The sequence below is a fragment of the Gopherus flavomarginatus genome, chromosome 5 (genome assembly GCF_025201925.1).
Source record: "Gopherus flavomarginatus isolate rGopFla2 chromosome 5, rGopFla2.mat.asm, whole genome shotgun sequence".
Lineage (NCBI taxonomy): Eukaryota > Metazoa > Chordata > Testudines > Testudinidae > Gopherus > Gopherus flavomarginatus.
The window spans coordinates 6,677,175-6,808,137 of NC_066621.1; the positions used below are offsets into that span (position 1 = coordinate 6,677,175).

At 48.2% G+C, this 130,963-nt stretch overlaps 6 protein-coding genes across 8 annotated transcripts; 3 read left to right on the top strand and 3 right to left on the bottom strand.

Annotated features, from left to right (window-relative positions):
* The first annotated feature begins 13,244 nt into the window (after nt 1-13,244).
* Nucleotides 13,245-25,975, top strand: LPXN (leupaxin). Its single transcript, XM_050955944.1, has 9 exons — nt 13,245-13,358; nt 16,660-16,814; nt 17,186-17,241; nt 18,766-18,868; nt 19,464-19,646; nt 19,991-20,164; nt 20,294-20,375; nt 24,755-24,903; nt 25,250-25,975. The coding sequence occupies exons 1-9, from the start codon at nt 13,346-13,348 to the stop codon at nt 25,514-25,516; spliced, it is 1,182 nt and encodes a 393-aa protein (XP_050811901.1). The 5' UTR covers nt 13,245-13,345; the 3' UTR covers nt 25,517-25,975.
* Nucleotides 25,976-45,413: 19,438 nt separating this feature from the next.
* On the top strand, nt 45,414-47,171 carry LOC127052350 (olfactory receptor 10Q1-like). 2 transcript variants are annotated; one of them, XM_050955945.1, is made up of 2 exons: nt 45,414-45,534; nt 46,018-47,171. In XM_050955945.1, exons 1-2 carry the CDS (start codon nt 45,423-45,425, stop codon nt 46,968-46,970), a joined length of 1,065 nt encoding a protein of 354 aa, XP_050811902.1. In that variant the 5' UTR covers nt 45,414-45,422; the 3' UTR covers nt 46,971-47,171. The 2 variants fall into 2 exon arrangements, with proteins under 2 accessions (XP_050811902.1, XP_050811903.1); XM_050955946.1 differs by having other exon boundaries at nt 45,414-45,510; nt 46,015-47,171.
* Nucleotides 47,172-56,787: 9,616 nt separating this feature from the next.
* LOC127051399 (olfactory receptor 10W1-like) lies at nt 56,788-57,720 on the top strand. The gene has a single exon (XM_050953662.1). It carries the CDS (start codon nt 56,788-56,790, stop codon nt 57,718-57,720), a length of 933 nt encoding a protein of 310 aa, XP_050809619.1.
* A 5,275-nt stretch (nt 57,721-62,995) lies between these two features.
* Nucleotides 62,996-63,948, bottom strand: LOC127052351 (olfactory receptor 11L1-like). Its single transcript, XM_050955947.1, has one exon. The coding sequence runs from the start codon at nt 63,946-63,948 to the stop codon at nt 63,004-63,006; it is 945 nt and encodes a 314-aa protein (XP_050811904.1). The 3' UTR covers nt 62,996-63,003.
* Nucleotides 63,949-72,154: 8,206 nt separating this feature from the next.
* Nucleotides 72,155-73,093, bottom strand: LOC127052352 (olfactory receptor 1020-like). Its single transcript, XM_050955948.1, has one exon. It carries the CDS (start codon nt 73,091-73,093, stop codon nt 72,155-72,157), a length of 939 nt encoding a protein of 312 aa, XP_050811905.1.
* Nucleotides 73,094-101,949: 28,856 nt separating this feature from the next.
* On the bottom strand, nt 101,950-122,126 carry LOC127052348 (DNA topoisomerase 1-like). Of its 2 annotated transcripts, none has more exons than XM_050955942.1 (2): nt 121,942-122,126; nt 101,950-104,573 (listed from the first exon to the last, which is right to left on the bottom strand). In XM_050955942.1, the coding sequence occupies exon 2, from the start codon at nt 104,543-104,545 to the stop codon at nt 102,929-102,931; it is 1,617 nt and encodes a 538-aa protein (XP_050811899.1). In that variant the 5' UTR covers nt 104,546-104,573; nt 121,942-122,126; the 3' UTR covers nt 101,950-102,928. The 2 variants fall into 2 exon arrangements, with proteins under 2 accessions (XP_050811899.1, XP_050811900.1); XM_050955943.1 differs by lacking the exon at nt 121,942-122,126 and adding an exon at nt 121,467-121,507.
* Nucleotides 122,127-130,963: the final 8,837 nt, after the last annotated feature.

Below are 130,963 nucleotides of genomic sequence, written 5' to 3' on the forward strand. Positions count from 1 at the left end.
GTTCTAGCATGGTTTTTGGGTGAGAGCCAGAAGTACATATTGATCTGGGGTGAGTGTCTGGTTCTTTGGAACTGGGAGAGCCTAATATATGTAATTTCTTGTTTTAATAATTTATCACATAAACCTGTTTGTCAGGGTGGTGCATGAAGGGCTAAGGGGACTGTCTGTGTCTCCATGATAACCAGTGTAGTATTTTTGAAGCACACATTTGTTACTGGCTTGGTGAAATCTTATGATGGAGTATACCACCAATTTTGGGTACATGCCCTGTTTTTGGGCAGTCTGATCTGAGATTGGTGCTCTTAAATGTGTCCCATATCAGGCAGCATGACAGTCTGGATGGGGTTTCAGAAGGCACTAGGGCACTGAGGGGTTTTGAGTGCGGCATCTTGGTGTGGCTTCCCTGACAAGAATCAACATATGAGTGAGTCATGCTCATTTGGAGCCACCAGAGGAGTGGTCAGCCAAATGGAAAATCTTGAGGTGACCCAGATGATGGCTAAAAGTGAGTCATGTGACAACCATAGTGCTTCTGAGTGGATCTCAGTAGAACATATAAGTGGCCCTGGACATCCTGGACCTGGTGTTGCCCATGGTTTGCTGCCTCGGGTTCCTTGGGAGGAGGCTCCTTCCCTGCAACTGAGTGGATCAGTGACGTGAGGTCTTGAGGAATCACAGCATCCAGGAAGTTCCAGAGTTTAAGAATGTGTGGGCTCAGCTTGGGGGAGGGGAGACGGGTGCCTCGGCTGTTGAGATTTTCCCCTTCTCAGGATAAGGCATTGGTGGTTTTGTTCTGGGCCCCCAATTGTTATGTGATGGCAAAATTGAAGTATGTAAAGGTTAGGGCCCAGTGTAGCTTTCTCTGGTTCAGCACCTTGTCTTGGAAGAGGTATTTTAAGTTTCTGAGACCTCACCTGTACTGGGTACAGAGCACCCTCCAGATAGTTATGAACTTTGAAGTCTGCTTTGATGGCTAGAAGCTCATTATCTAGAATTTTATAATTCTGTTGGGCTGGAATGAGGTGTTGTGAATAGTAGGTGCTAGGGAGGAGGTGATGTTGGGAATCATATCTTTGGGAGAGTATGGCCCCAACTGCCACATTGGAGGTGTTGCTCTTGATGACAAAGAGTCATGCCAGGTCAGAATGGGCCTGGAATGAGGTACTGGTAAAGATCATCTTGAGCTGTTCAAACACTCATTGTTTCCTCCATAGACCAGGTGAAGGTGGTGTTTTTGCAAAGAAGTGCTGTCAGTGGGGCAGTTTGGCCTGAAAACCTAGAGATGAATTGCCTATAAAAATTAGCAAACTCAAGAATGCATTGTAGCTGCTTGATGTTTGGGGTATGTATGTGCCCAGGTCTGTTCCGCCTCCACCTTCTAGGGGTCCTTTTGGAGTCCCTCAGAGGACAGGATGTAGCCCAGGAACTTCATGGAAAACTGGTTGAAGCTGCACTTTTCTCAGCTTTGCATATAGGCTGTGTTGGCTGAGCCATTCCAAAACCAACCAGATGTGCATAGTGTTTTGCTTTGGCTTCTCAGAAAAGATGAGGATATCGCCTAGATAGACTACAATGTACTGGTCTAAGATGTCATGGAAGACCTCATTCATAAAGTGCTAGAACATTGCAGAGGCTTTTGTGAGGACAAAAGGCATTGCCAGGTAATTGTAGTGACTGTACCAGGTTAAAAAAGCTGTCTTCCACTCATCCCCAGTTAGGATCCAAACCAGGTTGTAAGCTCCCCACAGGTCAAGATTTGTGAACCTGGTACAATCGTACACAGTCCAGTAGTTCCAGGATGAGTGGAAGGGGGTATTGATTCCTGATTGTTGCCTGATTAAGGGCCCAGTAATCCACACTCAGACACAAGGTTCCATCCTTCTTTTTGACAAAAAGAACTAGGAGAGGTAGATGGCTGGATGAAGCCCTTGGCCAGGTTCTCCTGGAGATAGGAACACAGGGCAGTCAGCTCAGGTTCCAGCATTGCATAAATATAGCCAAATGGCACCTTGGCAGTCATAATCTCAGTGTGATGGTAGGGTGTCAGCATTCTTCTCAAAGATGTCGTACTCACTGTACTTGGGGACACTGGCAAAGTCTACTATGGTCTCACCTTTCCCATGGCCAGGGCCTGGTGTGTAGTGTCTTGGTTCTGGGGTTTGTTAGGTGATGCAAGGAGGAAGACTAGGTGGCAGAACTTGGAGCAGAAGCTAACCTGGCGCTCACACTGAAAGATGTGCAGATCATGAGCTTCCAGCCACAAAATGCCTAGGATTATGGGGAAGTGTGGCAAGCAAATCAGCCCAAACAGAAGCATTTCCCAATGGTCCCAAATGACAACTTCCAGAAGAACTGTCCTCTGTGTTACTGGCCCCATTGACAGGAGTGAGCAATCTATAGTGTCTAGTAATTTGGGGACCATTTTTTGTTGTACCAGAATAGCCAAGGCTTGGGCTGTATTGGCATCTGTGAAGTTGTCTGCTGCACCAGAATCCACCAGTGCCCACTGTGGGGGAATTCAGTAATGCTCCTGTGGAACATTTAGGCAGATCTGGACTTTGAGGCATGGGAAATGTTCACCGTGCCTTGGTGAGCCATGAGGCTGCAGCCTGTCAGACCCTTTAAGATGGGGCTTCCTGGGGTTTGTGTCCTCAGTGGGCCGTGGGTGGTGAAGCTGCTTACAGCAGCTGTTGGGTGGCAGTGTGGAGGTGTTCACTGCCTGGTAGCTCTGTGGGTCTGGGTTTGAGTCCTGCTGGGCCTTGTGCCATTGGGGATGACAGTTGGCTGGAGCTATGACATGAGTAGCAATGGAATGTTGGAGAGAGTAGGTTCCATGGCAGTTGGGGATGACAGTTGTGAAAGGCGGAGCTATCCCAGGGGTGAGGCGGGGATTCCAGAAACTGACAGCTGAGCAGGGGTGGGAATGGGATGCTGTGGCGAGGGCAGCTCCCTTGAGGGGTTGAATGGTTTGTGGTGGGAATGACAATTCTCTGCTCTAAGTTCCATTTTCTCCTCCCCTGTTCAGCCCCTACTTGCTGTGCATCTTAAGGGATTTCCTTTCCCCCACATAAAACCCTGTTCTTTCCCTGGCTGGGAGCTTGATTAGGAGCTCAGGCCTGGGATCTCATGTGGGAGAGAAACTCATTGTGTTAGAGTGAGGTGAAAAGTTTAGAGCAGGGGATTGGGTAGCATTTTGGGCATTTGATCTGGGACCTAGGAGTGCTGATTGTGCTTCAATGGACCTGTCAAGGTTTTTTCCCCACTTTGAATTTTAGAGTAGAAGAAGTGGGGACCTGCATGAACACTTCTAAGCTTAATTACTGGCTTAGGTCTGGTACACTGCCACCAGCCAGAATTTAGTGTCTGGCACACTTTCTGTTCCCCCAAAACCTTCCCTGGGGAACCCAGACCCAAACCCCTTGGGTCTTAAAACAAGGAGAAATTAACCATCCCCCTCCTTTTCCCCCCAGACTTTCCCCTCTCTGGGTTGTCTTGAGAGGCTTCACACAGACCCAAACTCCTTGGATCGTAAAACAAAGAGGAATTAACCTTCCCCCTCCTTTTCCCCCCACCAATCCCTGGTGAGTTCAGACCCAATCCCCTGGATCTTAAAACAAGGAAAAATCAATCAGGTTCTTAAAAAAAAGCTTTTAATTAAAGAAAGAAAAGGTAAAAGTTATCTCTGTAAAATCAGGATGGAAAATGCTTTACAGGGTACTCAGCTTCGTATAGACTAGAAGGGACCCCCACCCCCAGCCTTAGATTCAAAGTTACAGCAAACAGAGGTAAAAAATCCTTTCAGCAAAAGAAACCTTTACAAGTTGAGAAAACAAACACAAGACTAATCTGCCTTGCCTGGCTATTACTTACAATTTTGAAACATGAAAGACTGATTCAGAAAGATTGGGAAAGCCTGGAATGATGTCCCGTCCCTCTCAGTCCGAGAGTGAACAACGAACAAAACAAAAAGCACAAACAAAGACTTCCCTCCACCAAGATTTGAAAGTATCTTGTCCCCCTATTGGTCCTCTGGTCAGGTGTCAGCCAGGTTTACTGAGCTTCTTAACGCTTTACAGGTAAAAGAGACATTAACCCTTAACCATCCGTTTATAACAGGACCATTCATTCACTGGGTTTTGAGGGGATTGCTGGGTTGTTGTACGGAGTTGTGGATGACTCTAGCACTAGATCTCTGGCAAGGACAGTCATGACACTAGATTAGGAGTGACCTTGATCTTGAGGGAGCCAGGGTGTAGGATTAGGTGTGCCTTTGGCCCTGGAGCTTGAGGTTTGGAGTACTGATTCAGCAAGCACTCTAGCATTGTATCAGGGGGGACCTGGGCCTTGGAGGGTGGAGGCTTAAGCTCCAGGTTTAATGTAAAATGACTAGATACATTTGAGATACATTTAATAAAATCTCACTGAGTGTTGGAGTGATGTTTGAGGTGTATTCATTAGCTTCGGGGCAGAAATTGGTTACAAGAGTGATGAATTTGACATTCCCTCATGCTCCTTTTTTATCCACAGTCTCAGCTCATTATCTTAGTCCTCATTACAGCAAATTATACACACAGCTCAGCGTGATGAGGGAGTAAAATCAAGAAATCATTTTTCTGAGATCTTGGTCTCTCTTGTGGTGCTACCCTGACACCCAGTGGCTAGTTCAGGTAATGCAAAGTGCATATAAAATAAATACTATGCACTCCTTCTACTGACTGGGAACAATAAAATGAAGCAACACTTAGGGGCAGAGAGATAAACTGTTCTTGTTAACCTCTGATGTTAGGACAAGAAGCAATGGGCTTAAATCGAAGCAAGGGTGGTTTAGGTTGGATATTAGGAAGAACTTTCTACTTGTCAGGGTAGTTAGGCACTGGAATAAATTGCCTAGGGAGGCTGTGGAATCTTTGTTACTGGAGATTTTTAAAAGCAGGTTAGACAAACCCCTGTCGAGGATGCTCTAGATGATGCATAGTCCTGGCATGAGTGCAGGGGGCAGGATTAGAAGACCTCTTGAGGTTTCTTCCAATCCTGCGATTTTAATGTAAACAGAGTCCGAATGAACTCTCCCCTGACAGCTAGCTAGGGAGGGGAAAGTCTTCAGGATCACATGAATGCACCCACTCTGCCTAGGTATGCAGTAGACAGAGCTGTGTTGCCAAAGTGGTCAACTTTGGCTGGTGCTGGGTTACAAATCACCTAAGTACTGAATGCAGGGGTAGTGAAATGTTATCAGTGTTGTTATCTTTGTTGTATGAATAAAGGGGAGCAGAACTGTGCTTAGCCTGTCCTGACTGAGCGGGTCATCCTCAACTGAAATGAACTTGCTAAGCCAGGGGCTCGAATGCCAGACCCCTGTGAAGGTAAGAGAGGGCGGGGACAGAGGTCCCTGCCAGGAGGCATGGGCTCTATCTCATAGTCCCAGGCATGGTTTAACCTGCCCCTCCGAAAGATAGAGCCAATTAAGGCTTCATGAGTTTTTTGTTTTGTAAAGTGATCACTAGAGCTGATTTACTAAAGTAAATCACTTTTTGTGGGACAGCATTTCTGCCCAGCCTGCTTCAGCAAGGCAGTTCTCCCACTAAGAGATACAGTCACTAGGAGCTGGGTGAAACCTCAAAAGACTGACCTGCAGAGGTCACAGCAGAGAGGTGGGAGCAGAAAGTGACAGACGGGTGGAGCAACCAGCAAGGATGGCTGGTGGAACAGCAGCTGATGGGGTGGCCAGTGGAGCAGCACGCGGCTGGCGGGGCAGCCAGCAGAGGGAATGGCAGCTGTTGGGGTGGCCAGCCAGAACAAGTGAAGGTGGATGGACAGCGTCCCAGTGCTGCCAGAAAGGATTAGAAACTCATCCACTTCTGCTAAATCCCACAGGCTTGTCAGCAATACATGGTGCTGAATGGTATCAAAGGCTGAGACAAGCAAGGAGCAGCAAGAGTCAAAGCATGGTAGGACTTGCCCGGGGAGCATAATCTACCCACTGTGGGAGATCTAGTGATGTACAAGATTCCAGGTCAACATCATCCATTCCCAGTTCCTAAATGGAAGGGCCCCTATCTTGTCCTTGACCAATTAGGGCCCAGTCTGCTATTATTGGGTACAAAAAATGGAGGACAGGAGTGGGTTCACTGCACGAAAATAAAAAGATACAAATGGGATTGGGAAAGAGGACGTGTAAATTTTGTTATGTGTGTATTACAGGTTAATTCAAAAAGGAGAAAAAGATGAAAATTCCCTGGGCCTGGATGGAACAATTACTAGTGCTAATCACAATTGTCACATTTACAAATTCTATTCAGATCCCACAATGTGAAATGTCACAGGGAGGAAAAGAATGCAACCTGTGGTAATAAAGGTAATGAAGACTATGAGAATCTCCTCGTAGAAAGATGTATCACTAATACACCAACAGGAATTTGGCAGTGTTGGTATATGGTTTATGGGTTAGATAGGGGAATCCCCACCTGGTGGAGAATATCAAATTTATCAGGAAATATTGCATAGTACTCCCTGGGTGCTGCCATGATTAATGATAGTGGAAAATTCAGTTATCCAGCTATGTGGTTTGTTACAGAGGGTCCAAAGAATATAACCCTCTGGTCTCCTGGAGCAAATGAACCCTCTTGGGAAAATAGGGCCCCACATTTAGGGAGTGATAGAATCATAGAATATCAGGGTTGGAAGGGACCTCAGGAGGTTATCTAGTCCAATCCCATGCTCAAAGCAGGACCAATCCCCAACTAAATCATCCCAGCCAGAGCTTTATCAAGCCTGACCTTAAAAACCTTTAAGGAAGGAGATTCCAGCACCTCCCTAGGTAACCCATTCCAGTGCTTCACCACCCTCCTAGTGAAAAAGTTTTTTCTACTGTCCAACCTAAACCTCCCCCACTGCAATTTAAGACCATTCCTCCTTCTTCTGATGTTACCATATGTAACCACAATGGTACTTCCATGGAAGATAATCCCCGAAGATGTGATTGTTATGTACATATTACATTGGACTTAAAATCTCCTTTGGGACACTGGGTGTATGATGAGTTAACCATTTTACAGAATGTAACCCTACAGGTGATATGGATGCCAAGTTGGGAGAATCCAAATGTAAAGTGGCCACAGCCTGGAGCTGAGAATATTTGCAGACAAGCAAACGTATGGGAGCCATTGTGGGAGCGGGTGCTTTCACTCTATTACATGGGTGGTACGCCCCAAGGAATGGTGGGTTGGCCAAAAAAAAAAAAGCTGCCGGAGCGCCCCCCTCCCCCACACCAGCTCACCTTGTCTTCACCTCCCCCCGTAGGGGAAGGTGCCCAGCTGGTGCAATCCCGTGGGCGGCCCTGAAGTGGGGGCAGCAGGCCCCAGCCCCCCAGTCCTGCTCGGGTCCCGCAGGGGAACGAACGGGGCTGCCACTGCCTCTGCCCCGGGGTGAGGTTTCCCTACAGCCTGCCCTGCGGGGCAGGTGCAATCCCATCAGCCCAAGTGTGCCCGGGCCCAGCCCGTGCCCAGCTGGCCCGCAGAGCACCGTGGGTGGCCCCGGAGTGGGGGCAGCAGGCCCCAGCCCCCCCATCCCGCTCGGGTCCCGTAGGGGAATGAACGGGGCTGCCACTGCCTCAACATGGCAGGAAGTGAAGCCCTGTCGGAGTCCCTGTGTGGCAGCTGCTACCCTCCCACCCCCACCCATGGGTGCATACAGGGAGCTGGTTCCCCAGGCCGGACCCGGGGCTGCCCCTGCAGGTACCATCCCACCCTCCTGCCTACGCTCGGGGCCAGGTCGGACTCACTCACCCCGTGCTCCCCTGCGTCCCCCGGGCCTCCCTCCAGTGCTTGTGCCGCCATACAGCTGATCGGCGCAAGCCTGGGAGGGAGGAGGAATGCAGCGTGCTTGGGGAAAAGGCAGGGATTTGTGGAGGGATCCAACAGGGCAGTGAGGGGGCGGGAATTTGGAGAAGGATCCTATGGGAGGAGGAGGTGGAGTCAGGGCCTGGGGGGGGGGGAGACCTTCTGGGCTCTGCCTGTGTGCGGGAGCAGAGGGCAAAATTGCTTGTTTGTCCAGTGTCCCGACAGAACATTGGTTGGGATGCAGGACAAACAAGCAGATTTCGTGACAGTCCCGATAAAATCGGGACGTCTGGTCACCCTACCAGGATGTTGGACCATACTGCAGTGGTCAGGACTCTCTGTGTTGCTGCGGATTATCATAGCAGCTGGTGTATTGTTAACTGTATTTGTGTTATGTTGCGTATGGAAACGATCAAGGGGGGTACAACCCCCTAGAGAACAGCCACTAATTATAACGTATAAGTAATGTTGTAAGCCCTTGCCCCCAATGTACTAGACAACCTGGACCCAACCTTCTTGGGCCCACTATAGTGGGAAGTCTGGAACGCTAATTGGAATAGACGTGGTATGCCAGTATGTGAGAAGGTGCAGGGCACGGTACTACACAAGGGGCAGTGGGACAGATGGAATATCGACAACTTCTACTTTGATGCCTGGCCCTATCAGGAAGTATGTCACTATATCCCTGGAAAAGCATAGGACATACCTGAGCAGGAGGATTTTAAAAGAAAAAAAAAGAGGGAGTAGGGGATGGAGTGTTAGGATGCAGATATTCAGGCCTGTCTGTAAAGGCCTATACTTTTAAGAATGTAGGTATATGTTTATCATTTAGCTAGTTATAGAGGTATAAAAGAATCAAAATCACTGTTTGCCTGTGTAAGGGCATTCTCTCCCTGTGACAGTCTGAAGCCCTGTACTTAAGCTAAGGCCGTTGGCTAAGCAGTGGGAGCAGCCATAAACTGGGAAGCGTATGGTCACGTCCTCACATTTCAAACCAGTCATATTGAATTTAGGCAATCTGGGGCTGTTAGAAAGGTGATCCGATCTATCACCTCCAGATAAAGAGAAGAGCTTAGAAGATGTAAAAGGAAACTAGTTTTCTGTTTGGCAAGAACTCACATATCAATCAACATAGTTGGGAAACCCTTATGTTTTTATAGATGTAGTTGTGAAATCCTCACTTCTGTATTGTTTTGTCATTATAGTTCCCATTTTGCTATTGTTTATTTCCATGGTCTCTGCTTGGTTCTGTGATTGTTTCTGTCTGCTGTATCATTAACTTTGATGGGTGTAAACTAATTAAGGTGGTGGGATATAACTGGTTAGCTAATCATGTTACAATATGTTAGGATTGGTTAGGTACATTTTAGTAAAATGATTGGTTAAAGCATAGCTGAGAATATACTAGATAAATTAGGGGCAAACAGGAAGTTGGGTTTCAAAAATAAGGAAAAAGGAACTTGGATTTAAGCTTGCTGGAAGTTCACCCCAATAAACATCAGATTGTTTGCACCTTTGGACTTCGGGTATTGTTGCTCTCTGTTCATGTGAGAAGGACCAGGGAAGTGGGAGCACTCCCCCTCTACAGTGTAAACCCAAAATTGTGGTGTTGTGTGCTGCACAGAGAACTATACAACATAAGCTCATGAAATTCACACCCTCCCTCACTATGGAGGAAGATCTGCACAGCTTTTTGCCCCCAGTTATGAATTCCACAAACTGGTTTTAGAGAATAAACAAAAACAAGTTTATTAACTACAGAAGAGAGATTGTAAGTGATTGTAAGGGATAGCAAACAGATCAAAGCAGATTACCCAGCAAATGAAAAAATATGCCAGCTAAACTTAATACTAAAGAAACTGGTTATAACTAGGTTTCAGAATGGTATCCATGTTAGTCTATATCAGCAAAAACAACAAGGAGTCCTTGTGGCACCTTAGAGACTAACAAATTTAAGTAGTTTTCCCTCTATTGATATTCACACTTTCTTGTCAACTGTTGAGAATAGGCCACTTCCATCTTGATTGGATTGGCCTCATTAGCACTGACCCCCCACACTTGGTAAGGCAACTCCCATCTTTTCATGTGCTGTAATACATATACTGCCTACTGTATTTTTCACTCCATGCATCTGATGAAGTGGGTTCTAGCCCACAGAAGCTTATGCCTAAATAAATTTGTTAGCTTCTAAGGGGCCACAGGGTCTCCTCATTGTTTTTGGTAGATTGCAAAGTATCTTGAGGGCAAGCTGCCTTTGCTTGCAGCTTAAAACACCAGGTATTTCTTTCACAGGCCAGACGTCTTCTCGCCTCGGCTCAGTCCTCCTTCGCTCCTCCTCCACCCTGGTCTTTGTTTCTTATGTGTTTTCAGCAGTCATCCTGGGCGGGGATTCAGTGAATAAGGAGCCCCAATCATCTCACTTCCAATCTTAAAAGTTAGGAATATTGACTATATAGCTGTACTACAAAAGTGTTTGTATCTGGGGAACGCCCACCAGACAGAATCCTGCAGTGTCAAAGCAGCCATGAATCAAAGGAAGGTGGGAGATGAGCATCTTTAAAGACCTGTTGTTCTCCTTAATGGTTCATTGATTTGTCCCCAGCTAACCAGACAGACTGATTCCATTCTGTCTGGTGGGCATTCCCCAGATGCAAACATTTTTGTATACAGCTGTATAGTCAATATTCCTAACTTTAGATATAAAAATGATACATGTATACAAACAGGATAATTATATTCAGTAAATCATAACCTTTCCAGTGATATCTCACAAGACCCATCTTGCGTAAAATACATTTTAAATATGCTAAAATAATATTATAACAATATTTCTATGAAGAATATGGGGCGTAGTGTCACACCTGGGAATCCAAGGGAAGGCTGGTGGGCCAAAAAAAAGTTCTCTGAAATTGCAGACCTCTTTGGGGAGGTAACTGCTGATGGATGGAGCAGTGTGATCCTTGCCCGTTTCTCTAGTTGCTCCTCTTTGCTAACCAACATTTTCATCTTTCCCAAATTAGTGCCTCTTGACCAGGGCCAGCTTTAGGTCTATTCGCCCGATTCCTGGGAATCGGGCCCCGCGCCTAAGAGGGCCCCGCGCTTTAAGCGCCTTTAAAATTTTTTTACTTACCCTGGCTGCGGTCTGCTCCGGGGTCTTCCATGGCCCCGTTCCCCTGACCAAAGCGCCAGCGGAAGCGCGGCTGCCCCACAGCCCCACTCTCCTGGCTGGAGCTCCGGGCCGGAGCGCGACAAGCCCCGCGGCCCCGGCTGGAGCTCCGGGCCGGAGCGCGACAAGCCCCGCGGCCCCGGCTGGAGCTCCGGGCCGGAGCGCGACAAGCCCCGCGGCCCCGGCTGGAGCTCCGGGCCGGAGCGCGACAAGCCCCGCGGCCCCGGCTGGAGCTCCGGGCCGGAGCGCGACAAGCCCTGCGGCCCCGGCTGGAGCTCCGGGCCGGAGCGCGACAAGCCCTGCGGCCCCGCTCTCCTGGCTGGAGCTCCGGCTGAAGAGCGGCAAGCCCCGTGCCCCCGGCTGGAGCTTTGGGCCCTTTAAATAGTCCCCAGAGCCCTGGGGTAGCAGGGGGCTCTGGGGGCTATTTAAAGGGCCAGGGCTCCAGCTGCCTCTGCCACCCCGGTGCTTTAAATAGCCGCTGGAGACCCGCTGCCCCCATGCATTCCCCAGGGTTCCCACAGCTATTTAAAAGGTCCAGGGCGGGGTAGAAGCAGGGGAGTCCCGGGCCCTTTAAATAGCCCCCAGAGCCCTGGGATAGCGGGGAGCTTGGGGGCTTTTTAAAGGGCCTGGGCTCCAGCTGCCTCTGCTGCATCCCCTGCCCTGCCCGCACCAGCCCCCAACCCCGCTGCCTGCAGCCAGCTCTGCATTCCCTGCCCACAGCCAGCCCCTACCAAACCCCCTGCCATGTCTCCAACCAACCCCGCCACACACCCCTGCCTGCACCAGCCCTGCACTGCCTGCCCTGCCCTGTCTCCAGCCAACCTCTACTGCACCCCCCTGTGTGAAGCCAGCCAGTCCCATACTCCTGTCTCCAGCCCTGCCAACCCCTGCTGCACCCCCCTGTGGCCCTGCCTGAAGCCAGCCCGCCCCACACGCCCCTGTCTCCAGCCAGCCCCGCACCCCTTGCCCTGCCTGCAACCAGACCCTACCTCCAGTTAGCCCCTGCCCTGCCTCGAACCAGCCCCATGTCCACTGCTGCCCTGCAGTTCCCAGGCCAGTAACCTGCACACCTGCTTCAATGAGGGGGGCAGGAAGCAGCGGGAACCCACACATGTGCACGCCCCCAGGGAGTGGTGGGGACCCACACATGTGAAACGGCAGTCATTAATAAGCAATCAACAGCATATATGATGCAATGTACATAATATACAATTTTATTATTTATATAGTTATGGAAAGTAAATGATACATGGAAGAAATGGAAGACCTTTTTTTACATATTTTTCTTTTTAAGTCATCCCTACCAGGGCCCCGCCGAAAGTGTTCGAATTGGGCCCCGCACTTCCTAAAGCCGGCACTGCTCTTGACTTGTTTGTAACCAACATCTCAGTCAACTTTCCTGCAGAGCCTTATCTCAGCAAGGCACTGGGAAAGCAAGGAAACTGCACGGTCCAGATCTGACAGAAAGGAGACATAGAGAAGAGCGTACTGAAGTCTGGAGCAGGAAGGAGCCTTGCGGGGCCTCACCTGAGAGGGCTGGATGAAAAGCTGCCTGATGGTCCCAGAAAGCATCCAGTGCCTCATCCCTCCCTGCTAGATGTCACAGGCTTGTCAGCAACACTTCAGACTGAAAGGTATCAAAGGCTGATGCTAGATCTATTATAATCTACATGGCCCCATGACCACTGTTCATCTCCAGAAGGAAATCGGCGATGAAGAATGCTGATGCTGCCTCTGCACCATGTGTAGGCTGGAAACTAGTTTGGTGCAGATTCCTCCAGTTTTCTGAATGCTGTTAAGCTGAAACTTCCGTCCCATGACCTATGCAGTGAACGTCCCCAGAAAGGGTAGGCTTGGGACAAAATGGTAACAGATAAAGCTATTAACATTATAGGGTGGTTTCTTGAGCAATTAACAATTCTCATCAATAATGGATCTTTGCTGGCTTTCAAGAGCCATGAGGGGTTTTTCACCCATTAACTCCCACCAGAAGGGGTTCAAAGATAGTGTCACTGTGTACAATTGCTCTCCTGGACGCAGGGTCAGCCGAGTGCCCTGATCACATGGAAGAAAGCAGCCGGATCACCTTTGTGGTAGATCTGTAAGACCACCTGGGCCAGTCCCCCCTGCTTTCCCTTCTCAATGATTTGAGTTCATCATGCTTTAGTTGAAACATGTGACCCATGCAAAAAGTCCCCGGGCTCTAAAGAGAGGAAGTGCGGCTGAAGAGAGGAACTGAAAGTTCCTCTCGCTCATTGCCTCGCTCATTTCCCCTGTGATCCTGCCACCCAACACATCTTGGCTCTCCTTCTTGGAGCAAGGGGAGACAGGGCTCTGTGCAATGGATGACTTGGGTAAGTGCACCCCCCTTCCAATGGAAGAGCAAGGAGTGGACTCTTGAGTTAGGCCCCCAAATTGGTTTTGATGCTGACACCACAGCATCCAGGCTACCAGGAGGGCATGAGGATTTCTGTCTTTCATCTTCTCTTCTACTCTTTGTTCCTCCCTTGAATTGCAAATTTAGAAGACGAAATAGAAGGGGATGTGACTCTAATATACCCTTTGCAGCATGACCCCTCTCTTCCCAGTTAAAGCGGTGCCTGGAGGATGGTTACAATGAAGTTGTGTGCTACTAAGGCATTGGAGAGGAGGGCAGACTGCACCAGAGTCTGGAACTAACAGTTGCTACTGTGTTTCAGGAAATGTAGAGAGTTAGCAAAGGCTAATTGGTGATGGAGGTGTGATACCAAAGCTTGGGTGATGACTGAGAGGGAGATGTCTGATAATGATGTATCAAGAGGACATGATAATGAGATAGATAGAGAGATCGGTGTGTAGGGTTGCTAACCTCAACAAGGGACGGTCATCATACAGATGGAAAGAAAAGGGCGGGAGATGATGATTCGGAGGTTCTGTTGGGTGGGGTTTCTGCTCCCCCGACTTATAATGGAAGGACAAGGGGACAGTGAGTGAAATTTAAAAGATGGCAAGTTCAAAATGATTAAAAGAAAATCTTTCCCCATGCAGACTGTGAACTCCTTGCCACAAGATGTAAGTGAGGTCAAGAACTTAGCAGGAGTCAAAAAAGGATTAGACACAGATCACTAACTGGATGTTCTGCTTATAATGGTGCTTGCATACATTTTTGGAAGAGATATTAAACCTCATGCTTCAGTATTTAGGCCAGACTCTAATTGCTAGGGGTTAAGAAGTTTCTTGCATCTGCCTGTTAAGTGCCTGGTGCTGGCCACTATCGGTGAGAGAGTACTGGCCAGCCTAGATGGTTGTCCGGTCTGATCCAGCCTGGCAGTAGCAATGTTTCAGAAGTGGCTTCTCAGCACCCAGGGCCTGTTTCCAGATTAGGAAGATCAGTCTTACTGGCTTTGCACAACCCAGCAGTCTGATGGTTTTACTATCTCTCTGGATCCTTATTTGACTCCCATCACTGTAGTATTCGAGCACCTCACGGATATGTGATTTATCTTCAAAACACCTCTGGTAGGTAGGGGAGTATTATTACAAGGGGACATTGAGTGAAATTAAATGTTGGTGAGTTCAAAATGGATAAAAGGAAATACTTTCCCGCACAGTGCCTAAATAGACTGTGGAGCTCCTTGCCACAAGATGAAACAGACAGAAAGCTGAGGCACCTTCATGTCTCTTCTTAAATCTCCTGCCACGATGCCTAAGAAACAATTGACACACAGCTTGTGTGCTGCTTATTACACTGATCTCAATAATAATACCGTGCGTCTATATCAGTTCTCATCAGTAGATCTCAAAATGATTTATGATGGCAAGCAGTATAATTTCCCCCATTTTAAAGATGAGGAAAGTGAGGAAAAGTGACTTACCAAAGGTCATCCAGTGGGCCAGTGGCAGAAGATCCTGGGTCTCCAGGGTTAGCACATTGGCTGTATCCACCAAATGTCTTGACTGAAAGCATCATGAGTCTTTTTATTATCTGAATGTTCAGCATCTAGCTCAAAGGGTCCCTGATTGGGGCCTCTAGCTGTATGCCCAATATAAAGAACAGTGACAGGAAGGTGAGGTGACTTCCCTAAGGTTACACCAGATGGTGATAGTGCTGGAAATCAAGCCCACATGTCCTGAACTACAAGCTGGTACCTTAGCCACAAGACTAGCTATCTTGTTATTGCAGTAGCACTGAGAAACCACAGGCTTGAAAAAGAGGCCCCGTTGTGCTAGCCCTGGTATAAACAAAGCATTGGTCCTGTTCCAAAGTTCTTACCAGCTAAGGAGAAAAAGGAGACATGCTACCTCTTTGGCCCAAACGTTTAACCAATATTCCAGGTCTTGCTGACTTGTTTCCGTTAGGATGAGAAATCAGAGCTATGAGTCAGGTCTGTTGTTTGGTGCAATCCTGTTCATTTATATAGAATGGACACAAAGTCTCATTTCCCTGCACACTACAGAAAAACAACAATGAAAGATTGTTTCCTTGCTCAGAAATCCAAGTCTACATTTCCAGAGAGTACTCCAACTAGCGCTGTCTTTTTGTCTTCCTCCCAGGGCAATGTTCATGATGGCTTCTCTTGCTTATTGCCTCTCTTCTCTCGCTCGCAGACGAAGCTTGCCAGACAATTCCCTGGTCCTTTTGTTTTCAGTCAGTCCCAGGGAAACCATTTGCTTTCTCCCTGACTTCGTTCTGGCACAAGCCTTTTCCTGCAGCCTTGGATGGTGGCTTCTACTGTTTCCCACTATCACTACATAGACAGGCCTTAAGTGCTCCTTCCAGCTAGCCTGAATGAAGGATGATGAACACAGCCATCAGACTCAACCTGGTCTATGATTTATGGCTGCCATTGACACCCTCTTCCATAACATACACATAGGATAGGGGAAAGAGAAGCAGTGGAATACATGCAATTTGTTGTGTACATTTTGATAGTGAGATCATTTAGCTGACTGTCTACATCAATACATCAATAATATCTACTTTCTCAGGTTACCCCTCAACCTAGGTATTTTAGGCTGGGATTTCCAAAGGACCCTTAGGGTTTCAGATGCCAGACTCACATTCACTTTCAGTGGCAGTTGGGTGCCGAACATCCTTAGGCTCTCTGGCAAACACCAACCTAAATGTTGGGTGATTCTTATGGGTGTTGTGGCAGACACAGCATCAGAAGAGAGATATAAGAATGATTCAAGATCTGGAAAACCTTAATGAAAGACTTAAGAAGCTCAATCAAATTAGCTTATCCAAGAGAAGGTTAAGAGGAGACTTGATCATGGTCTATAGCTAAATTCTCTGTAAGTCATGTGGCCGTTCAGCAACCTATTTAGTGCCACTCACCCGAGGACTCCCCTGACCCCACTTAGCCCAGCCCTAGACCTGCCATGGCCAGAGTGGCCCAGCCCGAGGCACGGCTGGGGTGGCGCGGCACGGCCTGACCCAAGAGCGGTGCAGACCCAGGTGCAGTTCGAGCAGGCCGGCCATACCTGAGGCCAGGCTGCTCCGGCCCCAGCAGGTCCAGGCCACAGGTTGAGTTGGGGCCAGAGGAGGGGCACCCCTCCTCCAGCAGGTTGGGGCCCATGTGCTGGTGTGGGGAGAGAGCGCTGGGGGAAGTGTTATGTGTCTAGTGTGGAGGATGCAGTTTATATTGTTTGTCTCTAACTGGTTTTTTTGTTCAGATGCTTTGCTGGCAGAACTGGAACAAAGCTCTAAGGAGCCCAAAGGGGACTATTGCCTTCTGACACACAGCTCCAGTGAGCAGAGACCAGCCGCAGCAGTGCCCCAGACAGGCGCTGTCCAGAACGAGAAGCTAGTCGCCTCAGGGACCCATAAGGTATTCCCATCAGTGCCTACAAGGGCCGTCTACACACAAGGTACCCGGCAGAAATCCATCCTCTACAACAGGAAGGCTGAGACCCTGCAGAACTCAGCACATGAAGGTTATCTCACGCAGACAGTTGCATCTGTGCTCTAGAGATGTTATGGGCCCATCCAGCCCCTCCTGCCTATAATTTAGAAAATGCCCAGAGTGGAGGAAAAATGACAAGGAGTCCGGTGGCACCTTAAAGATGATCAGTTAACCACTAATTCTCCTTAATTAGCCATGTTCACAGTGAGACAGGATCTGGAAATACAGTATAACTGGACTGGGTGTAGGGAAAGGGGCTGCTTCCTTTGTGTATCCCTTGCTCTTTGTGCTTCCAGGTACAGCCTGCATTAAGTACTCAGCTCCCGGAATCAGATGACAAAAATGTCTACAGGTAAATGCTGTATCAGGGAGGGAAAGCTGTTTTATTGATCCTTCCAGTACACCCATCTGTATCTCCTCAGCACTGCTTCCTACAAACACCTGCTCCCCTATGAGGCTTAATGAAAAATTAACCCTACCCTGATCCCCCGCCACGGCCGGACAGAGCGGGTTTGAGGTGGCACTGCCCATACCAGCCCTTCTCTGGTGGCCTCGTCAGTTTCTGCAGGGTCTAAGCATGGGTCAGAAAGAAGTTTCTAACCCTTCTGGTTGTGCCCATCTCAGTCTGAACAGGACCCAGTTCAGGGCTGAGTCTGCAGGCAGGCGTGAGGGAGGAGGGACATCGAATGAGGCCTAAACATGGCAGAACTGCCAGTGAGGAGGAGGGGTTTGGTGGCACGGTGGTGCAGAGGAGTTACCAGTGGATCTGCCATTATGCAAATCAACAGGCTTAATACTCGCTATGGAAGGTGGAGACAATCCACAACCTCTGCTTACAACCAGTGGACTGGTAATTGTGACCACAGTGCAGCAAAACTGAACCAAGCTACCAGTTGGTACCTGTGTGCCCAAGCCTCCTCAGCTCCCTGTGCTGCCCGGTGTGAAGTGTGGCACAGGATGGGCTAGGAGGGAGCTGTACTAGTGGGTTAATTATTTATTTGTATTGGGGTAGCAGAGGCTTCAATCAAGATCGCCCCATTGCGCTAACTGCTGTACACTTGGCAAAAAGGCCTCTAGCCTGAAGGCCTTACAATCTTTGATTAAAATAGCTGAATTGGGAGCTTAATAATGATTTAAATATCACATTGTTCTTTAAGTCATTGCTGACCATTGTACAAGAAATATCCAGTTACTGGAAGGCTGTGGGTGGTACTTGGGGTGTGAGAGGGGTTTGGTTAAGGGGGTGGTGGCTGGGGAATCTGTAGACCAGGCTGGGTAAGGGGGTGGTATCTGGATTGGTAAGGGGGTGGTATCTGGGTGTGTGAGAGTGACGTGGCTAAGGGGGTGGTATCTGGGTGGGTGGGAGTGGCTTGGCTAAGGAGATGGTACCTGGGTGTGTGGGAGCTCCCTCCCCAGACATATCCCAACCTGTCCTGCCCTCCACTCACAAGTCCCTGAATGTATTTAGTGCCTGTCTACATGGGAACACTCAGGAAAGCTCATCTAAATGACCTTTTAAAGGGGATTTGTTAAACCTCATTAAACCCCTGTGTGGATGCTCTCGTTCAGAATTAAAGTGCCCTTAATTCAGTTTATCTTAATTCTGTTCCTGAAAAGCATCTGCTCTGGGGGTCAGACCATCACTGATGATGGGGAGATGCATTTGTTTCCCTTCTCTAGGGGTGTCCCTCACACCCTACTCTACTTCCATGCTCACTGGGGTGGGCACCGTGCTTCCAGTGAACACTTTGGTGTTCCTGTGGTCTGGTGGTGGCAGGGAGGGTCTGGCTGCTGGGAGCTGGGTAAAGGGGGATCCTGGTGGGGATGAAGCCATGACCTACTCTCTTTGACGCGGATGTCTGTCTTCCACGCGCAGTGAGGTTCCAACTCCGCAGCTGTCGCTTCCTTCCCCTCCTCCCCCGACGGCTGCTCAGCAGCTGGATGACCTCTTATCTCATTTGGGCCAGATGCAGTCCAAGGTGAGTCCTGGCCACACAGCCCCCTCCTCCAGAAGAACCAGGGGCACCACTTCACAAAGCTTCAGTTGAGATGCAGGCCCTGGGCTCTTCCTTTGGAATGGCCCCTGCCCAGGGCTGGATTAACCTTTTGTGGGCCCAGCACTGCTGGGCCCTGGCCCCACCCTCCCACTCTGCCCCCGCTCTGCCCTGAGACCACACCCCCGCTCAAGCCTCGTCCCCTGAGGCCCCGCCCACCACTTGCATGGGGCGGACGGGGGTGGAGAGGAGCGAGTGGCGGGTGGGGCCTGTGTGAGGGAACAGACTAAGTGAGGCTGGGGCCTCGGGATGTCACGCAGGTGGAGTGGGGGAGCAAGGCCATGGTCTGGGTGCCAGGACCCCTTTTGAGTGTGGGCTCGGCACCATGGTGCCACTGGCAGCCTGGTATTGCCCTGTCTCACGTTCCAGTTGGCAATGGCAAAGCCTGGCGCTGGCGGGTCCCATGTGCAGTAGAAACAGCTCCCTAGGTGAGAGGAAAAGGGGGAGACTATAGGGCACAGCCCCTGGTGGGAACATGAAGCTGAACATTCTCATGGCCTCGTCTCCTCCTTTGTGGCAGATCTCAGTGGTGGGTTCTGCCGTGGAGCCGGAACGTGCCAAGGGGCCGTCAGCAGTGGGGCCAAGTCCTGGCAGCACCCTTGAGAGCATGCTGGGGAACCTGACGCAAGAGCTGCAGGACCTCGGCATCACTGCCGTGCCTAAGGGCGACTGCGCTTCCTGCCGCAAACCCATCGCTGGAAAGGTGAGAGGGGATGGCATGGACCCTGCGGCTGTCCGTCAGTCCCTCTGTGTGTCCCTCTGTCTCACCGGGGTTGGATCCTTCCACTCGTGATTGCTGAGCTATAAGATCTGCTTGGTTGGACAGTATATTTTCCCCAGTCCCTCCTTTAGGGGAGGGGATCTCTTTCCCCCCCAAAAGTCCTACAACACCTGAGTCTCCTGCTGTCAAAGCTACCACCTCTAGGACCATGGGAGGGTCCCTATTCCTATCATGGCTTCCCCAGACTGCTGGGTCCCCCATGTATCGATAGGCTCTGTGGCGAGATTCTCTGGGCAAAGACTTCCTGGGTTTTGTCCTGTCTCTAGATGATCACTGCTCTGGGGAAGACGTGGCATCCCGAGCACTTCACCTGCACCCAGTGCAGACAGGAGATTGGCTCCAGCACTTTCTATGAGCGAGGCGGGCTGGCGTACTGCCAGGAGGATTATCACCAGCTCTTCTCCCCCCGCTGTGCCTACTGTGCCGCGCCCATCCTGGAGGTAAATAGAGCTGGCTCTGCCCTCCTGGTTCTAACTCCTGCCAGGAGAGGTTCCTGGTTGGATTAGCCCCTCTCCCCTCATAGTTTTCTGCCCATAGCGCACACCCCAATCACCTCATTCTCTTTGCAGAAAGTCCTGACGGCCATGGACAAGACTTGGCACCCGGAGCACTTCTTCTGTGCTCACTGTGGGAAGGTGTTCAGCAATGATGGTGCGTCCCCTGCTCTTCTCCTGCCATACATAGAAAGTTGGGATTCCACAGGGATCTAGACCTCTGTCTTGACCCACAGTCCTGCTGCTATTCCAGCCCTGGCCTCCCCCCAAAAGCTTTGCTTATGCCTTCAATCCTGACCCACAGGCCCCTGTTATCCTCACCCCTGCTCTGTCCATGCCCCTCAATCCTGACTGCAATCGCCTGCTATCTTAGCTCTGGCCTTCCTCCGACACCTCTGCCAGTTCCCCATATTCCTTACTTAGGTTCCCCACCGTCTCACCTCCAGCTATTCCTACCCTGGGCCTCTGGTCGTGAGTTGTGATTCTGTCAAGTGCACAGATCAGGGACAGTTCTGGAAGGGAGCAGTCGTTTCGCTGGGCACTCCTGCTAAAGTGCTTAGTCGTACGAGTAGATTCCCTCCCTCTGAGGCCCTACGGGATGCAGGCTTTGGGGCCAGAGCTCCAGGCATTAGCACCAGTGTGGAGTGCTGGTTACCATTTCCCATAGGTGTCACACAGACAGTGTTTAATTGTGTCATGGTGGCACAGCGGAACCTGTAACAACCCTGGTGACCACTTGCTCACAGCCCAGCCAGTGGCACGAAATCCCCACAGCAGCAGCTGTTGTCTATCCATGCATTTTACCATCAGTTCCCCTTTAAGGCCCCATCTCCCTCCTCCCTGCAGTGTGCATGTGTGTTAATTGCTTGCTTGCTGTGCCACCCGTGGTAGGTGCTCGTTAATTTCCCCAGGTGGCCAGAGCAAAAACACTCCGTTCCTGCCAAGGGATTGGTTTTCTAGGCAGGCACTCATCGGCTGTGTTCCTGCCAGCCCTGCTCAGTAATTGGCACCTGAGAGAGCCGGTGTGGAGGGCCTCGCTCATTCCCACTCGCTCACTCCCACGCTGCTAATTACAGCAGTGTTGTGGAAAGTTTAACTGATGAGTTCAGGCCCCAGCTCCTCTTGGGGCCGGTTCTTTCTTTGTCCCCTCTTGCATCCTGTCTTTGTTCTCCAGGGGGCCTCTCTCCCCACAGCAGTGACTTCTTGTTAGTGCTAAGTTTGAGGAGTTTGGCTAGCGATCGGCTGCTTATTCACCGGAGCACGGACTGTGCACTGTTTTGTACAATGGGGCCATGATCCTAACCTCTTCCATGTTCCCAATACTATTCCTGGCACAGTGATCTTGCCTTATCACAGCTCAGTCCCTACAGGTGGGAGCCAGTTCTGCCTGCACCCGTCTCTTGTAGCACATTCCGTTGTCATGAAATTGTCTAACTCAGCTCATTGGCTGGTGGGTTGAATTTGAATTCCTGCTTTTAGGGATGTCTGGCTTGTTCTAGGAATCCACCTTCTGCCTTTATTATTATTTATTATTATGGTAACACCTAGAAACTCCAGCTGAGATCAGGGTCCCGTTGTGCCAGGCGCTGCACAGACACACAGCGAGAGACAGGCCCTGCCCCAGCTGAGATCAGCGCCCCATTGTGCTGGGCACTGCATGGACATGGTGAGAGAAAGTCCTGGCCCTAAAGAGCTTCTCAGCTAAGTAGACAAGATGAAGGTTGGGAGAATGGAAGGATCGCTATCTTCATTTTATAGAAGGGGAACTCAGGTCCAGAGAGAAGTGGCTTGTCAAGGTCACACAGGGAGTCTATGACAGAGCTGGGCACTGGATCCAAATCTGAGGGCCCAGTGCAAGGCCCAGTGTAAGCACAAACCTAGCCTTTCTCTGCAAGGCAGGGCAATTATCTGACAGAGTACTCAGCAGTGACTGGGAAAGTCATGAAGAAACATCCAGTGGTTTCAGAGTTTTAAAGGTATGTCAGGCACTGTTGTGCTCAGCATTCATAGAATCACAGAAAAGTAGGGTTGGAAGAGACCTCAGGAGGTATCTAATCCAATCCCCTGCTCAAAGCAGGACCAACACCAACTAAATCATCCCAGCCAGGGCTTTGTCAAGCCGGGCCTTAAATACCTCTAAAGAAGGAGATTCCACCACCTCCCTAGGTAACCCATTCCAGTGCTTCACCACCCTCCTAGTGAAATAGTGTTTCCTAATATCCAACCTAGACCTCCCCCACTGCAACTTGAGACTATTGCTCCTTGTTCTGTCATCTGTTACCACTGAGAACAGCCGAGCTCCATTCTCTTTGGAATCCCCCTTCAGATAGTTGGAGGATGCTGTCAAATCCCGCCTCACTCTTCTCTTCTGCAGATTAAATAAGCCCAGTTCCCTCAGCCTCTCCTTGTAAATCATGTGCCCTAGCCCCCTGATCATTTTCACTGCCCTCTGCTGGACTCTTTCCAATTTGTCCACATCCTTTCTGTAGTGGGGGCCCCAAAACTGGATGCAATACTCCAGGTGTGGCCTCACCAGTGCCGAATAGAGGGGAATAATCACGTCCCTCGATCTGCTGGCTGTGCTCCTACTCATGCAGCCCAATATGCCATGAGCCTTCTTGACAACAAGGGCACACTGCTGACTCATATCCAGCTTCTCATCCACTGTAACCCCTAGGTTCTTTTCTGCAGAATTGCTGCTTAGCCCGTTGGTCCCCAGCCTGTAGTGGTGCATGGGATTCTTCCATCCTAAGTGCAGGACTCTGCACTTGTCCTTGTTGAACCTCATCAGATTTCTTTTGGTCCAATCCTCCAATTTGTCTAGGTCATTTTGGACCCTATCCCTACCTTCCACTGTATCTACCTTTCTTCCCAGCTTAGTGTCAACTGTGAACTTTGCTGAGGTTGCAATTTATCCCATCATCCAGATCATTAATAAAGATGTTGAACAAAATTGGCCCCAGGACCGACCCCTGGGGCTCTTCGCTTGATACTGGCTGCCAACTAGGCATTGAGCCGTTGGTCACTACCCGTTAAGCCCGACAATCTAGCCAGCTTTCTATCCACCTTATAGTCCATTCATCCAATCCACACTTTTTTAACTTGCTGGCAAGAATACTGTGGGAGACCATAACAAAAGCTTTGCTAAAGTCTAGATATATCCCGTCCACCTCTTTCCCCATATCCACAGAGCCAATTATCTCATCATAGAAGGCAATCAGGTTGGTCAGGCATGACTTGCCCTTGGTGAATCCATGTTGACTATTCCTGATCACCTTCCTCTCCTCCAAGTGCTTCAAAATGGTTTCCTTGAGGACCTGCTCCATGATATTTCCAGGGACTGAGGTGAGACTGACCGGTCTGTAGTTCCCCAGGTTCTCCTTCTTCCCTTTTTTAAAGATGGGCACAATATTTGCCTTTTTCCAATTGTCTGGGACCTCCCCCAATCACCATATGTTTTCAAAGATAATGGCCAATGGCTCTGCAGTTACATCAGCCAATTCTCTCAGCACCCTCGGACACATTAGATCTGGACCCATGGATTTGTGCATGTCCAACTTTTCTAAATAGTCCTTAACCTGTTCTCTCACTGCTGAGGGCTGCTCACCTCCTCCCCATACTGTGTTGCCCAGTGCAGCAGTGTGGGAGCTGTCCTCGTCTGTGAAGACCAAGGCAAAAAAAGCATTGAGTACTTCAGCTTTTTCCACATCATCAGTCACTAGGTTGCCTCCCCCATTCAGTAAGGGTCCCACCCTTTCCCTGACCTTCTTCTTGTTGCTAACATACCTGTAGAAACCCTTCTTGTTACTCTTAACAGCCCTTGCTAACCGCAACTCCAGTTGTGCCTTGGCCTTCCTGATTACACTCCTGCATGCTCTAGCAATATTTTTATACTCCTCCCTAGTCATCTGTCCAAGTTTCCACTTCTTGTAAACTTCCTTTTTGTGCTTAAACTCACCGAAGATGTAACTGTTAAGCCAAGCTGATCGCAGCCATATTTGCTATTCTTTCTGCACATCTGGATAGTTTGTTCCTGCACCTTCAATAAGTCTTCTTTAAAATATAGCCAGCTTTCCTGGATTCTTTTCCCCCTCAAATTAGCTCCATAGCGTTCAATGCCTGATGGATTTAGGAGCTAAAATCTAATTTTCAAAAGGGATTTAGGCACTTTCTGCCACTTAGGCTCCTAAATCAGTTAGTCATCAGAACACTAAGGACAGCAATGTCTAAATGCCTTTGAAAATCTGGGCCACAGGGACTAGTGAGAATCTCTCCCTGTAATTCCCGAGTTTGGCAATGGGGAGCAAATGAGAAGGAAAGCAGGAGTCTGGCATGAGAAATTTGCATCTTAAAGAGGAATATCCCTGCGCAGTGTTTGTTGCCCGGGCCCAGCATGAATCGGAGTGGGCAGGAATCAGGTACATTCTCTGGCTCCTTGGGGTAGGTTTGGAGCTTGCCAGGAAGAGTCTCTCTCTGTGTCCTCCCACGGGATTCCAGTGCACTTCATGGATGTCTTCTTCCTGCTCACCTCCGCAGGTTTCCACGAGAAGAACGGGAAGCCATACTGCCAGAAGGACTTCCTGGCCATGTTCTCTCCTAAATGCAGAGCCTGTGAGCGGCCCGTGATGGACAACTACCTGTCCGCACTCCAGGGTGTCTGGCACCCCGAGTGCTTTGTGTGTGGGGTGAGTGTGCGGAGTCCCACTCAGGGGGCTGCAGGGACACCTGGGCTTTCATCTTTAGGGAGGTGATGCAGGGCATGGCCAGGAGGTTCTTCCCTACGGAGCACTAAGAACCTCTATAGCAGCTGAGTGTGAGCCCAGCTCCCTTACAGGGGATGGCTGCCTGAAGCATCAGGATAGAGGGGCCAGGGCTAGATGAGTGAGGGGACTGGGTTCCATATGGGGGCTGGATTGGCAAGGGAGCAGGGCCCATATGGGGCCAGATGGGTGAGGGGGCAGAACACCATATGCAGGTTGGCAAGGTGCTTAGTTAGGGATGAGGTTTCAATGCTCCCTCCCCCTCCCTCAGGACTGTTTCAGCAGCTTCACCACCGGCTCCTTCTTCGAGCTAGACGGCCGTCCCTACTGCGAGCTTCACTTCCACCAGCGCCAGGGCTCGCTGTGCCACGGCTGTGGGAAGCCCATCGCCGGGCGCTGCATCAGCGCCATGGGGCGCCGGTTCCACCCCGAGCACTTCATCTGTGCCTTCTGTCTGGGCCAGCTGCAGAAGGGCACCTTCCGGGACCACGGCGACAAAGCCTACTGCCACGCCTGCTACAGCAAGCTCTTCGTGTGACTCCCGCGCTGGCCCGAGGGGAGGGGGCTACATACTGAAATTGGCTCTGTGGGACAGCCTCCTCCGGCATCCTTAGCCAGGGGCTGAGATACAGGGAGAGGGACCACAGACCAGAGTCAACAAAGAAGCCTCCTTCAACGAGCCCGAACCACTGATTGTTTGAATCAATAGCGCTCCATTGATGTCCTTGCTGGTAAATATTAGCTGAAGGTCTGGCCCAATATGTTTGGAGAGTGGGGGGTTCCCTCCCCAGCGACAGCCACTGTGGTCTCCTTCCCAGGAACCTGCCCCTTGATCATCCCTTTCTGGATGTTCTGCTCCTTCAGACCATGCTCTGCTTCTCTCCCCTCCAATGCACGACTTCACCTGCTCCTCTGTTCTTACCTTTGAGCTATACTCCTGGTATATGTAATCGGATGAGGGCACTGCCTGGAAATAAACACCTTGGCATTCTCTACAGCTGCTTCTGCGTATAGGTTTGGACGGGGATGTGGGGAGAGGGGAGGGATTGATTCTGAGACTTCCAAAACTGCATCCCTGGAGTTCACCTCAGAGGGGAATAATAAGGATAAAGAACAAATGCAGTGGGGTCAAGAGGTGGGATAGAACGTTTCGGTTTTGGAGGAGCAGGTTAACATAGAACAAGCTCATTGCTCCAGGTAAAGATCTGGATCCCTCCAGCAGCTGATATGTCCCTTTGATTAGCAGAATCCTTTATTTTCCATTCCCAGGCCATTACATCCCCGTTTCCATTTTGGCCTCCTCTCGGAACAGCCCAACCCGATTAGACTCCCACATCCTTCTAGTCCAGTCTCCTGTCTCCAACATTCCTGCAAAGGAAAGTGTAAGAACCCTGCAGTAGAAGATGTGGGATAATCTGCCCCTTGCATTAGGTTTCATTCTGTTCTCTAATAGTCAGAGATCATCTTAAACCAATGGGTTCCACACTATTTTTGCAATCATGAATTAGTCTAACTCTGGATATTCTAGTTATCTGTGTAAATATCCACTCCCTTTTTTAATCTTATTGTGTTCTTGGTATCAGTGACTTCCTGTGACACTGAGTTCCACAATCTAATTCCGCATTTTTGAAAAAGTATTTCCCTTTTGAATTTCCCACTTTTCAATTTCACTGACTGTCCCTTTGTTCTTGTGTTAGGAGACAGGGAGAATAGAAGCTCCTAATCTACCTTCTCCAACTCATTCATTATTTTATACAGTTGCATCCAGTCCCCTCTTACCTGGCTCCTCATTAGAGTAACAATCCCCATCTTTTCAACCTCTCTTCATAAGAGATTGTTTCCAAGCCCTTGATCATTCTTGTCACCCTTCTCTGAATCCCTCTAGTTCGGCAACATCCTTCTGGAGATGGGTTGCCCAGTGCTGCACACACTAATCCGATGCGACCACCCCAGGGGTTTATCGAATAGCGTTATAATGTTCACCACACAGGGAAAGACAGAGGTATGGCTTGCATGTGAGCTTTTCTGGGATATTAAAACAAAACATTCCATCTACCAAAATAAACAGTAAACAAGGTCTGTCAGCTTCTTCCATCATTGTCTTTCCATCTTTGGAGAGGTTAATGCTTGACTCCAGCACCAACTGAGCACCTCATCGTGCTCCCAGTGAAGCCACAGTGTCTTATGGGATCTGTAGTTCAGGGTGTCTCCTGCTCCCACCCTCTTCTACAGGCTGGGCTCCTGGTTGGACTACATCTCCCAAGATCTCCACAATCTCCTCTCTCGGTGAGGGGAGGTGTTTGCATCCTAGCAGTCGTGTTGCTGTGGTGCATCATGGGAGATGAAGTCCTGCTTTGAGCAAGGGGTTGGACTAGATGACCTCCTGAGTTTTCTTCCAACCCTAATCTGTGATTCAATGAAGTCCAACAGGGGAGCCCAACCTGCAGAGAATGGTGGTATGAGGTGCCCACTCTACGACTCCCATGAGGCACCACAGCGGCTTTTCAGAATCAAATTATTTGGGGGAGTTGAAGTTTTTGAACAAAAAATGGCGAGGAAAGCAAACCTTTTGGGGGTGGGGGAAGTCTAGTTAAAAACCCAAATTTTCATGTTGATGGAAAATTTCTGCCTGTCGTAACTGCCCTGAGTATCAGAGTTCTCTGTAACTGGGTCTTTCTGACACGGCACAAATTAGCCAGCTGCCATCCCACAGGCCCATGCTGCTCATATAAACAGGAAATGCCTTGGTAGGTGTTATCGGCTGGCGCTTGCTGCACCAAACCACAGCAGGCTGCCTCCTCCTTGCTGCTAGCCACTTTGCATGCCTCAGAACAACTGCTGTAGCTAGCTGATTTCCTGGAAGGTGCTGTTTGTGGTTTGGCATGATTAATCCATTCCAGCTGATGGTAATTTAGCAGAATGCAGGCAACAGCTGCGGAAGGAGATTGCAGCCAAAATCACTGAGCACAGTTCTCCACTTGCCATGCCCCCTTGCATAAGCATTTAGGCATTAGATCCTCCCATGAGAGTTAGGCACCTAAATGCCTTTGAGGATCTGGGCCTCCCCTTGTTGCCATTCTGCTCTGGTGGCTTCCCAGCCCTCCTTTGCAGAAGGCTTGGGAGTGGAGAATCAGGCTGGATCTAGGCTTGCCCAGTTGAACTGACCATGCTGTGGAGAGAGAACAACACCTGTAGGTCCGATGTCCTGAGCAAGGATGGTAATGGCCATTCTGATTATGGACAGGCCACCTGCCAATCTTACAGCTTCTCAGCACCAGGGCCCCATACCCACCTTCAGTGAGAACAGCGCTTACTGCTTAGGCTGCAGTAGAAGCTCCAGTGGGGGAAGGTATGGTGCTCTGGGGAAGAGGAGCGGTTCCATCTCAGCAGGGATGGTTAAGGCTTTTAATCAGATTAGGCATGTGGAGAGGGATTGAGTGCTCGGGCTGGGGATGGGGGCATGGGTCTTGGCCCACCATGACAGGGTCTGGGAGCAGGGCTGGCTCCAGGGTTTTTGCCACCCCAAGCGGTGGAAAAAATAAAAAGCTGCAATTCTGATTGGTGGCAGCTCCAACACACCACTTTCTTCTTCAACGGCAATTAGGTGGCAGGTCCTTCCCTCCAAGAGGGACTGAGGGACCCGCCACCGAAGAGCCCGATGTGCTGCTCCTTCCCCTTGGCAGCCCCAAGCATCTGCTTGCTGGGCTGGTGCCTGGAGCTGGCCCTGTCTGGGAGACAAAGCTGGTGGCCACCACAGCTGGGTGGTCAACTCCTCTAGGAGCTACAAAAAGACCCTGTCATTTGTTACACCTCCAGCACTCCTTCTCTGAGTACCCTGAGTGCCATCCTGGCTGCTGTGACCGTGCTGCCAGAAGCTGCCCAGCAATAAGCACTGGGGCCTCTGCCCATGTGTATGCATTGCCTTTTACCAGCCTAACTGCCCTGCAGTTTAGTAAAATACAAATCCCTGCTCATGCCTCTCTGGGTCGGGTCATACAGCTCCGCGGTTATCCACTGTTAGGGCACAAGTGAGCATGCCTCAGGGAGGAATCCTGCTGGCAGCCCTGAGCTCCTGCAGGCTGGATTTGAGATTTGGCAACCTGTAAATAAGAGGGGTAGCCAAACTTAAAGGTATAGTTATGACTGGAGCAGCAGATGAGAGACCTGGGTTCTAGTCCAGCTCTGCTGCTGACCTGCTGGGTGACCATGGACAAGTCATTGCATTGCCCCCTGCCTCAGTTTCCCTTGTGTCTGTTTAGATTGTAAGGTATTCAGGGCAGGGAAAGCCTCATACTATGTGTCTGCGCAGCACCTGGCACAACAGGGGTCTGTGCAGTGTCTGGCATAAGGGGTCTGTTCTGGTCTGTCCAGCACCTAGTGCAATGGGGCCCCAGCCTTGGTGGGGATCTGTGCAGCACCTGGCACAGTGAGATCTGGATCTGAGTGGGGGCCTTTAGATGTCCTATGCAGCAAACAATAAAAGCTGTTAGTTCATTCATTCACTGATTGCTGCAGGGGGACTGGGGCTGGGCTATAAAAGCACTGGCCCAGCCAGCCATACTGAAATGAGGGCAGTGAGCCCATGGCTATTCAGAGATCATCTTGAGAGAAGAGTTCCTACGAGTTTCTCATTGCTAATTGGCATCACAACAGAGTCTGATGCTCACACATCTGCTTCCTGCACCCAGCTAAGGGGAAACAGCTGGTGGAAGCCACAGTAGAAGGTGGGGTGCGATTTGTATCACAGTGCCCGGAGTGCTAAAGCTCCCCGCCCCACTAGCAGGGAAAGACATGCCCTTTCTGTAGCCTGCTGTCTACGCTCTCCTGTGCTCTCATCAGTATTGGACAATAAGCAGCGTGCAGCAGCCGCCACGGAGATGTACATAATGGGGAGGGGGTGGGGACATCTCCATTGTCCCTGTGTTCCTAAGGCAGATCCCACCATGCGCAGCTGCTGTGTCAGTCAATGAAAAGTCTTTTGCCAGGGCACATTCAGCATCACAACAGAAACAGCACCCCTGGTGACATACAGAAAGGACCCCATTCAGCCTCTCTGAGATTATTCATCATGCATGTCGATGGATGAAGATCAGCACCCCAGGACAACCTGCATGATGTCATATAAGAGCATTTTTAATGGGAATGCTGCTGGACAGCTCATTGGAATGTGCGCTATAGCTATGTGAGATCAAGGGCAGCCATGTGGATAAGGGACTGGCCCAAGAGGCAGAAGAGCTGGCTTCATTTCTGGGCTCTGCCACAGACTCTCTGTATGTCCTTGGTCAAATCCTTTAGCCTCAGCTTCCCATCTGTAACTGGGGATAATGATCCTTCCATTGCTTATTTCGAGTGTGAGCTCTTTGGGGAAGGGATTGTCATGTGCTCTGGGTATGTCTAGACTGCAGTCATGGCATGTGGTGATGGCACTTGAGCTAATGTACCTGGGTTAGTTTTAATCTGGATTGTCTAGATTGCGGTTACTGGGTGTGACTGCCTCTTGAGCTAGCTTGGGTCCCAGAGCAGCGAAGGTGCAGCAGTGTGGGCTGGGCATATCTGCCTGGACCCCTGGGTAATTACACATGAGGCCAGCCCATTGCTTGTAAGATGCTGTGTAGAAAAGAATGATGACCAGGTGTACACTACTGTTCCACCACTGTTGTACAATTGCACTAAATCTGATACAAAGTATGTCTTGTATCAGAGGGGTAGCTGTGTTTGTCTGGATCTGTAAAAGCAGCGAAGAATCCTGTGGCACCTTATAGACTAACAGACCTATTGGAGCGTGAGCTTTCATGGGTGAATACCCACTTCATTGGATGCATCCGACGAAATGGGTATTCACCCACGAAAGCTCATGCTCCAATACGTCTGTTAGTCTATAAGGTGCCACAGGACTCTATGCTGCTTTTAAAGTATGTCTTGTAAGGTATCAATGGAAAAGTTGTAATCTGCTAAATATGACAATCTTGTTTATATGCATGTATCTTCTATGTATCTGAAGTTATGAATACTTGCTATGTATTTGTATCTCAAATGTGTGTTGTGTTGCTGGATGACACCCCCCAGGCAAATTTTCATTCAGACTAGCCATCACTGGTTGATGAGCCATCCGTGTGATGATGGGCTATTCAAGGAAATCAGCTCTTCAGTGAGCCCTTCCTGAAAATGCCTAAGACAGTGTGGGGACATTGGCCAATGGTAACTTTCTGATTCAACAAAGCACGTAAGGTCATGTGATTTGGACATGTGACCTAAGACACCATCTTTTACCAGTAACTTTCCATGATTATGGGACCCTGGAATCCATGCAGGACCGGCTCTAACATTTTTGCTGCCCCAAGCAAAAAAAAAAAAAGGTGCCCCCCACCCCCCCGAGTGTCACGTCACGTCGCCCAAGTCCCTGCCCTCCCGAGCGTCATGTCACGCCGCCCAAGTCCCCGCCCCCCCCAAGCGTCGTGTCGCGCCGCCCGAGTCCCCACCCCCCACAGTGCTGCCTGGCCGAACCAAAAGAACCAAAAACAAACCCCGAGCACCGCCCCAACCCAAGGTGCTGCCCCAAGCACGTGCTTGGTAGGCTGATGTCTGGAGCCGGCCCTGACTCCATGTTGGCCAGTAACTTTCCATGCACATGAGCTGAGCAATAAATTGCAAGCTATGACATCACTGACATCACTGCTTTGTCTTCATTCCTTCTTCTCATCTCTGGACTGTGATTTTTCTAAGGAAGCTTTGAACAAAGGACCGGATGACCCCCAACCTGCTTGGGTGAACCAGAGACTTATGACAAAGTAGCAGATTTAACATCACTGCTGCTATCCTGACCTGCAAACTGCTCAGTGGACTTACAATGACAGCACCACTTGGGCTCCTCTGCTTGTACAGGAGATTTGGGACAAGTAACGGGAATGGGGAGGTGAATGTTTCCTTTTTCCCAAGGGTAAAACAGTGATTCTGCTTTCCCCCAACGCTGTACCCCTCTGTCAGTGGTTTATGTTTAATTGCAGTGTGTGTCTGCTCAAAAGAGTCTGGAAACTCAGCCAATCCACCCACTGCATCCACCTTTTTGTCCCACAAATACAGTTTTACATAATCACTGCACATATTCAGGAATTGTTCCTGAGTAACCAAATCACACATTCCTTCAGAGCTTGTAATGCCTTTTCCCTTCACCCACCTATCTAACAAATCTTTCATTTCATTTTCATAAGCCACATTACTTAATCCAGATCCCCTCTTAAGACTCCTGAATTTAACCCTGTAGGTTTCAGGTGTAATCTGGAACTGTTTCAAAACCAGTTCCTTAAATTCACTATAGTTTGAAGCCTCATCAATAGACATCTTACTGAATATGTCCAGAGCTCTTTCAGTCAATTTTGCCATCAGTGTAATCAATTTTTGATCCTCAGGAATTGCATGGAGGGTGCACAGTCTCTCAAAGGTGATGAAATATTTAGCAATATCACTGGATTCATCATACTGCAGACACTGTGGCTCCCATTTGTGAATTTTTGGAGAAGTGGAGCCAGCTGCTGAAGGGTTTTGTCTCTTCCACTCCATAACAGTCAGTTCATGCTTCTGGGCCTGTATTTCGCAGTCTTTTAACTGCAGGGCTAACCTCTGGGTTTCCATGGCTCTTTTGTGAGCAGCTTCCTCCCTGGCTGACTCTGACTCTTCTTCTTTGAGCTTCTTTTGAAACTCACAGTCCTTTGCCTTCTATTCTGCTTCCAGTCTGGCCAGCTCTAGTTTTGTAGCTGTCTCACTGGTAGCTTTCTAGTGCTTATTCCCTCACCCAAAATAAACAAACAGAAAATAACAAACCAGTAACCACTTTGTCTGTTCTCCAGCCACCACACTTAAAACTCACTTAAAAGCATCTCAGAGCAATCAGCTGTGCGCAGATCCTGCTCGATTACCGGCACTGGGACCGGTTGGGTCATAGAGACCCCCTTGGGACTGCCACCTGATGTGCTGAGTACCTCTGACCCCGTTTTCCCTGCCAGCTTGGGATTTCAGTATCTTGTCTTGTTGAGCCAGACAAGATAGCCTGCTGCAAACACAGACCCAGGTCTGAACCACATCCCCCCAAAGCTGCAGACTTAACTAAAAACTGCTTCAGAAGTGCTCCTGTCTCTAGCACCCAGACTCCCAGTTCCTAGTGGGATCCAAATCCCAAATAAATCTGTTTTACTCTATATAAAGCTTATAAGGGTAAACTCATAAATTGTCCGCCCTCTATAACACTGACAGAAAGATATGCACAGCTGTTTGCTCCCCCAGGTATTAATTACTTACTCTGGGTCAATTATTAAGCAAAAAGTGATTTTATTAAGTATAAAAAGTACGATTTAAATTGTTCCAAGTAATAACACAGAGCAAAATAAATAAAACTAAAAACACACAAGTCTAAGCCTAATACAGTAGGAAACTAAATGCAGCTAAATCTCACCCTCAGAGATGTTCCAATAAGCTTCTTTCACAGATTAGACTCCTTCCTAGTCTGGGTCCAGCAATCACTCACACCCCCGTAGTTATTGGCCTTTGTTCCAGTTTCTTTCAGGTATCTCTTTGGGATGGAGAGTCTATCTTTTGAGTTAGCTGAAGACAAAATGGAGGGGTTTCCAGAGCCTTTTATATTCTTTCTCTTGTGGGTAGAAACCACTTTGTTCTCCTGCGCAAAGTCACAGTAACAAAATGGAGTCTGTAGCCAGCTGGGCAAGTCACATGTCTATGAATGATTCAGCTTTTTGCAGGCCGATGCCATTGTTTACATAAAATGCAGTCTAGAGCCTGTACTTATTAACAAATGACCTTCCTATGTACGGTGTTGGTGTTGCCACTTCACCTTGATTGGTCTCTTGAAATGTGCGTTAACTACTTATGCTAAACAATCTCTCCCACCTTGTATTTAGCTTGGACACTGAGTACCTTTCCCACACGTGAAGAAGAGCTTGGTGTAAGCTCCAAAGCTTGTCTTCCTCATCAACAAAACTTGGTCCAACAAAAGATATCACCTCACCCACCTAGTATCATCAAGTGACCTTCACATCTACTAAGGTATTTCTCATTCAATGGTTAGTTCTGGCAGCTCTTGACCATGGGTGCTAGAACAATTTGTATAGTGGGGGGTGCTGAGAGCCACTGAAGCAAACTGTAAACCTTGTATATAATGGAAACCACTTCACGCCAGGGGGTGTGGCAGCATCCCGAGTTCCAGCACCTATGCTCTTGACCAGCCCAAAAAGCAGGGACCCACTTTTCATGAGCCACTGCTGCTGACAGAGAGCCCCCTCCATGAACGGATCACCAACCTTTTGCTCCCGTGCAATCCTAGAACGCTTGGGTTTGTCTTTGTAACTCTCCCGCCTGCATCTACTCCAGACAGTAAACAGCAACTGTCTCCGGGGTGTCCCTGGTTATCAAATTGATTGGATCAGTTCTCAGACCTCCCCTCTTCAGGTGCTAGTGTAACCCATGTGCCCAATACGGAGATGATTCTTTAAGAGACCCATTTGGGAGGTAAGAGTGAGTTGTGTTTGGGTCTTTGTTGCTAGGCAGATTTAGCACTCCACATCCAGAAGCTTCTGCATTTTAGGTGTGGTAGTTTTGGGGCTGCTCCAGTAGGTTCCCTATTGCAGGGGTCAGACTCCATGAGGGCAGGCAATCAGGGCAGCTGCTTTGCAAAAGGCCATGTGCCCTGAGTGAGCTGGGAGAAGCTGAGCCCAGGGGCAGAAAGCAGGCTCTTTCCCCTAACTCTAAAGCATTTTGCAGCAGGTTAGTGATATTGTTACCCTTCAACAGGGAAGCCTAGGCAATGTTAATTATAGCAAGGGGAAATTGGGAGGGAAAATAACTTCTTCTATTTTAATTGTATGCTTTGAATGTGGTTTTGATTTTAGCCAAACTGTTTCAGTTAAATTGTCTCAGCTAGTGTGATTCACCAACTGTTCTTTAAATGTAGTAATGAGGAAAGAGGAAAGAGTCATTTATATTTTGCTATTCCCAGTTCTTGTACTTTCTTGTAACAAGGTTTTTAAAAAATCTATATATTTAACTTAGCGGTTGGTTAATCAGTTACAGTAGCTGGCTAACAGTGATTTCAGCAGAGGAGGAGGAAAAGTCTTCATGGATTCCAGCTGAAGATTCCTACAAGAAAGTGGAGGGAAGATGTTGTTTTAGACTCAGAAGATCGTATAGATTTGGTGATCAAAGACTCTAACTGAGACTCAGGTGAACTCAACCTAAGCTTTTGGGAACTTTGAGTTTTTTCTCATTGTGTTTCTGTGGGAACTGACCTGTTTAGATTTAATTTGTTTTCTTTATTTGTGTATAACTATGAAGATATTGTATGTGGATTCTAAGGTAGCCATATTATGTTGTAAACATAAGAACGGCCATACTGGGTGTCAAGGTTTTCTCCCCCACTTTGAACTTTAGGGTACAAAAAGTGGGGACCTGCATGAACATTTTTAAGCTTAATTACTAGCTTAAATCTGGTATGCTGCCACCAGCCAGAATTTAGTGTCTGGCACACTTTCTGTTCCCCCAAAACCTTCCCTGGGGAACCCAGACCCAAACCCCTTGGGTCTTATAACAAGGAGAAATTAACCATCCCCCTCCTTTTCCCCCCAGACTTTCCACTCCCTGGATTGCCTTGAGAGGCTTCACACTGATCCAAACTCCTTGGATCTTAAAACAAGGAGGAATTAACCATCCCCCTCCTTTTCCCCCCACCAATCCCTGGTGAGTTCAGACCCAGTCCCCTGGATCTTAAAACAAGGAAAAATCAATCAGGTTCTTAAAAAGAAAGCTTTTAGTTAAAGAAAGAAAAAAAGTAAAAGTTATCTCTGTAAAATCAGGATGGAAAATGCTTTACAGGGTACTCAGATTCATATAGACCAGAGGGACACCCCCCCCCCCCGCCTAACCTTACATTCAAAGTTACAGCAAACAGAGGTAAAAATCCTTCCAGCAAAAAGACACATTTACAAGTTGAGAAAACAAACATCAGACTAATTCGCCTTGCCTGGCTACTACTTACAATTTTGAAACATGAAAGACTAATTCAGAAAGATTTGGAGAACCTGGAATGATGTCACGTCCCTCTCAGTCCCAAGAGCGAACAACGAACCAAACAAAAAGCACAAACAAAGACTTCCCTCCACCAAGATTTGAAAGTATCTTGTCCCTCTATTGGTCCTCTGGTCAGGTGTCTGCCAGGTTTATTGAGCTTCTTAACCCTTTACAGGTAAAAGAGACATTAACCCTTAACCATCTGTTTATGACACTGGGTCGGACCAAAGGTCCATCTAGCCCAGTATCTTGTCTTCCAATAGTGGCCAGTGTCAGGTACTTCAGAAGGAATGAACAGAACAGGTAAAATCATCAAGTGATCCATCTCCTGTCGCCCATTCCCAGCTTCTGGCATCAGAGGCTAGGGACACCATCCCTGCCCATCCTGGCTAATAGCCATTGATGAACATATCCTCCATGAACTTATCTAGTTCCTTTTTGAACCCTGTTATAGTTTTGGCCTTCACAACATCCTCTGGCAAAGAGTTCCACAGGTTGACTGTGCATTGTGTGAAGAAATACTTCCTTTTGTTTGTTTTAAACGTGCTGCCTATTAATTTCATTTGGTGACTCCTAGTTCTTGTGTTATGAGAAGGTGTAAATAACACTTCCTTACTTACTTTCTCCACACCAGTCATGATTTTATAGATCTCAATCATATCCCCCCTTAGTCATCTCTTTTCCAAACTGAAAAGTCCCAGTCTTCTAATTTCTCTTCATATGGAAGCTGTTCCAGACCCCTAATCATTTTTGCTCAAAATTAAATTATCATACTTTATGTTTCTTTATTATAAGATTTTATAAAGTTGTTACTTGATTAAATTCATTGCTTTCCTTTTGGGACTTGAATGTGAGGAGGTTAACCCTGTGCAATCCTTGCTAAAAATCCCTAGGGACTAAATTCTGGGTCTCCAGTTGCTTTTCTACGGGATTTGGGTGGTTTGGGGTGTTTTGGAGGGCACTGGAGAAGGGCAATTTAGCGAATTCTAGCCCACCCAAAGGTTACACGGTTTCACTGCCAGGAGTCCAGATTTGGAACACAAGATCCTATGTGTTCCATAACTCTACAGTTGTTTCCTGGACAAACATCTTGCAATAACTATGGCAATCAGCTCAGCCATCACTTCCAGCAGAGACCCCACATGAGCTCCTTTGGGGTAACAGCAAGAAAATGGTCAGACACAGAAATAATATCCCTGCCTGGGCATGTTTGGGCATGTCTAGCCCCAGGAGCGGTGCCAGGGCTTTTGGCAACCTAGGCAGGGGTCCTTCCACGCTCCTAGTCGTTGGCAGCAATTCTGTGGTAGGAGTGTCCTTCTGCGCTCCCGGTCTTCGGGGCACTTTGGCGGCGGGTCCCGGAGCGAGTGAAGGACCCGCCACAGAATTGCTGCCAAAGACCCGGAGCGCGGAAGGACCCCCTGCCGCTGAATTGCCACCGAGGGTGGCAAAATGCCGCCCTCCCAAATCCTAGCCTAGGTCGCCTAAATGGCAGCGCCGGCCCTGTCTAACCTGCACAGTATCATGGATAGTCATTCTTTGTCTCGGTTTCCCCACCGGCCAGCATGAACAACCAATGGACAAACATCCCTTTTTACACACCCCTTTCCTCTTCTGCACACGCTTACACATGGTGTGGTGTCAGTAGTAGGTGAAGCGTTAAAGTTTAGGAGGACACATGGTCAGATTCACCTCCTGCCCCTAGGGGAAGTGCTGCTCCTCTTCAATGGAAAAACAACTGACCACTGCCTCTGTATTGTCTGCTATCACCAGACTGCTCTCTCACTGCACCGACACATCTTATTAAAACACCAAGCCCAGGTTCTCAGATTCTTTAGTAAGTGAGACAACTCTAGAACTGTTGGACGCGGACTAGATCTAATTCCCTATTGGAGTTCACTCAGTTATCCCCTGACATTGTCAAGAGAACGTAACAGTATATTGCAACATGAAGCAGAATCCTTACCTCTATAATCCAATTCCTTTCCAAGAAGCAGCTTTTTCATTTTTCTGGTTGTCCCATTTCCATTACCCAGTGGTGTCAGAGGGAGGTATCGATTTGGGTGACTCTTCTCTTAGGGAATATTAGGTACAGTCCTGAGGCCCTTTTGTCTTACAACCAGGATAGTAACATTTCATTACCCCTGCACCCAAAATGTAAATGAATTTTAATCAAAATGCTCCCATGGGGGGGCAAGGAGATGGATAACAAACGCACAACTAAGGCTTTCTAACTCGCTCTTCCTCCAGTTTCATCAATAGCAGCAGAGAGCTTCTTCCCTAGAGCTCCCACAAGTTGACAACCATATAAATATATTGTTGATTTATTGTTGCTGTGTTTCCCCAAAATAATGCCTTTTTCTCTTACTAACATTTCCTTGTTTTGTACACAGACCCAGTGCTTGTGATAGGGGAAGTAGTGCCTGTTAAAGGCATCCAGGAAAAGTAAGTGGTGCGTTTGCTAATTTTAAGAGGAACCTCTAGATATTTGACCCTGAAAATGTCATATTTTTGGTGAAAAATCAAAAATGTAGAGCCATAACACTCCCCCCCCCCCAAAAAATGGAAAACTTAGAGCTGAAAACCAAAAATTTAATTTAGAACTGCAACTTCAGTGCTTCATGTGAGCTGGTTTGAGTGTCTCATGCCCATTTTCCCTATGGACCAGTCTCCTTGGCTGGACTACATCTCCTATAATGCATCATGGTTTCCCCTGTTGCTGAGATATCATAGTGCATCATGGGAGCTATGTTGCTGTGCTACATCATGGGAGATGTAGTCCAGCTGGGGAGCCCAGACCAAAGAAGAGAAAAAATTGATTTTCAGCCAAAATTGCTCAGTTTTCGCAAAAATATTTTGATGCAATAAACCAAAGTTGCTTTCAAAAACAGTTTTGACAGAATTTTGTTTATATTTCTATGGCTATTGAGAATATTATCATAGTTAATACTGAAAAACTTGTGGCGGGATAGTAAACCTACTGCTTCAGGGCTTAAGCTGATCTCTACTAAACACCAGGATGAGACTTGATGCAGGCTGATTAGTGTTGCCCCTCAACCTGAGCAGTTTGCCAATATTTGGGCTCTTGCTGCTTTGTTTCCCTCCTTCTTGTAGCTGTAACAAGCTTTTATGTACTTGAAAACAGTTACCATGTCCCTTCTCTGTCTTCTCTTCTCCAGACTAAACAAACTTGATTTTTTCAATCTTCCTTCACAGGTCACGTTCTAGACCTTTAATCATTTTTGTTGCTCTTCTCTGGACTTTCTCCAATTTGTCCACATCTTTGCTGAAATGTGGTGACCAGAACTGGACACAATACTCCAGTTGAGGCCAAATCAGTGCAGAGTAGATTGGAAGAATTACTTCCCGTGTCTTGCTTGCAACACTCCTGCTAATTCATCCCAGAATGATGTTTGTTTTTTTTGCAACAGTGTTACTCTGTTGACTCATATTTGGCTTGTGATTCACTCTGACACCCAGATCCCTTTCTGCAGTGCTCCTTCCTAGGCAGTCATTTCCCGTTTTGTATGTGTGCAACTGATTGTTCCTTCCTATGTGGAGTACTTTGCATTTGTCCTATTGAATTTCATCCTATTTACTTCACAACACTTCTCCAGTTTGTCCACATCATTTTGAATTTTAATCCTATCCTCCAAAGCACTTGCAACCCCTCCCTGCTTCGAACTGTCCGCAAACTTCATAAGTGTACTCTCTATGCCATTGGTGAAGGTATTGAGCCGTATGCAGAACTGATCCCTGCGGGATCCCACTCAATGTGCCCTTCTAGCTTGACTGTGAACCACTGATAATTACTCTCTGGGGATGGTTTTCCACCCAGTTATGCACTCACCTTACAGTAGCTCCATTCGTCTGTCTGTCAGTGGTCCATCCAGTGGTCTATCCATCCATCCATCCACTCATCCATCCATTGGTCCACCCATCCATATTCAGTGGTTACAATGCTTACAGTCATACATTTTAAGACCAGAAGGGAGCCTTCCTTTGTATCCATCCTTCAATTCATAATTATTCACCCATAACAATGATTTATCCTCTCTCCTTCCAGTCCATTGCTTCTGTCTTCTAGAGTTGTTTGGAAAATGGGGTTTTATTCCCCAAGAAAATTTCAAGGAAAGTGGGGAAAAATTGTTGAAATTTTCAGCTGAAAATTTCAACTTTTTGGTAACCCCTGTCTCCCCCCAAAAAACCCTTTCAAACTGAATTTTTAGAGAATTGCAGACCAACTTCCCTGGTCTCCCAGGCTCCATGGCTGTCCACCCAATGAGCTGGAAAGGAGTTTGGAGATTGCAAATTGGCAGAGGCCCTGGAGGTTTTTTGCCTTCCTCTGCAGCATGGGGCACGGGTCACATGCTGGAGGATTCTCTGCAGCTTGAGGTCTTCAAAGCACAATTTGAGGACTTCAATGACTCAGACATAGGTTAGGGGTTTGTTACAGGAGTGGGTGGGTGAGATTCTGTGGCCTGCATTGTGCAGGAGGTCAGACTAGATGATCATAATGGTCCCTTCTGACCTTAAAGTCTATGAGTCTATGAGTTAGGGCTTCCAGGCTCTCAGCTCCTGGGACAGTCTTGGCCTCACCTGTCTGACAGGAGCATGGATTTTCATGCAGACCCCTTTCCATCATTCTGGTAAAGTAGAGGGGCCTTAAAATCTCTCTGAGTATTGCCCAGAGCAGGGGCCTCTCTGGCTGGTGTGGGAACCGGCATAAGAACCTGCATCGGCCCTGTTCTCAGCCTCTGGCATAGGGGATGTATCAGTGGCATGGCTGTAGTGCATGGAGTTCTAGGTCCCAACACTGCTCTAACTCACGTTGGGCACACTCTTTCCATTAGGGAATAGAGAGCTTGTGTTTTTAACAGCCGCAGGTGCCCCATCCAGCAGGGGCTAGGCAGTGCCATGCATGGTCATGGAAGGCAGGGAGGTCATAGGTGGCTTAGTACTGCCTCTGTCCTGGGCACAGGAACAGGGCAACTGAGAACACGCCCAGGTTCTGACCTTGGAGCATCTGGAAGAGCCATCTACCTCGGTCAATAGGGTGCTGGTGGAGAGCAGGGGGTGCAAAGGCACTGGGTGGCAGAGGGGGGGATTGACCAATAAAAAGGAAGTGGAGCTGCTATCTGGAGCACTGCTAGAGACACATGAAGACCGATACAATTCAGGAAATAGCCCTAATGTCCAGTCGGGGTAGGTAGCACTCATTGTGGTGAGTGACATGAGAATGGCTTGTTGCAGTGGCTGGGGGAGGGGGGACTGGTTGTGACTGGCACAGCCTGGCTGCAGTGGGGTCTGAGCTATCTGGGACGGGCTGCTAGGGGACACATTCTATCTGACATAAAATACCCTGAAATCCAACACACGGCAGATTTATGGATGTAGGGACTCCTCCACTCCCAATGCAGCCAGGCCCCCATGATTTCTGTTGGGGTTAAACATTGCCAGCAGTCCCTGAAGCTTAGGCAGAGGATCAGAGGATTCTGAGGCCCAATGGAGATACCCAGTGCCATTCATTTGCATATGACACTACCCACAATGCATTGCCAACTCTTGGTTAGGGAGCTGAGTGGGACCAAGGAATCTGGATGCCAAATGGGGATGCCTAAATGCTGCTCATTTGCATATACCTTACCCATAATGCTTTGCCTACTCACAGCTAGGGAGCTCAGGGGAACCAAGAGAAATGAATTCAGTTGCCAAATTTGGGTGCCTGCCAGGTGAGGCTCATTTGAACATACCATGACCCACAATGCTCTGGTGGCACACAGCAAGGGCACTGGGAACTTTGGGCCACACTGGAGATTGGGAGGAAAGCATTGGTTGTACAGAGAAGGTGGAGAGAGGGTGTAGCGGTTTTGCTGGGAATGGAGCTGTAGCATCCAGTAACTGTGGTGATTCAGGTGGTGGGTAGCCCATAGACGCACTTCCATGAAGAAGGTGCTGGTTAGCCTAAGAGGGCACTCGATAGTTGAGTAGTTGGTGCCCATCAGAGGCAAAGGGGTAGGTGTGGACAATCTGAGGCCCTTGTCAAATTTCTGATCTATTGAGCCTTGTGAGTGAGAAGAACATAAGAGCTGACACACTAGGTCAGCCCATGGTCGCATCCAATATCCTGTCTCTGACTGTGGCCTGTACCAGAGCTCCAGGGCAAGTGTCCAGAGCAGGGCAGTTAGATCGATCACCTCCTGGCAGGCAGAGGTTTCAGTTCACCCTGGGCATAGGGTTGTGTCCTGACCACTGCGGCTAACAGCCATGGGTGGACTGATCCTCCATGAAATTATCCAGCTCTTCTTTGAACCCAGAGTGAGACCCTGGCAAAGACCCTGCTGGGGGGGGCAGGGGCAGGTGTGTGGCCTCCGTACCCAGAATGGCACAGGTAGGCTGGCACCAGGAGCAATTGCTTCTGACTGAGGAAGTGCATGTCAGTGTTGGATGAGGGGGCAGGGCAGGTGCCCCCTTCCTCCCCCCCCCGGGGACAGATCTCGGAAAGGAAGCTAAATACCTCAGTTGCATCAGGGTGGAGGCGGAGGCAGCCACGGGAGAGGGGGACACTTTAATGTTGTCGCCTGATGCTGCTAGAGAGAGACACTCCCCCTTTCCGAGATCCCTACACCAGCTCCCTTTGCAGCCAAAGCCCATTGTCAAGGAGCCTTTGGACACTGCCAGACTCACTAGCTCTCTTCCCTCCATTTCCCAATAGTCCCCAAGGCCTCAGCTGGGACATGGGCCATCCTCAGCCTTTGGGACTGGCCTCCTAGCCAGGTGACAGCATGAAACTCAGTCCATCACCACCCCAAGCGTCTCCAGGAACCTGACCGGACTCAGCAGGGTAAGGACATAATTTCAACCACTGTGCTTAGCCAGAAAATCTTGCTTCAGTGTCCCATGGAGCCTGGGGTCTGGAATTGGGAAGCCCAGAATGTGTGTGTGTGTGTGTGTGTGTGTGTCGGGGAGATGCTCAGCATGCTCATTTGCATATGTATTTACCCAGAATGCACCAGTTTCATGGCAGTGTCCTAGTTTGAGGCAGGGGGGCAATGATTTAGTGGAGAATTCCCTCTAATGTTTCTTGTCCCTGGGCTTTGCTCACTGTGATTGGGATGGGTGAAGGCTCTCTCCTCACTGCTGCTCCATCCAGCCCCAGGTCAGAATATTTGGGCACTTAGCCCTGACCAGCATCGAGTAAACTCAGAAATTTTCTAGCTGGAGCAGAGCAATGATCTCTAGGGTCTGATAACTTGACTCAGTCAGTAGCTGCAGCCTGGATGCTTCTGTAACCCTGGCTTACTCCATGTAGCACTTTGTTCTCTGCTAGCAGCTGCACCACTGAGAGATTTCTGAGTCTGCTGGAGCCTTGGGAAGCAGAGATGGGTCCTTGGGGCTCAGATCTTTGGATCCTGGGTTTGATCCCCAGGATGACAACCCATCCAGGGGGGAAGGAGTACCTAACCACTGGCCCACCCTCCTTCCCTGCAATGGTGAATGTACTATGGGTTCCTGTGAGTGAAGCCCACTGAATCCCGCATAGCCAGTATGGGGTTGCTTTCTATGGTGCGTTCCCCAGCTCTCAGCCAGGCGTGACTAATGTCTCCCCTGTTAGCTTTCTGGGATCCTCTGTTGATATCAAAGAGCTGCACCTACCCACATGGTGATGGGAGAGGGACCACAGCAACTGCCAGCCTGTCTGGCCCAGTATCCAACAGCGGCTGATGCAGGATTCCTTCCCGCTCACCTTGGCTGCTGAAGCATGAGGCTGGAGACTCACTGACCCCATGCCACAGGCAGCTGCCCACACTGGAGAAGAGGCAGCCAGGGATAGAGGTTTCCTTGAGAATTGATTTATTGCTGTGGTTTATTGGACCTATGCCATGGCTCACTACCTCAGGCCGGTCACTTCTGCAGCATCTCCGTCCGTTCCCTTTGCCCAGATATCCCGGGCACTTAGCCACCCCCCGAGAACTTGGGTGCCTCCCAGCTCCCTCGTGCAGTAGGACAGTTACCCCCACTGGGCAGAGGAGGCGGTGAAGCCCAGAGAGATGGTGGGCACACCTACATTTGAGCTGGGAGGGGTGAGTCACATCCCTGCTAGCTCTGCTCATGCTAGTGCCTAAAGATAGCAGGTAACTTTGTCCCAGCTGCTGAGACACTGTGCCCCTGCTTACCTGAGTCCTCAGTGATGGGAACGGGCACAACCCCAACCACACGGCTCCCCCATGGGGCTGGCGGGGAGTCAGGCCATGTACTAGGCAAGGCTGGCTCTCACTGTGGGCTGGGCACCCTGAGAGAAACTAAACCTGCCAGGGATGGTCCCTCCTGGCAGCCGGGATTCCTGTGTATGTGTGTGCACATGCATGAGTGTGTGTGTATGTGTATGTGCATGTCTGTGGGCCTCCGTGTAAGCATGTGTACATGTGCATGTCTGTGTCTCCACGTGTGTGTATACATCTATATGTGTATATTCATGTGTGTTCCATGCCTGTCCCCATGACTCCCAGCCAAGGGGATGGTTGGTTGTGTCCTGTCCTCTCTCCACAGCAGGCCTGGAGTGGAGGGATCCGGGCAGAGAGCTGGCTGAACCCAGGCATCTGTGACCCTGTCTCTTCCCACAGGGATCAGGGGTACTGTGCCAACTGCCAACCTGCCCCGATCTGTGTGCGACATCTGTGAGCACCCCTCCCCACCGAATGCCATGGAGCTCTGCCCTGCAAACACTCCCTGCCCTAGTCTGGGACTGTGCTATTGGATCCACTGGCCAGTGTACCCTGCAGACAAGACCTGACTCTGATCTCCAGTGTGAACCCACTGACTTCCCTGGAGTCACTCCTGATTCTCACCAGGGTGCGTGACAGCAGGGTCAGGCCCTGGACATGTAATCGCCCTGGGGCTGCAATAGGTACTAGGCAGCAGCTTCATTGCTGCTCTTCAATCTAGGAGGGGCAAAGACACCTCCCCAGCCTCCAGGATGTGTGAGGGAGGGTACAAGTAACCTGATCATTCTGATCAGGATCCAGGGCTTGGAGACAAGGTGGGGGGGAATCCATCAGAAGGAACTGCCCTTCTGGTCTGAAACTGCAATAAAGGGCCCCATCACGGCCCTCAGGTGTGGGGCTGGCTGATTTCCATGAACTCCCAGAAGTGGGGTGCTTGCTTCAGGCTAGCTAGCTCTATACACCTCATCTATCTAATCTATCCATCCATCCATGACAGCAATGCTGGGGTGCGACTGATCTAGAGTTCTGGTTTCCATTCCAACCCCATATTTCCAGATACTCCCTGCTGCGAGCGTGATTGTTTTCGGAGCCTGGGAGCCCCTGCAGGATGCCACGAGGTTGAAGCAACGCACTGATTCCCTCCCGCTTTGCATGTGGAATTTGCGCTCAGCTAACTCATGCATGGAAGAAGCTGGGCCACTCTTGAGTTCTGCTGGCCTTGTAGCCCTGCCCTGGGATGGTAAAAACCGAGTCAAGGTGAAAGGTCAGGAAATACCACAGTGACGGCCTCCACATTTTCAAAGTGACTTGTGATTTTTGGGTGGCCAGCCTGGGACAGCACAAGTGGGGGTGATTTTAACAAAGTCCTGAGTACTCAGCCCTCATTCCCATTGAAATCAATGGAAGTTAGGTGCCTTTGAGGCTCTGACCCCACCCTCTAAAAAAACAGGCTCTTTTAAGAGATGTCAGTTTGGGTCCCAAAATCAACAGCTGCTTTTGAAACTCTTAGCTGTGAAAGTTTAAAGTTGCCCTGTGAGCTGAGATGATGCCACTGGGCTCATACAGCAATGTAGGGATGGTCTGCAGGCTCCCAGCACAGTGCTGTATCCAGGATGCATTGCTGCAGGGTACCCTGAACCCTGTGCCCAAGCACTAGGAGCATGATTGTGGTGCACAGTCAGAGTCGATAGACGCAGTGAGACACATGTGCCCTTGTGTAACTCCTGGTTCTGTGGTTCCCCAGCAGGTGAGATGCATCTGGGCCATGGCAACCAGTCCTTCATCACCGAGTTCGTCTTCCGCCCCTTTTCGTCTGTGCCTACGACACAGCAGCTCCTCTTCATGCTCTTCCTCCTGCTCTACCTGACCAATGTCATCAGCAACACCTCCATCCTCTGGGTAGTCTGCACTGACCACACCCTCCTCTCCCCAATGTACTTCTTTCTGGGCAGCCTCTCGGGGCTGGAGCTGTGCTACACCACTGTGGTAGTGCCCCAGATGCTGATCAGTGTCTGGGATGTCCACACCACCATCCCTGTGGCCAGCTGTGGGGCCCAGATGTTCTTCTTTGTGGCCCTCGGCGGTGCTGACTGCTTCCTGCTGGCAGTCATGGCCTACGACCGGTACGTGGCCATCCGGCACCCGCTGCGCTACGCCCTCATCATGACACGACAGCTCTGCCGGCGGCTGGTGGTCGCCTCGCTGTTCCTTGGGGGGCTGCTCTCACTGGAGCTGACAGCCCTGGTCTTTGCCCTGCCCTTCTGCAGTCGCCAGATCAACCACTTCCTGTGCGATGTGCCGCCCGTGCTGCGCCTGGCCTGTGGCGACACGCGCCTCCACCAGACTGTGCTGTTCAGCGTGGGCGTGGCTGTGCTGGCCATCCCCTTCCTCCTGATTTGCTTCTCCTATGCCCTCATCACGGCTGCCGTGCTGCGCATCCACTCGGCCGAGGGTCGGCGCCGCGCCTTCCACACCTGCTCCTCCCACCTGACGGTGGTGCTGCTGCAGTACGGCTGCTGCGGCCTGGTCTACCTGCGCCCCAAGGCCGACTCAACAGAGGACGAGGACCGACAGATCGCTCTGATCTACGCCTTTGTCACGCCACTGCTAAACCCCCTCATCTACAGCTTGAGGAACAAGGACGTCAAGCAGGCCCTGAGCAGAGCCGTGAGGCGGGCATTGGCATCCCAGCCTCAGTGAGAGGCCGGACGGCCATGTCTCTGCGAACAGTTCCTGCCCCCCACACCATGGGCAGACCCAGGCCATGTCTGCCAGCCCCATCCCTGCTCCTCTGCAATGGGGAGACCCAGGTTCCACTGTTAGGCCTGGTCACTCCGTGCAGCAGAAGCCACCTGTTTCTATACCACAGGTAGGAGGCAGGCGTGCCCGATGTGGGAGTGGAACATACGGGCTCTGAAATGCAGCCCTAGTTCTGTCAGTGCATGGGGTACAAACCTGCAGAGGACAAGAGAAATCAGAGGATCAGGGTGAAAACTAGTGTCAGCCTGTGGCTGCTATAGGGAAGGAGCTCTCTGCCACCATCTCCTGGTGAACTGGAGGAAAAGGCACAATGCATGTTTGTTACTGGCCCTTCCAATGTGAACAACATTTTGGTCATTCTGATTAAAATACAATTAACTTTGGGGGATAACAATATGAAATGTTTTCATCCTTACTGTGTGATAAAAAGGCAATAGGACTGTATTTAATGTGCGCTGAGTGAAGAGTCATCCTAACCAAAATGAGAAATCTCCATCTGGCACCCCTGGGAAATGGAAGTGGGGGGTACAGTTGTCTTTTTTTTTTGGTTTGTTGAGTGAGTGAGTGATATATGCATGCAAACAAGCATGGAATGATTATGTCTAATCCTCATTTTAGCTCTTTAACTTGCTCTCTGATAGAAGTGAGTGAATAGGGGAAGGGGTGTGGGTTAGGATCCTGAGAATATGGTGCTGACAGATAGTCCGCTGTAGCAAGATGACCCTAGAGTTATAACGGCAATAGTGTTTGGTGCTTCAGGCTGCAGATCTGGCACAGAGGCTACAGGTGATGGTGTGGTGTGAGGTAACACAAGGTAGCACTGCAGCTAGAAGAGGGGGGCATGACAGAAAGGCAGAGGCAAGGCATCTCTTCAGAGAAGTCAAGCACCGCGCCCCCACCCCCGGGGGCTGGGGATGGACCTGTCCGAGTGCATGCTGGGCTGGACTACACTAACCTTGGACTGGAGGGGAAGGGGAGAAGGGGTGTGTGAAAGGGACATTTGTCCATCAGACAGGCACACTGGCCTGTGGGGAAACTGAGGCAAAGGACACTGCCCATGATATTGTGTTTTACTTACTATTCACATAAATATACAGTTGATTTATTGTGTTTTCCCAAATGAAAGCTGTGTTCCTTTCCCCCTTAATAACGTTTCCTTGTTTCTATACACAGACTCATTGCTCATGAGAGGGGAACTGTTGCCTGTTAAGGGCTCCTAGGGAAGGGTTTTCCCAGGCTTCTTGTGGATGCTTGAGCTCTTGTGTTGGTTGATTTTAAGGGGAACCCTCAGCTATTTGTACCTGGCCCATTTTGCTGCTGGCAACACCTGGCCGAAGGGTCACAATACACCAGAACCAAGTGATCATTGATTTTCCTGTTCTTGACGACTCTTACTGGACTGGCTGTATGGGAAGGGGGAATAAAAAGGGGGGAGGCCAAGAATCCTCTTTTTAGAGTCAGCTCCAGATAGTGATGCCAGGGACTTGCTTCAGCCTGGAGTAGAAATTATTGGTTACGTGGCACCCTGGTTAATAGAATATGTGACAAATGAGTCTCCTCTCTCTGGCATCATGTGTTACTAAAACCTATGATTAAGGTGTCCAGGCTGTTAATAAATGGTAACTAATATTGAGTCCCTGCATGTCTGGGTGCCCAACGTGAGTGGTATTGGCCTGATTTTCAGAGGGGCCGAGCACCCGCAGCTCCCAGGGACAGTGACTGGCGTTAGAGGTGCTCAGCTTCGCTGAAAAGCCCTTTTCAAGTTGGACACCAGCCATGGAGGCACCCAAAGTTAGTGGCTAATAAATAAGAATAAAGGGCTGGGGGTCCAAACTTTGGAATTTCCATCCGGTGGGAGAATCCAATATGTTGTTCATCATTTTCATCCCAATTTGGGATGAAATGTGAACACATTCAAACTTTTCACACATCAAAAAACTACCAAAAATGTTGATTCAGAAATGTTCTGGGTTGACACTGATCTCTCCAGCTGAAGGAAAAGCCTGGAAGCGCTGCCCCAGAGCGGGGAGCCAGAAAACCCTGGGATGCCCAGCACTGGGCAGTCTGCTCCATAACAAATAACCCACCACAAACAGACACACAGAGGCAGGCACCTCATTCTCCTGAACTAAGACCGATATTGCCCAGTCTGTCCTGTTGAGACACTATTCGTTTACACAAAACTTTGAGGAGGGGAGTTAAAGTTGTGGCTGCCTTCCAGAGCATTAGTTAATAAGCGTTTATGTGAGCAATAAATATTTGAGAATGGGCTTTTCAATCTAACAGCCAAAGGTCTAATGAATCAAGGATTGTGGTGGATTTTCCATCACTGGCAATTTTTAAATCAAGATTGAAAGTTTTTCTTGTGCTTGTTCAACCAGGAATTAAGTCAAGGAATTTCTCTGGTCTGTGTTATGCAGAAGGTCAGATTAGATGATCATAATGGTCTCCTCTGGTCACTTAATTTATGAATCTTTTAGTCTCCTCTCATAAAATAGGGTCTGCATTACCCTGCTCATCCTGGTAGCCATTCCCTGCAGTTTGAATTCTGGCCATATGAGCTATGACTATATCAATGTGAGACTTCTGTACCCCAGACTCAGCTGCTGGAAAATCTCCCCTGAGAAGATGCTTACTCATGGTGCCCCATCTACACTTTAAAGGAACACTAGTGTTACAACAACAACAAAAACCCCAAACCACAAATGTAAGAAAACCAGGGAATGCAGTCAAAGCAATGCTTCCTCCAGACCACTCTGAGCTGCTAGGGCCTTCTCTTCATGGGCAAAAAAAAAAAAAAAAGTGCTTTTCAAATGTGCTAGCTCAAAGGAGTTTCCTTAGCACACAGGTTGATGTGTGTAGCCATGTTAGCTGCAGGGCTGGTTCCAGGGTTTTTGCCAAGCGGCAAAAAAAAAGAAAAAAAGCTGCGATCGCAATCAGCAACAATTCATCGGTAGCTCCACCACACCACTTTCTTCTTCAGTGGCACTTCAGCGGCAGGTCCTTCCCTCCAAGAGGGACTGAGGGACCCGCTGCCGAATTGCCACTGAAGAGCCTGACATGCCGCCCCTTCCCCTTGGCCGCCCCAAGCACTTGCTTGCTGAGCTGGTGCCTGGAGCCAGCCCTGGTTAGCTGGCCATTAGCCTAGAAGGGAGCTAGGCATCAAATAGGAACATTGGACTGGAAAGGCCCTCCTGGGTCTTTGAGTCCTGACCCCTGCTCTCCCAGGAAGCTCCGTCATATAGGCCTGTTCATAAATGTATTAAACTCTACCTTAAAACTAGTTAGGTCATTTGTCCCTGCTCGTCTTCACGGGAGGCTGCTCCAGAATTTCCCTCTTCTGATGGTTCAAAGGGGACTTCCAAATTCCAGCCTGAAGTTCCTCAAGGCCAGTATCATCTCCATGTGTTCTTGTGCCAACGCCATCCTTTAGCTTAAAGAGCTCTTCTCCCCCCGGTGTATTTAGAGAGAGCGATCAGATCCCCTCTCAGCTGCTGGTTTGCTAGGCTGTCAGGGACCCACAGCTGAGCCCATACATAACTCATTGCCCTCAGCTGATTCATCAAACACACCTGGCCCTCTGACTGGCCAATGACTACAGTAGGCACATTCTGAAACCCTGCAAGAGGCATGGGTCTCTGGCTGCTCTGTGGCATTCCACACCTGCAGCTGTGTTTCTGGTCCGGTAGCTCATGCCTGGTTTCCTCCCCACAGCTCTGGGATCCTTGCTTCCACACCTACTCCTGCTACAGCTGATACTCTGGCTCCAACCCTGGGCTCCTGATTCCTGGCTCTTGGCTCCAGCCCACTCCCTGGACTTGGTAAAAAGTAGCTCCTGATTTGGACTCTGTTCACTTCTGCTCCAATCACTAGGCTAGTCTCCTGCCCTGACCATTAGGCAAGACCACCCATGTCCTTGTCCTTCACACAGGCTTAGCAAACAAGCCAAGTGCCTTTAGTCACCTCTCATATGTCAGCCTATCTCCTAATGAGCCTTTTCGGTCAAGCCAAGGTAATGCCACTGAGCTAGAACCACACTCTTTTGGTCCATCAAGGTAGGGCCTAAAGAGACCTGGATGACAACTCGGCTTGGCTTGTGTCAGACTCTTAAGCCTGGTCAATTTTCAGTGACTGACTCTGACTGATCAGGAGGAAGACTGTAGTGGAGAGGATGAGGATCATGTTGCGGTAGAGGAACAGGACTGAAGTAGCACAAGGTGCTACAGGGGAAGAGGGGCTGAGAGGAATTGGCAGAGCTGGGACGGGTGGACTGGCAGGAGTGTTGCAGGCTAGGAGCTGCTGCTGTGCTTGTTGTGGGACTGCATTAGCAGCAGGAATGGAGGTGCATCATCAGACCTGTGTGTGGGGAGCTGACCTTGCACCTAGCGGAGTTCCTTCCCTCCCACTCATGATGGCCCCTTTGTCTCTGCTGGGCATAACCCTTGTCTGTGTCTCACCTGCCATTTTGCCAAGTTTGTGTCTCTCAGATCTGAACTGTTGTCTCTCCCTAATGAGCCCCTTTGCCACCTAAACTATTTCCCAGTGGCAAAGGGAACATTTGCCAAGGGGCTCAGAGGGATATACTAGAATGGACCCAATGGTAGGTGTGGAGAAAGCAGCAATGAAATTCCACAAGAGAAAAGCCAAATTGGCTATCCTAGGGCAACCTACTTCCCACCTTTCTCTCATACTGCCCCGGCCTCTCCTAAGGTTTGCACAGGAAATGCCCCAGGGCTCCCAAGGGTTCAGCACTGATGCCCTCACAGATGTGACATCTCCTTCTCATTCCTTGTACTTCACGTGTAGCTCAGTGGTCTGCATGTAGGCTGGGGCATGGAGAATGGGTTGCTCAGGACACCGTGGCAGGATCTCTTGCATTCTAAGTCACTGGTTTTAACCTGGCCTGAGGCTGGATAACTCCAGGTGAGGGAGAACGGGAGTCATCATTTCTCACTTCCATCGTTATTTGTGTTCTGCTGTTGCCCAGGAACCCCAGACCCAGAGTGAGCCCCCACAGGGCTAGGTGCTGTACAAACAGAACAAAAAGACACCCCAAAGATTTTACAATCCACCAAACTCGACTGAGGGTGAGGGGCTGGTGCGGGGGGTGGGGGTGGGGGGATGTGGAGCCTTTCACCTCTGGGGCTTCAGTTCCACATCAGAAGGATGGGGCACTTGAAACAACTTCAGTCAAAGCGCCGGCTGATGAGGCTGGAATGTCCCATGTGGTGGTGGGGGGAAAACATTGGCACCAACTACACCTTTTCCCCAGCTCCAGACAGAGGGTTAGTTCAGCCACTGGGCCTTTTTACCAGCCCATTGACACTGGAGTGACAGGCCTTCCCCAGCATCCGTCTGTGACGTTATTGATACAATCTGGGACCATATAGAACATGGTTACAACCAAGGTCCTGTAGTGGCACCAAATCTCATGTAAAGGGGGTCATATAAGGAGTCTAAGACCAGGTTATGGGTTGCTGGTTATGATTATGGTGTCTATATGTATGTATCATTTTGTAGTTGAAGTTATGAATATTGGCTGTATACGGTCTGTATTTCAAATTTGTGCTGTGCTTCTGGGAGACACCGTAGACAAGTTGGTGTTCGCTCTGCCTAGCCTGCTTGATGGCCCATTAAGGACCATCAGCTACACAATTGACCCATGGAGAGGAGGCAGATATGCCTTGTAACTCAGCAGGGTGTGCAGGAACTTGTCCATGTGACTGCAGATTCCATTTTGCTGTAATTTTCCACAGTAAGAACAAAGAAGTGTTCTTACACCTGGAAGTGCCTGTATAAGGCTGATGCCTCCTCTCCATCTTGTCTTCAATCCTGCTTCTTACCTCTGGAGGGACTTTGCTGCAAACTGAAGCTCTGCACAAAGGACTGATGACCCATCCCAGCTGGGGATGTTCTCCAGAGACTTGATTTGAACCTGCAGTTTACTCCATCACTGCCACAAGCCTGAACTAAGAACTTTGCCATTACTGTATGTAATTGATTCCATTTAACCAATTCTAGGTCTCATCTCTACCTTTTTCCCTTTATGAATAAACTTTTAGATTTTAGATTCTAAAGAATTGGCAACAGTGTGATTTGTGGGTAAGATCTGATGTGTATATTGACCTGGGTCTGGGGCTTGGTCCTTTGGGTTCGAGAGAACCGTTTTCTTTTACTGGGGTGTTGGTTTTCATAACCATTCATCCCCAGGATGAGTGGCACTGGTGGTGATACTGGTAGACTGGAGTGTCTAAGGAAATTGCTTGGGTGACTTGTGGTTAGCCAGTAGGGTGAAACCAAAGTCCTCTTTGTCTGGCTGGTTTGGTTTGCCTTAGAGGTGGAAAAACCCCAGCCTTGGGCTGTAAGTGCCCCGTTTAAGCGATTTGTCCTGAATTGGCACTCTCAGTTGGGTCCCGCCAGAACCGCATCGTCACACCATCTGAGCCTCATGGAATGTCCCCCCAAAGAGGAGCCTGGCACAGGATTCACTCCAGGGGCTCAGACCAGGTAGGCTCCAGGGAGCCAGGTCCTTCAATCCTCTCCTATCCTCAGCCCAGCTCCTCCTGACAGCTCAGAGGGGAGGAGCCCTTGGTCTCGCCTGGCAGATAAATACCCTTCCCTGCTGGGCAGCTCCAGTTTCCCCACCATATCCACTTGCTGAGTTCCAGGCTGAGCCACCTGCCCCCTGTGCCCCTTGGTCCCCCCCAACTCCTGTGTCCTCTCCTGGGGGCTGAGATCCAAAGGAGACTCCCATCTGTGCAGGCTGGACCACTCGGGAGAAGCCGCCAATCTAGGTAAGGCAGGTACTTTCAGAGTCCTGCTGTGCAGATTTATCCCCTCTGGCTTGAAGGACACTGTTCCCTCATTGCCACCCTTCCCTCCTCAGGAGGTAGTGAATGGTGGGAAGGCCATGCAGGAGGTGGGCAGAGGGTATTGGTGGAAGGCTGTGGGGCTATTAATTTTGCCTCTTTGTGCCTCAGTTTCCCCATTTTACGGAGAGGGATAATGATACTGGCCTACTTTGTGGAGCACTTTGAGATCTCCTGATGAAAAGGGCTCCAAAAGACCTTGGGATTATTATTATCGGGGATCCTGCTGCCAATTTAGCTATTTTAAAATGTAACTCTGGATGGCGTTCCACAGATACACCCGCAGATCCATCTCCCTGCTCAAGGTCCGAAAAACTATGCCATACAACATTTAAAGCTGCCTCAGTAGGCACAGGAACTCGCCTATAAACAAATGGGCCCTTTATCTGCCACTGTATTTGCAATCCAGTTGCACCTCACCAACGTGTCTGTCAATGGTTAAACGTCAGGGGATGGACTATATGCCATTCCCTCACCCCCACAGGTGCCAACTTAGTGATTTTTTCACAACATTAGAAACTTTTTGGTTTCCCTAGCGAGGAAATAAAGCGACCAGTGACAAATCTAGTGACTTTCACTGCCAATTACAGTGGTATTCAGAGAAAGAAGTTCCCAATTTGTATAGTCACAAAATCCTTCACAAGCAGCTCAATAGTGTTAATAAAATCCATTCCACGCTCTTCTTACTGCACTCGTTTGCATACCAAGTCAGTGTCATTTCAGCTCACTTGCGCATGGCCTCCGAAGAAAGAGCATTCCAGGGTTTCTTGGACTTAGAGACTGTGAATGAGAGGCTGGTGTGACTAGAGCTCCCGGTGGCAGAATAAATGCTTAGCACATAACTGGGGCTCAGCTTTGATTCCTGGGTGGCGGGGAGCGAGTGAAAAGCCAGATTTAATGGGGAAGGGAAGCTGGAAGAGGTGAGGATATCACACTAAGGGGAAAGGTCATGATCTTCTGCTTAATAAAAACTATTAGTGACCAGGGCAGGCACCACTCCCTGGGCGAGGCCAATGCAGGAAAAAACATTTGTCAACAGATCTTTGAGCCTTTGCCCACCGAAATGATCAAAAAGCCTCTCCAAGGAGTGGGAAGCTGGCTTGTCTAGCTGAGCAATTCCTTGGGGCTCTGCTGAACCTGCCCTTGGTATTAGCTTCTGTGCTCACCCTGCCTGGGTGAGAGGACGCTCCCAGCTGCTGAACAGAAAGCAGTGGCAATACTAGGTGTTCCCTCTCTGGCTGCATAGTGTTGGCAGCTGAATTTATGTTGTTATCATTGACCAGCTCTGTTGGTGTCTCTCAGCTGTTAGGGGGCTGGCAGGGGGTTTCTGGAGGTCTTGGCTACACGGGGCAGGGCTGGGGTCCCCCTACTTCTTAACCTGGCATTTGGCTGCCCCTCCAGGCCTCTCTTCGGAGCTCTGCTGTCTGCGGGTGCAGCCCAGATTCCCTTAGCCACTGCGGGGTTGAGCTGTCCTGGGCAGAGCAAACCTGTCTCCCCTGGTGCAGATGTTGCCTTGAGAAAAGGCTCGTTTGGAATTCTATCCATGCTGCCCAAGAGGGGCAGTTTGGTCTCTCCAGTCATAAAACAGGTTACTCTTTGTGCTGATCAAATCCCACCAGGGGGTCACTCCTCCCCTAGATCCTGGGGCTCAGCTCCTAGCCAGCGCAAAACCCTCAAACCGTGCCTGAGATCACTAGGGGCTTTGCTGCAATTGTTGGTTCTGAATTCTCTGAACTTCCCTTCAATTCTTGCTGTCAGCCTGTGTGCGGATTTTGTCTGCTTGGGGTTTAGTTGTCTGGGGAGGAAAGCAGGGGGCGAGGGGGAATGGAACAGGGATCTGCACATTTCTAGACCACTCCAACGACAGCTAGCCTGGTAGCAAACATTCAGAGGAATGCGTCTTCATGAGATTCATTCAGGGGGAAACCGGAAACAGAGAATAGCCCTTTAAATAAAAGAGAGAGGGGAATGAAGAATGTTAAAAATAGGGGGAAGAAAGACAAGGAAAGACAATACACAGAAAAAAGAAGGAGAGGAAGACAGCAAAAGGCTGGGCAATTTGATGCTGTGGACATGGTGACCCTGTAAAGCGGCGTTTGATTCCTTGCACCAGTTCCCCCAGCCCTCTTTTAGTTTGCCTGAAATCATCTTGTGTAACCAGGTCAGCCAGAACCCCCCTGCCAGCCCCCTACCAGCTGAGCGACCCCAACAGAGCCACTCAGTGATAACTTCATAAACTCAGCTCCAAGACTATCCAGCCGGAGAGGCAGCACCCAGCATTGCTGCTGCTTTCTGTTCAGCAGCTGACAGTGTCCTCTCGCCCGGGCAGGTATATATAAATTCGCTTTTGAATTCTGTGGGAAGTTTGTTTACTGACAATTTTGACACTTTTTGAATGCTTAAATAGTGACATTGAGTGACTTTTCAGGGTTTCTCTGGTGACTTCCTGCTATGTGGAGTTGGCATGTGTGATATTTGCATGGTACAGTTGTCGTGCTGCAAATGGCTTCGTGATGCAGCTGCTCCCAGGCATCATGGTGCCTGAAGTTAATCAGATTTTACTGCTACAGGCCCTGATTTAGCTAAACGGCCATTTTCAGGACAGCACCCCGGCACAGATTTAACTTTAAGCCTGGGTGCAACTTTCAATGGAGTCAATGAGCCCCAGGCCTGTCCTACACTCAGATGTAACTATTTTGGCCATGACCCTGTCATTCCAGACACCAAATATTCCCCACATGGCTCCCAAATCAACAGAGTGCCAAGGACTCCATCCAGCTGAGGGGCTGGCCCATGGGTCCCACCGGCTTCTGGCTCCATGGGTGGTGTCTTATCCATCTCACAATGTCGCTCATTGTCTCCCAGCAGAGCATGAGACAGCAGGACCAATGCCCCCAGGGAACCGCACAGTGGTGATGGAGTTTATATTCCTGGCCTTTCCCACCTACCCTGATCTTCAGACCCTGCTCTTCATGGGCATCAGCCTGGTCTTCACAGCCGCTGTGACAGGGAACCTGCTCATCCTGGTGGCGATACGGGAAGATGCCTGTCTGCACACTCCCATGTACTTTTTCCTGGAGTGCCTGTCCATCATCGAGCTTGGCTACGCTGCAGCCATCTTTCCACAGATGATGGTGAATGCCCTGCAGGAGAGGAAGAGAATCAGCTTTGGGGGCTGTGGGGCCCAGATGTTCTTCTTCCTTGGTCTGGGCAGCTCAGATTGCTTCCTGCTGGTGGCCATGGCCTATGACCGGTATGTGGCCATCTGCCACCCACTGCACTACACACTCATTATGACGCGTCGGCTCTGCCTGTGGCTGGTGGCCGCTTCGCTGGCCCTTGGAGGACTGCTTTCCCTGCAGATCACAGTGCTGATCTTCCGCCTGCCCTTTTATGGTTCCAATGGGGTCAATCATTTCCTCTGCGATGTCAACCAGGTGTTGAAGCTGGCCAGGACTGACACCCGCTCTGAGGAGATCGCCCAGTTCATTGCCAGTGTCCTTATAGTCATCCTCCCCTTCCTCCTGATCTGTGTCTCCTACGTCTACATTATCACCACCATCCTGCGCATCCGCTCGGCTGAAGGCCGGCACCGCACCTTCCACACCTGTTCCTCCCATCTCACGGTGGTGCTGCTGCAGTACGGCTGCCTCAGCCTGGTCTACTTACACCCAAAGGGCAGCTGGTCAGATGAACTGGACCGGTTGATATCACTGGGATACACATTTGGAAGCCCCATCTTCAACCCTTTGATATACAGCCTGAGAAACAAGGAGCTCAAGGGGGCCATTGCAAAAGTCTTCAGGAGACGAACAGGGTAATGGCTTTGCAGAGGATACAGGTCAGCATGGGAAATGACATCTTGGATCTCCCACAGCAAGTAGTTGCCCTTAGTCCACCTCACTGAGTATCCTGCCTCCTGCAGACCAATAGCCCACTCACCTTATAGCCTACTTCCTGCTTCATTGGATCAGGTTAATGATCCATTCAGCCAGTCTGGGATCGGGACAGATGCTTCAGAGGAAAGTAGAAATCAATCCAAGCTACAGAATAATGCATCTGGACTCATCTAGATTTGTGTACCGGAGGGGACAGGATGGGATTTTTTTCTCAGTCCCATAGGCTAAACCATTTCTGCTGTGGAGAATACAAATTGGAACCCTTTGAATTTTCATCCTGTCTGGATTCACAGCAGATGCTAGTCGTAAGACTCTGCTGACACTTAACTAAGTTACTTCACTGTGTTAGGTGGATTCTCTCTGAGAAGACTTGAATGTCTCCAGTGAAAATTCTTTTAGCATGCAGAGCTTCAAGATTCTTGTGTAAGCAAGCTCTGAATGAATTCTCCCCTGATATCTAACTTGGAGGGGGAGAGACTTCAGGAGCAAACTGTATTTAAATGAACACACCTCCTCTGCTTACATATCTGGCAGATAGAGCAGTGCTGCTCAAAGTAATCAACTTTGGCTGGTGTTGGGTTACAAATCGTGTTAGTACTGAATGCAGGAATAGTAAAATGCTGTTATCAATATGGTTGTCATTATTGTATGAATGAAGGGGAGCAGAACTGTGCTCAACCTGTCCCAAATGAGGGGGTCACCCTCAGCTGAAAGGACCTTGTTAAGCCAAAACAACGAGGAGTCCTTGTGGCACCTTGGAGACTAATAAATTTATCTGAGCATAAGCTTCTGTGGGCTAAAACCCACTTCATCAGATGCATGGAGTGAAAAATACAGAAAGCTATATAAATGTTACAGCACATGAAAAGATGGTTGTTGCCTTACCAAGTGGGGTGTCAGTGCTAACGAGGCTAATTCAATTAAGGTGGAAGTGGCCTATTCTCAACAGTTGATGAGAAGGGGTGAATATCAAAGGAGGAAAATTACTTTTGTAGTGCTAACAAGGCCAATGCAGTCAAGGTGGACATCACCCATTTCCAACAGCTGGCAAGAAGGTGTGAATATCAGCAGAGAGGAAAATTACTTTTTTTTAGTGACCCATCCACTCCCAGTCTTTAATCAGGCCTAATTTGATAGTGTCCAGTTTGCAAATTAATTCTAGTTCTGCAGTTTCTTGTTGGAGTCTGTTTTTGAAGTTTTTTTGTTGAAGAATTGCCACTTTTAAGTCTGTTATTGAGTGTCCAGGGAGATTGAAGTGTTCTCCTACTGGTTTTTGAATGTTACAATTCTTGATGTCTGATTTGTGTCCATTTATTCTTTTGCGTAGAGACTGTCCAGTTTGGCCAATGTATATGGCAGAGGGGATTGCTGGCACACGATGGCATATATCAACATATATATAATTTGAAGCGCTCAGACAGTGGAACAAGCAAGGTGCCTTCTTCCCCAGGTGGCAGGAGAACTCAGACAGATGCATCTCTGAACCCTGGGTCCTCACTGACCAAGGACAACCACTGTGAGCAGGGTATGGTGAGGGAGCAGAGGGGGTCACAGTAAAGGAAATTTTGGTTGTAGAACTCACAAAAATGAGGTGGAAGGCACTGCCTCATGCACTCTGGGGTGGGTGTCCTGCTCACAGCTTTACGATTATGAATCCCACTTGTGGTATTTTCCCTAATTAATGTTTGGTGACTTCTCTCCTTTCATTACAAGTTTCTTTTCTATACTCAGACTCTGTGCTTGCGAGTGGGGAAGTGTTGCCTCTCAGAGGCACCCAGGAGTGGTGTGTAATTTTCCCAGGTTACTGGATGGGGGCTTGTAACAATGCTGCCTTTGGTGGGACACTTCTGAGAGTACCAATTCAGGACAAATTGCTTAGAGCAGGGCAGTTCCAGCCCAAGGCAGGGTTCCTTTTTCACACCAAGGCAAACCAAACCAGCCAAACAGAGAAGACTTTGGTTTTACCCCATTGGCTAATCATAAGTCACACAAGCAATTCCCTTAGACACTCCAGTTTCCCAGTATCACCACCAGTGCCACTCGTTATGGGGACAAATGGTTATGAAAACCAATACTCCAGTAAAAGAAAAAAAGGTTCTCCTGATCCCAAAGGACCAAACCCCAGACCCAAGTCAATATACAAAACAGATCTTACCCACAAATCACGCTGTTGCCAATCCTTTAGAATCTAAAATCTAAAGGTTTATTCATAAAAAGAAAGAAATATAGATGAGAGCTAGAACTGGTTAAATGGAAACAATTACATACAGTAATGGCAAAGTTGTTGGTTCAGGCTTGTAGCAGTGATGAAATAAACTTCAGGTTCAAATCAAGTTTCTGGAGTACATCCCCTGCTGGGATGGGTCATTCAGTGCTTTGTTTAGAGCTTCAGTTTGTAGCAAGGTTCTTCCAGAGGCAAGAAGCAGGATCAAAGACAAGATGGAGGGGTTTTCGGGGCCTTTTTTATCCTCTGTCCATGGAAGGTCACAGCAGCAAGATGGAGTTTGGAGACACATGGGCAAGTCACATGTCCATGTATGACTCAGCTCTTTACAGGCCGACACCATTGTTTACATGTTATTTTGAACGTTCCCAGGAAAGCTCAGATGTGGGTTGGCGTCTCCCAAACTCCATTATCAGTTAAGTGTTTCTTGATTGGGCACTTACTGAGAATAGTCCTTTCTCAAGAAGCTGTCCAAATGCTTCACTGAGGCTATTTAGAATCAAAACACATTGAAATGCCAGTACATAGCCAATATTCATAACTTCAACTACAAAAATGATACACACATACAGACAGCATAATCATAATCATTACAGAGGAAACTTATAATAAAACAATACATATTCTACATGCATGCCAAGCTTATCAGGCATCACCCATCTGCCACATGGAGTCACCAGGGCTGGTACTTCTTTAGATTTGTTTAATTGTCTAGGAATTTGCCTTAATTCCCCACTACTGATTCTAGATTCCCCAGGTAATGCACCAGTGAGCCAGGAACACAGAGATACATACATCACTTAATACAATACAATGAATACCCCATGTGCCAATAGTGTCTGCAACACCTCAATATAATAGTCTTTGATGTTTCCACACTTATAAGGTCTCACTTTGTCACAGCGTCCCACAGGACAAGAAGTTAACCCCTTCCCCTCTGCCAGATAGCAATACAAGGTAAGAGGGGAAACTGAGTCTCGCCTGTTTTTTCCATAAAAATAGATCAGACTTTTCATGGTTCTCCATATGGGAAATGTGAGGTGGGTGAGTGTTATCATCATTCCCATTCATGATTGGGGAAACTGAGGCACAGCAATGCAACCATTTGCCCAAAGGCACATAAATCAATAGCAACAGTGAGCTTAGAACTCAGAAAGCCCGATGCCCATATCACCTTCTCTGACCACTAGGATTTTTAAACTCTGGCACGCTGGCTCACCTGCACTGTCACAAATAGATGTATAACCCCCGTCTTGTGAAACGATCTGCCTGTGCATGTACAGTCCTCAGTGCAACAGAGAACAGTTGGGCACTCTAGATAGGACCATAATAATAATAATTAATGATAACAGGAAATTTCTGATCTTAGAAAGAAAGGGAGAGAGTTTAACACACCTTGAGTACATTGATTTTATTGCTTGACCTCCATCCCTGCCTGGATAGCTCAGTTAGAAGAGTAACAAACTTTTAATCTGAGGGTCCAGGATTCCTGTCCCAGTTCCAGCTGTAGTGTAGTGCCCCTCTCCACCTGGTTACCTCCTTTAATAGCAATCCGATTACAGGTTTTGATGGGCAGGTCTGGGCTCTTTTGGATCCCGCCACTCAGGCAGCAGGGTGAATCTTTTTTCTTTTTTGCTATGAAATTATTTGGCAGTGCCTCCACCCCCTTCGCTCCTTCCTGGCAGAGTCACCAGGGCAGCTTGGGCAGAAAATTCTACCTACAGAGTAATCCCCACTTACTTGCCAGATAGTTGGAGACATCCAAGAAATAACACAACATCTAAAAATATATTCAACACAATAATTATATTAAACAGGCAACATATACAACATACCAGGGTGAAACACTATTTTTTGGGTCACTGGTGCCCACACTTAAAATACCCGTGACTTAATGTAACAAGTGTAAAATTAGTGTCCTGTTGGTACGTGTACTTTGCTGGGGCCCTTGATGACCTATAAAATTTTCTGCAGTGGTTTAGCAGTGTGGTTGACTGGGTTCAGTACAGCCCAAAAGACCCACAAGTGGGAGGAGGTGGCGAATCCCTCCACAGGTGTAATAAGCAGCAGGTTATAAAATCCTCAAACCCTTGCTCCCTAGGTTGAGGACACAGTTCAGGGAGTAGAAGGTCCCCAGAACAAATTTCCTTACTAACTAACTAAAAGTTAGTGCACTCACGAACTCCATGAATGAACTTCAGGTTTGAAGATGACACTGGACGATTCCAGGGGCTGTGGTCTGCTGTCAGGGATCCTCCTCAAGCAGGAATCAGGCTGTGTTGGTCCCAGGATCTCCCCTCATCACAAAAGGGGTGCAGGGCTCAAGGTGTAAGTTATACAACTACCCTAACATCCAAACTGTAGCCTCCTAGCCTCCAGTCACACACTCAGCAGGCAGCTTCCCTGGACTAGCAGCGCTGACCATGTGGTGACTAGTCTCACCTAGGGAGCTGGAGGTGAACCCAGCCTGGCTAGGGAAATTTCTCAGCAAACATAACAATTGGGAATCATCCGTGGGGAAGGAAAACCCAGATGAGGGATCTGCTGTCAGGTCCCTAGAGGCCAGTTCTCAGGGGGATCCCTGCAGCAGGCCTGGGACTCACCAGCTCCCCACACAGCCAGTCCTGCTCTGGCCCCTGGCTGGCTCCAGCCTCTCCAAAAAGCTTCTCTCCTTTTCTGAACTCCCTGGGAGAAGCATCTCACTCTCTATTGGTTGCCGGGCGGACTCTGAGTTTGCCTTTGCTCCTCCCTGAGCTGCCAGTAGACAGAGCTCCAGGAATCTACATCATCTCCTTGGGGGTGACAGTAGCTTTTTGGGGGTCACACTCAATGATCTAATGATCCCTCCTGGCCTTAAGCTATATGAAAGATGTCTGGAAATGAGTCCCAGCTGGCGAGTCAGCTCCATGAAGATCATTCCTCTCTGCGGATACACAGCCAGCTTGGCCACTTCTGATCCCATTGATAGGGTGCGATGAGGTTTAGGTCAGGACAGTAAAAGCAGCTTTCACTCTCCTCAGGGCCTTCCCTAGCGCTCTCTTGAAGTCCCTGTTCCTCAGGGTATAGATGACAGGGTTCAACAGCGGGATGATAATGGCATAGAAGACTGACACCACCTTGTCCATGTCAGAGGCCCGGCCAGATCCAGGATGAATGTACATGAATATGACTGTGCCGTAGAAGATGATGACGACGGTGAGGTGGCTGGCACATGTGGAGAATGCTTTGTGTCTCCCCGTGGCTGACGGGATACGGCAGATGGCGAAGACAATCAGGGTGTAGGAGGTGAGGGTCAGGAGGAAGGAGCTGAGCACCACCACCGCCGAGACCAGGAAGACCAAGATGTTGGCCAGATGGGTATCACCGGTTGACAGCCTCAGCAGGGGCCCTGTGTCACAGAAGAAGTGGTTGATTTGGTTGGTGCCACAGAAGGGCAGCTGTGAGATGAAGGCTGTGGGAAGGAAGGGGGTAAGGAAGCCACTCACCCAGGAGGCGAGGGCCAGACGGGCACAGGCTCGGCCATTCATGAGCACCGGGTATCGCAGCGGGTGGCAGATGGCCAGGTACCGGTCGTAAGCCATCGTAGCCAGAAGGAAGAACTCTGTGGAGCCGAAGAAGAAGAAGAAGTACATCTGGGCGATGCAGGTGCGGAAGGAGATGGCACGATGGCCGTGCTGGAGATCTCCCAGCAGCCGGGGCACTGTGACCGAGGTGTAGCACATCTCCAGCAGGGAGAAGTTTTTGAGAAAGAAGTACATGGGGGTGCGCAGGCCAGCCTCCAGCTGGGAGAGGGCGATGATCACCGCATTGCCAAGCAGCGTGACGAGGTAGATGGCCAGGAAGATGGCAAAGGAGAGGAGCCAAAGCTGGCGCAGGAGAGGAAAGCCCAGCAGGATGAACTCGGTGACAGACGTTCGGTTCTCCATGCTCGTATAGGCCAAGGGTGTTACCTTCAGAGGAACAGCAGCTGTGAGAGGAGGAGGAGGAATGGGACGGGGGCTAAGGGCAAGAGGCAAGCAGAGAGAGAATTCAGGAGACAGCAGGCACAGAGATCAGAGAAGTGCTGGTGCCTCTCTCTGTGTCTCTGCTATGACCAAACCGAGGGCTATATTCTCTCCCTTGCAGGATACAAGATGCTCCTAGTATCTTGTTTGCATCCTGCAAGGGGATAAGAGAGATCTCTGGTGTTTTCTATTCAGTTTTGAGCACCTTGATACCATAAGATACCAGTGAAGTGGAGGGCCCTGGAGACAAAGATATGGGCAGAGCAAGGTGAAATGTTTTCAGAGGAATAGTTTATTCGATGAAATATGCAGTTTTGAATCTACCAAAACTATTCACGAATTCAGGTTGAATTTCAGCAAAAAGTTTTAGCCAGAAAAAAAAAAGATTGTTTTTAAAAAGTTGAAACATTTAGTTTTGACATTTTTGAAACAAAACATTCTGGCTTTTCATGTCAAAAAGGCATTTTGTTTCACATATTTAGCTACATTTATTTTTATTTTATTTTTTCAAAAAAACCCACAACCCCCTCCCCCACAAACCCACCTGCAAATGGTACAAAACAAAAGATCATGAAAAAAAAATTCCAGGTTGACCTGAAACCATTTCTATTTTCATTTCAACCATCAATCTGAAAAAGTAATTATTAGCTCCATTGTAGTTATGAGGAAATATTAGCAGAGTTAAGCATGAAGAGAGGGCTTAGTAAAGGGCTGAATTGAGAATATGATAGAATCATTGAGCCAGATCCTGAGCTGGGGTAAATTGGTGCAACTATTACCTCCAGTGGCGCTGCAGCCAATTGACACCAGCTGGGGACATAGTCAACAGACACATCCAGGATGATGAGGAGTTGTTTAGGATGCTCCAAGGATGATACATACCTAGGGATGTTGGGCTGAATCTGATCAAAGGAAAACGTAGGCAGAAGATCAGGGACATTTCCTGATATCCTGGTCAACCAGCCTGTGTAACAGAAGTCCTGGGAGTCACACCTCTTGAATCATTTAAAACTAACTGCACAGTTCACTCCAGGGAGCAAACTAAGGGTATGTCTACACTGCAGTTGGACACCTGGGGCTGGCCCATGCCAGCTGACTCTGGTTTATGGGGCTCAGGCTAATGGGCTGTGTAGCCAGGTGAACACCCCTACTCCAGCCCTGAAGGGGTTGGTTAAGCCCTGCAGAAGGCTGGGGCTGCAGAAGGGAGAAAACCCTGGTCTGATTGGGGAAATAGCCGCAGCTGGGCCATGCCCCAATCAGACCCCAGCTGGCCTGTATAAAGAGGCTGGGAGCCAGGCACCTCTCTCTGTTCGGAGAGGGAGGTGGAGGCAGGGCACCTGAGTATAGCAGGGCTGGGGAAAGACAGGGGAGCTGGGGAGCTCCAGCCTGGAAAGCCCCTGGCTGCAGCCTAGCAGAAGGCCAATGGGTACTGGGGCTGCAGGGGCCAGCTCATGGGTAGGCAGAGGCAGCAGGTCCAAACCCTCCTTGCTAGTGATGAGTGGCTTATACTGCAGTCTGCCCCAGAAATGGGGGCTGATTTGTGACTGACAGTAGCCCATGACTGAGGCAAGGCAGGGATAGAGGGTTGGGGTTTCCCCTGGTAGGGAGACCCTGAGATTGTGGGGGTATTGCCAGGGGGCAGTGACCAAAGACAAATGGCACTGGGTCCTGGGAGGGACACAGGGGGCCAAGCAGCAGCAGGACGCTGGCCTGCAGAGGATGCTCGAAGAGCTAATTCCCTGAGACAACCATCAGGAGATGCTGCAGGGGTGAGTCCCACACTGCTACAGGCTGTTTCACTGCAGTGTAGAGGTGCAGACTCAAGGACCCTATGAGATTGGAAGGTTCCAGAGTTTGGGCTGCAGCCTGAGTCCATATGTCTGCACCACCATGAAACAACCCCTTAACCTGAGAGCCTGACTCAGCAGGCATAGGCCAGCCTGCCCCAGGTGTCATAAAATATCAGGGTTGGAAGGGACCTCAGGAGGTCATCTAGTTCAATCCCCAGCTCAAAGCAGGACCAATCCCCAAACAGATTTTTACCCCAGATCCCTAAATGGCCCCCTCAAAGACTGAGCTCACAACCCTGGGTTTAGCAGGCCAATACTCAAACCACTGAGCTATCCCTCCTCACCAACTGCAGTGTAGACATACCCTATGAACTGGAGGGGACCTACTGATTTTTTTTTCATCCCTAGTTTCTATGAGGAGCAAATGGTACCATAGGAGAAAACGCATCTTGGTAACTAACAGCAATAATCAGAAAATTTCAGGGGAAATGTTTTCCCAAGTCCTAGAGAAAGACAAGGTACTCATACATCTGAGTCCCCAGGCCAGCATCCTGTATTGGGTTGGAGGATTGATGAAGGATGTATATGAGAGCTGCTTACGTTCCTAGCTTCTTCTGCTGTCTCTGCAATCAGTGGAGTGATAAACTCAAGGGGTTCAAACTATTTAGCATAACAAAAAGAAGGATAAGGGATGACTTGATTACAGTCTATAGGTATCTCCCAGGGAATAAACATTTGATAATGATCTCTTCAGTTTAGCAGACAAAGCAAATGTCCAATGGCTAGAAATTGAAGCTAGACAAATTCAGACTGACAACAAGGCATAAATTTTTAACAATGAGGGTAATTAACCATTGGAACAATTTACCAAGGGTTGTTGTGGATTCTCCATCACTGGCAATTTATAAATCAAGATTGGATATTTTTCTAGATAATATACTCTAGTTCAAAGAGGAATTATTCTGGGGAAGTTCTATTGCCTGTGTTGTACAGGAGGTTGGACTGGAGGATCATAATGGATCCTTCTGGCCTTAGAATCTATTAATATTGAGATACTAGAACTTCCCTATTGTTCAACAGTGACTAAGGCCAATCCTGTGAGATGCTGAGCATTCTCAAAACCTCCAGCAGAGAGTTGAAGGCACTCAGCACCACATAGCTACCTACATGGATCTGGAGGGAGAATCCCAGGTTGCAGAGGGAAGAGTTTGGAGGAGACATCAGAGAATTAGTCTGTGTGCACATGGCTGGAATGCTATCTGTAGTTGCAGCATTTCTGTAAATAATTCTCTTAATAAATGGCTAGATTAATTTTAATAACATTGTCTTCTCATGTTGTTACTCAACACCAACTAACCAATATGCTGGTACAAAAAGAATAATCAAAGTTTAGGTTTGCTTAAAGAGGAGAGGAATGAGATGGGCACATGACATGGGATATATAATAATGAATGATCTAGAGAAGGTTGCTCAGGCATTTCTGTTCATCTCCTCTCACAATAGCCCCAATGAAGTGAATGGTGTTTATGTGATGCTGAAACTTAGAGATTTATTAAGACCTTACTGTCTAAACTCCAGAAGTTTCCATAAACAGCTGTCTTAGAAAAAAACCTCAATATCAGATGGGCAGAAATTATCACAAACCAAGAATTATGGAGAAGGACAAAACAGAAACTGATAGCTCAGGAAATTATGTAAGGAAAATGGAGATGGCTAAGACATACATGGAGGAAAGACCCAAATAACATAACAAGGCAGGCATTAGACTGGAGCCCCCAGGGCAAGAGGCGAACAGGTAGACCAAGGATAACATGGACATGCACAATGAAGCAGAACTGAAAGCTACCAAAATGACATGGGAAGAAGCTAAGACTGCAGTAGGAGACTGGCAAAGACGGAAGGATGTTGTGAGAGCCATGAGAGAGAGAGAGAGGAGTGAATGGGAGTGCATTAATTTACATCATCTGAGAATTTCATGTGAGAATTTTAAACACTGGGTCAGATTTTTCAAAACTTCTCAGCCCTAACAGCTCCAACTGATCTCAGCAGGACTTAGGGCCAGTTTTCCAATGGTATTTAGGCTACTAAAGACGCACTTGGGTGCCTAGCAGGATTTTCAAAGCTGCCTAAGCAGGTTGGGCACCAAATTTTCACTCTTGGCTCTTACACAGAAAAAATTGCAAATAAATGTCTCATGTGGATCAAAAGTTCGGGTGGGAAGGGGGGGCAGGTGAGAAGAAGATTGCAATGGAGTTCCAAACTCAACCTTAACTATAGAATCACTGCTGCACTGCCATAATTCATGAACAAAGCTCCATGCCTAATTGCAAGACCATCACTCTTACATGGAGATGCAACCACCGCAAACATAGACAGTTCATACTATACCTGCCAAGCTTCCCCCTGTCCACTAAGAAAGGGATCACTCCAAAATCGTGTTCTTCAGCAGGTCACGTTCTTCTGGAGGGAGGAAAGATACTTGCTGATGTCTGGTTTTGCTAGAACCAGCAGCCAGGTGCTTCAAGGGGGAATATTTAGTGGGGTCCTCGGACCTGATCGAGCTGCTGGATGGGCATCCCCACACCCACGAACAGAACTGAGGGACCCTTGTGGGGTCCCATCTGCAGCCGCCACACCAGATGAACCAAAGGAGACAGCAACTGTTGCACTAAAGTTTCTGTTAGAAGCTGCTCTGCCTTTAATTCCATCCAGGGACCTTGGAGACCCTTTTTTGCTGCTTGTGTGACAGAGCCCCAAAACAATTATCTTCTTGTTGAGTAATTTGAAGGTAGCGCTTACTCTGCCATATCAAGGGATTATTTTAAAGGCTGGGCATGGTGGCTTCAGGATCAGTGCAATGTGGGGAGATGAGGAATAAAGTTACTTTCCTTTCCAAAATATTTTCATTCCTTAAAATATTTATTCCCTCAGTAAAAGCATCCTGGAAACTGACAGCTGTCTCCAAAAACTCTCTATTCAGCCACTGAAATGTTTCCATGGATTTTCTTCTCCCAATTCCCTCCTATTGAACCTTTGATGGTTCAACAGCTGGACCTGGCATTATCCTGGATTATACCCATTGCACATTCAGTGGCTTCCCTGGGTCAAGGCATAAATCAGCATTAATTTTAGGGTTTCATCTTGCTGCCCCTCGCTGCAGAGTCTGTGCGCCATCCATGTAAAATTAACAGTAACAGCAAAATCCCTGGTAGACTTCCTGGAGTCTCTGGCACTTCTTCCTTGTTAGGATTAATAACTCTGCCTGGAATAGGATTTGTGCTTTTGACTATGTCATGGGGAAGATCTCAGGATTAATTGTACTTGAATACTAGCTACTTGTATGGCCTCATCACCTCTGCATCTGAGCACTTCATGATCTTTCATGTATTTTCCCTCACAACACACCTGTGAGGTAGGGCAGTGCTGTTATTCCCATTGTACAGGTGGGGAAGTGAGGCACACAGAGACTAAAGCCCAGATCCTCAAAGGTATTAAGACATCTATTTCAACAGGAGTTAGGCACCTAAATACCTTTGACAATCTGGACCTATGTAACTTGCCCAAGGTGCACACAGGAAATCAGTGAATTGAACCTTTGTCTTCCACATCCAGTGCTAGGATCCCAATGGACCATACTGCTGGCTCTCATCTTAGACTTCTACTGGCCCATCTTTCGTCTTCTCTGTAGAATTAAGGGGTGCATCCAAGTGCTTTGTAACTAGCTAAGGCAACCTACCATGTGTCATTGTGTCCTGGAGGAGAAGTATACGTGAAACTTCCAGGCCCAAGTCCTGTGTAGCACTGAGGTTTCTAAGTGGCCCCCCAAAATATCCATAATAGAGAAGAGTTCATTGTAAAGGGAAAGAATTACAAATTATATCAGCCATATATCTTTCTTTAATTCTATTGGAAGAGCGGATGACAAGCTCTCGGCTAGGTTAGCACCTCTGTCCAGAGAATATAAACACCAGGACGGAGGTGAGGACTTTGGAGAAAGAGGGGCAGGTACCCAGCACTGCTCTCTCGATTCTGTTGGGAAAGAACAATTGGAAGCCATTCAGTCTACTTATACTATATCACACAGGCAGGTTAACAGTAGCTGGTGGAGCATTGCTTTCTAAAGTCACAGAGAGCTTCAGAGAAGGGTCGCTAGGATGACCAAGGCCTATTTTACTGACGAGGAGATTAAAAGAGTTTGACTTGTTTAGCCTAGCAAAACCAAGACTGAGGAAGGGAGCTGACTGACAGGAAAGTGGCTTTAGACAAAGCAAAAACAAATTTATTAACTAGAAAAGATAGACTTTAAGTGATTATAAGGGATATCAAACAGATCAAAGCATATTACCTAGCAAATAAACAAAAATGCAAACTAAGCTTAATATACTAAAGAAATTGGATATTAATAGCAGATCCTCACCCTAAATGATGATACAAGCAGGATGCAAAATCTTAAGGGCCAGCTGCACTTGCTTACAGCTTGGAATGCCCAGATGTTCCATTTACAGGCCAAAAATCCCTTTAGGTTGGGTCCAGCATTTCTCCCAGTTCAGTCTTTGTTCCTCAGGTGTTTTCAGGAGTCTTTTTGGGTGAGGAGTCAGTGAAGAACCAAGATGATGTCACTCCCCTGCCTTAAATAGCTTTTGCGTATGGCAGGAACTCTTTGTTTTAATGCTTGGTTCCCGTGCCAGAAAGTGGAAAAACACTGACATCCCAAGATGGAGTCCAGCACCAGGTGACCTGGTTACATGTCCCTGAAGTGTCACAGCAGCCATTACTTGGAGGCTATCTGTAGCATCCTTAGGAAGGCTCCCAAGGTGGGAGATAAGCTTCTCCTAAGGCCTATTATTTCTTCCTAATGGCTCATTAACTTGAACGGACCCTTCCCAGCCAGCCATCTAGACTGAGAGCATTTTGCCTAGAGGGTATTACCCAGAAGTAACTATATGTGAGATACAGATACAGAGTAATTATTAATAACTTCAGATACAGAAATGATACATGCGTACAAATAGGATAATCATATTCAGCAAATCACAACTTTTCCAATGACACCTCACATGACTCATCTTGCATAAAATACATCATAATTATGATATAATCATATTATACTAATATCATTATGAAGAAAATAGGGTGCAGTGTCATGAAGGGCTAACTAGGGTGCGGAGGAGGATTACAATCAACGATTTCCAAGTCAACAAAAGCCAGCCAAGAGTCCACAAGAATTCAGGACAGTGTCACCAGCTCTTGAGATATTATCATGTATCTTGCAATATCTCATGTTTTTTCTTCAAGCCCCAGCTCTTGGACTCACAAGACTGGCTAAGACTCACAGCTTCCATTCAATATAAAAATGCCAGTTTCTACCACTGGTGGTGACAGAAGAAAGCTTACAAATGCAAAACCAGGGAACTTTGCAGGCTCGGTAACCAGCAGGTGAAGAAGAATCCCAAATTTATGCTTTTTTAAAATCTCAAGACTTTTCAGCTGATCTCTGGATTAAGGTGGAGGGGCAACTCATAATTTCTGAACATGCGGGATTGGCAACACTGTTAGAACAACTTTGTTTCAGTTCATCAAAGCATCACACTGCTCATACTCACTCTACTGTTCTCCAACATCAGTACTTTCCTGTTAGTAACAGTATGATTGAGCAATTAGTGATAGTACCCATTTGCAAAAAGGCCCTTTAATAGTGTAGAATAGCATAACAAGAAACAACGGCTGGAAGTTAAAGCTAGAGAGATTCATGCTGAATATACGGCACACAGGGAGGTTGATTAACCATTGAAACAAATTCCAGTGTAATTGGGGGATTCTCCATCTCTTGGAATCCTCTAATCAAGCCTTTCTGGAAGATTTGTATTAGCCAATTACAAGTTGTTGGGCTCAATACAAGGGTAACTGAGTGAAATTTAATGGCCTGTGTGACTAAAGGATCTAATTTTCCCTTCTGGCCTTAAACTTTACGAATCTCTGAAATCTATGACAGAATAGTCCAGAGCCATCACGTATGACAAGCTTGTATTAATTGTCTTCACATCTATGACTCTGTGAAATCTAAGAACAACAAACACAGTGGTGCTCAGTCTGGCCAGGAGACTCTGCTCCTCACAGAAGGGCCAAACTGAAGTCATTTTGTATTTCCCTGAACACAAAATAGGCTGAAGATTTTTTTTCTTTTTAATATGTTAAGTCACATTTGCTGTTTAGCAAATGCCGTCTGCATCCAAACTGTAGTGGTTAGCAGCTCCACCTTAGGAGACCAAATGACCGTATGTGGGGTTGTATGTTCCCTTCTCCCCAGTAATTCCCACTATCTTTCTCTATCGAGGTCATTAAGGAAATATCTTCCTACAGATCTTCCTTCTCAGAGAGTCCTTTACCTCCCTGTTCCTCAGGCTGTAGATCAGGGGGTTCAGCATGGGGATGACAATGGTATAGAACACTGACATGACCTTGTCCTGGTCCATTGAGTCCCCCGCTCTGGGCTTGATGTACATGAAGAAGACTGTGCCATAAAAGAGAGAGATGGCCATGAAGTGGGAGGCACAGGTGGACAGGGCCTTCCGGCGGCCCTCTGCTGAGCTCATCCTCCCAATGGTGACCAGGATGTAGCCGTAGGATACCAGAATGACGGTCAAGGTGGTCATGGTTGCCAGGGCGGAGAAGATGTAGAGAATTACCTTAGCCGTGGTGGTGTCACTGCAGACAAGCTGCAGCAGAGGGGGGATATCACAGAAATAGTCATTGATGTGGTTGGGGCCACAAAAGGGCAGCCGGAAGACATTGCTGGTCTGCACTGCTGAGTTGGCTATGCTGAGGGTGTAGGCCACAGCCACCAACCGTATGCATATCCCCCTGGACATGAGAGTGTGGTAGAGAAGGGGGTGGCAGATGGCCACAAACCGGTCATAGGCCATGGCTGCCAGGAGCAGGCACTCGGCTGTGCCATGGAGTAAGAAGAAAGCCATCTGTACCATGCAGCCAGTGTAGGAGATGGACTTGTCAATGGCGAGGAAATCGGCCAGCAGCCGGGGGGTGACCACGGAGGAGTAGCAGACATCGACGAAGGAGAGCGTGCTGAGGAAGAAGTACATGGGAGTATGGAGGTGGGGGTCAGTGTGGATCAAGGCCATCATGCCCAGGTTTCCCATCAGTGTCACGGTGTAAATCAGCAGGAAGAACCCAAAGAGCAGCCCTTGCAGGTCCGTATGGTTTGTGAGGCCAAGCAGGATGAAATGGGTCACAGCGGTGCCATTGCCTCCAGCAGCCATTGCCTTGGGGTGGTTCACCTGCCAAGGGGAGCGGACATTAGACACCTTTCAGTGAGACAAAGTACATGGTTAGTGCTGGAGTCCCAGCACCCATGCCCACAGAACAGGCATGACACGGGCAGCGGGAGGTGTGCTGATCACCTCACCACTCATTCTCAGACACACCCTGCCAATGTGCCTTCAGCTTGAGGTAAGAGGCAAGAGTCGGTTCAGTCTCTGGCCCAAACCATGCTTGGCCTGCCAATCACCTTTGCTAGCAGGAAAGACAGCTGGAGTCAGTTCTGACTGAGACTGTCGAGGGGAGAACACTTGGCAAACTAGGGACTGGCCTCCCCTCACCCTCCCGCAATCTCATTCCACAGTTTCATAGAGTTTATGGCCAGAAGGGCCCATTGTGATCATATAGTCTGACCTCCTGTATAACACAAGCCATTAACTTTCATTCAGCCACCCTCATATTAAGCTCAAAGACTTTAGTTAGATCAAAGCATTTCAGTCCTCAGGAGACTAAAATATTACGTGCCACAGGCAGAGGACAGGCAAGACCAAGATGCCAGCAGTGCCTGAAGCCCCTTAAATGGCAGAGCGTTGATCCAGTGAGGTATGCCCAGATGATCCCAGCACATGTAACCCACACCTGAAAGAAAAACAAACCCAACGTCCCTGCTAATCTGACCTGGGAGAAAATTCCTTCCTGACCTCAAATGTGGAGATTAGTTTGACCTTGAGCGTGCAAGCAAGATACACCAGCCAGGTGCCTGAGAAAGACAATGCTCTGTACCACTTCATTGGTCCACCCTGTCTGGTCTCCCCTCTTCAGCTGTGGACATTCTCTGCTGCTCCAGAGGAAGGCAGAAAAAACCTGGAGCCCTCAACAGCTGTCAAACTCAATGGCGGGACAATGCAGCCCACTCAGCCTCCAGGCGGAGCACAAAGCTTGGCAAATCACAGACTCAGCCCCAGGGCCGGCTTCAGCGTTTTTGCGGCTCCAAGCAGTGACCAAAAAAACAACAACCCGCGATCGGTGGCTTTTCAGCAGCAGCTCTACTGCCACCGCTTCATTCTTCAGCAGCAATTTGGCGGCAGGCCCTTCCCTCCGAGAGGGACTGAGGGACCCGCTGCCAAAGAGCCGGATGGGCCGCTCCTTTCCATTGGCAGCCCCAAGCACCTGCTCACTGCGCTGGTGCCTGGAGCTGGCCTTGCTCAGCCCCATGTTCCAGGAACCCCGGCTAAGCCAGACAGAGTCTTCAGAGGATGGTGTTTTAAGTTTGGTCAGGACAAAAGTGAGGCTGAAGCTACTGAAAATGAAAGACAAACTAATGAGGCACAAAGGTCTGACCTTAAAGCTACTAACATCAAAAAGAATCTCTCAACAGACTTCGAGGAGTTTTGGATCAAGCTCCAAATCTTTAAACTGACAAAAATCAAGACCCACTTACTACTGGCAAGAAGGACAAGAAGCAATGGTCTCAAGTTGCAGTGGGGGAGGTTTAGGTTGGATATTAGGAAAAACTTTTTCACTAGGAGGGTGGTGAAGCACTGGAATGGGTTACCTAGGAGGTGGTGGAATCTCCTTCCTTACAGGTTTTTAAGGCCTGGCTTGACAAAGCCCTGGCTGGGATGATTTAGTTGGTGTTAGTCCTGCTTTGAGCAGAGGGTTGGACTAGATGACCTCCTGAGGTCCCTTCCACCCCTGATAGTCTATGATTCTATGGCCAGAGCCCTTTGCCGTCAGTTAAAATGCCTCATATGGACTGCAATCAATAATTATCATTATTCTGTATTTGCATTGCGGCAGGGCTATGCCAGCTGCTGTACCAATACAAAATAAAAAAAAGACAGTCTTTTGCCCCAAAACGCTTCCACTGGGCCTTGAATTAGGCCACTGGAGCTGACCAGTGTCACCCAGGAACCAAATTCAGGCTCAAGCAGTCTGGTGCCCAGCACACTGATTGGGGAGGACTTAACTGCATTCATGAATGGCTCTTAAGTTTGGTTGAACAGGACATTTCAGTGGAGTTAATTTACTTGGAAGTGCATAACTGTGTCCCATTGCCCATAGATACCCACCCATCCTAAAGAAAGCAGGCAGGAAGAAAGGATGTAGGGTGACCAGATAGCAAATGTGAAAAATCGGGATGGGGGTGGGGGGTAATAGGGGCCCATATAAAAAAAAGGCCCCAAATATTGGGACTGTCCCTATAAAATCAGGATGTCTGGTCACCCTAGAAGGTTGGTCCAGTGACACTAGCTTGGGATCGAAAAAACTCTGCTTCAAGTCTCTATTCTACCACAGATTCCTTGTGTGAGTCAATTAAATCTAGATTCTCCAGGTGCTTAAGTGCCTAACTCCAGAGTTAGATGTGTAGGGGCTCTTGAGGTACGTAAACACCTTTAGAAATCTGGCCCATAGCTTTTGCCTCAGTTCCCCGTCTGCCACAGAGGGAGTTGTGAATACAGCTGGGTGACATTCTTCAACAAAACCTTCTTGCAGTGAAAAACACAGATTCAGGTCAACTGAAACATTTTGCAAATTTGTGGCAAATTTGCTAAACTGTTTCAGTTGAGGAAAAACCCGACAAAACAAAATCCCCCCCCCATCATTATTTTTTTATTTTTTTCAATTAAAACCAAATTTCCCATCATTCTGAAATTTCCATCAACTTCATTTAAATTTTCAAGAAAAATAATTAAAATGCTTGGAATTGAAACAAAATGTTTCATTTGACCCACGACAATTTTTTCCAACTTTTTAATTTGCTGAAAAAAGATTTAAATTCTTTTTCAGGGACGATCCAAAACAATCATTTTGTTTCTGAACTCCCAGCAAACTGAAAAATCAGTTATTCATCTGGCTCTAGTTGTGAGGGTAAATATATTAATGATTGTGAGATACTTAGATACTGTGGTCATGCAGACCATATAAGTGCCATAGATAGGTGCAGTAACCAATACCTGTGACTGATACAGAATTTTATACTCAACCAGACTACAGATTATTCTCTGAGTTGATTCCCAGCTCCCCTGGTTGTCGTCACCAAGGCACAAGGCAAATCTACAAAGGAGAGGATGCTTGTGATATCCAAGCAGCTAAAGACCCACCTTGCAGTAGAAACTCCCACCCTTCTTGTTCCTGGACAGATGTCTGAAGACCAACTTGACCTGTGGAGATGCTGAGACTTTTCATCACTCAACTAAGGAGATCAATATCGGGGCTAGATGAGCCCCCGGGATTCTCCTCCCAAGTACACAATACAGTCAGTCACCTCAGTCAAAGAGCTAGAGACTCCCTGGTCTTGCACCTTATGTCATCACTTACTCCTGTGAAAAGCTAGGATGAATTGTTGCCATATCACAATGGCAGCTCTTTGCACACACTTTGTGCTGATGGTGAGTGATGCACAAGGTGCAGAGGCAGTTGAGAAGGCAGCTCAGAGCTGCTCAGTGGCAAGGCGAGTGGCACAGCTTGGCAATTTGTATCCTTCAAAATTATCCCCTCATGTATCGCACCATCCATCCCCAAAGGAGCCCCCACACTTCAGAAGTTTTCTGTATGTGTGCAAGCACTGGGGAAAAGCACTGTTTAATAAGAACATAGGAACTGCTGTACCAGGTCAGACCTGTGATCCATCTAGCCTAGTCCCCTGTCTCCAACAGTGGTTGGTACCAGAAAATTCAGAGGAAGATGCAAGAAACCCCAAAGCAGGCAGATTTTGGATGATCCCCCACGAAGTCTCAACCTTACCCCTAATAGTCTGATTTGCTTAATCCACAAAGCATGAGACTTAATCTCCCTTCTCTATCTCCCCTAGCCTTAACTATCTGGATATCTTTGTTACCTATATAAACTTCCAGTCCCTCTTTGAACCTTGCTAAATTCTTGGCCTCTACAACATCCAGTAGCAGTGAGTTCCATGGGCTAATTATGTGTTGTGTGGGGAAAATATTTGCTTTTGTCCTTTTTGAATGTGTCACCTCTTCATTTCATTGAATGGCCCTTTGTTCTGGTGTTACTGCTGACACAGACTAGCCCCTGGGCAACCCCAAATGGCTCAGGGTTCTGGGGAATGGGATACTGATCCATCCAGCGCTGGGCTCACTGATTCCAGTCTAGTCCCAGATCTGTAGAGACCAAACTCTGTTATTGTGTGATGGCTGTTTGCTGGCCTCTGTGAAATGAGATGGAGATTCTCCATTTAGCTCCCAGAAGGATACATCTCAAAAACAACTGGCATCTCATGTTGTGAGTCTAGGCAGAGAGACCAAAGCTTGAATGGCCATGGAAACTGACTCCTCTCTTGATCCTAAATCCTTCATGGTCTAGGCTGAGGTCCATTGGTAGGAGGGAGGGAGGGGCAGTGTGTATGTCTGGACTGTAATGACCAGTCCACTTCTTAACAAACATTCTCTTTAAAACTGTTATTTCACAAACCTAGATGCTCAGTTTCACTGCCCTGACAGGCCCCACGCTGCACATGCAGTGGTTTGTTCATTGCCTGGGGATCCTGGAAACTAGCCGTTAAAACAAGGTCTCCACAGCATAGCAGTATGTGGTGGGAAGGCCAAGCCTCCTTGTCAGAAGGACCCCAATATCTGACAGCTGGGAAGTTTTGAGGATGAAGTTTCTTCAGCGGTAGAAAAGTAAGAACTTTTGCACCCCCCTGCAGGCAATTGGTCTCAATGTTCTCAGGCCCAGACAGGATTAGAAGGTTCCAAGGATCTTGCTGGACGTTTAAGACCAAGGAGAGATGCTTGGCCAGATGACTTTTAAGTCAACTTGCAGAGACCAGGTGACTTTCCCTGGCAGGTGACATGCCAATGGAAACCACTAGGACACAAGGGGACATGCATGGTTCTCCTTCCAGCATCTGCTCCATCTATCTCTTGCAGGAAGGAAGACACTCCTGGGGTCAGGGCTGCATGAAGTGTCTGAGACCCCAGAAGTAGCTATAGGGTGATCCCCTGGGTGAGCGTCCCAGTTCTCTCACAGTTTGATGGTACTTTCCTCCAAGAGCCCTGATCTCACCCATCAGTGTCTTCTTTAGAAGTTGGGTACTATCACTGACGGCATTATTGAGTGACCTGTCACTTGCACGTCCATGTACCTGCACCTGCACATGAAGGCACATAACTGCACATAAACGAGCTCGCACATACACTCCAACACACACAGCTGCATGCAAACAAGTGTGCACACACATACATGCACACAAATGTGCAAATATGCACACATACACATACACACACAGCTGCCCACAAATGAGTATATGCATGCACACATGCACTTAAACACACACAAATGAACACACACCGGTACACAAACACACACATGCAAACTAATGCATGCACATATGCATGCAGACAAGCACACACACATGCACACACACTCACAGCTGCACGCCAATGAGCTCACACACACAAGCACACACGCACATGCACGAAAATGAGTATATAGGCGCACACATGCACACAGCTGCATGTAAATCATCAGATATGTGTGCACACACACACAAACACCGCTGCATACAAATGAGCACACACTCATGCATGCACACATAGACTCATAGACTTTAAGGTCAGAAGAGACCATTATGATCATCTAGTCTGACCTCCTGCACAACGCAGGCCACAGAATCTCACCCACCCACTTCTATAACTAACCCCTAACCTATGTCAGAATTATTGAAGTTCTCAAATTGTGGTTTGAAGGGAAAATTCCTTCCTGACCTCAAATATGGCGATCAGCTAAACCCTGAGCATGTGGGCAAGACTCACCTGCCCAGCACCCAGGAAAGAATTCTCTGCAGTAACTCAGATCCCATCCCATCTAACTTCCCATCTCAGACCACTGGGCATGCACACAAATGAGCACACATGCACAGCACACACACACATCACCCAATGGATTTCCACCACCACCACCACATACACACACACAAGCTCCCCAAGTGAGGGGCAGGGGGGAGAACAACCATTTGCACCCCCAAGTCGCCAATATCTACAATAAACCAAGGTGACCAAACCTTGTCAGTGGAGTTCCCCACCCATGGGCCAGACTCACTGGCTGCACCCTGCCAGTTATTACAACCAGTATCAAGCCGCAGACCTTCCTGCCTCCCCGTTTCCCCCACCCAAGCTGCAAGGGGATTAAAACTATAGATAGGCTTGGAAGGATGATTTTTATCAGTAAATGCTGGTAAGCGTCATTTTCACCACACATACAAACCCAATGACAAAACATTTCTACCCTTGAGAACTGAAAGTTACAGACACGGAAAGTAAGAAAAATGCTGCCTGAGAACATATCGGAGTTTGATTTAAGGTTATTGACTTTGAATATTTCGACACGGAACGTTGACAATCTGTGTTTTAACAGCTCTAAAGCGTTAACTCTTTGAATCTCAACATCTAGTGTCATTGCATAATTGTTGCCTGTTACCCCCATAATCGCTAACAACTGAGAAAATTTACTTTGCCACAGACAAAAAATGCTTAAACCCCATAATTTTGTGCAACTCTGAAAATTTAAATTGGAATAAATATGCTTTAAAATAAACATTGATATTATCCATCACAAAAATAAAATTTGAATTCTGCCAAGCCCGCTATAGAAAATCTCTCTGTTTTACACTCCTCCTCCCACCTCCCACCCCAGGGAGCATTGCTTTCAGCCCTTTAGGCGTATGTTTATAGCTGACCTTGTGTGTCGATCTGCGACAGGCTTCGTATGTGTCAAGCTGAGAATAAGTTTGTAGGTGGGCAAATGCTACCGGCCAGGGACAGCCCCCTGAGTGACATGAGGAGAGGAAGACCACATCTGCAGGATTCGCCGAGGGGCTGCTTTCACACCTCCTTCGGCCACTCATTTCAACTCCTCTCAGCTGAGCCAAACATGCAGAACTCCAGCAGATGAGTTCTGAAATGGCTTTGAAGCCGGCCTCCCAGAACACAGACTGGAACCAGGAGAAATGCAGAGAAAGAGGAGCAGCAAATTCAGATTATGAAAGAATATTTTAATTTTCCAACATCTTGATGCCCATTGGCTTGTTTATTTCCTCTAGGGGTTCAAATTTGCATATGAAAATGTCCATGCTAATTTGCATAAACAGGTAGAGCTGGTTGAAAATTTTCCAGTGGCCCACTCTTCTGCCAGAAAATGCCAGTTGTCAAAACCCAAACTTTCTGCAGGAATGTGTCAATTCCAATGAAATTTCCTGTTTTTTTTTTTTAATTATGGGGGTGGGAAAGGCATTTTGATGCTGAGGATATGTAACATTTTGGGAATGTAACACTTCCAAGTGACCTGTCATTTCAAAATTGATTTTTATTTTTTATTATAAAAATGTTTAAACATGTAAAAAGTCACAATTAAATAATTAGAGAGCACTTCTCATTTCTAGTTCTCCAAGCACTTTGCAAGCTTTAATGGTTTTACCCTCACGTCCCTGCAAGATAGGACCATGCTGATAGCTCCACTTTTTATCATACGAATGAATGTAAAAAAGGGAAACCGAGGCACAGAGAGGCTATGTGACTTACCCAAGGTCACATAGCAAGTCTGTAGCAGAAAAGGGAAGAGGGCCCAGGTCACCCAAGTCCGAACCACTGCAGCATCATTCCTCTAGTTTTAGGGTCCATCTAAATGGCAATCAGAGGTATGACTGCAACACTGGTAGACACACTGAGCTCAAACAATGAGTGGCAGAGTAGCCACTTGAGGACATGCCTAAGGTCCTCGGCAGAGTCGTAGAGCCCAGTGGTTCTCATTTTCAGACCCCTACAAAATTTCAGATGGAGGTGTGGACCTCTTTGCAAATATATTCCCTGGGTAGTTGAATTCTGTTCAGTCAGTTTGCAGTCTCAGTCTTTCACAAAACCCTTAGACCAATGGTCTCCAACCTTTTTATGCCCAAGATCACTTTTTGAATTTTAGGGAACTCAGGATCTACCCCGCCCCTCCCCCAAAGCCCTGCCCCGCTCACTCCATCCCCCCGTCTCTCTGTCGCTCACTCTCCCCTACCCTCACTCACTTTCACTGGGCTGGGGTAGGGGTTTGGGATTCGGGGGAGAGGTGCAGGCTCTGGGCTGGGTCTGAGGGGTTTTCACTGTAGGAGGGGCTCTGGGCTGAACTTGGGATGGGGTGCCGGAGGGGGTGAGGGGTGCAAGCTCTGGGAAGGAGTTTGGGTGAAGGAGGGGCTTCTGGGCTGGGGCAGAGTGTTGGGGTTTAGGAGGAGGTACAGGTGTTGGCTCTGGGAGGGGGGTTAGGGCTGGGGCAGGGGGTTATGCTGTAGAAGGGGGTACATAAGACATACTTGTCTTATGAAAGAAGACTCAGAGCTTGGCTTGTTTAGCCTAACCAAAAGAAGGCTGAGGAGAGATATGATTGCTCTCTATAAATATATCAGAGGGATAAATACCAGGGAGGGAGAGGAATTATTCAAGCTCAGTACCTAAGTGGACACAAGAACAAATGGTTATAAACTGGCTATCAGGAAGTTTAGACTTGAAATTAGATGAAGGTTTCTAACCATTAGAGGAGTGAAGTTCTGCAACAGCCTTCCAAGGGGAGCAGTGGGGGCAGAAGACATATCTGGCTTCAAGACTGAGCTTGATAAGTTTATGGAGGGGATGGTATGATGCGATAGCCTGATTTTGGCCATTAATTGATCTTTGTTTATTAGCAGGTAAATATGCCCAAAGGCTTGTGATGGGATGTTAGATGGGATGGGATCTGAGTTATCACAGAGAATTCTTTCTTGGGTGTTTGGCTGGTGAGTCTTGCACATGCTCAGGGTTTAGCTGATCACCATATTTGGGGTCGGGAAGGAATTTTCCTCCAGGGCAGATTGGCAGAGGTCCTGGGGCTTTTTTGGCCTTTGAGGCATGGGACACAGGTCATTTGCTGGAGAATTCTCTGCACCTTGAAGTCTTTAAACCACGATTTGAGGACTTCAGTGGCTCAGACAGAGGTTAAGGGTTTGTTGCAGGAGTGAGTGGGTGAGATTCTGCGGCCTGCGTTGTGCAGGAGGTCAGACTAGATGATCATAATGGTCTCTTCTGACCTTAAAGTCTATGACTCTCTGACACTGCCTTAGACATACTCTGCGGACCCCCAGGGGTCAGGGGACCACAGTTTGAGACCCACTGGCATGGGCACTGCTTCTGTGGCTTCACTGCTATTGTAGATGAACACTCATTGGGGAATGTCTACACATGCTATAGCCTTGCCTCTGATTGCAGTGTAGACATACACTCGCTATTTATTGAAACACAACTTTACCAATGACCTGAAGCTACATTTTTTTTCCTTAATATTTTCTCTCTCCAGAAATGTCACAATACTTTGGTTTTGTTCGGGTGCAAAAGGAAAACAAATTTTGAAACCATGGAGTTTCTTGCAAAAGGGCAGTTTGGGTTTCAACACAGCTCTAATAACAGCTCATCTCCCCTCTCCCAGCCCCTGCCTTCCCGACAGTTAAATCATCAGTCCAGCGCCAGATGCCTCTGCGCACCACCACCCTCTCTTCGTGACACACCCAGCATCACCTCAGAGGATACCAGTGCAGATTTCTTCAGTGTTAATAAATCCCCAGGCACCTAGCAATACTGGGTGGCTTTTGATTCACCTTTGCTCCAGCAAGCTGCAGAACAACATCTGGTCATGAAAACATCTTCCTAATGAGGCCCTTTGTGCCCCCTAACAGTACTTAACAGGGTCCCAAGAGCAGGGGGAGTTTCCTGTGGAGCACGGAAAACTATTCTCTCCCTCTTTCTGTTCCATGGAGAAACTTCATTCTTCTTTGGGCAGCTTTGGGATTCAGCAGCTTGTGATCTTCCTAGTCAGCAGCCAGCGTCCCACTGGGCTGTTGGCAAAGCGTGCAGAAAATATCCCACTATGGATGATCAGTGTATTTTATTGGGGGTATCAGGGAATTTTACTCTCTGTAGAATGTGTCGCACTGGCAGCCTGCATACAGATGTATCTTCATGGAAAAGTTATCCTGAGTTATAACTCAAGTGGTGCCTCTAACCCAAGTCCCATCCACACAGAAACCTCGGTGATGCTTTTAACTCCATTTGGCTGGTCCATCAGGGGAATATTGGCTAAACTCAAGGAAGCACAACTCACCAGCTGCTCTCACAGCCACTCTGCAGTGAGGACGCAAGCCAGTGCCTCCCAAGTGCCCTGCAAGGCCTTTCCACAATCCCCTGGGATGCCCAGGAAGGGACAGACAAGTTCTGCCACAATTCACTGGGAAAGAATTCTCTCCACTTGCTGCCTTGCTACGAACCATGAGCTGTGCCCCATTAGTGCCAAACGCAAGGAGTGCAGTGCCAGTGAGGACACTGAGCTTGGCTCACTCCAGAGGAGTCACTCTGGTGTTGATAACTTGAGTTAACTCTGCAGAGAAGACACAGCTGTCAGCTCCAAAGCAAGCACAGTGTAGGCAGAGGCAGCACACGTTCCCCCTGTACCAACCTGTCTCACCCTTGACCCGGTGGGATATCCGTCTACACTCATGGCTGCACTGGATTAATTAAGCCAGTTTAACATCACATCTTTCATTAAACTGGTGCCACTTCTGTGTGTAGAGAAGCCCTAAGAGTGGAATGGAGTTTGGTCTCCATGTTCTGGTCCCATCCTGTCTTTTAGGGTGACCAGACAGCAAGTGTGAAAAATTGGGACAAGGGGTTGGGGGTAATAGGAGCCTATATAAGAAAAAGACCCGAAAATCGGGACTGTCCCTACAAAATCGGGACATTTGGTCACTCTACTGCCTTCTTTGCCACTGGCAGCATGAGGGACAATCTGGACTAGTTGTGAGGGTGCTTTTATGGTGCTGCCACTCAGAATGGGCCCATGACCACAGTAACTCACCAACCCTCACAACTGTATTGCAATTCTCAAGATATTGGCTGTTTTCCTTAAAGTCTGAGCTCCTGGATCCAGGGGACTACACCTTTAATTGAAAAAAAAATAGTAACTTTCTAGCCCCCTCCTGGTTACAGAGATAAGTTTGCAAACAGTACAAAAGCCAGGAGGTGAATAAACAGAACCCAAAAATGCTGTAGTATTTTTAATCTCATGATTTGTAAAACAATCTCATGATTTTGGGTGCCTGACTCGTAATTCGTGACCGCGTGGGCTTGGTGATGCTGAGATCATTTCACAGAGATCACAACCAGAGCTGGTCAGGAATTTTCCAATGAAACAGAGTTTGGGCAGAAAAAGCCAATTTGTCAAACCCAAAAAGTCTCACGGGGAACATCTCAAGTTCAGAATTTTGTGGAATCAGAGGCAGGATTACACCTGACTCCTCACCCCATTGGCTGTGGTGGGGACCTTGGAGAGAGGGCAATGCATTATAAACATCAGAACTCTGACTGCAAAGGGAATGAATCGAGATGCTGCGTGGCTCACTCTGACATGCTCTCCACCTGAGCGGCTCTGATCAGTTCTGTGCCCGAGACAATGCGCTTCATGAAGCAAGAGTAAGTCCTGAGATAGTGCCACGTGAAGCAGATGTTGAGGAGTTGCTGCTGCGGAGGTAGATCTGTGACTGGGTAGATCTGCAGGTTCAGGGGAGAGACGACCGACTCTTGAACGCTTGCTACCATCTCACACAAGACCAGGGCTCACTTCAGGTCACCCAGCCGTTACTTTGGGGTATGCTTATTTATTAAGGTTACTCTTCTGGTCGGGGGGGAGGGGTGTTCTGTAATGCCATGGATGTACTGCTTGTGCCACCCATGTTCTCACACAGCGCTCTACTTCTCCCTTCTGCAAGTTCCCTCCCAATGGAGCTACCTTGCAGGACCTAGGTTCCCCAGGGCTGGGTTCCTCCAGCCCTAGAATCAGACGAACACACCCACACATTAACAAAGCGCGTCTGAGAGGCCCAGGTTAATCAGCGCTCCCAAGCTGACACCCCATATGTCCCTGGACTCAGTAGGCTGGGCCGAACAGCACCACCATGCTGTCACACTCATATGCCATGGGCACCACTGCATCAGAATAGAATACGTCTGAGCAGGCTGGGTTGGGCAGCACTTTCAATCTTCCACCATCATATGTCCCAGGTTCAGTACATCCCTATCCCCACTTTCACGTTACAATTGTGCTGGTAGTAATCCACTTGATGAGCAAACCCCACGGGATTTTGGGGTGCTGAAGGGATCTTTAGCTTAGATACAAGGAGCATTGCTGCAGAGCAAATGGGGAAGCCAAAAAACACCCATAGGTAAGAAGAGCAGGAAGAGACTGTAAGATGGACTGTAAGGTGGATAGAAAGCTGGCTAGATTGTCACACTCAATGGGTTGTGATCAACAGCTCAATGTCTAGTTGGCAGCCAGTATCAAGTGGAGTGCCTCAAGGGTCGGTCCTGGGGCCAGTTTTGTTCAACATCTTTATTAATGATCTGGATGATGGGATGGATTGCACCCTCAGCAAGTTTGCAGATGACAATAAGCTGGGGGTGAGGTAGATACGCTGGAAGGCAGGGATAGGATCCATGCACCACCTCAGGCTGAGCACCAACAGGCTAAGCAGCATTTCTGCAGAAAAGGACCTGGGGATTACAGTGGATGAGAAGCTGGATATGAGTCAGCAGTGTGCCCTTGTTGCCAAGAAGGCCAACGGCATATTGGGCTATATTAGTATGAGCATTGCCAGCAGATCGAGGGAAGTGATTATTCCCCTGTATTTGGCACGGTGAGGCCACATGTGGAGGATTGCGTCCAGTTTTGGGCCCCCTTCTACAGAAAGAATGTGGACAAATTGGAAAGAGTCCAGTAGAGGGCAACGAAAATGATCAGGGGGCTGGAGCACATGACTTACGAGGAGAGGCTGGGGGAACTGGGCTTATTTAGTCTGCAGACGATAAGAGTGGGGGGATTTGATAGCAGCCTTCAACTACCTGAAGGGGGGGGGGGAGTTCCAAAGATGATGGAGCTCGGCTGTTCTCAGCGGTGGCAGATGACAGAACAAGGAGTAATAGTCTCAAGTTGCAGTGGGGGAGGTCTAGGTTGGATATTAGGAAACACTATTTCACTAAGAGGGTGGTAATGCACTGAAATGGGTTACCTAGGCAGCTGGTGGAATCTCCATCCTTAGAGGTTTTTAAGGTCTGGCTTGACAAAGCCCTGGCTGGGATGATTTATTTGGGGATTGGTCCTGCTTTGATCAGGAGGTTGTACTAGATGACCTCCTGAGGTCCCTTCCAAACCTAATCTTCTATGATTCTATATGAGAGAGAGAGAGAGAGAAGCAACCAACTTAACTATGAAAGTTATTTATTGCCAGGTAATAATCATACAAGGGGAGCCAAACAAACAAAACAGTTATAATATTAAATCTAACTTAAATTTGAATATAAAAGTCAGGTTTAGAAACCTATAACTATCACACAAGTCAGGGTCAGAAGCCTATACCGAGAGAGAGAGAGAGAGAGAGAGAGAGAAATGGGTTCTCACCACTCCATGTAGCTTGAATCGATCGTGGGTCCCAAGTGGTGGTGGTAGCTGAGGGTCTGGAGTGCTGGAGACAGGCACAGCCCCCAGCACAATCACTCAGGAGAAGATGAAGTCCCAATGGAACTGATGCAGATGTTGGATCCAGGCATCAGAGCACTTGAGCGTGGGTAGGGGGTTTCGTAGGGAAAGAACAGTGGTTCAAGGGAGAACACTAGATTTGTTTATGGATAAATGATGGCTCAAGGGAGTAAACCAAAGTTGTTTTATCAGGCTAGACAATAGGAGCTGATCACTCTTGGCTATGGATGATGTTCCTTCCAAGGAGCTCACAATGCAATTAGGGGGCTTCAGTATTTTGAATACCAATAAAGGATTTATTACTAGAATTGGTCTGATAATTGCTGAGCTGGGTGTGTGCAGGCTGGTTCATTAACATCTGGAGCAGAGATCTCCCATCATGCAGTGCTTCCCTGCTTTTCTGACTCGTGGCAAAAGCGAATAAAAAAGTGTTATTTACCCCTTCACATCTCACAAGAATCAAGGTCACCCAAAGAAATTAATAGGTAGCAGATTTAAAACAAACAAAAAGAAGCACGTGTTCACACAACGTACAAGCAACCTGTGGAACTCGTTGCCGGGGGATGTTGTGAAGGCCAAAAGTATAACTGGGTTCAAAAAAGAATTAGAGAAGCTCCTGGAGGATAGGTCCAACAACAGCTATTAATCAAGATAGTCAGGGATGCAACCCCATGTTCTGGATGGCCCTGCATAGCCTGTGACTGCCAGAAGCTGGTATGGATCACTCCATGGTTGCCTGTTTTGTTCATTCCTTCTGAAGCACCAGTGGCATTGACCACTGTTGGAAAACAGGCTACTGAGCTAGATTGACTATTGGTCTGACCCAGTATGTCCATTCTTATGTTCTTAGAGATGTTAAGGTTGCAACCAAGCCCTCATTACAGGCCTGACTTTCTCACAAATGTACACACCACTGCCTCGGATTGAGGACTGCAGAAAGATTTTTGCCTCTGAATGTTTGCCTGTGAGGATGGAGTTGAATTTTATCCTCAAGTTTCAAGCAATTTTGTGACATGGTTCTAAAGTTACAACACATTTGAAAATCCTCTCTTCCTGTAGTTAAAAAGCAGGCTTTTTACAGCTCCTTTCACCTTCAAAAGGGGTACATTTTGAACTGTGAAGGTAGACGACTGCAGGGAAACATGTCATTTAATGAAGTCCTGTGTCACAGATGTCTCTATCCATGTCACAGAAACTGGTGTCACAAATCTGCAGTGTCCAAAATGCCATGTAGAACTTTCCTTGCCAGAATGCAGGACACCCTTGAAATGACAGTACAAACAATGCCATGTAACCTTAATTTTGTGCCTCTTGTCTTCTGGGTGTTAACAAGTGGGAGGGGGGGATAGGGGGCTTCTAAAGGGAGCTAGGAGCCTAGTTTAAGCATCTTGCATGTGTTAGACTCTTTAGAAAATCCCAGTGCTAAACTGAGCCCTACATAAATCAAGTTTTTGTATTTCATAGAATAATAGACAGAGGTGGGCTATTGATCTGAGTTTGACAAAAAAAAACCCTTGCCTCTTGGGTACAATTTTCCACACAAAATCAGCGAAGGCAAAGTTCTGTTTCCCCTATAACCAGTCCCTGTCTCCTTTGTACATCTGCTACCCTTTACCTTACTCCAGGTGTGACATTTTACATCGTAAAGTGCAAGAGGAACCCACTGGTGAATATGTGACACAGACCCCTCTCTCTGTTACGGCTAGGGTGAGCAGATGTTAAGGGGAAAATATCAGGACCATCACAGGGGGGAATTTTTTTTTTAACACTCACCCATCCGGGAGTTCAGTGGCAATTTGGCAGAGAGAACTTCAGTCGCGGATGGTAGGACGTGGTATTTCGGAGGGGGTAATAAATCTTGCCACCAAAGACAGAAGCACCTGCCGCCGAAATACCGCCGAAGACCGTCAGCAACTGAAGAACTTTCTGCTGAACTGTCGCTGAAAACGAGGAAACAAAATATCAGGACAAATGGCTTCCCGACCGTACTCTGGTCGGGACCCAGGACAAACTCCTCAAAATCAGGACAGTCCTGATTTTATCAGGACGTCTGGCTACCCTAGTTACAGCCCCAGATAAGCGGGTTTGACTCTTTAGCTGTAGCAGCTCAAAGTTGCTGGGCTGTCACAGACTCATATCCTCTGTGGAGCAGACACAGAAGAGGGGCCGATGACACACACGTTCGCCAGTAGGTTACACAATTCTCCCATGCAAAGTGGCTGCGGGCTGCATCCTGTCACGTATACCCACACTGAGTCATGCCTCACTCTACAAGTCACTGAAGGCGGGAGGTGAAAGTGACGGTGCTGTACAGAACCAGGATCTGGCCTGCAAAATCAATATCACTGCCAAGAAGGAAATACCTCAGCTTGACTCTCAGAATCCAGGCTGAGAAAAGTGCTGATTACTTGTAAACTGAGTCGGAATCCTTCCCATCCCATGACATTAGACATCACTTATAGCAAAAATAAAACTCCACTCCCCAACCTATCCTGGGGCACTTTTTGCCTGTTATCCATATTGTTGAGCCCCATAAGCTTTCCCTCTCTGAGTAGGGTTCAACAGAGTGACTCCCCTTTGGTTGGTCCCTTTTGCATGTTCCTCCAGCCTGCCATGACTGATGCTCTGCTTTCGTTCATCACACATGTCCCAGTGATTTCCATTTTCTTTTCTGGAAAATTTTGGGGTGGAGGCTATATTGAGTTCTCTGATGGATCTTGGCATTTGTTCCAATATTCAACATCTACTAATTTTTCTAAGGCATTTGCTTTCAAAGACATTTAGACATCTCTCTGGGCCTTTGGTTGACTGAGCTCACTTTGGCAAATTGACAATTGACTGTGGATATTATTGAAAAAAGACAAAATATTCCCATTAGGCACTTACCCCAACAATTTTGACACAGTCACTTTTCAGAGTCAAGCCACCGTTCGATACGTGGTTGAGTTGCACGTGCTGTGAGAGGCAGAATTCCTGAATTCTGGGGCACTTGAAAATCTCACTATTCATGTTGTAGTAACAGAGAATTTTTAACATTTGATTTCCTGAGGAGCTTTCCCCCCTTACAAAAAAGCAGGTGAACATCAGTGACTCTCAGAATGGATGAAACATCCATGACCATACACAAAAATAAACACATGTATGTTTATTTCAGAGTTAAAGACAAGATTCAGGCAGTTCTAAACCAGTTCTGAAGGTGAAAAACTGTCACAACTGGATCAAGAGCCAGCAAGACCTAGTGGTCAGAGCCAGAGTCCACAAACAGGAGCCAAGAGTTGGCTTGATTAGGAAACAAACCTGAAAGCAGAACCATGAATTGGTAAACAGAGTCAGGCCAGGATAGGATATGTAGGGGTCAGAGGCAGGAGACAGCCCAGAGATAGGAACCTCCAGTCATAGACTCATAGACTTTAAGATCAGAAGGGACCATTATGATCATCAAGTCTGACCTTCTGCACAATACAGGTGACAGAATCTCACCCACTCACTCCTGTATCAAACCTGTGTCTGAACCATTGAAGTCCTCAAATCATGGTTTAAAGACTTCAAGGTGCAGAGAATCTTCCAGCAAGTGACCTGTGCCCCATGCTGCAGAGGAAGGCAAAAAAAAAACCCCAGGGCTTCTGCCAATCTGCCCTGGAGGGAAATTCCTTCCCCACCCCAAATATGGTGATCAGCTAAACCCTGAGCATGTGGGCAAGACTCACCAGCCAGCATCCAGGAAAGAATTCTCTTTAGTAACTTGGATCCCATCCCATCTAACATCCCATCACAAACCACTGGGCATATTTACCGCTAGAAGTCAAAAATGAATTAATTGCCAAAATTAGGCTATCCCATTATACTATACCCTCCATAAACTTATCAAGCTTAGCCTTGAAGCCAGATATGTCTTTTGCCCCCACTGCTCCCCTTGGAAGGCTGTTCTGGAACTTCACTCCTCTGATGGTTAGAAACCTTCATCTAATTTCAAGTCGAAACTTCCTGATGGCCAGTTTACATCCATTTGTTCTTGTGTCCACGTTGGTTCTGAGCTTAAATAATTCCTCTCTCTCCCTGGTATTTATTCTTCTGATATATTTATAGGCAGCAATCATATCTCCCCTCAGATGTCTTTTGGTTAGGCTAAACAAGCCAAGCTCTTTGAGTCTCCTTTCATAAGACAGGTTTTCCAATCCTCAGATCATCCTAGTAGCCCTTCTCTCCACCTGTTCCAGTTTGAATTCATCCTTCTTAAACACGGGAGACCAGAACTGCACACAGTATTCCAGATGAGGTCTCATCAGGGCCTTGTATAACGGTACTAACATCTCCTTATCTCTACTGGAAATACCTCGCCTGATGCATCCCAAAACCGCATTAGCTTTTTTCATGGCCATATCACATTGGCGGCTCATAGTCATCCTGTGATCAACCAATACTCTGAGGTCCTTCTCCTCCTCTGTTACTTCCAACTGATGCATCCCTAGTTTATAACAATAGTTTGTGTTATTAATCCCTAAATGCATGACCTTGCACTTTTCACTATTAAATTTCATCCTATTGCTATTACTCCAGTTTACAAGGTCATCCAGATCTTCCTGTATGATATCCTGGTTCTTCTCTGTATTGGCAATACTGCTCAGCTCTGTGTCATCCACAAATTTTATTAGCACATTCCCACTTTTTGTGCCAAGGTCAATAATAAAAAGATTAAAGAAGATTAGTCCCAAAACCGATCCCTGAGGAACTCCACTAGTAACCTTCCTCCAGCCTGACAATTCACCTTTCAGTACGACTCGCTGTAGTCTCCTCTTTAACCAGTTTCTTATCCACCTTTCAGTTTTCATATTGATCCCCATCTTTTCCAATTTAGCTAATAATTCCCCATGTGGAACCGTGTCAAATGCCTTACTGAAATCAAGGTAAATTAGATCCACTGCATTTCCTTTGTCTAAAAAATCTGTTACCTTCTCAAAGAAGGAGATCTAGCTGGTTTGGCAAGATCTACCTTTTGTAAAACCATGTTGTACTTTGTCACAATTACCATTGACCTCAATGTCCTTAACTACTTTTTCCTTCATATTTTTTTCCAAGACCTTGCATACTACAGATGTCAAACTGACAGGCCTGTAGTTACTCGGATCACTTTTGTTTCCTTTCTTAAAGATAGAATCTATGTCAGCAATTCTCCAGTCACATGGTACACCCCTGAGTTTACAGATTCATTAAAAATTCTTGTGAATGGGCTTGCAATTTCATGTGCCAGTTTCTTTAATATTCTTGGATGAAGATTATCTGTGCCCCCCCAGATTTAGTCCCATGAAGCTGGTCAAGTTTGGCTTCTACCTCGGATGTGGTAATGTCTACCTCCATATCCTCATTAACATTTGTCATCCTACCATTATCCCTAAGCTCCTCATTAGCCTCATTAAAGACTGAGGCAAAGTATTTGTTTAGATATTGGCCCATGCCTAGATTATCCTTAACCTCCACTCCATCCTCAGTGTTTAGAGGTCCAACTTCTTCTTTCTTTGTTTTATTCTTATTTATATGGCTATAGAACCTTTTACTATTGGTTTTAATTCCCTTTACATGGTCCAACTCTACATAGCTTTTGGCCTTTCTAACTTTATCCCTATATGTTCTGACCTCAATGAGGTAGCTTTCCTTGCTAATCCCGCCCATCTTCCATTCCTTGTAGGCTTTCTGCTTTTTCTTAATCACCTCTCTGAGATGCTTGCTCATCCAGCTTGGTCTACAACTCCTGCCTGTGAATTTTTTCCTCTTTCTTGGGATGCAGGCTTCTGCTAGTTTCTGCAACTTTGCCTTGAAGTAATTCCAGGCTTCTTCCACTTTTATATCCCCAAGTTCTTCAGTCCAATCTACTTCCTTAACTAATTTCCTTAATTCTTTAAAGCTAGCCCTTTTGAAATCAAAAACCCTAGTCCCAGATCTATTTTTGTTTATCTTTCCATCTAGTTTGAACTGAATTAGCTCATGATCACTCAAACCAAGGTTGTTCCCTATAACCATTTCTTCTATGAGGTCCTCACTACTCACCAAAACCAAATCTAAAATGGCATCTCCTCTTGTTGGTTCAGCAACTACTTGGTGAAGGAATCCATCAGCTATCGCATCTAGGAAAATCTGAGCCCTATTATTATTACTAGCACTTGTCCTCCAGTCTATATCTGGGAAGTTAAAGTCTCCCATGATCACATAATTCCCCTTAGTATTTACTTCTTTAAAAACATTAAAGAGGTCTCCATCCACATCCAAATCAGATCCCGGTGGTCAATAGCACACCCCAAGCACTATCTCAGGGGAGGCTCTAGTAGCTTTCTTCCCCAATGTGATTTTTGCCCAGACAGACTCTGTCTTATCCATTCCATCACTTCTTATTTCTTTACAGTTAACCTCAGCAGTGATATACAATGCTTCTCCACCACCTTTGCCTTTGCTGGCGTGGAGATTACCTGGACATCTCCCAACCATCTCCCCCCAATTCCTAGTTTAAAGCTCTCTTAGTCAGTTGTGCCAGCCTCCAGCCTAGAAGTCTATTTCCCTCCCTACTCAGGTGAAGTTCATCCCAAGAGAACAATCCTCTGTCCATGAATGCCTCCCAGTGGCCATACATCCCATAGCCCTCTGCGGTAAGATGTGGAGATCTGCACAAGTCTGATTACCTGCTCCTACACAGAGGGAGAAAAGAACGCTCACGTTTGTGTAGCCACTAGTGTATGCAAGGCACTCTGATATCCTGGGGAAGGGCTTCAGAGAAATACTACTTAGATTCATTTATTGCAGGGCCAAAAGGGACCATTAGATCATGTGGTCTGACCTTCTGTGTAACACAGGCCAGAGAACCTCACCCAGTTACCCCTGTATTGAGCCCAATAACTTGTGTGTCTAAGACAGGTGCTCTTGAATGAACTAAAATCCAAAAAGGAGTCCAACAAAAAGTGGAAACATGGACACATTGCTAAAGGTGAGTACAAAAGAATAGCCCAAACACGTAGGGTCAAAATCAGAAAGGCTAAGGCACGAAAGAGTTACACCTAGCAAGGGAAATAAAAGCACTAAGAAGCAGGGGCAGCTCTAGGTATTTTGCTGCCCCAAGTACAGCAGTTAGGCTGCCTTTGGCAGCTTGCCTGAGGGTGGTCCCCAGTCCCACCGATTCGGCGGCAGCCTGTGGGAGGTCCGACAAAGCCGTGGGACCAGCGGACCCTCTGCAGGCTTGCCATCGAAGGCAACATGCCTGCCACCCTCACGGCGACCAGCAGAGTGCCCCCGTTGCTTGCTGCCCCAGGCACGCGCTTGGCGTGCTGGTGCCTGGAGCCGACCCTGCTAAGAGGTCTTGAAATACATTAGGAGCAAGAGAATGATGAAGGAAATTGTAGGTCCACTACTTAGCAGTGAAGGAGCGCTAATAATGGATGAAGCTAATAATAAGTGAAGCATGGGAACAGGTTGTTGAGGGAGGTTGTAGAATCCCCGTCATTTTAAGAGCTGGTTGGACAAATATGTCAGGGATAGTGTAGGGATACTTGGTCCTGCCTCAGCACAGGGGTCTGGATTAGATGACCTCTCAACATCTGTTCCAGCCCTACATTTTCATGATTCAAGGAAAGTAGATCTTCCAGAACAGCATCCAGTCTTGATCTGAAGACACCATGAGATGAAAAAATCTCTGTAGGAAAGTGGTGGATTCTCCTATAGTTAATTGTCTTCACTGTCAACATTGGTGCCTACTTTCTAATTGGAATTTGTCTGACTTTAACTTCCAGCTACTGGTTCTTGTTCTGCCTTTCCCTGATAGATTAAAGATCCCCTTAGTATCTGGTATTTTCACCCCGTGTCAGTTCCTCTACTGTTAGCAAGTCACCTCTAGTTCTTCTTTCTGACCAGCTAAAATAGTTTGAGCTCTATGAGTCTCTCGCTGTCAGGTATTTGTTCCAGCCCTTATATGTTTGGTTTTTTGCAGTTCTTTCCTGCAACCTCTCCAGTTTGTCAACATCCTTTTTGAAATGCAGACCAAACCTGGTATGCTGCATCCAGTTCTGGGGTCTGCATGGATGGTTGAAGGCAGGTTCCCCTCTGCCCCCCAAGTCCCAATGCTGGAAGCCAGGGCCCAGAGGAGCAGAGTGGAGTGTGCTAGGGCCGGGTAACCCCACTTCCTGCTGCCCCGTGAATGCGGGGTTGGACCCGCCCTGCAATCACCAGACAGAAGGAAGTGGAGTAACCCAGCCCCAACCCGCTCCACCGGCTCGTGCTCAAGGGTGGTTTCCCCCCTGTCCCCAAGCCTGGGGAGGAGAGGGAGCAGTGGGTAAGAGGCATGGGCTGGGGAAGAGTAGGGGATGGGAGAAGTGGGGGCAGAGGGAAAGAGGCAGTGGGGAAGGAAGGAGGGTGGGATGAGGAGGAGATGGAGCAGTGGGGAAGGAAGGGGATAGGGGAAACGGGGGCAGGGGGAAGTAGGGAAGAGGCAGTGGGGGAGGAACGGGGTGGGATGGGGAGGAGATGGAGCAGTGGGGCAGGGGCAGGGGATGGAGAAGAGATGGAGATGGGGGAAGCGGGGGCAGGGGGGAAGCTGAAGCCCAGCATGCAGCATCCCCTTGGCAGAAGCTGGGGCTCTCCTGTTAAGCAGGCCCATTGAACCCTCACCCTGACAAGCCCCACCTCCCCTGCATCTGTACCACTTCACTGAGCCCCCCCCAGACACCCTTCCCACTGATCCCCAACAACCTGCACCTGGACCCCCACCGAAATGAACCCCACTGCCCCTGCACCTAGACCCCCCTGCTGAGCCCCAAACACCATCACCTGGATCCCTGCAGAGTCCCATTGTCCCTGCACCTGGAACCCCACAATGAGCTTCTGTGCATCCAGATCTCCCACTGAGCTGCTCACACCCAAATTGCCCCACAGAACTCTCTTACCCCCAGGTGGATCCCCTGGCACTAAGTCCCTTTGCACTTGAATCCTGCTGCCAGGCTGAGCAAGCTCACTCACACCTGGTGTGCCTGGGTGTTCCTGGGGCAGGCCTGGCCCTTGCATTGTGTCAGGGTCAGGTGCAGCCCCACTGCCAAATCCCTGTCCCGGGCAGGGGGAGGCTGCAGAGTAATCTCCGACCTCCATCCTCACTGCCATGTTAGAGCCTCCACATTTATTTATTGACAAATAAAATGTACAGAATTTTAAAATATTGTGCACAGAATTTTTAATTTTTGGGGGTGCAGAATCCCCTCAGAACTATGAGGTGCTGTGCAGCTGGGATGGTGGGACTGTGAGGAAGGTGATGGGCAGTGGGGACGGTCTATCGGTGGGGGTTGCTGAGTGAACAGTGTGATATGCAGGGTGCTGTGCAGTTGTGGTGAGACACCAGAGGGGGAGGTCTCTGGGAGGGGTGGGTGCTCAGCATAGAGATCTGTGGTGGAGGTCTCTGGGTGAGGGGGTACTGGGCACAAGGGTGGGGCACTGGGTGGGGGGGCGGTGTGGTGCAGGCCTGCCCTCAAGGGGAAGGGGCATGCTGGTGGCACAGGGCTGGGCAGGCCAATGTGCATGTGATAGCTGCAGGTTTGTAAACAGTGCGCTCCTGCTGGGCTGTACAGAGCAGGGCTGCTCCTGCATTGATCCTAGCCCATCCTTCACTCTGGAGACTGACCATCCCATCCTCCTTCACCTTGCCCCATGGGGGCCCACAAATATGTTTGGTGCCAGGCCCTCAAAAAGTTAATCCCGCCCTGGTCATCCCACGCTGAAACTCCCCCCGATTGATAAAATCTCCTCTTGGGGCAGTCCTACGGGGCTAAACTGATCCTGATTGGTAGAGGGCAGTGGGAGGAGTTCTTAGAGTGGTCACATGACATACCTTGTTCCCGTTCATGTGTTCAGCTTGACCCTGGAAGTAATATCCCCATGGGTGAGATGTCTGGGTACAGGTGGTGGGGGCTTTAGTGATCAAGGGGCGGGGTTAACATTTGATTGACAGTATGGCCTTTATACTACTGACACAGGCAGGCTCATGATGCAAGGTGTAACCCTTGTGGGGTGAAGGTGAGACAGGTGGCATTTATTGGGGGAGGATGTGGAAGGGGATAAGCTCTCTTTCGCCCAAAGGAGGTGTGATGAGCTGGTAGCCCAGCTACACATAATCAGCCATCAAAAGAAGCAGGATATGGGTTTGGCACAATCGTTTCTGGTGCTGCCCCTCTTCCCCTAAACCCCTTTCAAGGAACCCAGTCAGGTTCAGTTTTGATTACTCAGTGTGGTTCTTCCCTCCCCGGGAGGGGAGATGGAGGGGAGGGTGTTTCTGTCCTGTGACTCCTTTTGTATGGTGTATGTGTATCGCCTTGATACCTGTGTGGTGTGGTGCCGACTGGTTTGTGTGTATGTGTACTGCCCTGATCCTCGTGTTGTGGTAGTGGTGGCGGTGGTGTTTGTGTGTATTGCCCTGATCCTTATAGTGTGGTGCAGCTCTGTCTATCTGTCTATTGCCCTGTTGCATAGCACTACCAGCCAGCGCTAGCCCTCATCACCTGGAGAGAATGCCCCAGCCTCCCCCCAAAACCTCCCCTCAATTTCTACACACACACACACACACACACACACACACACACACCCCTTCTGGGGAAACAGAAACCAGCTGGATCCCGGCACAGACAGAGGCAGTTTCTGTTCCCAGTTCTCTAGTTGCTTGCAACAGATCAGGAAATGTCCCAGTGGAGGGCAGAGTCCAACTCCCCCTCCACCTCCAAGCTTTGCTGCTGTTCTCTGTTTGTCCTTTGCTGGGCACAAAGAATGAGCAGAATTTATTCTTTCTCTTTCCCCTCTCTTCCCTGTCATAGCCTGTCCCCTCTGGACCCACACACAGAAGTTCTGCCCTTTGACACTGCGCAGAGGGGGCTCCGGGAGTTACCTGGTGTTTCCACATAAGCAGCTGAGGGGCAACAGGTTCAGTGCAGAGAGTGAGAGTGGGGAGAGGGGCAGCTGGTTCACAGCTCTCTCCTCACCCCAAAAATCCACCTGGAGCAGGATCCCTGCCCCACGCCCCTGGTGAGACATACATGGTACTCCAGTTCCATGGGACAACAACTCAGCACAGATGGCACTTTCATTCCATGCCCCCCAAGGGAGCTCCGCCAGGTTTGGATCCCCTCCATAAACCACTCTGAGTCTGCGTGAATTTCCCGTTACCTGCATTGCTTTGGCACAGTCATTCTAATAACCACCGAGAAACAGGGGTTGAGTTTAAGCAGACAGGGGACTGTAGACAGGGGAGTTTGACAGAGAGAGGCCTACAATGGTGAGGAAGACCCGCAACACCTGTGCCTGTAGCCAGGTGCTTCTACCTAGATCCTGGTGTGGTTTTGCAGAGACTGTGACTTGCAATTCCCACTTACTGACATCCAGGCTGGGAGGACCATCCAATATGAAAGTGCCTGCTGGTGGAATCTCTCAGGCAGCAGATAGGAGAGCGACAGGAGGAGGTGGCTAGGTTGAGGAGCATCCAAATCCATGAGAAATTCCTGGACAATGTCCATGTGGAGGTAGTTGAGGTAGCTGTCCCAGTTCATGGGACTGCTGACACACCACTGGTGGAGAAGGAGAGGCTCAGGGTGGACACTGGCAGCTGGTTACTTCTGGCAGCGGGCAGTGTTCCACCCCTGCTCCAAACCCTTCTGCCATGGTAATAGGAAACTCTTATGCTCTTCTTGATACAGAAGAGAAGGAATCACCCCTTACAGCAGAGGAGGAGAAGCCTCATACCTCTAAGGTTGGGAAGTCTGCTGCCACCACTGTGAATAGGAAACGTAGAGTAGTGGTGGTCAGAGAAGCTCTTCTGAGGGGAACAGAGACGTCCATCTGTCACCCTAACATTTCATCTTGGGAGGTATGCTGCCTGCCGGGGGTCCGTATCCTAGACGTTATGGAGGCATTGTTGAGGATTATCCAGGCGTCTGACTACTACCCCATGCTACTCATCCATGTGGGCACAAATGATACTGCCAAGTGTGACATTGAGTGGATCAAGAGTGACTACAGGACTCTGGGAGTATGGGTGAAGGAGTTTGGAGCGCAAATGGTATTCTCTTCAATCCTTCCTGTCAAAAGTAGGGGCTCGGGCAGAGACAGGTCCATCATGGAGGTGAATGCCTGGCTGCGGAGATGGTGTCGTCTGGGAATCCCTAATTGCGGCAGGTGATAGACGGAATGCATATCCCTATCTTGGCTCCAGCACACCAGGGTGGCCAGTACATAAACCGCAAGGGGTACTTTTCCATGGTGCTGCAAACACTGGTGTATCACAAGGAACGTTTCACCCACATCAACATAGGATGGCCGGGAAAGGTGCATGATGCTCACATCTTCAGGAACTCTGGTCTTTTTGAACAGCTGCAGGAAGGGACTTACCTCCCAAACCAGAAAATTACTGTTGGGGATTGTAGTGGGGCGGACTGCCCCACTCCCTGGGACGATGGGCTGTGGCAGGACAGGGAGCCTGCGCAGCCCAGGAGCCAATCAGAAAAGGGCTTATGGGGAGCCAATCAGGGCCCAGATTGGAGGGAGCCAATCAGGGCCAGGCTCACCCATATTTAAAGGCTGCTCAGGAAAGGACCAGTCAGTCTGTCCCAGGCCTTTGACAGGGGAAGGTCAATCTCCAAGGGGGAGACTAGCACCACGGAGAGTGCACTGCTAGGCAGGCTCAGGGAGGCTAGAAGGCTCTAGCCCATAGCCGCCAGGCTGCAGGCCCTGAAGGGAAGGGCCTAGCAGGTGCAAGGGGCCGTAGGGGAAGAGGCCCAGGGAAACAAATAGAGGAGGGGAAAGAAAGAGGACAGCGAGGCTGATGCCAGAGGGTCCCTGGGCCGGGACCCAGAGTAGAGGGCAGGCCTGGGTCCCCCCCTTCCTTCTTGCAGTACATCCAGCCATTGGCCATAGGGAGCGGCCATTATAGACTACGCCCGATCGCTGACAAGAGGGGTTAGACATTGGGGTGTGTGGTTGCACATGGTGGCTGGAGTGGAGGACTGCTGATCACCAACCCCTGGAAGGGGGTCCAGATGGACTAAGGGACACTGCCAGGCGGCAGTGGCCTCGAAGAGGACGCCGCCAAGCAGGAAGCAATGCGGGTCTAGCGACAGCAGCGGAGAGCAGAGGGCAGAACAATGGACGGGACACCACCAGGAGGGGGCGCTCCACTGGAATCAAGCTAATTCCCAAAATCACCAGCAGGAGGCACCACAGCTGGTGAGTCCCAACCTGTTACAGGGATGTTGAAATGCCTATAGTTATCCTCGGGGATCCAGCCTACCCCTTAGTGCCATGGCTCATGAAGCCGTACACAGGCACTGTGGCCAGTAGTAAGGAGCAGTTCAACTATAGGCTGAGCAAGTGCAGAATGGTGGTAGAATGTGCTTTTGGACGTTTGAAAGTGCGCTGGCGCAGTTTACTGACTCAGTTAGATCTCAGCACAACCAATATTCCAATTGCAATTGCTGCTTGTTGTGTGCTCCAGAATCTCTGTGAGAGTAAGGGGGAGAAGTTTATGGTGGGGTGGGAGGTTGAGGCAAATCACCTGGTGGCCAATTTCGCACAGTCAGACAACAGGGCGATTAAAAGAGCACAGCAGGGGGAGAAAGGAAGGGTAGTATTTTAAGATACATTTCAGAGAACAAAGAGGACACTTTGGTATGAGTAAGCCATCACATATGGCCGGGCAACAGAATTCAGCTGGCAGGCAGCCTAGGGGCACACGGGGTTCTGCTTCTTCTACATTCATTTCAATGCTTTCAAACTTCTGGGCCCCCTTTCCCATAGCAAGCAATGCCTGGTGGGTTTGCCATATAAAAGGAGGCCCTATGGGCTCTCTGGGACGATTGCTTCACACAACACACACATACACATCTCGCACCCACTGTGTGGCTCCAGTGAGGCTCTGAGCAGGGATGAGCCCTTTAAACTAAACACAAATAGCCCAGCCCGGCTGGGTTTCCCGCCCACCACCATGTGGCTTCGATCAGGCTCTCACTCACCAGAAGTACCTTCTCCAGGGTCATGGTCCGGGAGCACACACTGGGAATGGGGGGAGGCTATTGGCTCCAGTGTTAAGCATAGTTCCTGGCTAGGGGGTGAAAAACGGATTCTGCACTTGCCGCCTGTGCACTGTCCTCCTCCTCCTCTTCATCTTCCAATGACTCTTCCTCCTCGCTCCATGCAACTCCCCCCTTGCAGGTGTCCATGGACAATGGTGGGGTAGTGTTGGCGTCACCTCCCATAATTGCATAGAGCTCACGGTAGAAGCAGAATGTGTGGGGGTGTGACCCAGAGTGCCCATTCGCCTCCCTGGCTTTTTGGTACGCTTGCCTGAGCTCCTTGATTTTTGTAGGGCACTACTCTGTGTCCCTGGAGTAGCCTCTTTCCATCACGGCCCTGGAAAGTTTAGCATATGTATTTGCATTCCCTTTTTTGGAACATAGTTCTGCCATAACAGACTCATCTCCCCAACATGTGATGAGATCCAGTACCTCCTGTTCAGACCATGCTGGAGCTTATCTGTGAATCCAGGACTGCATGATCTCTTGTGATGGTGGACTCTGAATGGTCACCCGTAATGGTGGACTGTGCTGATGGTCACCTGTGCTGATGGTCACCAAACAGGAAATGAAATTCAAAAGTTCCTGGGGCTTTTCCTGCCCACCTGGCTAGTGCATCGGAGTTGAGAGTGTTGTCCAGAGTGGTCACAAGGGAGCATTCTGGAATAGCCCCCGGAAGCCAATAACGTTGAATTGTGTCCACAATACCTTTAACCCAGGATTGCGATCTTGATTTAAGCGCTACTCCACTTGCCGAGGTGGAGTACAGAAATCAGATTAAAGAGCCCTTTAAATTGGAAAAAAAAGGTTTGGTCGTGTGGATGGAATCTTTTTTTTCTAATTAACTCGGCTAATTGCGAAATAACAGACTAATGTAGACCAGGCCTCCGGTCAGACTGTCAAAAAACAGGGCAGAAACCCCAGACTGGTGTTATATTCTATCATTAGATTTCATCACACCAGCTCCTGGATTAATATATGACTATACCATGGAGCCACAGACAATCCCCATAAGCTCTCTAGCTTCTCTTTACCACCCAGACAAACTGGACTCTATGATGAAAGGTTATTAAAACCAAAATTCACCACTCCACACATTAGATTACTCCTGATCCCAAAAGGCCAGTCACTTACCCCGAGTCAATGGACACTCTTGATCTCACATCAAAGGCAACACTGTAGCCAATTCCTTTAGTAAACTAACTAAATATTTATTAGCTAAGAAAAAGAAATGAGAGTTATTGAGAGCATAAAGCAGGTAAAATACATAACAGGTGAGTCCTAGTTTGTAGTACTAACTGATAGCAGTGATGTGATGTCTGCTGATTCCCACAACTCTCTCAGGGTTGTCCAAAATGGCTTTGCGTACCTCTATCTTGTATCTGGAATGCCCCCTAGTAACATCCAAATAGATCAAAGATGCAGAATAACTCTCTGCGTGCCTTCTAATAGTTGAAAACAGTGTGGCAAGCGTCCTCAGCATACCATGGGCTCTTGCTTGGTTGACTATTTGCCGACAGAGTTTGTGGCTCTTCCATTGTCCTACATAATGACCCATGCTTTGAAGTTAACAACCTTCTCATTTAAGTTCTAAGGCTGCAATCCCAGTTAATGGGGCATTCAGTTACAGGGACATATATAATGCATTTAGTTAAAGTAATCTAGGAACAATTCGTGAGCTTTCATGCAGCTTTACATGTCAAATTCACATCCGAACACTTAACATCCTTTGTTCGATGGGGTTAATTAAGTACAGGATATTATATATATATAATTCAACTGGTTCTAGATAAATGAAGACAATAACATTACCATTTAACAGACAAGTAACACTTAACACTTCTTTGAGATTTGCACCCAAGTGAATTGTTCTGAGACTCTGACCTGAGCTGGCCTATCAGCATTGCAGAGCTGGTCTGTCGACACCACAGAAACTCCGGAGTAATTTCCAATTAAAGCTAAACAGCAAGTCATCACTTTATTCCTCTTTGGAAACAGTTGCCTAGTAAGAATCATCTCCAGTGCACTGGGCTACCTTTGTAAAGTAGGATTCAAATTAAGTAGTCTTCGCCCCATGGATCCTTCTCCTCATGGCTTGATCATTCAAACAGTGCCCGTAGAATCAGCTCACACATGATTTCTCTTGATCTTCATTTCCACTCCGGGCACTGGGCACTGCACTTGGCTGGAAAGCACCATGAAAACAGGAGACTAGAATTCAAAGTTCTCATTGTTCATGTGAATGGCCCAGGCAAATTTATCACGTTGGGCTTTGGTGTAGATTTCCTCCACTGGAACTCCCCATTTTATACACCATGCCACAATGATCCTTGGGTCTATATAGTACAATTTGGAGCTGTTCAAGTTTAGCTGTTTGTTTTCCTCCATCCCGCTCTTCACATCCAATTTTCTCAGTTCGTCGTCTTTTCTCTTCACATCATTCTTGAGCTTTTCTGTGTTGATGCCTTGCGTGGCTTGCTTTTGCTTTTTCTTTAACAGAGAAAGTTCATCTCTGCTGGCCTCAGTTTTGTCTTGTAGCTCAAACCAATGCAGTTCAGTTTTTGTCCGCTGGTGGTTGCAGAGTTCTGCGACTTTTCTGTTGGCTTCATTGAAGGACAAGACCTTGTTCTTGACGTGACGATGAGTGAGATTTTTCAGCTGCTGTTCCATTGTTATGCAGGCAATGTATGTTCGAAAGACCTTTGTTGTCAAGCCCTTCGTTACACCTTTAAGATACCTACGCAGCACCTGGGGATTCACTTGATCAAATAGATCCGCTTCACCTCTCTCCCCCTTCTCCTCCTTAAACTCCTGGAGATTCCTAAACACCTTCTCTTCCACTGGCATCATTTTTTTGTATAGGATGGAACTTTTACCCATGAAATTAAACTCAACCTTTTTTGTTTCTCCTTTATGATCTTCATGTAGCGTCACATGCTTCACTCTGAGGGAGCAGCAACCAAAAGTATTGGCCGTGATCCCTTCTTTAGTTTTATTACCTACTCTGAATGCAAACTTGTCAATTAAGTAAAGCACAACCCCCCGCTGCCGCAGCGACTTGTCCTCAGAATCCCAGTCCTTGCGGTACTGCTCCTGAATCTGGGCTCTGTGGTGCTTCAGGCTTCGGGCAACTTCATATTTCTTCCAGTCCTTTTCTCCCATGAGTTTAGAGCTGGCATGTGGCATCATGTATTTGAGCTCTCCCAGCGGGCTCTCTTTCCAAGAGGCCAGCCAAATAGCTGCAGGGTTATGCTGAACTTGTCCCCAGCGGTGTCCTGGCGGGGGCTCAGGAACCTCTATCTCGCTGCAGTTGATGGTGACATCTTCTGGCAGGATCTTCTTCTTCAGCTTTCCCCTGTTGGGTGAGTTCCCTCCAACTAACAAGCCAGGGAGGCTGATGTTATAGTTCCCAGTTCTCTGTTTGTGGCCATCCAAGAAAAAATAGACAAATTCCTGTTGTACTTTTTCATTGGTTTTCTTTCTTTTGTAGTAGGCAGCCATCTCTCTAAAATCACATTGATCCAAAGAAGCAATGACCTCCTTCACCTCCGATGACATAGTGTCCTTCCAGTCAGTGAAGAAGTTTTTGCGAAAGGTCTCATCTCTGGTCAGCTTATGGTCCAGCATTTTGGCATAAAGGCTGGCAACCTCTTCTGCTTCTGAATTGAGTGTCACAATCTCCCCATTGTAATAAAACTTGATATTGTTGGGCAGTCGTTCATAGGGGGGAGGAAATGCTGGACCATTGTGTCTCAGGGACATCCATTTGATGCCATCTTCATACTTTGGCTCCTCCTCCCACCATTTCCATATTTCCTCCTCCGTCATCTCTCTTCTCCCTGCCACAGGCTAGTGTCTGAAGAAACAAAAAAGAAAGGTCAATGATGCAGCTCTGCAGTTTGCAAGAGAGAAATCAAATGGCAAAAATTAAGAGAATAACAGCACAAAGTCACTACACAAGAGCCTGAGACCCTGTCTACAGTATAAACATAAGCATGTCAAAGATCCTGGTTCAATCTGTTTAGCAAACACACAAGCCTTTCCACTGGTCATTGTGAAACTCAGGTAAGGTCCTTTGTACAAGAGCTTTCAGGGACTATGGTGATGACTAGAGGTGGGTGAAATGTTTTTTATGAATAGTTTATTTGCCAAAATATGCAGTTTCAGTCAACCCAAAACTCTTTGGGAATTTCACATTAATAGTTCCGGCCATTCACAAAATGGCCAGAAGAGAAGATGTTGATGGTGGAGTCACTGTTTTCTCTCTCTCTCTCTCTCACACACACAGAGTAACTGTTATCTCAATGGTTAGGGCACTCAACTGGGATGCAGACAACCCAAGTTTGATCTGGAACAGGCCTGCAATGGACTTATTCAATTCACTGACTATGGCAATAAAAAAAAAAGAGAGATTTCATAGAATCATAGACTTTAAGGTCAGCAGGGACCATTATGATCATCTAGTCTGATCTCCTGCACAATGCAGGCCACAGAATCTCACCCACCCACTCCTGTATCAAACTTGTGTCTGGGCCACTGAAGCCCTCAAATCATGGGTTAAAGACTTCAAGGTGCAGAGAATCTTCCAGCAAGTGACCCATGCCCCATGCTGCAGAGGAAGGCAAAATGCCTCCAGGGCCTTTGCTAATCTGCCCTGGAGGAAAATTCCTTCCCGACCCCAAATATGGCGATCAGTTAAACCCTGAGCATGTGGGCAAGACTCACCAGCCAGCACCCAAGAAAGAATTCTCTGTAGTAACTCAGATCCCAACCCATCTAACATCCCATCATAAGCCATTGGGCATATTTACCGCTGTCATAAACAGATAAGAAAAGTTAATAGCACAGAAGTACTTTATATCTCTTTGACTATAAAGGGTTAACAAGTTCAGTAAGCCTGGCTGTCACCTGAGCAGAGGACCAACCAGGAGACAGGATACTTTCAAATCTTGAGGGAGGGAAGTTTTTGTGCTGTGCTGTTAGTTTTGGTTGTTGTTCACTCTGGGGGCTCAGAGGGATCAGACATGCAACCAGGTTTCTCTGCAATCTCTCAATACAGGCTCTTATAAGGTCAGACTAGTGAGTACTAGGTAGATAAAGCGAGTTAGGCTTATGGTTATTTTCTTTATTTGCAAATGTGTATTTGGTTGGAAGGAGTTCAAATTGGTATTTTGCTGACAAGATTTGTATTTGTATATTCAGGCTGGGAGGATGTTCCCAGTGTCTACAGCTGAAAGACCCTGTACCTATTCCATTTTAAATTTACAAAGATAATTTTTACTGTTTTTTCTTTCTTTAATTAAAAGCTTTTCTTGTTTAAGAACCTAATTGTTTTTTTATTCTGGTGAGACCCCAGGGGACTGGGTCTGGATTCACCAGGGAATTAGGAGGGAGAAAGGAGGGAAGGGGGAGAGAGAGGTTAATTTCTCTCTGTGTTAGGATTACTGTCTCTCTCAGGGAGAATCTGGGAGAGGAAGAGAGAAGGAGGCGGAAAGGTGCATTTTCCTCTCTGTTTTAAGATTCAAGGAGTTTGAATCACAGTGATCTTTCAGGGTAACCCAGGGAGGGGAAGCCTGGGAGAGGTAACGGTGGGGGAAAGGGTTTGCTTCCCTTGTGTTAAGATCCAGAGGGTCTGGGTCTTGCAGGGTCCCTGGGCAAGGTTTTGAGGGGACCAGAGTGTACCAGGCACTGGAATTCCTGGTTGGTGGCAGCACTACAGATTCTAAGCTGGTAATTGAGCTTAGAGGAATTCATGCTGGTACCCCATCTTTTGGATGCTAAGGTTCAGAGTGGGGAATTGTACCATGACAACCTCTAATAGTCAAAGACCAATATCATTATGCCATCCCCTCCATAAGCTTATCAAGCTTAGTCTTGAAGCCAGATGTGTCTTTTGCCCCCGCTACTCCCCTTGGAAGGCTGTTCCAGAACTTCACTCCTCTGATGGTTAGAAACCTTCATCTAATTTCAAGTCTAAACTTCCTGATGGCCAGTTTATATCCATTTGTTCTTGTGTCCGCATTAGTACTGAGCTTAAATAATTCGCTTCCTCCCTGTAGTTATTCCTCTGATATATTTATAGAGAGCAATCATATCTCCCCTCAGCCTTCTTTTGTTTAGGTTAAACAAGTGAAGCTCTTTGAGTCTCCTTTCATAAGACAGGTTTTCCATTCCTCAGATCATCCTAGCAGCCCTTCTCTGCACCTGTTCCAGTTTGAATTCATCCTCCTTAAACACGGGATACCAGAACTGCACACAGTATTCCAGATGAGGTCTCATCAGGGCCTTGTATAACAGTACTAACACCTCCTTATCTCTACTGGAAATATCTCACCTGATGCATCCCAAGACTGCATTAGCTTTTTTAATGGCCATATCACACTGGTGGCTCATAGTCATCCTGTGATTAACCAATACTCTGAGGTCCTTCTCCTCCTCTATTACTCCCAAATGATGCATCCTCAGTTTATAACAATAGTTTGTTGTTAATCCCTAAATGCATGACCTTGCACTTTTCACTATTAAATTTCATCCTATTACTATTACTCCAGTTTATGAGGTCATCTAGATCTTCCTGTATGATATCCCAGTCCTTCTCTGTATTGGCAATACCTCCCAGCTTTGTGTCATCTGCAAACTTTATTAGCACATTCCCACTTTTTGTGCCAAGGTCAGTAATAAAAAGATTAAATAAGATTGGTCTCAAAACTGATCCCTGAGGAACTCCACTAGTAACCTCCCTCAAGTCTGACAGTTCACCTTTCAGTATGACTCGTTGTAGTCTTCCCTTTAACCAGTTCCTTATCCACCTTTCAATTTTCATATTGATCCCCATCTTTTCCAATTGAGCTAATAATTCCCCATGTGGAACAGTATCAAATGCCTTACTGAAATAGAGGTAGATTAGGTCCACTGTGTTTCCTTTGTCTAAAAAATCTGTTACATTCTCAAAGAAGGAGATCAGGTTGGTTTGGCACGATCTACCTTTTGTAAAACCATGTTTGTAATTTGTCCCAATTACCATTCACCTCAATGTCCTTGACTACTTCTTCGTTCAAATTTTTTTCCAAGACCTTACATACTACAGATGTCAAACTAACAGGTCTGTAGTTGCCCAGATCACATTTTTTTTCTTTCTTAAAGATAGGAACTACGTTAGCAATTCTCCAGTCGTACGGTACAACCCCTGAGTTTACTGATTAATTAAAATGTCTTGCTAATGGGCTTGCAATTTCATATGCCAGTTCCTTTAATATTCTTGGATGAAGATTATCTGGGCCCCCTGATGTAGTCCCATTGAGCTGTTAGAGTTTGACTTCTACCTCGGATATGGTAATATCTACCTCCATGGCCTTATTCCCATTTGTCATCCTACCATTATCCTAAGCTCCTCATTAGCCTCATTAAAGACTGAGGCAAAGTATTTGTTTAGATATTGGGCCATGCCTAGATTATCCTTAACCTCCACTCCAACCTCGGTGTTTAGCGGTCCCACTTCTTCTTTCTTTGTTTTATTCTTATTTATATGGCTATAGAACCTTTTACTGTTGGCTTTCATTCCCTTTGCAAGGTCGAACCCTACATGGCTTTTGGCCTTTCTCACTTCATCCCTACATGTTCTGACCTCGGTAAGGTAATTTTCCTTGCTAATCCCTCCCATCTTCCATTCCTTGTAGGCTTTCTGCTTTTTCTTAATCACCTCTCTGAGATGCTTGCTCATCCAGCTTGGTCTACAACTCCTGTCTGTGAATTTTTCCCCCTTTCTTGGGATGCAGGCTTCTGATAGTTTCTGCAACTTTGCCTTGAAGAAATTCCAGGCTTCCTCCAGCTTTAGATCCCTAAGTTCCTCAGTCCAATCCACTTCCCTAACTAATTTCCTTAATTCTTTAAAGTTAGCCCTTTTGAAATAAAAAATGCTACTCACAGATCTATTTTTGTTTATCTTTCCATCTAGTTTGAACTGAATTAGCTCATGATCACTCAAACCAAGGTTGTCCCCTATAACCATTTCTTTTATGAGGTCCTCACTACTCATCAAAACCAAATCTAAAATGGCATCCCCTCTTGTTGGTTCAGCAACTACTTGGTGAAGGAATCTATCAGCTATCGCATCTAGAAAAATCTGAGCCCTATTATTGTTACTAGCACTTGTCTTCCAGTCTATATCTGGGTAGTTTAAAGTCTCCCATGATCACACAATTCCCATTAGTATTTACTTCATTAAAAACATTAAAGAGGTCTTTATCCATATCCAAATCAGATCCTGGTGGTCTGTAGCACACCCCAAGCACTACCTCAGTGGAGGCTCTAGTAGCTTTCTTCCCCAATGTGATTTTTGCCCAGACAGACTGTCTTATCCATTCCATTCCTTCTTATTTCTTTACAGTTAACTTTATCATTGAAATACAAGGCTACTCCACCACCTTTGCCTTTATCTCTGTCTTTCCTAAACAGCACATACCTTTCAATACCTGTACTCCAGTCATGACTACTATTCCACCATGTTTCTGTTAGCCCTATAATATCCAGTTTCACTTCCTGCACCAGTAACTCTAATTCCTCCATTTTGTTACCTAGGCTCCTCGCATTGGTACAAACATCTTAATTTTTGCTGTTTGGCTTCACTCACATTCTTTACCCGGTGAGGCCCAGACATTCTACCGCCAGTATCACTTATTAGACTAGTATCTACACTACCCTTCCTCCGTATGTCCATTCTCCTACCCACAGCTGTACCCTTTCTTTCTTCATTTTCTTCTCTCCCAGTTCCTAGTTTAAAGCTCTCTTAGTCAGTTGTGCCAGCCTCCATTCTAGAAGTCTATTTCCCTCGCTACTCAGGTGAAGTCCATCCCAAGAAAACAGTCCTCTGTCCATGAATGCCTCCCAGTGGCCACACATCCCAAAGCCCTCCTTGTAGCCAGCTGTTGATCATCATAATCTTGTCAAATCTTTGTTGCCCTTCTCTAGGAACAGGCAGAATCCCACTGAAGATCATCTGAGCCTCGATTTCCTTAAGCGTCTTCCCCAGCCTGGCATAGTCTCCCTTGATACGTTCCACTGAGAATCTAGTCGTATCATTCATCCCCACATGAAGGACAATCAGTGGATTCTTTCCCGCTCCCATTAGGATCCTCTTCAGCCTCAGGTCCACATCCCATATCTTAACACCCAGCAGACAGCACGCCCTTCTGTTCTCTGGATCAGCTCTGGTTACAGGCCTGTCTATTCTTCTCAGTAAGGTGTCTCCAATCATGCAGACCTGCCTTTTCCTGGTGACGGTGCGATTCTGCAGTCTATCCACTGTTCCCTCTGGCTGCAAGTCCTCTCGATTCCTATTCACCCTGAAAATCCTGCGCAACCCATTTCGTATCCTTCTGGGGCTCATATTTGGTGTTATCTCCATTGACTCTTCCCCATTTCTTATAGGCCTAGCTGGATTTGCTTCAACTCAAACTAATTTTCTTTTCAGAACTGCCACTGAACAATCAGTTATTTGCCCCATTGTAGGCATGAGCACCCACTAGGTCCAGCTAAGACCAGGGACCCCATTGGGCCAGGCACTATACAAGCACAATAAGAGACAGGTCCTGCCCTGAAATACTTATAATCTCTTCAGTTTAACTCTTCCCCTCCCATGCCTGGAGCCGGCAATAGCCACTGGGAATTAGCCGCGTGCACCCCAGCTGCATTCACAGGGTGAGGTATCCCTGTATTGAATGATGGAGGGCAGGGCCGGCTCTAAGCTAATTCCCCCAATTCCCCAGAATTGGGCCCTGTGCCTAAGAGGGCGCTGCGCCTAAGGCGTCTTTATTTTTATTTTTATTTTTTTTACTCAACCGGCAGCGGGGGGGTGGAGGGGGTAATGTCCATTCTGGCGGCATTTCAGTGTGTGTGTGGGGGGGGCATCCTTTGGTGCCACAGAAGACCTGGAGTGAAACCCCCGCCACCGAAGTGCAGCCAAAGCCCTAGACTGCCGCCGGGTATTGGAATCGGGGCCCTGCCATTCATAAAGCCAGCCCTGATGGAGGGATTAGCTGGAGCAGCTTGGCAGAGGTGTGATTGTGATAGGAGGTGATCGGAGGCTGAGGCCCTCTGGGGGTGTATGCGAGTCCCTGCCCCCTATATATGTGATCAAAGGAAAGTGAGGAATGGGTGCCTTGAAAGATCTCGTATTCCTCATTGTAACACTGTGCGGTATATGTTGCGTGACTAATGGGGGACAGGGGTTTTCTTGCCATGGGGATTGTTAGTAATGAGCTGGGAGATTGTGCATCCCCTGTCAGTTGGCATCAGAGTTTTACAGGCACCCCTTGGATTGGCCATCTGCCTAATAATTCACTGAAGAATAGCATGTGAGGTCTATACTGAGAGCCTGTAGCCCACTGACCATCATAATCACTGTGAAATATATGGACAGATAATATTTAAGGAGCCATGTGTCCTTACTAGAACTCGTGTTCTTAAGGCAGGTAACCAGGAGATGACATGTCTCGGACATGTTTTTTTCCAGCAGGAGGTAACAGACGCTTATCTTCCTATCTGGCCATGTGTGTATTTTGGGCGCTGTGTGTCTCTCTGTGGATACCTGTTTGCAAGCTGAGCCAAATGCTAACCCTGAGTTTAATTAAGTCTTGGCTCTAGAATGCATGTTATGATATTTTATATGTAACCATTTGTTTCCAATACTTCTACTTGCTGCTACTTGACTCTCTGGGCTTTGTTAAATAAACTTATACTTGATTTCACTACAAACATATCTAAGTGCTGTGTGATCAGAGGTGAAATGGGTCACGTGGGTGTCCTGCTTCTCTGGGAGCAGCCAATTTGTGAATATGGCAAATGTCCAGCAGAGCAGGGGCTCGAGCCTCCAGGGCAGTGGTTCTCAACCTTTCTTGACTACTGTACCCCTTCCAGGAGTCTGATTTGTCTTGCGTACCCCAAGTTTCACCTCACTGAAACTACTTGCTTACAAAATCAGACATAAAAATACAAAAGTGTCACAGCACACTAATACTAACAAATTGCTGACTCTTATTTTTACCATATAATTATAAAATAAATCATTTGGGATATAAATACTGCACTTATATTCCAATGTATAGTACATAGAGCAGTATAAACAAGTTGTTGTATGAAATGTTAGTTTGTACTGACTTCGCTAGTGCTTTTTATGTTGCCCGTTGTAAAACTAGGCAAATAGTTTGAGTTGATGTACCCCTTGGAAGACCTCTGCATACCTACAGGGGTGCATGTACTCCTGGTTGAGAACCACTGCTCCAGAGAGATGTTAATAGGGCTGAACCGTGCCTATCGCTAACTTGCAGAGAGACTGGTGCCTACTGAGGCCTGGAAGGCAGGGCTTGTGTCGCCTGTGGCATGTGGAGTTGGGGAGCTTACCCTTTACAGACACAGACAAGGCTCCCTCACACTAAGGACAGCTGGTAGCGGGATGCCTCCCAGCTGTAAGTACCCCCAGGAAGCATCCCAGAGATGAGGTTAATGACGGCTAAGTGACAGTATCGTGTTAGATGCCATCATGAGCACAGGGGCAAAGGCGCTGTAAAACATAGCAGCTGTACTCTTCTTTCTGGGCAGTAGCCAAAGTGTTAGCATGTAGGGCTCGTGTAGTCACCCCAGTTTAGTATAGGCAGGGCCGGTGCTACCATTTAGGCCAACTAGGTGGCTGCCCAGGGCGCCAACATTTGGGGGTGCCAAAAAGGGGAGCCCTCAATTTTTTTTAAAGCCTTTCAGCAACCACTGCGCTGGGAGGGAGAGGGAGTCTGAGCTGCCAGCCTCTGAAAAGCTTTAAAAATGTGCTCCCAACGCAGCAGCCGCTCCATCCTTCTCATTGCCGGCGGAGGAACCGGCGGCTGGGCAGAGCTCTGCTGCTTAGTGCACATGGCAGGAGCCCCGTGACAGCAGGGCTTCTGGAGCAGAGGTGAGCTGGGGTGGGGAGGTGCCAGACGGCTCCGGGGGGGGAGCTGCCGGGGGGGGGCCTCAAGGCAGGGAGGAGCTGCCGCGGGGGGGGCACCTCAGGGCGGAGCTGCCACAAGGCTTGGGGGGGGGGGTGTGCAAGGTGGCAGTTTTGTCTAGGTCGCGAAACTTCCTTGCACTGGCCCTGAGTACAGGGCAAAGGCAGAGTGCGCAAGAATAGGCATATGGGGCCATTGCTCAAAGAGGGCAGATTTAGGGTTACATGGGCGTGTACCTTAATGCTGTATTTCCTTATTTTCACCAGGTTGAGTTTCTCTGAATTCAGTGCCCTGGAAGGGCACAAGATACAACTTGGCAGTCTTCATTCTTCATTAATGAGGTTTTTCTGCCATTTATTTACCTAGGTTTTTTTTTTAACAAAAAGTGAAATGTTGTGAGTAGGAGTTCCTAAGCATCTAGGCAGTTGTAATTATCATGTAGCTGTGTAGTTCAGATGCTCCTGTGGCCAGGTCATGAGGATAATACCTAGCCCTTGCAGCAGCAGATCTTAAGGAGGAAACATCATTATCCCTATTGTACAGCTGTGGTAAACTGAGGTACAGAGTGGTGAAGTGACTTGACCAAAACATCTCACAAGACAGTGGCAGAGCCCAGGTTTTCTGAGTCCCAGACAGCTGGTGGGGGAGGGAATCGACCAGAGAAAAAGCAAGAAAACAACAAAAGTGATAGGAAGGAAATAAATAGGACTACACGAGAGCAGTGAGGGGTGGAGAGAGAAAGAGCCAGGAAAGCAGGAGACTGGGCAATGGGGCCAGAGTGTGGAGTGGCCTAAGCTGACACTGGGCAGTAGATTGGCCAGTCCATTGCAAGATGGGGAAGGCAGGATCTATTCCACCAGAGGAGGCTGGGAGATCCTCCTGGAGATGCATTTTAATGGAAAACGACAGCAGCTGTTGCCTTTGTTGCCCCCTGCTCCAACACACTACAGGTTCTGCCCAGGGATAAGACCCAAACTGCAGGGATGTGACACACACCAGGCTTAGAGTCTGCAGTGAATCTGTCTGCAATTGAACCTCTTTCATCAGAGTCCAATCCTGCCAAACTCCTGCTGTCCCGAACAGCCCCACTGTAGCTAGACCAGGAGCTGTTTGCTCAACTAAACCCTCTTACCGGCACAGCTGTGCTTGGGGAGGAGTGGGAAATGTAGACAAAGCTCCAGGGAGCTTCCAGTGTTTCAAGCACCCTGGTGTCTAACCTTGCTCAGAGCAGGTCTACTCGACAGCAGGGTGCTTTACTTGCCTGTGGGTGCATTGTTACAAGAGGCTGTTGTGGTTAGCCAAGATCGCCGAGTGTAGGCACAACCCTGGATCTCCAGGGTGCTGCTTGCATGGGAAAACACTTCCCCAACCCCCCTGCATAAATAGGGATTTTCAGAATGGGAACCCTCACCTGATAGTCACCAGCCTGCCTCTAACCCTCTGATAGCTCCATCATCTATTGATGTAAATAGCTCCCTCTTCCTTCCCTCCTGCTCTTCTTTCTAACCCCTCTGGCCTCAGGGTCTTGCCGATAACTAGGGCCCCACCAATTTCACAGCAGTGAAAAATGTGTCACAGCCCGTGAAATAAGCCCTTCCCTGTGAAATCTGATCTCCCTCATGCTGCTGGGAGTGTCCCAGGCTGGGACTCCTTGCTGCAACTCTCAGCCAGGCTGGAGAGGCCCAGGATTTGTCCTTCCCCTTCGTGGCTGTTCTCAGGGGGAGATCAGACTCACCTCCGGGTGTCTCTCTTTGCTGCAGGAATCTCTGGGGCTTCCCTGTTCTGCGCCCTCCCCTGAGTGTACCCCGTCCTCACTTCTGCCCCTCCACCCCAGCTCCTCCTGCATGCCATGGAACAGCTGATCACAGTGGGCAGGAAGAACTGGGAGAGAGGGGGAGGAGTTGATCAATCGAGGGGGCTGCCCAAGAGGGCTGCCCGTGGGTGCTGAGCACCCGCCATTTGGAGCACCCACGGAGTTGGCGCCTATGGCTGCGTCACTGCAGCACTACAGCGACAGGAGGGGTTCTCCCATCAGCATAAATGATCCACTGCCCTGAGAGATAGTAGCTAGGTGGATGGAGGAATTCTTCCATTGACGTAGCACTGTCTGCATGGGGTGGGGGCAGGATAGGTTAGCTTAAATATTATGTCACTCAGGGGTGTGGATTTTTCACACCCTGGGTGATGTAGCTGAGTCAACCTGACTTTTCAGTGAAGACTTGGCCTCATTCTTCTCTGCTAAGCTGCCCCTGGGAATTTCAGAGACGAGGGCTCGCTGGAACCCCAGAATGGGAAGACGGGTTAGTGTACGCAGAACTTTGCAGACCAGAGCAAGAGCTGAAGGGGGACCCTGGCTGGAAACCCTTTGCCAGGGGGAAGAGTTTTTTGTTTTCAATGGACTAAACTGTGCCTTCACTCCCAGCCGCAAGCTAGGAGCGCAAACGGCCACAGCCCAGAAGCCGCTGTTTGCTCCCTGCTTCCTCCTTGCTCTGGGAGAGGGAAAAGAGTTTGCTGACTGTGCCAGCAGCAACTTACAACATCCATGGCACAGGCACAACTGTGCTGGCTGGCGGAGTGGGTGGGGGGGGGAGGAGAGGCCGGGGCAGAGCATAGCCTCTGCACATTCCCCACCTACTTCTGGGCCTATTTATCCACTCCACTCAGCCTCAATGGAACCTGAGTAGGGCTGGGTTTACTCTTTAGCTGAGTCACAGTCCAGCGTGAAACACTGAACGTGAACTCCCAGAGTGATGCTGTGCCAAAAAGGGCTAATGTGAGCATTGGATATATTAACAGGGAAGTAGTGAGTAGGCAGGTGATTTTAGCTTTGTGTATGGCATTGGTGAGACCAATCCTGGAATACGGCATTCAGTTCTGGGGTCTGCATTTCAAAAAGGATGTTGACAAATTGGAGAGGTTGCAGAAAAGAACTGCAGAAAAACAAACATATAAGGGCTTGTAGACGGGTTCCGCCGGGGCTCGACCCTCCCTGAGGGGGAGGGGAGCCACACCGGCCTCGATGTCTTCTCTGCAATTACAGTCTGCTCTGGCCTTTCGGCAGGTCAGAGCAGTGACCAAGTCGGAGGGGGCCCAGCCCTTGGTTCGGGCGGGGCACCAAACACAGTTTAAACAGTTACAGGCCTCTCTGACTGGGAAGAGGGGGAATCTGCCACCCAGTTACAGGTGGCAGGGGGAACGCAGGCCCACCCACTCCTCTGCGTTCCAGCCCGGGGCCCTGGTAGCGGCTGTCACCGCTAACGGTGGTCAGTTTGGTCCTGACCGAAACATACTGACATGGGCAACGGTAGCTCTGCAGCCTGACTGGAGTCAGCTGCCCCCGGGCTACTTCCTAATTCCCCCTCTATTCCTATCTGGTCCGAGGCCTCTGTTCCGGAGACGTCCAGGACCATCGGTTCCTCCCAATCCGGGCTGGGCGGCAGGTCCGGTAGGGTTTCAGGGAATTCGGGCCACGCCTGGTCTGGGGGCTCCTCGGGGTTGTAGTAGGGGCGAGGCAGCTCTGGCAGCCCCTCGTCGTAGTAGGGGCGAGGCAGCTCTGGCGGCTCCTCGTCGTAGTAGGGGCGAGGCAACTCTGTTATACCAATTATATTAGACCAGCAAAAAAAACCAGTAGGATCTTTTTAAAGGGGACAAGACAAAGATGCCACATTTATTATGATAACAATTTATGACTAATAACTAATATCTTAATTCTTATACACACACATTATACCTATTACCTATACACACACACACATTCACATTATACCTAATACCTATACACACACACATACACACATTTACACACACACACCCACATTCATCAGGTGTTCTGCAGCTGCTGCATAGTTACCAGTCCTGAAGATACCTTAAGTTCATGGCTTGATTTTGCAGCTTGGGTTCGTAGCTTGTGGCGGCTAACTGGCCAGGAAAGCCGGGCACAAGGACAAGCTGGATCTCTGTTGGGCAGGCACTGATGTCCTTCCATGTTGGCAGCAGAATGTTACCCAAAGTCTCTCATCTCACTCTTCTTTTTTATAGGCTTTTAGTTTGGATTCAAAGTCTATAGGTCTTGCTGTGTCACGCTGCCTCTGGGTTTAGATTGATCACCCATCAATTGCAGGCGTGACTTTCAGCCTTGGACCTGGCTTTGATCTTCCTTCTGTTGTTCTGCTGTCCTTTTCTTTTTAGGGTGGATGCTTCTTACTTTGTTTAGGGCTGTTGTCTAGGTCTTCAGCCGTTGGTATTTGAACTTTATCTCATCAGGACAGGCTGGGGCTGGAGGTTGATTCCATCATTCATACATACCTCATTCACACATCTAAACTAAACTAATAAGATTACAGCAGGGTTTGCAAAAATGAAGGTTGGAGGAAGCTTTTACAAAATGGAGTGAGTGTTTTAAAATGGGGTTTGAATTACAATATGGAACAGAAGTTACAGTATAGGCAAGTGTAGTGAATGGTGAACAGAAGTTACATTAATAAAGTGAACAATTGAAAACAATTTCATTTATCAGTTCTACAACTCTGGCAGTTCCTGGTCTCGACCTCTGGCTTGGGCAGCCTCCCAGTCACGAGCGGCGGCGGGCACGTCTGCTCCTGCCGGTGGCCGAGCTGCAACTGAAGGCTGGGGCCCGGCTTTTATTCTTCCAGGTTGCTGCCTGACCCTTTGAGGGGCCGGACTTCCGTCCACCGGCCCCGCCCCTGTGGATGACTGACGGGGCTCGACCCTCCCTGAGGGGGAGGGGAGCCACACCGCCTCGCTACAGGGCTGGAACAAATACCTGACAGCGAGAGACTGTCAGAGCTCAAACTATTTTAGCTGATCAGAAAGAAGAACGAGAAGTGACTTGCTAACAGTAAAGGAACTGACACGGTGTGAAAATACCAGATACTAAAGGGCTCTTTAATCTAATAGGGAAATGCAGAACAAGAACCAGTAGCTGGAAGTTAAAGCCAGACAAACTCCAATTAGAAAGTAGGCACCAATTTTTGACAGTGAAGACCAATTAACCATAGGAGAATCCACCACTTTGCTACAGAGATTGTTTCATCTCGTGGTGTCTTCAGATCAAAACTGGATGCTGTTCTGGAAGATCTACTTTCCTTGAATCATAGAATCATGAAAATGTAGGGCTGGAACAGATGTTGACAGGTCGTCTAATCCAGCCCCCTGTGCTGAGGCAGGACCAAGTATCCCTGACATATTTGTCCAACCAACTCTTAAAATGACGGGGATTCTACAACCTCCCTCGGCAACCTGTTCCAATGCTTCACTTATTATTAGCTTCATCCATTATTAGCACTCCTTCACTGCTAAGTAGTGGACTTACAATTTCCTTCATCATTCTCTTGCTCCTAATGTATTTAAAGACCTCTTAGTGCTTTTATTTCCCTTGCTAGGTGTAACTCATTCGTGCCTTAGCCTTTCTGATTTTGACCCTACGTGTTTGGGCTATTCTTTTGTACTCACCTTTAGCAATGTGTCCATGTTTCCACATTTTGTTGGACTCTTTTCTGGTTTTTAGTTCATTCAAGAGCACCTGTTCTAGCCACACAAGTTATTGGGCTCAATACAGGGGTAACTGGGTGAGGTTCTCTGGCCTGTGTTACACAAAAGGTCAGACCACATGACCTAATGGTCCCTTCTGGCCTTGCAATAAATGAATCGAAGCAGTATTTCTCTGAAGCCCTTCACCAGGATATCAGAGCCCCTTGCATACACTAGTGGCTACACAAACGTGAGCATTCTTTTCTCCCTCTGTGTAGGAGCAGGTAATCAGACTTGTGCAGATCTCTACATCTTACCGCAGAGGGCTATGGGATGTATGGCCACTGAGACACATTCATGGACAGAGGACTGTTCTCTGGGGATGGACTTCACCTGAGTAGGGAGGGAAATAGACTTCTAGGCTGGAGGCTGGCACAACTGACTAAGAGAGCTTTAAACTAGGAATTGGGGGGAGATGGTTGGAAGATGTCCAGGTAATCTCCACGCCGGTAAAGGCAAAGGTAGTGGAGTAACATTGTATATCACTGATGAGGTTAACTGTAAAGAAATAAGAAGTGATGGAATGGATAAGACAGAGTCTGACTGGGCAAAAATCACATTGGGGAAGAAAGCTACTAGAGCCTCCCCTGAGATAGTGCTTGGGGTGTGCTACAGACCACCAGGATCTGATCTGGATAAGGATAGAGACCTCTTTATTGTTTTTAATGAAGTAAATACTGATGGGAATTGTATGATCATGGGAGACTTTAACTTCCCAGATATAGACTGGAGGACAAGTGCTAGTAACAATAATAGGGCTCAGATTTTTCTGGATGTGATAGCTGATGGATTCCTTCACCAAGTAGTTGCTGTACCAACAAGCGGGGATGCCACTTTAGATTTGGTTTTGGTGAGTAGTGAAGACCTCATAGAAGGTCTCAGAAGAGAATTAGGAACGTGGGACGCATGGCCAGAAAGGGTTAAACATCCTGCAAAATAAATAACCCTCAAAAGACAATCATTGGGACCCTGGTCACAGAAGGTTTTTACCTTGATCGTCACTGATCAGATGCAAATAATGATGCATGAGGGGGAGGCTTCACAAGGTATTTTAGAGGAGTGGAGCTTTGCCCTTGATAACTCTCCTCTTGACTGGAGGAAAATCAAACCTGGCAACGCTAACACAGCAAATGTAGCCTACAAGTCATAATTTGTCCAACCCAGAAGCTCCTCCGGAGTGTGGTAAGCAGACTTTTGGGTGTTTCCATTGCTCAGTATAATTCTGATCTCCAGCCAATTCCTTCTATCCCAGGAGGAATGACTCATTTAAGGTGGATAGGTGCTTGTCAAACCAAAGCAAAGCATTGGTGCCTATGCTCTTGGGACCCATCTCCAAGAATGGCTGCTTTCTGATGTGTCAGTTGAAGGCAAAATGCTTGTGGTCAATTGTATAATGTTCTACATGGCACTTAGGTAAAAATATGTCTGCCAGAGACATCTGCTTCTCACAGTCTGAAGCCTGAGGTTTGGTTCATCCTCAGAGTTGTGGGAATGGCGTTGAGGGAAATGTTCCTCTGTCCCCTGCAGCCGGGGGACAGGTGTCCTCTTCTGGAAATTGGGGTGTTGATGGATTGTTCCTTTGTTGATGGGGTCTGTTCCCCTAGGAGGATGCCTGTGTTAGGATCTTCTTCATTGTGCTCATATCTCTGCTGGACCAAGTGATGGATTCCTGGGAACACATGTATGAATGGGCCTTTGCCTCCTAAACCCAAACCACTGTTTCATCCACAGTGCAATCCTGGTAAGTGTACTTCCTTCACCAGTTCCACTCTGGTACCTTCCCACCTCCATGGGGGTCCTGCCTTCAGAGCCACAATAGAACAGCACTGAGATGGGAGGGGCATATGGGTCCACCAGGCTGCCTTGGCAGGGGTTATTTCTACTGATCCAGCTGCAGGGAGTGTATCTTCCTATCTCACAGATGGGCCATAGGCTGGATCATAGGGTCATGCACCAAACAACAAAGTCACAATTGTCAGCTGGTGCCGAGTGTCACAGCGTTCTGACCATCAGCTGGTGTTGTTAGAGGGCAGGCTAGGAAGTGTCTAGCATGTTGGATGTGTAGAGAGGAAGGATGGCTACTGACTGAAGTACTGGCCTGAGGAGTTGGGTTTATGTTCCCGGCTCGGCTCCTTACTCTGGCCTGGGCTTTATCAGCACAATCTAGCCACCAGACAACAACCTGGCCCAGGATTCCCCTTAACCAAAGGGAGGCCCAGAGTGGTACTTCTCTCCTTGAGCAATTTGTACTTACTGGGGTGTGAAAGCAGCGGAGGAGTGGGGGGGATCAGGGTATCACGGGGGTCCATGGGATGGAGCAGGCATGTAGGAAATGAAATGTGGTGAGTCAGAGAGGAGCACATGCACAAAGCCTGGAAAATTTCAGCCCCAAAAGTGACTGTTGCAGAAAGTTGTGAATTTCTGAAAATTGGAGGCTTACTACTGAAGCTGCTTTAACTCCCCCTACACTGACCATAACATCCCCATTCATCATCCTAGTGGATTTTCCTGGAAGCTCCCTTCACAAACCCCACTTCCCTATATGACGCTTCCTAGGGATACCCAGGGCTGAAAGACACCTCGCTGCCACCTGCCCTTTCGGTCTGTGCCTGCTGGAGGCAAGCTCCCAACTCCACCTGCCATGGGCTACACGAGCAGTCCTCCCTCAGCCTACTCCCTCCGCTGTCCCTCTGCAGGTCAGCAATAGGTACACTCCAATTTCCACACCCTCCGAGCACCTCCCTGGAGCATCCAGCCCCTGCTGCACTGGACACTCACAGCTTTCACAGTTTTCTTGCTCCCAAAGAAGCAGTACACTCCAGCCTACCAGTTTCACCTCTGACTACTGGTCTGCTCGACACACAGCACTTAGATATGCTTACAGTGAAATCAAGTGAAAATTTATACATACATAATTCCTAAACATTATCCATACGTACATTTTGCAATGATTATGATGATCAGTGTGCTATTGGTAGAGATCTCACGTGCCACCCTTTGGGAAGTTTAATATGCATATACCTGTGAAACTAAGTACCCCTGTAGTCACACCCTGTAATAATCTTTGTACATTGCTATCAGTAAGTATCCATAATTCCTTATAAGGTGTCAGTACATACAGTACACAATTATATTAATTACCAGTGTGTTGACATTCCCCTCTAGTGTTATCTGGACCAGTGATCTGCTAGGTCACCCCAGTCCTTGACTCTGGGAGCCAGCCTTACCCTGCTCTGCTGTGAGAACTCCCACTCCTGGGTTGTTCACGCACAGCCTCTGGCATGTCAGCTGCTCCCAGCTACGTGAGTGAGCACTTTCGGCCAGTCACTGCTTGGATTGTGCAACCGAATGACACTAGCCAATATTTCCTATCCCAGACACAACCCTAGGAACCTCCGTCTTGCAGTGACTGGTTCAGCCCGCTGGATGCTGCGAGCTTATATAAGTTCATCAATTTAATAAAGAAATTGATATGAACCAGGCTTGTTCTCCCAAGGGGAATCTCTGACACACTTCAAACCAAACACTCTGCTTCAGGTAGAATAAACAAACAGATTAATTATAAAGGTAGATTTTAAGTGATTATGAGTTAAAGCATAACAAGTCAGAGCGGTTACCAAAAGAAAAGGAAAGAAAAGCACGTAGTCTAAATGCCCAACCCTATTAGACTGGGCGGCAACTAGATGAAGCAGTTTTTCTCACCCCACTGGATACTGCAGTCCTTTATACAGGCTTGTTCCTTAAAATGAGGCCGATCTCCTGTGTTAGAGTCTTGTCTTCTTCCCAGTGTCTTGGCTGCTTGCAGCAGAGGTGGGGGCAGGAGATAGGCCCAGTATGTGTCCACGCTGCCTGTTTTATACTCTCAGTCCATGCGCTTGTAGGACACACGTCCAGGCAGGTCTGTGAGGCATTGCTGAGTCTCTTTAAGCAAGGTTGAGCAATTCCCCTCGTGTGGCCTCATGCCATGAGACATTGCCTTGTAGCTCCCTTATTGTGCAATGGCTGTTGTTAGGCTATTTGAGGCCCCGCCCAGGCATTGGTTACTTTCCTTGCTGTTGTCTCTGGGGAGCTAATATCTGGCTAATTCCCCCAACTTACAGCATGTTTTAGTGACAACCGTACAACACAGTTCTCATAACTTCATATTCATTAATGATATACATATATATGGAGAGAGAAATCACTTTCAGCAGGTCATAAGCTTTCCCCTGATACCTTACAAGGCCTGCTTTATATGTGAGATCACGATTACACAAAAATGAGGAATATGGGGGTTACAATACGCTCCCCCCAAGGTACAGAATGTCACAGTGTGTCATTAGCTCTCAGAAAAGACCTCACTCTATACACTTTTATAGTGCAGTAATAATGTATACAGTTGATTCAATGGCTTATCACTTAGGTTCAGCCCCCATGTCTTTAGGGACCACTGAACCTTCGCAGTGGATCCTCCTGAGGGTTAGCCCTCCACATAAAGTTTATTCAAGCTGTGAGGAAGGCGACACAAAGTCTGGTAGGGAAGGAAGCTCTGGGCTCTTTCTTCCCCCGTGTGTTAGCATAATAGCTTTGTTTACCTAATGTGTAAAAATGCACCTTCATTGTCTTTGCCTGAAGACCAGGCTGGTCAGAGACTCATACACATTCCAAGCCAGACCAGCTTACCAACTCCCCCCGCCCGACAGTCCTGGCTTGCTCACACTTTAGTTGTCATTCCAGCCTATATCCATGACACTTACTCCATGGACATACATCACACATGATTATTAGTGATCAGTGAGTTATTTGTTTTCCAGTGATATCTCATGGGGCATATTTTGTACAAAGATTATTACAATGGTGTGTAGGGCGTGAATACAGGAGTGCTGAGTGTCACATCAGACCCAGCCCCTACACACCCCTTGTGCCCTCTGGCAAGAGGTTCCCAGGTCACACACTGCCGTAACAATGGCTAATTATTACAACAGCAGTTAACCATTTGCTATTCACCCTCCTACTCAGGCTTCATCTATGCTGGAGCAGCTGGTGTCTTTTCTAGCTTTCCGTGCTATCTCTGATCGTGCAGTGGGTTAAAAATAGCACTGTAGCCAGTGCAGTACAAGCGACAGGAGGGGCTAGCCACCCAAGTATGTACCTATGGTTTCAAACGGATCGTTCTCGGACAGCTACCCCCCACCCTAACACACATGTGCACACACACATCCTGTGACGGAGCATCCGGAGGGAGAGATACTCAAAGAAAAAGTGTCTTGCCTTGCTCTCGGCTCGTCACGCACAAGTAATGATGTGTGAGAGAGGAGGCTTCAGAGGGCATTTTAGAGGGACACAGAGCCCCACCCTCCTTTGATTGCTATCCCCACAAAACCACTTATAGAGACTTCAGAACGTCACCACATCATCTGCAGCCCATCTGCTGGAACTGCTGTCGCCCGGCAGCAGCTCAGAACCAGAGCTTCCTCTTTACCTTCCTGGGGAACCAGAGAATCGAAAGTTTCTACCCTTCTGTACAATACTTATCTCTGACTATTAAACGCGTTCTGTCCCGGGCTGGATGGACACCAACTTCCTCGCCCCACTTCCACCCCAGGCCCCTTCCCCACTCCACCCCTTTCCCCAAGCCCCTGCTCTGCCAACATCCTGCCTTTTCCCACCCCCTCCCTGAGCGCGCCCCGTCCCCACGCCTCCCCCTCCCTCCCAGAGCCGCCCTGCACACCATGAAACAGCTGTTGGCTGTGGGCAGGAGGCGCTGCGAGGGATTTCACTCTCCAACTTTCTTTTTAGAGGAAGAGCCGCCCAGACCTCCTGTGCCTGTTTATTTCCCTTTCCTGCCTGCAGTGGCCCTGAGAGACCTCAGAAGTCTCTGCTTTTTTCTCCACTTTAAAATATAGAATTTTCTTGGTGTTTGGTTTTAATATTCTCCTGTGAGAACTGCAACCCAATTGCACAGGACAGGTGCAAGGAAGTTTCGCACCCTAGGCGAAACTTCCACCTTGTGCCTCCCCCGTCCCCAGCCCCGCGGCAGCTCCGCCCCTGCCCTGAGGTGCCCCCCACATGGCAGCTCCCCGCCCAGGGAGCCATGCGGCAGCTTTCCACCCCAGCTGACCTCTGCTCCACCTCCTCCCTGAGCACACCACCCCTGCTCTAATTCTCCTCCCCTCCCAGGCTTGCAGTCCCAAACTGCTGATTGGTGCTGCAAGCGTGGGAGACAGGAGAAGTGGAGTGGCGACTGTGCGCTCAGGGAGGGGGTGTAGGAACACTGTAAAAAAAATTGAGGGCATCACTTTTTGGCACCCCCAAATCATGGTGCCCTAGGCAACGGCCTAGTTTGCCTAAATGGTAGCACCGGCCCTGCAATTGCAGCAACTGTAGTGTTGTGCTTAACAGCCTTTTAGAAAGTAACTAGACTTTAAACAGAAGTAAAAGCAGTGTTGCTAACACTCATGACTTTGTCACGAATCTCATGATAATTGTTTCCCCTAAAGCGCCAGCTCCTGGAGTCAAGCGGATATGTGACAATTTCAGCCTTCATTCTTAAGGGAAAATGAAGTTTCTAGCCCTTGTGGCTGTGTAGAACACTTCAAAATGTGACCCCAGTGCACGTTAAAGATGCAAAAAGCAGAAGGCAAATTAAAAAAACCCAAATCTTTTATTTTTTTCATAATCTCATGATTTTAAACCAATCTCATGATTTTTGATGAGTCTGATTCATTATTTTTGAACATTTGGGATTGATAATATTGTGAAAGTAAGTGTCAGTTTCACTTCTGTTTAAAGTTAGTTTCTAGTCTATTATCTGTAGTGAGGTAACACTTCTAGAGCCCCAGGCATGTCACTGAGCAGTATAACTTCAGGGGGCTTTGCCATAGGAGGAGGTTTCCAAAGTTAAATGATCTATTCCTTGATGAACTGCAAAAAAATGACAAAAAGCAATATAGATTTTCTACAATTGTTGTATTCAAGAATTAGTAACAAAGGCTATACATTACAATTTTAAACCTAACCAGTGTTCCTTAAATGATGACTTGACAAAAGATTTGAGAACATGTTAGTATTAGAGCTGAATGGGTCCAATATTTATTTAATCCTCTTTTTTTTTAATAGGAATTAGATACAGAGCCCTATCACCTAATTTCTAAGTTATCTGCCAAAAAAAAAAACCAACCTCTCAGACTTTTCAGGTGCTTAAGTAGCCTCTGGATTCACGGTTAAAGTTGCCCCCTCCACACACCCATCAAAATCTGAAATGACACCGCTGCAGAGTTGGCGCCTATATGCCCTAACATTGGATCTCCCATGGCACCACATCGCATTGGGAAAGTTGGGGGGGAGGCTGAGGGGCGCTTCTCTCCGCAGTGACAACAAAATGGGGTCCCCCTCCCTCAGAGACAATGGGTCTCCTGTCCCCAGAGAGGCAGCAGGCACTGTCACAAGAAATTTGGGGCCCCAATTCATAGATTCATAGACTCTAGGACTGGAAGAGACCCCGAAAGGTCATCGAGTCCAGTCCCCTGCCCTCATGGCAGGACCAAATACTGTCTAGACTATCCCTGATAGACATTTATCTAACCTACTCTTAAATATCTCCAGAGATGGAGATTCCACAATCTCCCTAGGAAATTTATTCCAGTGTTTAACTACCCTGACAGTTAGGAACTTTTTCCTAATGTCCAACCTAAATCTCCCTTGCTGCAGTTTAAGCCCATTGCTTCTTGCTCTATCATTAGAGGCTAAGGTGAACAAGTTTTCTCCCTCCTCCTGATGACACCCTTTTAGACACCTGAAAACTGCTATCATGTCCTCTCTCAGTCTTCTCTTTTCCAAACTAAATAAACCCAATTCTTTCAGCCTTCCTTCATAGGTCATGTTCTCAAGACCTTAATCATTCTTGTTGCTCTTCTCTGGACCCTCTCCAATTTCTCCACATCTTTCTTGAAATGTGGTGCCCAGAACTGGACACACTACTCCAGTTGAGGCCTAACCAGAGCAGAGTAGAGCGGAAGAATGACTTCTCGTGTCTTGTTTACAACACACCTGTTAATGCATTCCCAGAATCAGGTTTGCTTTTTTTGCAACAGTATAACACTGTTGACTGTCAATTTAACTTATGGTGTCCACTAGTGACCCCTAGATCTCTTTTCTTGCCATACTCCTTCCTAGACAGTCTCTTCCCATTCTGTATGTGTGAAACTGATTGTTCCTTCCTAAGTGGAGCACTTTGCATTGTTTTTATTGAACTTCATTCGGTTTACCTCAGACCATTTCTCAATAATTTGTCCAGATCATTTTGAATTTGACCCTTGTCCTCCAAAAGCAGTTGCAATCCTCACAGTTTGGTGTCGTCTGCAAACTTAATAAGCATACTTTCTATGCAACATCTAAGTCGTTGATGAAGATATTGAACAGAGCCGGTCCCAAAAACAGACACTGAAGAACCCACTTGTTATACCTTTCCAGCAGGATTGGAGCACATTAATAACTACTCTCTGAGTATGGTATCCAGCCAGTTATGCACCCACCGTATAGTAGCCCCATCTAAATTGTATTTGCCTAGTTTATCGATAAGGGTATCATGCGAGACCGTATCAAATGCCTTCCTAAAGTCTAGGTATACCACATCCACCGCTTCTCCCTTATCCACAAGACTCGTTATCCTATCAAAGAAAGCTATCAGATTGGTTTGACACGATTTGTTCTTTACAAATCCATGCTGGCTATTCCCTATCACCTTACCACCTTCCAAGTGTTTGCAGATGATTCTTTAATTACTTGCTCCATTATCTTCCCTGGCACAGAATTTAAATTAACTGGTCTGTAGTTTCCTGGGTTGTTTTTATTTCCCTTTTTATAGATGGGCACTATATTTGCCCTTTTCCTGTCTTCTGGAATCTCTCCTGTCTCCCATGACTTTCCAAAGATAATAGCTAGAGGCTCAGATACCTCATCTATTAACTCCTTGAGTATTCTAGGATGCATTTCATCAGGCCCTGGTGACTTGCAGGCATCTAACTTTTCTAAGTGATTTTTAACTTGCTCTTTTTTTATTTTATTTGCCGCCCCTTCAAATCATGTTCACTGTGATCTCCTTCTCATTTCTTTAGCTACACAGACATTACAGACAATTACACCTGATCTCAGGGCCTTAGTACACTTGTTCCCCTTTTCCTCCCCTCTCATCAGCCCTGGCGACAGCAGAGGGGGTACCCCAGCAGCAGAGGGGCATGATAACTGGGGCCTGACAGCTCTACCTCAGTCATGAGCTCAGGTGTTGAAAAGTGGGTAAAGGTTTATTCTAAAATGTCACTATAATCTGCCCCAATGAATGTCAACAGGGAAAGGTACAAAAGGGAGAGACGGAATTAGTCCAAACCGAAAAGCCTCCTGCTCTAGCTCCAGGCCTATATTGAGATCATGTCTGGTACCCAAGAGGCGGGTGGACCCGGAAATCAACGAACCAAAATTGGTTTGTGGAAAATTAGCCTAATTGTGAACAAAATAATGAGGGGAGGGACCATCGCTCCCTTTTTGGGTTCTTAAAATTAATTACCAGGCAGACAGGTGGACAGGAAGGAGCAAATTTCACCGTCATGCAGTGGCGTATTATTGCCTAGGCCGACAAGGCCTAGGCCTAGGGCAGCAAATTTGAAGGGGCGGCAAATTTGAGCACCCACAGAGACGCTCCCGTGCTCCAGCTCACCTCCTCTGTGAGCGTGCCGCCACGTCCTGTTTCTCTCCCCTCCCTCCCAGCGCTTGCACTGTGAAACAGCTGTTTCATGGGGAAAGAAGGGAGAGGGGACAAGGGGCAACGCAGCACGCTGAGGGAAGAGGTGGGGACGGGGTGGAGATTTGGGGAAGGGATCCAATAGGGGCAGGGAGGGGGTGGGACTTTGGGGAAGGGGCTGGACTGGGGGCGGGAAAAAGGTGGAGTCAGGGCAGGGCCAGGGGCAGGCGGGGCGACTATTATTATATGAGCAACAGCTCCCTGCTCCGTGGTGTTAGGGCCACTTGTAGCAGCATCAGGGACGAGGATCACTGGTTTGATCACATGTTACTAGCTTGGCTCTGTTGAAGACTTGGTATGTTCAATAGCTATCACTGGTGTGGAACGTCCTGCGGATCGGGTGTCCAGATGGCAAGAATAAAATATTGGGACCCATGGGATGGGGGCAGTCACAGGCTCACAGCCCCCACAGGAGCCAGGGGGGTGGGGGGCACACAACCCAAGGAAGCTACAGGTCAGGGGTGCATGGCCCCAACAGCAGTCCCTCTGCCGGGTTTACAATGAGGCCAGTGGTGCCATGGAGCCAGACTCACGCTCAGAAGGGGTCCTGGCCTGCTCCGCTTACACTGCACCCTGACACCCCGCCAGCCCCCTGGCTTCTCCCCCGCCCATCATTTGCTCCTCTCAGCCTGCCTGCCGGCCAGGGGCTCCTCTCTGCCCCCCAGCCACACCCACTGGCTTCTCTCTGCCTCCTGGCCAGACCCCAGTGCACCTCTGGCTCCAGGCAGTCTCTGCTTCCCACCACTTATGGGGCCCCATCTGTCTCCCTGGAGCTGAGCCGCCTGGGACTGGTGCAGAAGCTTGGCCAGCTAGGGGAGGAGGGGGACAGTGGCAGGGGCTTACCCTCCAGGCAAGTGGGTCCTGAGGGAGCCCAGCCAGGGCAGGCTCTGGCCTGGCTGATTGCACTATACGCGAGGGGCTGGAGTGATTCCCTGCCCTGGGATCAGCTATGGCTGGGCTGCCAGCTCAGCCCGGCAGACACAGGTGCTGCCCAGCAGAGCCAGTGAGTGCAGCTGGGAGGCAGGGCATGGGGGAGTGGGTCTCTGGGGGGCCTGGGAGGGGGTAGTGAAGAGCTCTGTGTGTTGGGGCACTAAGGAATGGGGTTCCATGTGGGGTGCTAGGCAGTTATGATGGCGCTTTGGGCAGGGAGGTGGCGTGCAGCGGGCTGTACATTTGTGGCAGGGTCTGGGGGGCTCTGGCTATAGGGAATCAGGGGTTGCTCTGGTGTTGGGCGGGGTAGCTGGGTGACACGGCATAGGCCTGCCCCTGATGGGAAGGGGCATGCTGACAGCACAGGGCTGGGCGGGCCATTGTGCATCTGGCAACTGCTGGTTTGTGTAAATAGTACCTTTACACTGGGCTGCCCTGCCCTGGCCCATTGCCCCTGGCTGGGCCCTTGTCCTGTTCTGTAGTGCCCCAGAGGAGAATCTCATCTGTGCACCCCAGGACACCTTCAATGCCATCCAATCAGTGTTCTGTGGAATACTTCAGCTGCAGAGCAAATTCCAAAAGGTAGGGGTTTGAAGTAGCAGCCACCAAAAGGAACATTAAAAGTACATAGCCGTGAGCTCTCAGGCATCCAGGGAACTTGCCAAAATGGTGAAAATTTGTCCCCCCAAGATTTCATGTCTGGTCAGTATGTAATAATGCTCTCTGCTGTTAGCATTTAATTAACTGGGATTGTGTTGGCATAAAGATCCAGATTTCTTTTGGACTATCACCTGTGAGTGCCCCAACCCTGTAGGTTCCTCAGCACTTTAGTTCCATGGCTAGGAGATGCAGTGCTCACTGGAGTCTGCCGCTCAGGGCCACAACTACTTTCCGGGTGGTGTGTGTAACAGGGTTTGCACCCTACTTCAGAGTGACTTGATGCCTGACTAGCACTTCTCCCAAGCCTTTGAACACATCAGTATGTTTCTTCTCTAAGGTTCTGATGCCTTACGACAAGTTGTATTCTATAAAACTGCTTGCTTGTTAGTCCTAATTTTTTACTTACGTCCCAGGCAGACAGTCCTGTAACAATAACAAAGATTTGCTTAGTTTTCTCTTTCTTATGTGTCAGATTGAGCCGGCATCTGCCTCCCACAGGAATAGGGATCCCATACCAAGCTATTAAGACTTTTGCCTGTTTCTCCTGGAGGGACTTAGATTTTAATGTTTGCCAGAGTTGTGCTGGGGGTACATTGATGTCAGCACCTGTATCTATTTTACACGTGATTTGTGAGCCATGAGTGATGAATCAGTTCTTGTCTACTGGCAGCTGTTGCTGTATGGCATCAAGAGGTGCTGGCTTCTCGGTGGAGCTCTCACCCTTCCCCTTATTGCATCCATAGTTTCGTGTTGTCTGCTGTGGTTAGCAAAATGGTTGTACTTGAAACATACTCTGCACTTTTGTCCAAATGCTGGGCATTGTCTGTCTGCAGGCTTGGGTCCAGGAGCAGCGCCAGGGTTTTTGGCGCACTAGGCGGGGGTCCTTCCGCGCTCCTGGTTGGCGGCAATTCTACAGCGGGAGGGTGGTCCTTCCGCGCTCCCGGTCTTTGGGGTACTTCAGTGGCGGGTCCCGGAGCGAGAGAAGGACCCACTGCAGAATTGCCGCTGAAGACCTGGAGCGTGGAAGGACCCCTCTTCGCCAAATTGCTGCCAAGAGTGGCAAAATGCCACCCGCCCCAAATCCTGGTGCCCTAGGCAAGCGCCTAGGTCGCCTAAATGGAAGCGCTGGCCCTGTTTGGGTCCACACTTGCCCTGTGTGTGTTTGGGCTGGCCCTGCCAGAGAACATTTTTTCTACCCTTCCTTATATCGACTGTTGTCAGGGTATTGCTTTTTTTTACAGGGGTTTCCTTCTTTGACCCATGTTTCTGGGACCCTCTTTGCTTAAATCCTGCGCTTGCAGTTTTGCCTGGTCTGCTGATATGCAGATCTTGATGGCTTGTTCCAAAGTTCATAGACTT

Excerpts from the sequence above, each read along its gene's own strand:
- LOC127051399 (XM_050953662.1), top strand. The coding sequence starts at position 56,788 with ATGCCCCCAGGGAACCGCACAGTGGTGATGGAGTTTATATTCCTGGCC.
- LOC127052352 (XM_050955948.1), bottom strand. The coding sequence starts at position 73,093 with ATGGCTGCTGGAGGCAATGGCACCGCTGTGACCCATTTCATCCTGCTT.
- LOC127052348 (XM_050955942.1), bottom strand. The coding sequence starts at position 104,545 with ATGACGGAGGAGGAAATATGGAAATGGTGGGAGGAGGAGCCAAAGTAT.
- LOC127052350 (XM_050955945.1), top strand. The coding sequence starts at position 45,423 with ATGTGGAATTTGCGCTCAGCTAACTCATGCATGGAAGAAGCTGGGCCA. Across the intron at positions 45,535-46,017 it reads AAACCGAGTCAAGGTGAAAG|GTGAGATGCATCTGGGCCAT; the intron begins GTCAGGAAATAC and ends GTTCCCCAGCAG.
- LOC127052351 (XM_050955947.1), bottom strand. The coding sequence starts at position 63,948 with ATGGAGAACCGAACGTCTGTCACCGAGTTCATCCTGCTGGGCTTTCCT.
- LPXN (XM_050955944.1), top strand. Across the intron at positions 20,165-20,293 it reads GTGCCGCGCCCATCCTGGAG|AAAGTCCTGACGGCCATGGA; the intron begins GTAAATAGAGCT and ends TTCTCTTTGCAG. Across the intron at positions 20,376-24,754 it reads GAAGGTGTTCAGCAATGATG|GTTTCCACGAGAAGAACGGG; the intron begins GTGCGTCCCCTG and ends TCACCTCCGCAG.